General features: G+C 36.7%; 1 long non-coding RNA gene across 3 annotated transcripts; it reads right to left on the bottom strand.

The window, feature by feature from the left end:
• Positions 1-34,216: 34,216 nt before the first annotated feature.
• Positions 34,217-129,670, bottom strand: LOC122205214. 3 transcript variants are annotated; one of them, XR_006195961.1, is made up of 6 exons: positions 129,651-129,670; positions 123,683-123,768; positions 116,736-116,944; positions 102,705-102,749; positions 96,418-96,540; positions 34,217-34,277 (listed from the first exon to the last, which is right to left on the bottom strand). It is a non-coding gene; the product is annotated as an uncharacterized LOC122205214 (long non-coding RNA). The 3 variants fall into 3 exon arrangements; XR_006195959.1 differs by having other exon boundaries at positions 116,736-116,905; XR_006195960.1 differs by lacking the exon at positions 34,217-34,277 and adding an exon at positions 80,703-80,772 and having other exon boundaries at positions 116,736-116,905.
• Between the last annotated feature and the right edge of the window lie 14,509 nt (positions 129,671-144,179).

Below are 144,179 nucleotides of genomic sequence, written 5' to 3'. Positions count from 1 at the left end.
TTACCCTTGGTTAGACCCAGCTTCCTTCTCTGAGTAATAGAAACAATAATTGCAGTCCTGGTCACCACACAGATAATTATTCATGTGCTGACTCAAGAAGACACTGCTAGATAAATGAGGAACATTACTGTTGTTTTATAGGCTTACAGAAATTTTACTTGTTAGGCTGAGAAGGACTGTATCCTCATGAGACTATTCTTACAGGAAAAGTTGGGCAATGAACTGGGAGAATTATGATATATGGAAATGATCTCTTCTCCATCGGGAGGCAGAAGAAATCATATTATTCTGCAAAACCGCCTTCACAGTAGCAACATCAATACATTTCCTTTGAGTATTAATATCTAACTTGTCATCTTGATTTTGATGCCATGGTGGTACCAATGATTTAGTTATTGGCATTGTGCCTTCCTCAGGACAAAAGCTGGGACTGAACATATGTATATAATTAACCTCTCCTAATTGTAACTGAACTATGACATTTCTTGCTTTTTAAAAATATATTTTGGTGCCACCTCAAAACTCCTTGATATTCATTAATATTTGTTAAATACATACTTGGAGGGAAAGTGTAAACTCAAGGCTTTCTCCTCTGGATTACCAAGGCTTTATGAATATTGACTGTCAAGGAGGCTGCAGGCTGACCCATCCTTACATAATATACATATTAATATATACACCCATATCACCTTAAGCCTACATCTGTGGTCTGTAATGAATAATTAATCCTACCATTTTTACATTGTAAATTCATTTCCAACATTCTACTCACCTGTCCAATCAAATAAGTTAAAGTAAAATTGCTCTAGCACATGCTGTTTACCTCTCTTTGTGTGCTGGAGTAAAGGTGTTGTGTAGGTACTTCTATTAATCTGTTCTTGGTTTCCTGACAGCGGTTGGAAGTCAGCTTTGGAAAAATGGGCCTTCATGACTTAGGGAAAGTTACTTAGACTTTCTGCTGGACCTAGTATAGGAGGACCATTATTGTGTTTTCTCAAGTCTATAAACTTTTGATACTATCTCCCAACAGTGATTATATATACATTTATACATTTTTTATTTATTAAGGGCATTAGTTAATTCAATGTAAATCACCAAAATTGCTGTAATGTTTCATGGTTTGCTGCTCTAGGGTTCCCAAAAACTAGAAGTGGTTTCGGCTTCTTTCAATGGGTTGATCATCCTGTAAATGAGAATTAGAATAACCTATCTCATACATGATGTTTATGGACTATATTAAATAAGATTATACTAAATAATGGCTACTCTGTTACTTTATATATGAAGCTGAGAAGCTGTAAATGCCCTCCACTGAGTTTATAATTTAAACTCAAAATGTTAGACAGAATAATGCCTGCCACCCCCACCCCCCACAAAGATGTCTATGTCCTAATCCCCAGCATCTGTGAATACGTTAGGTTACATTATGGAGAGGAATTAGATGAGTGGAGGATTAGATGATTAGAGGAATTTCAGATGAGTGTAAAGTTGTTAATTAGATGACTTTAAAATAGGGAGTTATCCTGGATTCTCTTGGTCAGTCCAATGGACTCACAGGGGCCCTTAGAAGTAGAAGAAGTGGGCGGAAGAGATGGAACCAGAGAGATAGTAGTGTGAGAAATACTTGGCTCAATATTGCTGGCTTTGAAGGTGGAGGGAAAGGGGCCATGATCCAAGGAAGGTAGACCTCTAGAGGATGGAATGGAAGCAAAGAAATGTATTCTCTCCTAGAGCCTCCAGAAAGGAATGCAGCCTTGTCAACACCTTGATTTTAGCCAAATAAGATCCATTTCAAGTTTCTGACATTCAGAACTGTAAGATAAAATAACTGTAATATTTAAATGATGAAATTTGTGGTAATTTGTTATAAAAAATGAAAAATTAATACTTGATGTATTAATTGGGTTAGCATTTTGTCATTTGTTTCAGATCCATGTTGACATAACTCCTTCAAGAGATCAGCACTACTCCTGGGACTTTTGAGTTATTTTTTTTGGACACCCTTAATGGAGCTTTTCTGGGAGTCATTCAAAGAAACTGCTCTCCTGCCTCAGGGTACTCACAGTTTAGCCTGGGTGGGAAAGAGCCAAACAAGTAAATAAACACAAACGTGTCATTTACTACAATAAGTGCTTGCAGAGAGAAGGGTGCCTAGTGTGTCTTCAAAGACACAATCAAATCTGTCATATGCACAAAATGGGTATATTGGTGAGAATTTCCTATTTTCTTGATGTTCTTCTCTTCTCAGAACCAGACATGGGGTGCCTCGTTTAAACAACACCACAAAGAACAATTTAGTTAGTCAGGATGGGCTAGGTTATGGCACAGTAACAATGAACCCTACAGGGTCCATTTATTTCTAACTCATACTGGATGTCTCCTAGCCACAGAGACCAGCAGTAAGTTTGTTCCATATTCGTACTCTGAGACTCTGGGGAACATTCATCCATCCTCTGAAACATCACTGGTTGAAGTGATGGGACAAAAGATAAAACTGGACTTTCTCAAGGCAGGAATTAATTACTCTAGTTCTGGAGTCAATGCCTGCTGCTTTGATCCACAGTTCATTGGCCAGCATTATTTACCAGGTGCAGTCCAATTACAGAAAGCAGGTGGCTTGTGGGGGAACAGTGGCAGGGGTTACCCTATGAGCAATGTATGTCCCAGAACGAGAGGAGCACTGTCACACAGATCAGGCTTCTGTACTAAAACAGTATATGTACTTCTTGTTCTCCACTCAGCTATGTCTCTTCACCTGAATATTAGTAGTAGTACATTTATTAGTGCCAGAACAGGACTTCGAGATTATTACCTTCAAACTATGGGTTTTTTTAGTGGGTGATATTATATTTTTCTACGTGGCTTCCTTCTATTCTGAAACTGCTGAAAGATGGCTCATGTAATGTGTATCATAATTGTAAGAAGAAACTAGATGTAAAAAAATTAAATTTCTATTTAATAGTGTCAATACTATCAATAGTATCAATAGCCCTTTAAGGAAGGAGTAGTTTGGAAAGGAGACCATAGAACCACAATGGGCCTTCTAGGCCCTCCTTCATTCATCCAATAAGCATTTGCCAAACCCTTCCCATGTACCTACCAAGGCACTAGGTGGTCAGTGTTGGCACAGACAGAATCTTCCTAGTGGAAGATTTAGAGAAATAGGTCAGCAAATTACAAAACACCATGAGTGAATATGAAAACCAGGAGAAGGCCTGAGTGTTCTGGGCATCTAGAAGAGGCTGGCCTAACGTGTAACAGGTCAGGGAAATTTCTTGGTAGTATGGTGATTTGAGAACTCAGGGCTGGGTAGGAGTGATTTCTTTGAAGAGGAGGGCAGAGTTCAACCCTTTGAAGGCAGGGTTACAGGTAGATACAGGGTGAGGATAGCAAGAGTATGGCAAAGCTGGGGAACTAGTGTTAAGTGTAAAGGCCCAGAGGCTAGAGAAATTGGAGCCTGGCAGGTGTATGTCATCTCCCCTCACAGAAAAATGAGTCAACTTTGAGCCCTGTAGAAGTCTCAGCTTCCTGTGTTAATTATGCACTATGCATCTAATTATGTATCTGTGTGGGCTTAGATGTAAAGACAATGTGATGCTATTAGATCAGTTTTCAGTGTCTCTGGTTAACTCTATGGCCTAGAAAGGCTTCTTCATCCAATTTAGATTCCAGTTTGAATTGTAATGATAACTCAGAATGGATTGCATTTGAGCTAACACAGCCATGTTATTCTGGTTTGCCTGGTACACACACAAAGCAGCAGGCTGGTTTTCAGTGTTACCATGTGCCAGGTACTGTGTTGCACTAGGGACTTACCGACAGCAGGGAGGAAAAGAGGTGCCTTGCTACACAAAATTTATTTCAGATTAAGCCCAAATCTATGCATTTTAAAATGAAAGTTTTTAAACCATCAAGCAGAAGTGTTTCTGCTAAGTGTGTTTTAAACAAGAAGAGCTTTAAAAAAGTAGGGACTATCAGGGGTTTTTGACCAGGATTACTTACTGGAGGTCGTGGAAATCTAAGTAGGAAACCCTGTCAGGGATGTTGAAGGGTTTTTCCTCCCCAAATTCCCTAACTATGTCTTCTGTCTTATGCTCAGATTAGGGAGGAGGAATTAGGCAAAACTCTTTTATGTCAAGAGTGCTTGACTTATAATCTGTGTATCCCTGTTTACATTTCCCCTTTGCAAGAAAACACTACAGAGACCCCTGGTAAGTCATGTTTCTCTTCCTGCCTCAGTTTCCTGATTTTTCCCTAGTATCTAAAAGGATTGCAGTGGAGACAAATGGAGCCAATTTATATAAACTTAACAACAACAAAAGAATGTTGTGCAAATTTATAGCGATATTTTTATTTATTATTTATTTGTGTTATGCAGAACCTGGGAGGTACGACTCTAGAGTATTTGGTCACCAGGTATGAACTGAGTTTGGAGGCATCACTGGGATAAATGGTTGAAAGGAAAATGGTGACAGATTGCCTGGGGAAAGGGCCAGATGAGGGAGTAAGGAGCCCAGGGGATGACACAAAATGGGATTTTGAGACCAGGAGTGTGGCAGTTAGAAGTTTCTTCACCAAACACCTGAAGCAGCTTCTATGAGTTAGGGACTCCTCTAGGTACAAGGGAAACATGATTATGACGCTGCTTCTACCATGAAGTACTCTATCGTCTATTGTGACAGAAACCATTTCAGTGTCAGATGATCAGAACTGAAATGGAGACACTCCTAAACTGCTCTCCAAGCCCAGGGAATTGGGAAATGCAAGGGGTGCCCGTGGAAGAATTTACCCTGCAGATCAGGGGCACTGAGAGTAGCCCTGAGGTTTTCTGACCTCATTTTCATAAATTTACATACCTAATAGAACCACACTATTTGGTTATAGGAGCAAGCTTGGCCTTTGGCCTTTGAAGATGAGCTGAAACACAGGGAATCACCTGTGGAGCTGGGAGATGAGGAATTATAGGAGAAGGTAGAATTCAGAGAAGGAAGACAGAGCAGTAGCAGTGCAATTGAGATTTCTCCCCAGCACTTTCTTCCCTCCATTTTCCCATCACTGCTCCCCCAAGAAGGTTACCAATACCAAGGTGGCACCATGGGAGGAACAATGAAGTAACCACAAGTCATGATCGGGAGCAGCTAAAAGAGGACAGGAGGATAACTATAGTCAAGGCAGAGGATATCGGTTGCATCTGCAGTGTTTAAGGAGGTTAAATTGTGGCAATAGGACTGCCTTGACCAAAAGGTCAAGGAGAGTAAGAAGGAAAGGGAGGGGGGAATGGGAAGAAATGGAAGTTTCACCAGCCATTTTTAAAGTAAAATGAAGAAGAGGTAACAATTTTTATATGAGAGATATTTATAACATGATATCTATCTACAGTAGATACAAATAATGAGTTTGAAGCAACATTATTGAGAATAAGCCCTTATGAATGTGTATTTGAACAGCTTTATTGACATAGAATTCACTTTCCACATAATTCACTCATTTCAAGTCTACAATGCAGTGGTCTTTTGCTTTATTCATACTTATGCAACCATGGTTAAAATGAGTGTTAGATATTAACATGGATATTTTCCCATAGATCCATCTCTTTTCACCCTGAAAAAATAATCTGTCTTTCTGTGGCCTTTCACTCTGACAGTGTCATCATGACATATAATGATTTGTAACCCTCTACTTGATATAACCTGGGATTTTAAAAACCATCATAAAGCTGAAGGCCTTGTTAAAGTGTACTCTTTTGTTTAGCAGCAGACCAAGCAGAAAAGTTGAAATGCATTTTAAGAAGTACAGTATTGTCCATTTCAGGTGAATGACACACATTCCTCAATTGTAATTATAGCGTCTGAAAACTACCCTTAAAGTCCTTATGGAATAAAAAAACACAGGTTTAGACAAATAACTGTATATAGATATGTAAGTGTTTAGTTACTAGATTTTGAAGTTGAAAGGATGAAGCTCAAAGTTAAGTGGACCCATTGTAATTTAATTTAATTTTACTTTATTTTCTGGTCTTGACATGTGACTCTTGGGAGTTTCTTCCAGCGTAGAAAATCACTTCAAATGGAGCTGTGGGCTTGGATAAGCCCACAGAGGAAGGGAGGGAGGAAGAAAAGACATGATCATAAACGATAGATGAGAACTGACATACTGCCCATGAGTCTCACATGTGGCTTAGATGAAATGATGTGCCATAAATTAAACCTTGTGATTCCTGTAAAAAATCTGACATGAAAGGTTGACCAGAGTAGGAGAAAAAAAAAAAAAAAAAAGAGTCAAGTCAAAGCATATTTCTATAGAAGTCAGGGATGCCTTTATCTTAATGTTTCCTTCTCTTAAGGTGTGCTGGTTTCCTATTGCCAATAACAGGATCTATTTCCTTATCAGCCTACCAACCACTGTAAGCCTGGGATTGGAGTCCTGGGGGGGCCAGAGGTGAGTCAAAGTAGTTGAGCACAGTGGCCACATCTGTAGTGAATTGCATCATTGGTCAGTCCCCTCCAGCCCTCCATATGAGAGAATTACATTTCCTCATCCCATTGACATTCAGGTTATCCATGTGGCTCGCTCTGACTATTGAAATATGTGTGGCCTGTGATTGCTACGTGTAGAAAGAAGCTTTAAGAGCCATCGCATGGGTATGGCATTGCAATTTTCTTCCTGCCAGAGGAACATGGGTGTATATAAGATAAGAGTTTTTGTTTTTTGTTTTTTCTTCAGCCTGGATTCTAGACTATATGAGGAGAACACTGCTGCCAATATTCGCCGTGATGTGAATGAGATGTAACCTTGTTTTTGTAAGCCATGGAAAACTGTTTTCATAGTTATTGCAGCATAATCAAACAAAATGGGCAAATACACCTCACATTCATAGTATAGAAACAAGGTGGTCAAATGCACTGTAAGGAACAAAATGGAGCCCAGAGGTGATAACTAAAACTGTTGGGTCAGAATTTGGGCAAACTCTGGAGAAGAATAGGGACAAAGGGCAAAGGTGGAAGCAGATCCAAGGGTCTCTTGATAATTACTGTGATCATAGATGAAGTTAGCAAGTCCTACTAACTGGTCTGTTTATGTCTTTAGCAGCAGCATTATCTGGTGGGAGTATGGGCCATTTCTAAATTAACCCCCACTTCTACCTAATATTTTACATTCTTTAAGAAAAGGAGAATACCCAGAAACTTTAATAAATTCAGTACTCTCAGGAGTGATTGCTCCATAGCAGATGGGTTATGGAAAACAAAACAAAACAAAACAAAACAAATAAACCACATTCTAAATAAATTAATCCTTAGTGGGCCTCCAGTAACTCTGTCCCACCCATTTTGGATGTGATGGCTTGAAACAGGGCAGAAATAAATCACTTAAGCTTACAGTAAGAGGTTCTTCAGTGTACAAGAATCAGGTGTTTTGACTGCAGTGGAGAGATGATTGAGATGGGTATTGTATCCTTAAATTCACTTAGACCACTTGGTGCTGGTATACATTCATCCCTGAGGGTTTCTTGGCTGGGATGAGAAAGATAAATGCTCAGTGAGCCTTGTGTCTATGTCTTGTCTAGAACTAGACTTATGACCCTTATCTGTTACTATGTCTGATGGTTGGGGTGTGTGCATGTGGCTGATGCATTATTATTTTCTGGAAACTTGTCATTATAACTAAAACTCAACAGAAGGATTCTAGACTTTTAGTGGGCTAATTTAATTAGGGACACCAAAGGACAATGTCTCTGACCTTAGTAATATCCCATACTCGGGGCACTTCAGTGACTCAGTCCATTGAATGTCTGACTCTTGATTTTGGCGTAGGTGGTGATCCCAGGGTCGTGGGATCAAGCCCCACTTTGGGCCCTGTGCTGAACAGTAAGCCTCCTGCTTGAGATTCTCTCTCTCCCTCTGCCCCTCGCCTGCTTGCCTGCGCTCTCTCTCTTTCTAAATTAAAAAATTAGAAAATTAAATAAAAAAAAGATCCCATACATACACAAAATGTAGCAGACAGCTATGCAAGCTTATTGTTCTCATTTGAAACAAATTCCTTATCTAAAATATTTCATTTTGTCTTACACAAACTGAAAGATTAAAAAAAAAAACTAAGAGAAATTACCTATTAAATGATTTCTCGGACTATAACTTCAAAATCAAATGTTATATAAACATTGAATACTCATGTATATATATAAATGATTAAATTTGAACAGAAATTAAACTCTAAGAGAGGCCAGTTAATTTTTAAATGCTTCAATTAATTTTAAAATGACATGGGTATCTCTTTACTCCCCCACATTGCTTTTAATTATTCCCTTTTGAATTGAAACTATTGGCTATAATTAATTTTTTGAAAAGATGCTATGTGGGAAATAGGAAACATACAATGTATAACTGTTTTACATCGGATCTATTCAAGGGCTAATTAATTTTCATAAGATATAATAAGAAAATTTAATGAAAGGCAATTCTTATTTTATTTCCACTTTAATCCCAAAGGAAGTATGGATGCTAAGAATTTACAATTTCATTGTTTTAACGGGTTATTCAGATATTTTATAAGGGAAAAAAATGAACCGTTCATGCCAAAAAATGTTCGGTAGCATATTAGAACAATGACTGCCTTATGACCCCAATTCAGAGAGCATCTGGACATCTCACACTAGCAAGTACATCTGTTTCATCCTTTTTCATGAGTCTTGCCTTTTTTCCTACCATAAGTGATTATGCTCTGTGCCTGAAGAGTACATTAAAGAGGTGTAATGTATTGGTCTGACCTGATTGAGGCAAGGGACTTCAAATATTCATAACTTTTGATGTATGGTAAGCTCTCACCATTTGTGAGCGATCCCTGGAGGGAACTTGTCAGTCCTCAGATTCATGAATACCTGTTTAGCATACAATTTCCTCTATAAAGAAAATACATAATAATGAAGAGAGAACAATAAAAATGTGTTGAGATGTGTCTCATAGTGCCTCTACTAGACTCTCACTAACTCAGTGATTCAGTCTTCATACCAGCCTTGAAGTGCCTGTAATAATAATCCATATCTCAGAAATGACAAGTTGACTATATACCCTGGAACTTTGGGGTCCTTCCTGAAATATAAGCTGTGAATGTTAAATCTATAATGCCAGGAGTTCACTTTATTTCTTTTTGAAAATACACATAACTGGATGGTAGAGATTTTGGCACTGGAAAGCATAGGTTAAGAGCTTTACTTTCCTGGAATGTAATAAAATGTTTCCATCAGACAGTGGGGATGGGCAGTGATTAAAAAAGATCAATTCAGGATGGAACATTAAAAGAACAGTGGTCTGTGATATTGTTTTTCAAATAGTACAAAAAAATGCAGTACTGAATATTTAAGTTAAATGTTTTATAAATGCATACATTTCCACTATACTAATAATATAAATTTATTACTTTGAAAATTATCCTAAGTCAATACCCTGACATTGTCACCATTCTCATACTGAATTATTTCCATGTGTCTTTTTCTTTAGGAAGAGATAATTAATTTTAAATCTAAAGTATTCATATTGAGATAGCTACATACACATATCATTTACTGATATTTTATCACAAGCCATGCAAGGTAGATTTTATAAGTAACTCCATTTGAAAGAAGATAAAACAAAGACTCAGAAAAGTCTCTAATTAACATAGCTAGTAAGAAGTGAGCCAGTATTTTGAACCTAGATCTGTCTAATTCACTATCCTATGCTTTCCTTTATAACTAAGCTTAGTGAAGCAATAGGACACAGAATATAAGCAAAAATACATACTTTTATCATTAGGTTGGATATAAAAGGTATAAGCAATAACAACACTAATAATACCAGCAGCAGCACTTCCTGAGAACTTAGAGTTCCTTGCAGTTCGGTAGATAAAGTTACTTTCCTGAGCAAAGATAGCCACCCCTGCCACCTTTCTGTCTTCCTCTTCCTCCTCCTCCATTGGTTTTTTTTTTTCCCCTTTTCTAGGTCTTTTCATTCACTGGATTCTCTCTCATTATATTCTTTCTCTCTTTTTTTCTCTCTCTTGGAAGATTTTTTAGTATGCTTCTTTCTTTCTCACTCTCTCTTCCCTTATCTTTCTTCATTTTTCCCTTTTTATGTTTTTGTCATTATTTTAAGCCTGATGTATTTATCTCTCTTTGTGACCTGGGGTCGTAAGATCATTAAAGTTTCTGTACAAGACAAAGACAGAACAGGATACTGAATGATTTTTTTTTTTTTTAATAGGTGGAAATCCATCCTCAGGAAGGTCAGAATCATTGGAAATAATTCACTCTAAAAATATAAGCTTTACCTTTAGGTTGAACTGAATGAATGACATTTTTATACATCCCAAAGATCAAATATTGACTATTTATTATTACTCAACCTAGTATTATTTCTTGAGCTTTGAATGTTTTTGAAGGATTTCTTATTTTAAGGTGCAGCATATATTTTAATTTCTAAAGATATTCATAGGATTTGGAGGAGTTACAGCACAATAGCTTTAATCAAATTTGTCTCCCTGCTGCCATTAGTTGTTGAGTTCAGTTTCAAACTAGCATTTATCACACTCCTATAAAAAATCAGCTATTGTATCTCACCAGGAGCATAGTAAAATATTAATTTCTGTCTTCTAATTGTCACATTTTGAGAAAAATAACTCCAAAAACAGCCAAGAGTCAATAACAGACTCTCCTCTATAATTAGTCCTCGTCTCTTCCCAGAGTAACTTTATAGACATACATCAAATACCTTCAGAGAGATAGGATTAGTATTTCCAGAGAGCTTCAGGATTTCAGAATGGTGTTTGTTTAGTCCAAGAGATGACAGTTCTCAACTAAGGATACCACAAATCAGCATGTAAACATTTGAGTTAATTTGATAGAGGGAGAATATCCCATGGCTTGCCACTTGATGAACCAGCAGAAGATCCAAGGGCATGTAGCTATTCCAAAAGAATTATTCTTAACCTTTCTATCAATGAACTTGGATTCTGTGGGTACTTTAGGACATCCACCTTTTGTGAGTGACACCTTATTTTCCCATCACTTGAAGATATTTCTTTGCTCTGCCCTGGAGAAGACAAGGCAATCTCCATTCATTTCCAGAAGTTACATCAGTGATGTCTTTCTTCTCACCCTTAATAGGTGTTTAGGAAAGTGAAATAGAGAAACTCTGGCACAGTATTTGGAGGCAAGAGGTCTAATCAGCCACTTAATGGCTCCACACTTAAATTTTTGAGACTCAGTTTGCTGGTGTGAAAAATAGGGTAATAACAGTACCTATCTCAAACTTGTAAGAAATGGTACAAGTGTTCAAAACATGTAGCTATTTTTATTACAGGTATGGCTATTAATCTATTCCAACTCAGGGGACAGGAACAACCTTCCAGCCCTATAGAGTTGGCAGGAATAAAGTACCATTTCTTTGCCAAACTGTCAGTGGGTCCTGCTTGTCATCCTTTTCCCGGGAAAACTGGAGAATTCCTTGACACAACACAGTCCAATTTCAGGGAGTGCCTAGAAGAACCAGAATGCTGAGACCACAGGAGAAGTAGGAAATGCTTTTAGGATAATTTAGCCACAAGACTCTTGATTCACAAAACGCACTACTCCCCAGGATGCCTGGCTGGCTCCGTCAGTGGACCCTGCGACTCTTGATCTCAGGGCTGTGAATTTGATCCCCAGGTTTGTGTACGGATTACATAAAAAATAAAATCTTATAAGAAAATGCCCTACTATCCAAGCCTCATTTTGAAATTAACTTTCTAAATGACTAAGGTTTTTTCCCTCAGGTTTGAAGCAACTAGCATCGTGCCTGTGGTTCTCTTCCAAGTAGCAGAAGAGATGACAAAAGTCAGCAAAAATACGAATTATTATTTGGCCATTCCTTGCCCCCCACTTACCTTCGAACTTACTCCCAGAAACTACAATACCCATTTGATCTTTCACCTTCTCTGACACCCTGTTATTGAAAACTGTGACTCCCTACCCACCCCTCACACCCAGCTTTCCTTATCCTTTTGTTGTTTTATATTTTCCCACAGCCCTTGCCACTTTTTGATGTAGTATACATTTTGCTTATTCACTTGTTTAATGTCTGTTTTTCCCAGTAGAGTATAAGTTTCCTGAGAGTGATTTTGTCTTTTTTGTTCACCAAAGTCTCAGTGCCTAAAATATTACCTTGAATATTATAGATTCTTGACAAATACATATATAATGAATGAATGAGTGAGTGAGTATAAATAGCTAATATTTTCCTAGTTTTACAGATAAGGAAATGTGAATAGGAAATGGGTAACCTGTATGTTTTCATCCACTCTTTAAATAGTTTTTGAGCTTCGATTGTTACTGTCTAGGCATGAGCTAGGTACTGGACACTTCTATCCCCCCACCCCTCATATCACACATACACATCTTCCATCTCTAATTTCTGCTGTAAGATAACTTAAGTTTTACTGGAGGATGTAGGCAATGGGCAATCTATAGGTAAATAATATAATTATAGGAGTATGATAAGTAGCACTGTAAAAGAATAAACCTATGGGATTGGTAGAGTAACTTAGAGAAGACTTTTTAGAAAATAGAATGGCCAAGGACAACCTTTATGAAAAATAAAAATTCATGTTTCTTATGAGAGGTAAGGTACTCTAAGAAGAGTTTGGAGAATACTTCAGACTTAAAGAATTACACATGCCCAAGGTCAGAGGTAGGAAGGAGCTTGTTCTATTCCTTCAAATGCAATGGTCCCATCAGTGTTATAAGATCATTGTAAGTGGGAAATATACAAATGGAGAAATAGGCATGGACCAAATACACTCCCTTCTAGAGACCTTATACTGTATCTTATCATGCATATAAAACTGCATCCATATCCCTCATTAAATATAACTTTTCTATAACCAGTTGAGTTGTGTTGTCTAGTTGATATGGCAGTCTTTAAATTTTAAAATGAATATGAATTCATTTTTACTTTGTGTATTTAAAAAAGAAAATTGAGTCAATGATTATTTTTCTTAAGTTCCATACATTGTGCCACATCCTTGGAAGATTCCCAGGATCTGAACACTGAGGTGGTAGTGTAGTATCTATTGGATAAAATTGCCCTGCTGAGTGAGTGAATGGATTGGAGTGAGACGAGAAGAGAAACAAGGATGTCAGCACAGGTGTTGTTGCCATGTCAGAGAAGACATGGGTCTCAAGTTATGGTGATGTAGTAGGGATAAAAAGAAGTGAGCAGGTCAGGGGTACCTGGGTGACTCAGTCAGTAAAGCATCCGGCTTGGGCTCAGGTCATAATCTCACAGTTCGTGGGTTCCAGCCCCGCATCAGGCTCTATGTTGACAGCTCAGAGCCTGGAGCCTGCTTCCAATTCCGTCTTTTCCTCTCTCTCTGCTCCTCCCCCACTTGCAGTCTGCTTTTAGTCTTTAGGTATCTTTGAGGGTTAGAAGGTAACTGAGGATTCTCCAGAACTTTTGTTTATGTGTATAACATATGTCAATATTTTCATAGTCAATATTAAAGCACCAATTTTAAAAATATGTTTAGAATAAAACTAGTAAATAATCATATGTTAAAAAATACTTTTTATAGGGGCACCTGGCTGTCTCAGTAAGTAGACCATGCGACTCTTAATCTTGGGATTGTGAATTTGTGGCATATGTTTGGTGTAGAGATTACTTAAAAATAAATATCTTAAAAAATACATTTTGGGGCATCTAGGTGCTCAGTCAGTTAAGCATCCAACTCTTCATTTCGCCTCAGGTTATGATCTCATGGTTGGTGAGATCGAGCCCTGCGTCTGGCTCTGCACTGACAATACAGAGCCTGCATGGGATTCTTTCTCCCTCTTTTTGTGCTCACTCCCAAAAAAATAAATAAATAAACTTAAACAAAAACATTTTAGGAAAACAACTGTAGTCATCTTCCAAATCTAGAAACAAATAATGAGAAGAATGGTATTATTTTGTATTTTCAACAATCTCTTTAATATCTGACCTAATGGAAGACGGTTGGGTTCTTGTATCTGCTTCTGCATTCATTCTGGTCTGATATCACATAGCATGTAGCTTTGGGAAAATACCCTTATTGTGACATGTCCTGACATACCTGATGGGTATGAAAAGGCAAATGATATCTTAGTATAATTATGAAACTAGTTTTCACCTTGTGAATCCCAGGGCTTCTGGATCACACATGTCTTTGATTTAAGGTAATTGATCTGCAAACCTTTCTTTTCTTTTCTTTTTCTTTTTTTCCCAGTTCTCACATTACTTCCCTTCTTCTGAAGATCAGTGGTTTTGTAGAACTGTGTTTCTTTGTCCTCCTCCCAACCTTGAATTGCATTTATAGGAAATTCTAGTATGCTTAAATTTAAATCTAGTTAACTTTTCTGGAAATCCTACCCCTAATTCTTACTTCCCACCCTTCTATTCACTGGGCTTTTAGAAATTACAACCTCAGACTTTGGCTTTCCCAACTCATCCTTCTCTGGTATTTTTGGACTGTAGAATAATGAATGTTTCATAGGACCAGTGGAGGAAGCCTCTACTGTCTGTCTCCATATTTGATTCTCAAATCAGTTTGGCACTGTACCACCAGACATCCCCTATTATCCCAACCACATTTCTCATAGTTACTTTGCTCTTTAGGGAACCAGTTCTGTTCAGAAAGGGTAGGCTGGCAAATAGGAAATTTTGTTAACCACGAAATCAAACTACATTTTCAGATATTTGATTCTGTTCTTGGCAGACTGAATGTTCTGTGCACTTAGATGCATGACTTTCTAATATTCACTCTCTTGAGAAATCATCCTTTTATGTTCTGGCTCTTGGTATGAACAAACAGAATAAACACAGCATAGAAAAGAACGGAGGGATATATTTATGAAGCCTGATCTTATAGTTCAAAAACATCTACTGACACACACAACTGTAGAAGACATACTTTTCTTTCAAAGGATAATTTTGGCCTTTAATGGAGATCTAGTCTTTTGGGACTAAACTATAGAATTGCACACACTTCCCTAATGTTAGAGTACTATTCAGTAAATTGCTTTTTCCTGCATATTAAATGGGACTGCTATGTGTTAGGAGAGTCCCTTCACTTAAAGGATGGGCATTTTGTGCTAATTATTTCTGTTTTTATCAAATAAGAAATAGATCCTTAAGTAATGATATGAGAGTAAGAAAATCTGTTCAAAAGTTGTTATTAAATAGGATGCTAAAATAAGATTTAGATTATCTGAGAATTGACACGTACCGATCTCCTACCACATGCCAGGACTTGGTACTCAGGAATCCTTGTTTCTCAGTTTGTTAATTTCTCATTCACATCACCGTTTGGATTGTTCCGATCACATCCCAGTGTGTGTTTGTATTGTCTTCTCTTATGGAGAAGACATTTTCTTTGTTCAAGGTACCTGTTGATTCTCTCAGACATTTACTCATTCAGTATTTGTTGAGCATCTGCTATATTCAGGTTCTGGAAAGACAAAAATGAAAAAGAGTTGGTCCCTGCCATCCAACTGATCATGAGCTGATAAGGCAAAGAAGATGTAAAAGATGTAAAGCAGAGTGTGATCAATGATGACTACAGAGGTGGGAAATCTAACTCTTGTAGGCAAGACAGTCACCGTAGGAGTGGACAACATTTCAGTTGGGCCTTGAAGTATTAATAGGATTGTAACAAGTGCGAAAGGAGAAGGGAAGGAGGGATGGGAATGGCCGAGAAAAGAGACTATTCTGCACAGAAAAGATGGTGTTTATAGACTAGATAGGTAAAATAGGCCTTTGTGTGTTTACTGGGACCACCAGCTCTCAACCCATTTTCTGTAGAAATTAAGACACTATGAAGTGAAATATAGATTATATGTTTGCTAAAGCCAATAGGATAAAATAAGATAAAAACAGAGAGGGAGGCAAACTATAAGAGACTTTTAAATATAGAGAGCCAACTGAGGGGTTGCTGGCGGAGTGTTGAGTTGGGGGGTATAGGCTAAATGGGTGATGTACATTAAGGAGGGAACTTGTTCAGGTGAGCACTGGGTATCATATGTAAGTGATGAAATACTAAGTTCTATTCCTGAAACCATTATTATACTATATGGTAACTAACTTGGATTTAAATAAATAAACAAATAAACTTTGCAAATAATTATATTCCCATAAAAAAATAAATCCAGTAGGATATAAAATAATCATTCACTTATCTCTTCTCAGTCTTAAGAATAGGTTTCTAAAGTCCTTCTTGGTAGGAATATTTAATTTGACCAAGTTGGTTGATTCTGAAAAATAAGGATAGCTATGGGGCACTGGGTGGCTCAGTCAGTTAAGTGTCTGGCTTCAGCTCAGGTCATGATCTCACAGTTTGTGGGTTTGAGCCCCACATTGGGGTCTATGCTCACAGCTCAGAGCTGGGAGCCTGCTTCGTATTCCGTGTCTCTCCCTTTCTCTCTGTTCTTCACTCTCTTGCACTCTGTCTATGTCCCTCTCTCAACATTAAATAAACATTAAAAAATTTAAAAAATAAGGATAACTAGATTAAGTAATCCTGAAAAATCCTTATTGATATTTTCTTATTTGATAATAATAAGCAATAAGCATGTTACATCATGAAAGACAACATACTAATATTTTGTATAGTATATATTAATCAATTTCCACTTAATATCTCTTGCTCAGAAGAAACTTTGCAGAAGACCCCCTCCACCAAGTTTTAGTAAGGTTCTTATAAATTCTTCTTGCTTTGGGGCTGATAATATATATATATATATATATATATATATATATATATATATACACACACACACACATACACACACACACACACCAAGAAAAGCTTGATTCCTGAATCTAGTTCTCCATGAGATTCTGAATCTAGGCACTCCAACTCAGTGCCTTTCTGAGTTCATGACTCCAGAAATACCAACTCTCACCTGGTCAGTCCTGCTTCCTGCCTGTTCTTATCACTTTCTTTTGCAGAGAGCAAGTCACAGGCCTCGATGTACCTTTTCTTATCTTTCTTGAGTCTTCACTGCACAACTTCTGTCTCTGAGCTGCTGTGCCTACTTCATTCACTCATTCAAACACTATTTACTCAGCATATATTTATTTATTAGAGACAGTAACAGATACTGGAGATCAAACAGTGAACAAGATCAGACATGATTTCTCCTCTCTACCTGATTCACTCTGAGACAACTGAAGTCAATAATTTACTTACATGGGACCACAATTGTCTAAGCTGCCAAAAAAGGAAATAGATGTAAAGTTCAGTGTTCTTGAATTTTCTGTCAGGTTAATGGCAGGTTGAGGAAGATTACTATAGTACATTAAAAATGAAAAAAAAAAAAAACCAAAAACAAAAAAACCTACAATCCTGTAAGATCAGTATTGTTACAGAAGAGAGGGAACGAAGTCAGTGTAGAAAGCAGGAGAACACTGACAAATCATCAGTCTTTAAAAGCACTTTGATCTGCTTAGATGAAGTAACTTCATTAGTTCCATGTGGTGTTTATTATTATAGATGTTTTCAAAATGCTTAAAATAATATTTAGCAGGATTAAGTTTGCAAACATCAAGTCAGTTTAACACATTTGGATTTGGAAATATAATAGGATTTCAACATAAGACGCTCTGTATATTGTTCTAAAATAGGTGCGTAACAACATTTAAACATTTCTGGTATCTCTGTGAAAATTCACATTAACAATTACCATAGTAAGAGACTCTATAAACTTTCTTTTTTTTTTTAATATGAAATTTGTTGTCAAATTGGTTTCCATACAACACCCAGTGCTCATCTCTATAAACTTTCACCCAAATGTTTTGAATCTTATGAACTCAGTATGATGACTTTTGAAAGATTCCTTGATTCTGGGCTTGGTTTCTCTCATTTGTTTTGAGTGGTTCCCATCATTTATTAAAAAACAGTCTAGATGGTATGGTCTTTAATTCCAAGCATTTTGCCAGATTCCTTCTGAATTTAAACCTATCTCCAGTAGATCTGAGTTCAGTCTTGTTAGTGTTGAACTCTTTCTTTTCATCTTTCTAATCAATTAATCAGTCATCTACCATGTGCTCAGTACTGGAGTCGGCATGCAAGGGCTATGGAAGAATTGGAGTGGGGGGGGGGATTTTCGGTTATCAAGGAGGTTATAATCACATGGGCTAAGCCAGTACAAAATGAACCATAAATTATGAAATGCACTCTATGAGTGCAATAGAAAGAAGAGGCACTAGTGAAGGTTGCATAAGGCAGGCCATGAGTTGTGTTTAGAAGAATAGAAAAAATGTCTGAGGGTGGTGATTGCTTATAGGTACTTCCTATCTGTAACATTGTCTTAAATGGAAAAGGTGTTTCCTCTTTATTCTTTCTTATATCTCATTGCTGAACCTTGATTTCTACCCATTCATTTCCAGAGCTCTATATTTTAATTATTTCCTTCCAACCTCTGGAAAACCCTGGAAAAATAACACAGGCTGCATGTTCACCATCTCCCAAGGGTTTCATAAAGTTACACATTTACACTTGTACATGGATTGTGGCAATGATTATGAAACCTTTAGTTTGAAAGCAGAGAATTCAGCAGTATTCAGATAGAAATACTACTATGGCATCTCAATTTTCTTCCCTACCTCTCCAGTATATGCTTCTTTACATATTATCTTTTTTTTTAATTACTACAGATGATTGGCAAGGATGACAAGCCTAATCTTGAATGGGTAGGAAACTAAATCAGAGTCTGTGGTCAATGTGAAAGATTCTTTGCAGACTATCCAAGAGCATCTGGGATTATTCAGTAGATCATGGAGTGCTGTGTACAGAACAACTTCTAAAAGGAACTGAGAAGTAAGGTGTTGGAATCATAGTCAGATCCTTGATTCTACGATTAAGAACTCACATGCAAAGGAAGTTGATGAATGGTAGAAAATAAGATGCTCGCTATACTGAAGGACACCCTATGCCACAGTTTCTGCATTAGCACGTAAGATCAGTTACAACATTGCTAGTATCACAGTCCAGAGTGGAAATGTACTGTAACATCCCATGTCTGCCTTGGGGGAAGGGGTTTGGGTATCCAATAGTTTCAGTTATAAATATAAAAAGTACTCGGGGCGCCTGGGTGGCTCAGTCGGTTAAGCGGCCGACTTCAGCTCAGGTCATGATCTCATGGTCCGTGAGTTCGAGCCCCGCGTCAGGCTCTGTGATGACAGCTCAGAGCCTGGAGCCTGTTTCAGATTCTGTGTCTCCCTCTCTCTGATCCTCCCCCGTTCATGCTCTCTCTCTGTCTCAAAAATAAATAAACGTTAAAAAAAATTAAAAAAAAAAAAGTACTAAGTTGTCTATGCCTCTGATTTTGAAAAACCAGTTCATCACAAGCTGGTTTGTTGTCGTGTCATCAAAAGATGGGCTCCTTCAGTGAGCCAGTAGTATAAGAGAGAGACTGGACAACCCTGTAAACAGAAATTTGAATAAAATGTAATAGGTACTCTAATCAAGACATGAATCAATGCTAATGAAAAAGGAATTCCTCTGTGGGTATGATACAGTGAAAACTTGACTCAGGCAGTGCCATTTGCTCTGCAGTTCTCTGGGTGGTTAGGGAAGGAAGAATGTGCAGGAATATTGAAAGGGCATGGCTGAATCAGTATTCTCACATGGAAACTTCTACTTTTGTCTTTTTTGGAATTATGTGGGTGGAATGTGACTAAAATTATTATTATGATTTTTTTTTTTTTTTTTTTTTTTTTTTTTTTTTTGTGGAGCAGTGTGAGCTAGTGGCTTATTTTCTAGAAAATCCCTGTGAGGAAGGTGGGTATGTTTATATCATCCCAAGATGCCCTATTGAAGAAGATCAGAGTTCTGTGATTCTGTAGAACAGATAAGATAAAACATATGCTTAATAAAATAATGTACTCTATTAGCTCTGGAATTATTGAACTAAGTTGGACTGCTGGTCAGATTTCCATACAACATTAATTTCGTCTTTAAGTTTCAGCAAGAAATATAATTTGAACAAATGGTATAAGATTTACAAAAAGTTTTAAAAGGCTGCGTAGGTAAAGAAAAATGTCATCAGTGTATATAGTGTGGGAAACAATGCATTTGCTTTCATTATGTCAGATAAGTATAAAAGGAAATGCTAATGAGTTTCCTTTTAACATATTGACACCCCCAACTGCTTTTCTTTATTGATATTAATTTACCACTAAATTGAAAATAATTTCCTGAAAATCAAATCCAAATTAACTAAAAGATTTCACTTAACATGAGTGAGTCAAAGAGTTCTGAAATTAAATGAGAATTTTAAAAAGCATATACATGGAGTAAGAAAGAAAATGTCATGAGACCTCTCTGTTACATGTTTCTTTCAAGTCTGGTGCCCCAGAATTTGTTTAAACATTTTTATTTTATTTTATTTTATTTTATTTTATTTTATTTTATTTTATTTTATTTTTTTAATTTATTTTGCCAATTCATGTAGAAGAGAAGAGTGAAGTAATAAATGTAAAATTAAAGTTTACATGAGGGCTGAAGTTTTACACTATTTGGTTGTACTGTAGAACAAGCAGAAATGTCCCTAGGAATGTGTCCACATTCTGTCATTTGGAATTATTGGGTGAAAAGATAGCCATGATTCCAATTTTTAATCTTGGTACCGTAGCTTTCTTTTTCCTTTTTTCTCATTCAGTCATCTATCCATCCTTTTCCTTTCATCCAGATCTGTCACCTATTAATTGCTTTACAGATTTCAGCTATGTTTTTTGTTTTGTTTTGTCCTTTTTGTTTTTTTATCATTCTTCATCTAATCACCTCCCACCTCCTCCCTGCTTACGCCAAGCTACACTTATCACTTGCTTCTCAGCCTTAATTTTGGCCTCTGATGAATACTCTTGACTGATCTGGGCTTAAATCGATCTCTACTGCTTACTGTCCAGGCAAATTTCTCTCCTTCTGTAGACTACTGACTTTTACTCTAAAAAGAAATAAAAACTAAAAATTAAATACATAAAAGAAAATTAAGATGATAAAAAGTTGTTGGGAGCATTTGATTACTTGTGTCCTTGTGTGCTTAGAACCATGTGGCTGGCATTCCTTCTGTCTGTAAAAATTTCTCTGATAAGTTTGTTACTACACAGCCTGTGTATCCCTATATGAGAATTATCTTTGCAATTTTTTAAATTTTTTTTTGAGGAAAATTAAAATTCCTTGAAAGCTTACTTTGTATGTATTATAGTAGGAAACTGATAATTAGCACAAGTATGTGAATATATTAGGCACATATTCTTATGGCTGGCTTAAGTTATATCACTAAACATGGCCATTGCTAATTTCTGTTCTTTTAATGCAGTTACAGAACACATCTGACTTATGTAGTTTGCAGAATTCTTCATTGATATTAATTTATTGCTTAATATTAATTTATCACTAAGAGGAATCTAGCACTTTCCCTTTTTTGAGAAGGAACTCTACTTTCTTCACTGCTGAAACCTCCACTGTGGTTTCAGCCCTCTGTCTTCCCACGGTGGCCCAATGCTGTGGGGAATGGTCGTGTTTTTCATATTATGTTAATGTGTGTGCATTCTTCTGTGGGGGTAAGAGGCCGTGCCTGTGATAGCAGTGGTTTTGGCAGGGAATAAGAAAGAAGAGAAGATTTACAACCTCAAGATCATTAGAATTATAAATTATAAAATCAACCAGAGCTACTCCGAAACTACCTTTAGTTCATCTTCTCTTTTGGGGAAGTTAAGTCCTCTTACCTGGACTGTCACATTACCTTCTTAACACATTTTCCTGCTTCTTATCTTTATGTGTGTCCACCGTATATTTCATTGAGTGGCCAGGGTTTTCTTCAAAAAAGAGGTCTGGTCATTTCAATTATTGTGTTCAAAGCCTTTGGTGATTCCCATTTTTTTATGGGAGTAATTTTTTTTTTATGGCTGAGTAATATTTCATAGGCTCAGCATTGAGAAATGTGTAGAATTGTCAAATGATTATATTTGTATAGCTGAAGCTAATACCACGTTGTATAGTAATTATACTTGAATAAAAATAGGTAAATAAAAAAATTACAAGAAAACCAAAGCAAACTTCCTAGCCAGTGATTACAAGTCACCCACAATCTGCCACCCATCCATTTTCACAGCTCTATTCTGTATTACTGTCCCCTGCCTTGCCCCCAGTCCACTCATCCAGTGTTAGAGCTCTGTCAGACTATGCTCACTCCCAGAATGAACTTTCATGACTCCCTACCCCATCTTCCATCAGCCCAGCAGACAAGCATTTCTTGTGATGTTCATTTGTTGAAATGTTACTCATCCCTCAAGGCCTTGTAAAATGTCCCCTTCTCTCATGTATTTTAGGCCAAATTTGTCGTTTTCTCATCTGTGGATTTGCAGTACTGTTTTTTTTTTTTTTTTCTCTATGACAGCAATGGGAACTTTTATCTTAAATTTTATTGAAGAGTTCTGATTTCTAGTAATCTGTTGTCAGACAATGTTTCACTAGATTTGGTTCTGAATGTTTGTTCCTTATGATTATGGCATTTATGTTATGCCTGACAAGTTTAAAGTTATGTATATGCAACTGCTTTTCAACTGTCTTAATTTTATCTTTCTGGGAAGAGGAAGTGTACAAATAAATCATTATTAATAAATAAAATGTTTTGCCTTTCCCTTTCTACCCCCCACATGTGATCTGAATGGTGACTCAGGCCAAATATCTGTCTTTCATATTCTGTCCGTCTCGGTCTCTTCTTGTCTTGGTCTTGTTCTTTCTGTTTTTCTCCTCCCTATTAGTGCCCTTGAAGTCTCTAGTTCCATTCATATCCAAAGTAGGAGCTCAATAAGTAGATGTTGAACTGAAATGAATTGGTTAAGAGAAAGAGCCTAGCTGGTTAACTACACGGGTGATAATGCCTCTGAGGTCCCTTCTTCTGTGAAGAAAACTGGATGATTACAGAAACGGTCAGGGAGAAGGCCTGGCCTGTGTAATGCAAGTAAGGGCACAAGTCCTGAGAACAGTATCTGACACATGGTAAAAGTTGTGTGTTATTATTTGAAGGCAGTTACCAGTCTGTCTTCCTCTGTGGGTTAAGCATTCTCATTTGACATGATTTCCAGACCCCTTGCTCTGCTCTGTGTCTTCCTCTAGATTATTTCTGACTCACTGATGTTCTTCCAAGAATAGGAGAACCTCATTGGATCTCAGATTCTTGGTATGTGTGTCTAATCAGCCCAGAGTGTGGTGAGGACTTAGATGGGAGGGAAAAAAAAGACCTCCCCTGCCCCTCCCATCAAAAGCTAATTTCTAAGTAAAATTTATCTTTTCCTTCAATCACAAATGTAGGCAACAAAGGGCAGTAGGATTAGCAATATCCCTGACTTCCTAACTAACATAAATCGTAACTGTAATGTGATAATATTATTTGAAATTTTTATAAGCTCATCTCTATTTCAAAATTAATTTTTGTTATTTTTTTATTTTTTAAATTATTTATTTATAAATTATTTTTTTCTTAATTAATTATTAATTAATTATTGTATCCACGGCCAGATTATATATGAATATGTCAATGTTTTTAACATTATGATAATGAATTTTAATATAATTTCCTTTATAATCATTTGTATATTATTGTATGCATTTAAAGCCATTATTTGGGAAGAATTGCATTTAACCAGACAGCCAAATGGCATGGAAAATGGTAAGAAACATAGTCTATTAGAATTTAGAACATATGGATAAGAATGTAACATTTACTTCCATTAGTGCAGACTTAGACTATATTTCCTTTATGTTTTTAATCATTATAAAAATAATATATATTTATAACCTCATATGGTTGAGGGAATTTACAGCAATGCAACATCCAAGTTACTCAAACCTACCCAGTCCCCAAAGATAACCACTGTGATTGATTGTGGTTGTCTTTTCAAATACTGACTGCACATACTCTAAAATATGTCTATATCGAGATCTAGATAGATGCAGTTATTATAAGGATAGCAGAATTCTCCTTTTGCCCTTCTAGGTTTTTGGGCTTGCCTAATAATTAAATTGACATAAGACATTAACAGGAGAAAAACAAATTTAACTTTGTGTGTATGGGAGCCCAATAAAAATATGAGACCCAAAGTCAGGGTTTGAGGCTAATGTGCCATCATCCTAGGGTAAGGAATGGGATAGGGGGCACTTCAAAGGAGGAAGAGGGCAATTCACAGGAAGATAAGCAGAAGTTTGGTAACCAGCTGTTTGCCCTGCCATGCAGGTAAATTTTTCAGATTAAAAAATATATACATATATCTCTGGTAATAGCTTCTGTTCTAGGTCAGACCCCCTATTTAAATTCTTTTAAGCAGTTAAAGGACAGGTAAAAGTTTTTCTTGAGGCTGCTAGGTCTTGATTGGTTCCAGCTCAAAATAATCCACATGCCAAAGTGGCGCAGTTTTAGGTGGCATATATATTTTAGTATACTGTCACATACAATCCACATTATCTTATACATACTTCCCTGCCCCCAGAGTGACTTTTAAATAGCCTACTCATACTCTTAGCTTACACTAGTTTTGTGGTCAAGAAACTTCTCAAGGTTTTTCATTTATATTATCATTAAACCCTATTCTCTTCCATTATAAAGTAAATCACTGTTAGAATCTAAACATTCTTTTTGTACAGAATTTTTTAAATGTATCACTACTAATTTTAATCTTGTGAGTTTTGTTAGATTGTCATAACCTAATCAAATCTTTTAGAATTCTAAATATGCTTTCCAACATATTAGTTATCACTCTTTGTATAATTGTCAAAAGTTCTTAAATCATTCAATACCCATGTACTGAGTGCCCATCATTTGTCAGGCACTATTCTATATACTTTACACTTATTTATTCACTTAGCCATTCAGACAACCTTATGAGATGGGTACTATTATTTCCATTTAAAAATAAGGAAATAGACAGAGAGGTTAAATAACTTGCCCAAGGTTTACAGCTCATAAGCTCCTACCTTGAACGTAAATGAACATATGTCAGGCCAAAGAGTAGATGAAATTATTGGGTACAATTAGAAATGGTGAATAGGAGGTCAAGGGAGCTGACTTAAACTCACTGTATGGAGGAGTAATTAGGTAGACTGTATCAAGAATGAGTCCATTCATTCGCCCTAGTTGCAGGTAAGAAGCCCCCAGATAATGGCCTAACATGAATGTTTTGAAGAGATTTCTGCTTTTGCACAGACACTGGATAGATAACCCTTAAGTCTCTTTCTACTCTACGGTTCTGTAGAATTGATTCAGATAAATACCTTGACTTCTTTCTCATAGCACCATTTCCAAATGCTGTTCTCCCATTTCTTACTGTTTTAATGAATTGTTTTTAAAAAGTGTTGAATTTCTGTCACTAGAATAAACAATGGTTTATGCCCATTTTAACTATGGACAGACACTGGGACGTTGTTTTAAGTGAATTTCCTCATGTACGTAACCATGGCATCCACACTTTGAAACTCGATTTTAAAAGTGCTGTCAGAGGCCATCACTTTTGCATTTCCCTTCTGCTAGACTCTCATCATTGTCCTAGTACTATATTCCACCTCTAAATCTTACAGGTGTGTTGATTGTACCTTGTGACCTTGTCCCCGGTCTTTCCCTTGACCACCTTATCCTAATGAGAAAACAATAAGAGAGACCATCAGTGAAAGAAACAGAGTTTGTTGCTTATCTTCAGACTAACTTCCTGGCACTCTTTTGGCCGACCACATCTTCCTCTGTCCTCAGAGATGGAGGCCTACGTTTATTACCAGCATTGAATTGGTCACCTGGCCAATTTTATGATCACTGAAACAGCCAGCAATAATCCACACCAGATTATCTTTGTGCTGGAGCATAATCAACAACATCAAGGCTTTTGGCAGGCCTGTGGTGGTTTCTGCAGTATTCCTCTCCCCAAATTCTACAGATTCCCATATTCAGCTCCTAGCAGGGGGACAGGAAAAGTCTGGCTTAATGTAACAGAGAGCTGTTGATGGTGGAAGAGGATACATCTCATAGCTCTTCAGTCCTGACCATATCTTTCTTCTCTATAGAGCAGGAGGTATATTCTCTTCTCATTTTTAAAGGCCTTTTGGCTATTATACAAAGATCTCACTGTAACAGCTAAAATGATGGTGATGTTGATGGCACTGGAGACAATGAAATCACTCCTAAGGGACCAACAGGCAGAACTAATACACATTGCTGTGGCCACATAGGTTATTCACAGCCAGAGGTTGTTCTGATTGGTTGGTGTGTTACTTTGCTAGTTCAGTGCCCCTTTTGCCTTTAATCTTTTTAGATATCACTACTATCTGCATAAGGTTAGTTTCTGTCCAGGTAACCAGATCCCCATTCATCTCTGTAGCTTTATGCCTTAGCATAATGCAAACTAATGTTGAGACTCTTGGGCTATAGAAATCATAGGGAATGGCAATGACATATGACCTACCCATGCCACAACAGTCCATCAATGCTATGTTTCATTTTATTCAACGATAGAACCATTTACAGTAATTTTATTAGCTCCAAAATAATTTCTTCAAGTTCTTTCCAGATTTTTTTCCCATTCAACTGAACAGTTTCAGAAGTGGCAAAAGAGATTATAACTTTCACTTCTATTCAAGAGATTTTTCTCTTACCTTTTTCTTTGGTACTTCTCCTTTTCTATGATCTTCAACATTTCTTAAAATATTGATCAAAACACATTAGGCTAGACATCTAGGTGCTTGTATCCTTTCGTCATGTTCATTACCAGTAGATTCAGAAGCAAATACCCAAGGTTGCATAGAATGGATACATTTTTTGGCAAACATATGAAGTCATGAGATCATCATTAAGTCCATGAAGAAATACAGGCTAGAGAATATTTCCCCAGGTCCAATGAAGCCATACAAATTTTTCACCACTTCCCTCTTCCTCAGAGAACTGCATTATTTTTATTCTCTTTTACTCACTAAAGAGTTCATTCTTTCACAGTATATATTCAAATAAAATCATCAGGTTGAAATGATTTCTGGATATTATCTTTTATTAATTTGGCTTTTAATATCAACTATAACTTTCACACTAGTTGGATGAAACAGAATCTCTTCAGTTGAAGTTAAAAAAGGACAATGTGTCTTTGAAAATGCTTTGGCATTGTGAAATCAAAACAGATTAACTTTGTCTAAGAGATGGAATAGGTGATATAAATTTTCTGTGCATGGGAACATTGCTGCTTTTCAAATTGTGGCTTAAAATCACCCAAGTAATGAAAAAATATTTTTTAAACCCAATACAGCATTATAGAAATACCCTTTGAGGTCTTTTGCTTGGTTAGTATTTAAAGAAAGAATGAATCTGGGTGTTTTCTATGCATGATGAAAATTAATGTGCTTTTCTTTTCTTTTTTTTTTTCTGCCTATGTGTTAATTCTAGAATCAGTAGAATTCATTTATAACAAAAAGAAGTATCTGTAAGCCAATTGTATTGTGAATTTATATTTATTTAAATTATTAAAAAGCCCCTACTATATAGGTAGAATGCAGTTGGAGAAATAAAAAGCATACAAATCATTTTTGAGACCCTTTGAGAGTGAACTTACAATCCAGTGTGAAGAAATCAGGCACCTGAATTTGTCAAAGACAGCTGGCAATATGATGTGTGATAATTGCTAAAAGCATAATGTTAAAAACTCTATAAGGAGAGAGAGAGGGGGAGAGAAGTTCCTCCAGTGTTAACTCAAGACTTGCAAACATCTGAGCTGTGCGTTTCACCATGGAGAGACTTTCAATAGGGGAATCTAGAAGGAACTTAGGACAAGGGTCTGAGGCTGGCATAGAAAGCCTAAGTAAAGTAGAGATGGGAAAGTGTACTCAATATTTGTGAAATAGCATGCAGACTTGTTTTACGATGCATCAAGATTGGTGAAGGACGGTGGCTTTCAAACTTTGTAACAAATCGCCTTTTCTTAAAAGAATGCATATATTAAAAAAAGAATGCATAACTGCATATTCTGTTATTTAAAAAAAAAAAAAAACAAAAAAAAACAACAACATAAAAATATAATCTGAGTGAAACCCGGAAACATAGGATAGCAACTTCTGGGAAAGTAGATGGGAGCTCTTAATTTCAGTGTGGATTTGTTAGAAAGCTTCTTGATATTTCTGTCCCTCATCTCTTGCCTGTTTGCCTCTGCATTTTGACTCTTGATGGCCAGACTCTTACATGGATTTTTGACTCACACTTCAGATTCCCACATTTTAGCACCCCCCTGGATCCTTGATTCTGTTCTTTTCTGGTCAGTTTCTGGTCCCTAGGTCTATCTACCTGGTCTGTAGGTCTGTCTACCTCATTCTTCACCATTTGTCCTGACTTTGCTTCTTTCTACCTACAGCTTCATCCAGTTTAGATAACCACTTTAGCCAAGAAAACCTATCCATTTTGAGGACGATGTCATAATGTAAGTATTAGGTAGTAAACAAGAACTGAGGAGACATTGGTGGAAACAGAAAGGAAAGGCCTTTTGCTTTATAATGGAAGACTGAATAGCACTTGTGATGGATTAGGTATAGAAATTGAAAGAGTTGGACCAAAGAAGACTTACACGGTTGGGTCAAAATGAGGAAAGAATGTGCCATAACAAAATAAGTCTTAATAACTACTGATAGGCACATAGATAGCCTTCATGGTCTACAAAGCATATGCTTTTGTGTTCTTGCTTTCACCCTCCTAACAACCCTGTTAAGAAGATTTTATATTCTTGTGCTACAGAAGAAAAGAGATCAAGTGCTTTGTTCAAGGCCATACTACAAGTTAGTTCAGACTACCAATTTAACACTAATCTTATGACTATAGATTTGTTCTTCCATTCATGATACTGTAAAAAGCAATAAAGGTATTTTGCATTTGTCTTCATACTGGGTCCTGTGATGAGAGGCACATTTATGATGTTGCAGTCACATTTGACACAGGTTTAGGGAAGGCATGGTATGCATGTCGTGTAGCTTTTCCTACAATGGTGAAAGATATCATTAATCTGTCATCCCTGTCTTTCCTGCTGAGCCTGGATGCTGGCTCACAGTCTTTCTCAATAGAGTACTGTAGGCAACTACTACCAGTAAATCACTTGTCTGAAAGTTGAAACTCATTTGCCATTCTGGCACTAGAATCTCGAAATGACTCATATGGTCTGGTATCAAAGTCAATAAAATGACATGCTTGGTTTCTAATCCCTCAGGATAGCCCTTCCTAGTCCCAAATCTGGGGCCAATTAACTCCTTCAACATCAAGTCACACTTGTTAAACCTGCCCTAATCTAGTGACTGCTAATTGGACTTCTACTTTGATTCATGGGGCTAAGCTCCTACCTTTGACCCAAGGTCTAGAAACAAATGATCTATATTGTTCCTCATTTCTAGAGCTCTGTTTCATAAGTCAGCTCCTCCAGCCTCGGGTCTGGTCCTGAGTCCTCTCCTATATTTGAAAAGACTAGAGTCCGTCTCTTTGTCTGCTGCTGTGACTGCATCCCTGCATCATGTATTACTGTGAAATAGATTGTTGTCAGAAACCGAACTCTGTGCTTTGGAGCCAAATGTAGTGGGAAGACAGAATTGGGGATAGAGAGGAAGAATAGCTTTATTGCTTTGCTGGGCAAAGGAGGTACAGCAGGCTTTGACCTTCAAAACCTGCAAGCCCACCTGGAGGAAGGGGCCTGGGAAGTTTTATAGGGAAATAACAGGATCCAGCTGGTTTCGACAGGAATTGTGTAGGTGCATGCCAGCCTCCTTAGTCACTTTCAGGGTGTATCAGGTCCCTGAAACAAAAGGCTCAGAAGGGAGGAGGGGAGGTTTGCTGAGGAAGAAAAAGGTTACTTTAAAATACAGCTTCGCTGAAGCGTTGGTGCAGCCATTTTGATTTTTGTTCAACTTTATTCTTTTACATGGTTTCAAAACCATCCCCAGACTTTACAGGTTTGAGAGAATAATGAGTATTTGTGGCCTCTAAATATGGTGTCTGTCGATGAGATGAGGGCTTCAAATGTGGGACGATGATTGGGTGGAAGCTGGTGGCACCGAAGGTGAGAGACCTCACCTGAAGCAGAACGAAGGAGATTGAAATTTATTGACTATACGGCAGGGAGAAGAGGGCAGACAGCAGAGGAGAGGCTGTCTGCCATGAGGCAGTGTGTGGATTGCACTGCAAGGGAGCCACGGCAGGTAGGACAGCAAAGGAGAGGCTGACTGTTTGCATCTAGGCAGTGGGTGAGGGCTGATTTTAACTGGGGAAGATGAGGATGGGGTTTTCCCTTTTTTGGTAACTGTGCCTACCTGTAAGTAGCCCATTGATCAGTTAGGGCATATGGATATTTTGAGGTGAGTTGCCTGGTTGCCTTGTCTCTATTCAGCCAGGTGGTCCCTGTGGCCCTGTCGACATTTCCTGGCCCAAACCTGTTTGCCTAAAAGCAGCCTGGGCAGTGTTAACCTTTTATATAAATCAGTATTTTTGGTAGGGCTTTTCAGGAATGACTCATTTCTGCTCCATGTGGTATAAGCTGCCTTTGTTTTGGTTTGTTTTCCTGATTGCCAGTAAAATACAGAGTTTTAATTTCATAGCTTAACAATGAATAGTCATGAACTTGAAGTCAATATATAACCCTACCATTTCAGGCTAAGTTTGTCCAAGTACACAGCTAAAAACAGTTACAAGGTATGACCTAACAAATACTAGAGGGACTTAAAGAAATGTTTATATGTATTAAAGGAAAGCAGAATATGACACCCCAAAATATACTACTTTGGTATAATAATTATTTTAGGCTGATTGTTTTTTAAAAAAACAGCAGATGAGCTCTGAAAACAGTAGAAGGTTCCCTTTTTAAGAAGCATGTAGGTTTATAAGGGAAACTACTTTTGAAAGGGTGTCTCCCTCTCTGTATTGTGGAGAGAATGACTCTAAATCTCCAGTAACTCTTATCTGTAGAGAAGACATCACTTAGATCTACATAACAATAATACCCTTGCTTATTCTACTTTGCTTGGTAACCTCTGGTAACTGCCTTCCCTGCCCCACCCTCCCCACTGTCTGCCAACATCTTTCTTTTGTCTTTAGCTAGAGATGGTGTTTGAAGTGGTGGCTTGGGCCATTTTGGGAAGGTACTCAGTTTTCCTGGGCATCTCCCATGTATACAGGAGGTATACATGTTATTAAATTTCTGTCTGTTTTTCACTTGTTAATTCTTTTTATTAGAGGGGATTCTCAACCAAGAACGTAGAAGGGCAGAAGAAAAATTGTGTTTCCTTCTCAAAATATTAAGCTTCATCTTGCACACTAAAGATCTACATTCACATGGCAGCAAATCTGGGGGGGCTATAAGCTGGGGTCTTTAGTTTCTCTCTACTTGAACCTCCCCTGTTTACTCACAGCATGGTTGGTGGGTTCTAAAGCAAGCGTGCCTTGAAATGCATGCTGTTTCTTTAATTTCAGAGCCACTTCAGCCATACGCTGCTGATCAGAGCATCACAAAGGCCTGCCCATTTTCTGGAGAGGGAACATAGACTCTACCTCTTAGTGGGGGAGTAACAAAGTTCTAGATAGAAGTACTAGATATTTGGAGATGTTAAGGTAATCTTTGAAAAAAAATGCAATCTGTCACAGTCTTCCTGCAAGACTCTTGCCTCTGCCCGTTGGGTAGCTGCCAGATTATGTTGCCCACCTTCTAAGATATCGACCTCCTGTCTGCTGCTACTCTCCCAGTCACCATAAGCCTGGATCTCCATCCAGTGGCCCACTGCCATAGTTTATCATGCTGCTACTACAATATATACTTCCATTTATAATTCCCTTTACTGCCAGCATTTGGCACACACCAAGAAGGTCTTTCTGAACCTGAAGTCCTACTATCTCATCACCAAGAAAGCTTGGAAAAATAAGATGCTTAAGAGAAAAAGCATGTTTTTTAGAGCCAAAATGACCTGGTTTCAAATCCCTGCTTCATAAATGAATTCTGGGAAGCTTACCTCTCTTAGCCTCAATTTACTTTTCTCCCAAGTGAGTATAAATACAACTTTTATCTCATAATTATTGTAAGAATTAAACATGTTAATGTTAATATGCTAACCTAGTATCAGGTTTAATGGGTAGTCCAAAAGCTGTGGGCTATTAATATAAAAAGTATATTTTTATATTCAGTTATTACTTTGAACTATGCTCCATTTTTAGCTGTTTTTCCTGTACTCAGTGTCATCTCTGGCATGTATGGTTTTGTTTGTTTTTTCCCCACCTCTTATATTTCTGGTTACTTTAAATTATTACAGTTCTGCTAAAGCTAAAACTCCCACTCTGTGCCCAGTGTAACATCTCCTTCTCCCCACGGTGCAGGTCAGGTTTTTATCTTGGGTGTGTTGGAGTGGTGAGAGGGTCTGGTCTATCTGCTCTTTCAGTCAGCCTTCCATTTATCACAGTGCAGCGGGTGTTGAGCTTGGTTGAATATGGTTTGACTCTTGAGATCCTTCTCCCTCCCCCTTTACTGACTCTGACTTCAGTGGGGTTGGAGGGCATAAGAGCCACAGGAGATAAGGAGAGGGATGGTCTGGTCATCTGTGCATCATACAGAAGCATCTCTGTCCTCACTCTGGCCAGGCTGGTTTTGTCTGCTGCTTATAGCCTCTATTGCCAGTAGGCTTGACTGTGGAAGTGACAGTATCCAACTTTATCCTGGTGCCCTATCAGTGAGGACCCCCTGTGAGAGGGGTAGCATTTCCTCCAGCAGTGCCCACCCCTCTAATAGCTGTTACCTTGACTGGCCATTGGTTGCCGGAATGGTCACAAACTACTGCTTTTTCCTCTATCTTCTCTGTTTCTTCATGAAGCAACAGAACAGTCACTGAGGGTGTCATGGAACAGAAGTGGGAATGTCCTATCCTTTGTTTCCAAAACTCTTCACCCTATCCCTCTTTTTACCCCTTGTCTTGACCCATGCTTATCTTTACTTTGTGGATAGGCTGCCAGAGTAACATCCTTAATATGTGGTTGAGAAGCCAGCACCAGGCCCATTGTTCATAAAACGCAGGACATACACGTTAGGCTTTCCCAAGCCTAAACAAGACTGTTTTACAATAGTCTGCTTTGGTGGTGGTATTCAGGTGGGCCTGTAGCAACCACAGCTGGAGGCATCAAGCCTCAAGGTTGAAGTTTTCAATTGCTTTCTTTTGCAGACTGCCCTGCTCTATATAGATGAGTCCCTGGGAACTTTCTCCATCACTCGCCTTTGTTGGGTTGAGTATCCCACCAGGAAGGACATAACATTTCCCCTGCTCATTTGTTTTTTATAATCTTTGAGCTCAGCTTTTCTATGGTACTTTATTCCCTGTTCATCATGGGTAGAAAGTCTCAGGAAACAAAGAAGCACAACTTCAATAGACTTTCATAAGCAACAGCATTTTGTTTGAGTCTAACAAGAATACAGTTGTAGGATTCTCCAAGGTATGCCCCTAGTTGCTGCACCCTGTGTGATGATCCCTCTGAACACTAGGGACGTCTGTCTCTGTATAACCAACATGCTGCTTGGGGGATTTATTTATTTTTCCCAAGAAAGCATGTAAATCATTGCCTCCTCCTATTTAAGTTAGATACTAACAGCTTCCTTAGAATTCTGGGCATATTGAAATACTAGCTGTGAAAGCAGCAGTGAAAGAAGCTGTGCATCGTTAATCCTTCCTGTGACAGAACCATCAAAAAGCAAGCCTTGAAGGTTCACTTATGAGGATGGTGTTTCCTCCACCCCTTACCAAGTATGTGCGTGGGTATGGGGTGTCCTTCCTGGCAAGCCTGTAAGTTGTCAGAGCTGTGATGGCTGCTATTTTTGTGGTAAACTGATTATTAGCCTTCACTGAATATTCACAGTTCTATTAGCCAAGACCCCTGCTGTTTCTCAGGGAGTAAAAACTGGATAGGCTTCCAACTTTCTGTGCTTACTCTGTGCCTTAACAATGGCCCCAGGACAACTATTTTCAACAGAATCTGGAATGAGAGATCAATTATGTTCTCCTGCTTATATTTGCCAGTTGTATTTGCCAGCTTTTTGCAAATCATTTTTAAAGCGGTCCGCCCTCAATTTTTAAATCATCAGCGCTGTGGATCTGTAATATAATGGACCTCATTCCAGGTGAAACTGAACCGTTTGCAATCCTTCTGACCTTGACTAGTGTGTGATAAATGTCAACATACAGCATCGGATGACGTGGTTTTTAAGCTGTCACATCTTCTTCAGCATCTGTAATGGAAATTTAGAGTGTTGTATTTAGATGGGCTAAGGTTGGTAATGTCATTTTATTCCTCTTCTCTTTCCTGTGGAAAATTCTCTGAAGGGTTTCTAAATTGCCTTGCTCCGAGTGGCACACAAGGCCTTCTATAGCCCCTAGGACTTGTTTTCCCCATCTGCTCTGCAGGACATGCCCCTTCCTAAGCCAGGATCATCTTACTCCAATATCCTAGAATGCCCAGGCAATAAGCATTATGTTACTATATTGCTTACTGGTTTGACTCCTTTGGGATGTTTCATGAGATTTAGTCTTGCTGTACATTGGATATTCCCAGCTACACTGAAAAATCAGGGTCAACGTGACCCCTGTATATGAATAACCCCAAATGTTCAGCAAACTATTTGACTTGCTGAAAGCATGAGATGACCATTTGACTCAGGGGGTGAGGGATTTGGAGGAGGAATAGTGTAGAGAAGGTGTGGAGAAGGAAATTCTCTATGTATGCCCTTCCCTTTCTTTGGTAGGAGGGAAATTTACAAAGAACAGATGGAGAATACATAGAATACATGGTTCCTGCATCCCTGAAGGCTGCTGTGATGGGAACTTCCTAAGTTCTCAAGGAAGCTGGGCACTTGGGCTCCTGACTTCCTCGTCAGCACCAGGGTAACAATTTTCTTCTTTCTCCTGCCTTTTCTTTTCACCTCTGTCTTTCCTGAATTTTTCCTCTGTGATATTTCTTACCCTGACACAGTGATTACATTGAAGGGAGAGGTTGCTAGTTGACTTTAGTTCTCCTTGGGATATAGTATGAGCTTATCTTTGGCTTGGGGATTTCATTCTGGATAGAATTGGCCCATGGCAGTCCATGGCCACCATGAAATGTGTCAACTGTGCTTACCTTTTCTCCACCACTTAAATGCCAGAAATCATCCCATTTTATTTTGTTTTCTCTCTCTAGATTCCCTGCTTCATTTAAAATTTACTCACTTCATTCATTCCGTACATATTTCTTAACCCTTACTATATGCAGGAACTGTTCTGATCTTCGGTGGTAAGATGGTGAACTAGACATAGCACTATTCTCATGCAGTTTACTGTCCAATATGGTAGCTGCTAGCCATATGTAGGTATTTCAGTGAAAATTTGTTGACATAAAATTGAATTCTCAGTCCTTTGAGCCACATTTCATTTGCTCAGTGGCCACATGTTGCTTGTGTCTGCTGTATAAGATGACACAGCCACAGAATATTCTTATCATCACAGAAAAGTCTTTTGGGCAGTACTGGTAGACTGTAGTGGAAAACAAACAAACAAACAAAATCCTGTTTATCTTTTTGCCTTTTATTGAGCACATATTATGTGTCAGGTACTAAGCTAAGTGTTATGCACACATTTTATCATTTTATCTTGTCAGTACCCTGATGAGGTGGGGATTGATATTCCCATTATATAGAAGACAACCATGAGGCATAAAACATGTAAGGACTGTCTGAAACAATATGTTGTATCAGCTTTTAATATTCATTGAATAAATGGATTTAGTTATATATCATAACTGAGGCAATGAATGAACTTCATATTCAGAGCTAGATTAAAGGGTGTCTAGAATACAGATCTATAAGTGGATTTAACATCTCTAGAATAACCCCAAAATTTGATATCAGTTTATTCCAGCTCCACATATGACTCCAAACATAATAGGCAATTAGGATCCACTCCTATGGAAGAAGACCCTACCTTCAAGAGAAACAAAATAAAACCAAACAAAAATTCTTACAGGTACAGGCCCTGTCCCCATTAAATAAATATTGAATAAGAACTTAAAGAATATGGCTTTGAAGGGGTATCAAATTATTAATCTGCTCAGACCATGTATCTTGGTCTTGGGGAAAATGGCTTTTTTTGAAGTCTAATGACCACAAAATTTTACAATATGATATGTATTTAACTGCTGTACTCTTATAGACACTCCAGGATACAGAATGAGACAAAATCTCAAGGAAACTTTGACACCCAGGAGAGAGGGGAAATTCACACAAATAAATATAACACAATTTAGAATTTGGAACATGCAACAGTGGTAGAATATATAAATGTGCCATATCAAAAGTTACATAAGGAAACACTTTTTATAAATGTAGATGCATTGAAGAAGAAGAGACATAGCTACCAACTTGGGAGGGGAGGAAGGAGGGTGGGTAGGGATTTGCTGAAGGCTTTATAAAAGTGATGGGATTTGAGATGACCTCTAAGACTGCAAAGAATTGGAAGAAAGCATATCCCAGGCAGAGAATCAGCAGGAGTGAGAACAGAGATTGGGAAGTGCAGGCCTGTCCTCAAAATGGCAGAGTCTGCTATTGCCACAGCATGGTCATAGGAGGGAAGCACTGATGGATCAGGCTGAGGACAGGTTGCTGAGGACCTTGAATTAGTTATGCTGAGGGATGTGGGGCTCATTAAAGGATGATGAGTGTGTCCATGATACAGAGAAATCGAAATGAAGAACCCTCGTCTGAAAACCTTTGTCAAGAAGCAAAAAAATAAACATCTATGTATTTATTTGTTTAGACAATAACTGTTTTAGCTTTCTCATTTGAATAGTTAAAGATTGATTATGCCTCGTTTTGATGAAAACAAAACAAACAAAAATATTTTGGAGTTAACAAGAGTGCTTTTCAGCTTTAGCATTATTTAGTTTGTTAATAGTTCATACCCTGTGAATAATGCAGGAGCCGCATCCTGTCTTCCTTCCTTGCCACTCAAAGTGCAAATTAGGAAGTTCATCTCCTTAAGGTTTGACCTTGATAACTGACAGGTACAGATTCCCAGGGGCAGCAGTTAACTTCCTATAAACTGATATAGGAATGAATCGATGCTTCTAACGGAAAGTTAATATGGTAGGTGAATTAAATTCCCTTTGCTCCAGAGAAAGGATGTTACTTAGCTATTTACTACCCCCCAGGATCTGTGCTTTAGAAATGTCTGGTGCAGAGCCTGTCACCTCTACTTCCAGACCAGCCACCTAACACTGAGCATTGGCTCAGACTGTACTAATAAACTGCATACATGGCTGACAGAATGAGATTTGACTTACACGCACCCCACCAGGGCTCACTCCCAACCTGGACAGAGGTGTGAGTTCCATCATTAAGTTTTAAAAGTACGAGAATTACCTCTTAGAAAGTCCTTCTGTGGCCTCAAGCGTCTTGCATCTCACTCATCATTAAGTTTTAAAAGTACGAGAATTACCTCTTAGAAAGTCCTTCTGTGGCCTCAAGCGTCTTGCATCTCACTCTAGGCTATGGGCACATAAGCCTCTTTTTCCTTGTTTTTTTTTTTTAATTTTTTTTTAACATTTTATTTTATTTTTTGAGAGACGGAGAGAGACCAAGCATGAGCAGGGGAGGAGCAGAGAGAGAGGGAGACACAGAATCCAAAGCAGGCTCCAGGCTCTGAGCTGTTCAGCATGGAGCCCAGTGTGGGGCTTGAACCCACGGATGCAAGATCATGACCTGAGCCGAGGTCAAACGCTCAACTGACTGAACCATCCAAGTGTCCTATGCCTCTTTCTTTATCCTACTGTTTTTCCAATTCCTGTAAGTAAAGGATGGCTGGAAGAGTGACACATGTTAAAAGAGAAATAGAGCTGAGCATCTAAATAAAGTGTTTGAGAGTTAATCTGTGAGCATGGGACATAAAATGGCAAACCAAGAAATAGAAATCCAAAGGCCAAACATATTCATTTCCTTATGCACTATGTCTGGCTCGAAACGTTCTCATCTTCCTAATATACTCTCCTTCTGAAGAACTGTTTCTCCTCCTTTTCAGGAGGCATATTCTAATGGAGGCAACCAGTGGTAGGGTCCAACTCCTTAACCACAATTGGTGATTCTGGATGGAGTCTTGATCCAAGCCTGACCAATACACGTCCTTCTTTGAGGTGTTTCAAGCTATATATAAGAAGGCAAGAGGAATAGTTCCTTTCTAGTATTGCAACTTTGAAAAGTAAGCCATGGGCTCAGATGGTGGCCATATTTCTACCATGTAGAGGAGAAAGTTGGATGGGAAGAAGGAAGCCACTGTGTAGAGAGAAATGTGGATGAAGAATGGAAAGACCAAGTTCTGGAGGCATGCTAATGCCTATGTCATTGCTGCTGACAAACTACATCTCTGTACCTGTCATGAGTATATGAAATAGCCCAGTAACCAACCAATTAGTTTTTATTTCTTCCTAACTTATTAAGATGCCTATTACTTGCAAACAAAATATTCTTTATTAATACAAAAAAATGGCTGTACATGACTGATTCCCGTGTTTTATCTTTTTTTTTATACCCAACATGGGTCTCAAACTCTCAACCCCAAGATCAAGAGTCGCATACTCTACCAACTGAGCCAGCCAGGAACCCCATCCCTTTTATGTTAAATCAAATCCCTACATATCTGAGACATTAACTAGGCTCTGTATTGAAGTTTTCTTGTTTTTTAGGCACATTCTACTGATGATGACTTTCTATCTCTTTAATGTTTAGAGGTCTTTAACGCTTCAGCAAAACTTGTGAACCTGTTAAATTTCCAAATCTGTAAAATTTCTGTGTTGCCATGCTAGATAAGGTATGATTTTCTTACTTGCTTCCTCATATCCACAGACAAATTTTTAAGAATGTTGCCTGAGAGTACAATAAATTCATAAGCCTGGAATCTAATAACTGAACAAACCACATTGTGGGATTAAAAAAAAAAAAAAAAAAAAGGATTCTTAAATGCTTCATTGGTTACTTTTCATCAGTCCCCATGTCTTACTCTCTTTTATTAATTATATTATAGCTGATTCACAATAAGTTATTAATTTTTTGTATTTGAAATCAACTCAAGGGATAGTATTTATTTTTTCCAAGTAAAGCAGATATCTAATTCATTTTTACAAGGTTTTGATTGTGTCTGAGTTCTTTATTAAATCACCTCTCTTTTTTTGCGTTTGTTCTTAGCAGTTGCCAGGCAACTCCTATGATAGTTGGCAAAAATATTCTGAGAGGATTTTTTTTAGACTAAAATTAGTAGAGGCATAGACCCCTTGTAACGATGGATATTACAGTTGTTCAGATGTAAAATTAGCCAAAAAGAATGAGGATTATTACTTAATGGTATATACTAAATGGGACTTTCTGTCCAATTGTAACCCGGGTTTCCCACCTACGGTTTGCCTAAATTGCAAAGAATATCTTAATTTCTGGTTTTAGAAGAAAGTGAGGTTTATAAAAAAAAAAAATCACAGTGATTCTTTTATTGAGTTTAAAAAGGTGAATGATGATAAATGAATTTGCCCAAGGATTTTCTCTCTGATTCAGACTGCTGCCCCCTGGCAGAATGGCTCAGGGAAAAGCAATTTTTTTTTTTTAATTTCACATTTCCTATTGAGAATGAATTGGAAAGACCAAGGTGGGGATTCAGTTTACTCTGGTTTCTTCTAGAGACAGCTCCATGTAAGATCTATTCTGATAATTCATATGCTATTGAACCCTTCTAAACAAATTTTGTAGAAGAATGCTGGAAATATTAATGAAAAGGCCAAATGAGATAAGATATGTGGAATTGCTTTTGACACTATGCTCCAGGTTTAGACTTCTGTTGTATTGGTGCTGGTAACAGTGGTAGTTGTTAAAGTTAAAAGGAAGCCAGCATGAGACCTTCCTGGGAATAACTTCTACCTCCTGTATCTCATTCCAGAGATGATTGCTAGGCTTGGACAATGGGGTGGGTTTGGGGGGGAGGAGTTGAATTAATGGATATTTTCATTCTGAAGCCAGATGCATTTAAGAAAATAATGCTGTTCTGTTAATGTCAATCCTCTGTCTCTGCTCTAATTCCATTTCTTCTTCCTTCATTTTGAGCTATGTTCAATCTCTCATTTTTCTAAATATTGAATTTCTCTGTTAGTATTTTCCTTGAGTTCTTATAACTGCCCAAATCTGTTCCATCTTAAAAGCCAAAAAGTATGAATAACCAATTGTGTCTTAATTATTTGCCCCTTGACAGGTATGTCCCTATAGCTCACCTTCTTTTGGTAACTGAATTTCTTGCTATGTGGTGAGTCTCCATTTACTTCTCAAACAATTGTTACTTGGTTCTCCTCCCCACTGAAAGGGTTTCTCTAACAACTAAAGCTGCTGATTCAGTTGATTTGGTTTCTCTACAGGATTTGAAAATATTGGCAGTTTTCAAATTTCCTTTTTTAGTTTTCAGTTTCATCATTTGATCCTGCCTTCCCTCCAATTCCTTTGAATCATTTTTAAGGGTTCGTTCTTTCTTTCTTTCTTTCTTTCTTTCTTTCTTTCTTTCTTTCTCTCTCTCTCTCTCTCTCTCTCTCTCTCTCTTTCCTTCCTTCCTTCCTTCCTTCCTTCCTTCCTTCCTTCCTTCTCCTGTTTCAAGTTTTTATTTAAATTTTATCTAGTTAACATGTGGGGTAACAATGGTTTCAGGAATAGAATTTGGTAATTCATCACTTACATATAATACCCAGTGCTTATCACAACAAATGCTCAAGGGCACTTTCTAATCTTGCTATTGTTTAAATATCAGCCTTAGTCATGAGTCTGATCTATGTCCCTTTACAACACCTTGCTCTCTATCTTCTCCTTGAGTGATTTAGTCACTCCTGTGGTTTCTATACAACCAGTTCTCTCTTAACCCCAAAAGTGTGTGTGTGTGTGTGTGTGTGTGTGTGTGTGTGTGTGTGTGTGTGTGTGTGTGTGAGAGAGAGAGAGAGAGAGAGAGAGAATTCACACACACCCCCACCCCATCTCTTCCTTATGTAGTTACAGAGCTATTCAATCTCCTTTGAACTTCTCAGGGCATATGACCTAAAAATACCGAAAATTTAACATGCTTTAGATGAATTCATTCCCCCAGTACGTTTTCACATTGTTCTTGGTCCACTTTTCACTGAACAGCATGGTGTTCACATAATTTCCCAAGCCAAAATTCTGACCTTATTCCTGATTCCTTTCTCATATTCTATCCCTAAAACAATTGTCTATCAAACTAGAGTATCTGTTTCATAAATATTTTTCAAATCTGTTTTCTCCTCTTGAACCATATTGTCTCTACCATAACATGTTTATCATCTCTTTCCTGATCACTTAATCACACGTTCCCCCAAAGGCCATCTCTATTATATTATGACCCTTCTTCCTTATATTTGTGTGAGTAAGTAACATTAAGGGAAAAACTGAGCATTTTTCATTTTTCATAGTAGTATGTGGATGATTTTAAGAAATCATATTATATAAAAACAAATAAACATAGCTGGGAGTTAGAGAAGGCATAAGGTTTTCCTAGTTAAATATCAACAAATGAATGCATTTGAGTAGGAATACTAAAAAACATTCTTTTCAGGGAGATGGAGTGAGGTAATATTTCTACATCCATCTGGATCTTATGAACTTTTTATGGTTCGTATATTCACCAAATCCAAGGAATTTAAAAAATCCTACTAAAGCAGGGCCTGACTTTTAAATGTGATCATCTAAGTGTTCTAGTTTACAGAAGTGGAACGAACTTCCATCTGTCGCCTTCTTGAATGGTTCTGCATTTCTTTCTCCTGCCAGAATTAATTGTGAATGATGGTTGAGATTCTCGGTACCTGGCCTGGACGGCAAAAGCTGCAGCATTCAGCCCTATCTTCTTCCTGACACAGAATACTTTAGTAGTTACAGGGGCATTTGGCGTTAGGGAATTGTGAAAATATTCTGGTTCATTTAAAACATTTGAGAGACTGCATCTTGCTAGTAATTGGTGTAACCTCTGCTCATCCAGGATTTTTAGCTTGTCGATGAACCGTGATCTGGTCGTGATTCCTGTATTAGCAGCATGCATCTGTATGCACACAGACCGTTACTGTCCTGTCAAGGGGATTTAAATGGGATTTAAAAACAGAGGCAGGTCAATACCAGGAAAATGGTCAGGCCAGTATACCAGAGGTAATGGCATGCTTAACGTTGCTTCTCAGTGTATTAAAAAAGGAAGAAGAAAAGGGTTTGTTCTTGATTAAGTCAAAGGTTTATTCATTATCAACTCTGAAGCTCTTTGGGAACATTGTTAGTGCACCATTGGGGGCTGAAAACAATAGATTGTGAAATAAATAGAAGACAAAAAGAGGTAGAGACAGTGAAATCATATTATAGTAAAAAACTGCTGGTTACCAGAGGGAAGGTGGGGGGGGGGGGATGGGTGAAATAGGTGATGGGGATTAAGGAGGGCACATGTGATAAGCACAGGGTGTTGTATGGAAGTGTTGAATCACTGTATTGTTCACCTGAAAAGAGTATTACACTGCATATTAAGTAACTTGAATTTGAATAAAAACTTAAAAACAAAGCAAATTTGGCAGTTAAAAGAAAGGCAGAGAGAAAAGAAAGTAGCTTGAAAGAAACAGGATTGGAGAGTGATTATAGATTAAAAACAAAGATATGTTCTTGCACAAAAATATGGGAATACATATTGCAAACAAGATAATAAACTTTTCGTTATTAAAAGACTTACTTTTTAAAATGTTTTTGCTTGGGGCACCTGGGTGGCTCAGTCGGTTAAGCACGTGACTTTATCTCAGGTCATGATCTGGCAGTTCATGAGTTTGAGCCCTATGTCAGGCTCTGTGCTGACAGCTCAGAGCCTGGAGGCTGCTTCAGATTCTATGTCTCCCTCTCTCTGTGTCTCTTCCCTGTTCTCGCTCTCTCTCTCAAAATAAATAAATGTTAAAATTTTTTTTTTAAATAAATAAAATGTTTTTCTTTTCTCTGCAATGCCTGCTTGCTGAAGCAATATCTATGTATGTGTGTAATTCCTGTATATCCACATCAGGACTCCCTCCCCCCCCCCCCCCCCACCCGACCTCACCCGCAGCCGTACACTGAGAACTACAGTGTGAGATGCTACATTGTATATAGCATCTCAGTCCTGCTGTATCTCAAGTAGTAAGAAGTATTTTAAGGATCTTATATCCTCAGGAGAGGATACATATGCCTTGAACATTTCAGGTAGATTGTCATTTCCCAAAGTCAGGACTAACATCCCTAATTTGTTTGCACTGTCTTCACTATCTGAGCACAGTGACGTACATGTACTACTTGGGAATTTAAACAACGATGAAGGAGGGAAGAATGTGTCCAGTGTTCCTTTCTGGCTCTATTTCCCTGCTGTTTAGACATGGCAGTATTTTTAGCCTCCCAAATCAAGAGAACTTAGAATTCTTGAAGATTTCTCATTCAATGTTCTCCTTTAACATGTTAATGTCAGTAGTAAGATTCTTTCATTTTTTTACAAATCTTTTCATTCTTATTATGTGACACGAGCAAACTGAGACTCACTAATTTAAGTGACTAGGGCAAAACCACATCATTAATAATTAGTGAAATCAGGGTTAAGGTTTTCTTCAGATAGCAGTCACGTGCTTTTTCTACCACACTATGGCTTGACCACTGAGTGTATGCCATAGAGCCTAACTGTGATGCTGTCCAGCTGGTTCAGGTTTTTTGCTTGTTACAGTCTCCTGATGAGCATTTGGATTTCCCAAGTGGACCAGGAAGACGGCAGAACAGAAAGGAGAAAATTCCAAGCCAGGAAGAACCACTGGATGCATTGTCCAAATGTAGTTGAGGGGAGTTGGCAGATAGAAATAATCCCTTGCAGATGAGAGTAATCTGCTGGCCCAACTTGGCTTCATCCAGGTCCCTACGACTACCTGGATGATTTCCCATGACCTAATGATAGCCAGTTCATGACCTGATGTCAGCTCTTCTACGATACCCAGCTTCCTGGGCTGCAGAGATAAATATTTTGGCCCAACCCTGACTTTTTATCCTCCTTGTGGTTTGGTTGAAGCATTACATGCTGATACTTTGTACTCTTGTTTTCCTTACCTTTGTCTGAAATACTAAGAGTAATCTCTAAGTTAGATTTAAGATTGCTGCCCCAATATTTCATTCTAGTTTTGTGATTTTATTCCTGTTGCTCAGTTCTGGTATATGATACACACCAAGTATAATACTGAGAACTCTTTAGCATTTTTAGCAGATAAGTTTCTTGCCTCTTATGATGCTTTACTAATCTTCCAATATGGTTTTATTTTTATACTGTTTGTTTGTTTCCCTTGAAATCTTTATTTGGCTGACAAGAAATGCAAAGATAAAATCATAGAATCTTATAGATAAAAGAATGGTTGGCATCATCATAGACTTTGATCACAGATACCTTAAGGTTTATGACACTGTCTCAATACTTACCCTTGGGGCTCTTGACCCTCTATCTGCCCTAGAGCAGATCCACCCTTTTCTTTTTCTTATGCTGATATTCTTTATCTAATTTACTTAAAATAAATATAAAGTGTTATGCTGCCTTATGAAAACAAAGAAAAATGTTAAAAACCACTAATTAAGTTCAATGTTCTGTTTTATAGGTTACACAGCTATTGCCCTGACTTTTTAAGCAACTTCCCAAAATCTGTGTTTTGATTTAGAATCAACTGTAAATTTCTCAGTTGGTGGGTTACTTTATAGAAATATATTTATAATATATCCATCAACCCTAAGGGCCTACATCCATGCTCACATTCCTCCTGCATGCTTTTATTAGGCTTTTGTGACAAAGAATTGACAGGCAACTGTGATAATGTACAATGAACTCTAGAGACAGCATCAGAAGACAGGCTATAGTCCTAGCTTTAAATCTTAATACATGTGTGATTTGGGTCTAGGCCTAGACACTGACTTGTGTGCTATTTAGGCTTGTGGGGAGTGTTTCTATGCTGAAATACTCTCCATAATAATGCTAGACTTGTTATCAGTAGGTATTGTATATATACCTCCTGGCCTCTAAATATGGCCCCTGCCTCTCTTTACATCTTCTTTTAATATCAGGCTGCCATGATGATTTCATTGCAATCATGCTGGTCTTTTGACTTCTCATACATGATAAAATATGTTCTGCTTCTAGCCCATTTTGTTCTCTTTGGGATATTTTTTGTATGGTTTAATCTTTTTTTCTCATGCCTCAACTTGGAGGCACTCTTTGATTATTCTGTCTAAAATAGACTCTTCCAAGGGTGTCTGGGAGGCTCAGTCAGTTAAGCATATGGCTCTTGGTTTTGGCTCAGGTAATGATCTCAAGGTTCGTGGGTTCAAGCCCTGTGTCAGTCTCTATGGAGCCTGCTTGGGTTTCTCTCTGTCCCTCTCTCTCTGCCTCTCTCCCACTCATGCATCCACTCTAAATAAATAAATAAATAAATAAATAAATAAATAAATAAACTTAAGAAAAATAATGGACTCTTCCAATTATTATCACATATTTTTACCCTGATTTTTTTTATGTATAGTGTTTACTATAACATGTAATCTTTGTTTATTTATTTATTCTCTGTCCCAGAATCACCATGAGAGAGGAGTCTTTTCTGTCCAATTCAATGGTGCATATCCTGTGCCTGACAGTATGGTAGATGCTCATGCCCATTAAATATTTATTAAATAGAGGAAGGAAGGAAAGAAGGGAGGGAGGGAGTGAGGGAGGAAGGAAAGAAGGAAGGAAGGAAAGAAGGAAGGGAGGGAGGAAGGAAGGAAGGGAGGAAGGAAGGAAAGAAGGAAGGGAGGGAGTGAGGGAGGAAGGAAAGAAGGAAGGAAGGAAAGAAGGAAGGGAGGGAGGAAGGAAGGGAAGAAGGGAGGGAGGAAGGGAGGGAGGGAGGAAAAAAGGGAGGGATGGAGGGAGAGAGGGAGAAAGGAAGGAAGGAAAGAAAGAAGGAAGGAAGGGAGGAAGGAGGGGAGAGAGGAAGGAAGGGAGGAAGGAAGGAAAAAAGGAAGGGAGGGAGGAAGGAAAGAAGGGAGGGAGGGAGGAAGGAAGGAAGGAAGGTAGGAAGGAAGGAAGGAAGGAAGGGCTCATTGAGGCTTGTATCCCATTTTTCTCTCACATGGCAATGCTCACTGCCACATGTGAAGAAATACCTCAACATCCAAGGTACTCTTTAGATAATCTGGTGAGTGGTGATATCCACTATAATTATTTTTTTAATATAGCTGGCTACACAATTCCAAAGCTTGCCTCAGTATAACTATCTATGACTGTGTTAACACTGGCTTGCATTTCTGCATTGTATTGGAAACATCATTTGTCAACTCCAGTTATGGTAAAATAGAAGGTGTGCTTCCTTACATGGAGCCAATGTTGTCAGTGACACACATGCTGCAAATCCTTTCTCCCCAGCAACAAGCTGCCCTATCTACCTCCTTTTCCTGTCATTTAGGATTTTTTCCTTCAAGCTTCACTTAGTTGGGATCTCAGCTCATAAGAGCCTGTCTCTCTCCCCGTCTTTATCTCAACAGAATAAAGCACAGTTACTTGGATCTTGAAGTTTAAACTCTGAAAAAAACATTCTCAAAAGAAAAAAAAAAAATTAAAAAAAAATCCTCCACTCTGGAATTTACCATTTTATTTAGTGCTTTCAGTGTGTTTAGTGTATTTATTCTTAAGATATTTTTTAAGAGAAAGATATGGGTAATAATTTTCTTTTGGTGCATGTGGCTTGGACATTAGATGGCACCTGAGGGTTATTGGTGGATATACAACTAGGCCATTAAGCATGGGAATTTGCACAACATCCTTCCACACAGTTGGAAACCTGAATTTCTCATGTGAATAGGGCATAGCTTAAATATGACACACCCAGAACAATAGCAAATGATTGCACATCATGACAGAAAGATTTTTAAAGAAATTTATTTCCATTTAATCTTTCTGAATTCAGATGCCTTATTAACAGAAAACAGCCACATTTATACCGTTTCAGATGACAGTTTTTATTTATTAAAGGTTTTTATTTGAAAATAAGAACTACCAGATAACCACACACTAAAATTAAGAAATATGTATTTTAATTTGGCATGTAGTCTTTCTCTTTTCTCTAGTCCCTGTCTGAGTTTTACTTTTTCTAATAAAGATGTATTTACATAAATGTTTGTAAATTCTAAGTATATGCCAAAGATTATTGGAAGAGTGATCCAAAAAAATCTAAATTACCACAGGAATGTTGCCTAAAGTTAAAAATATGTTGTAGGAACTTAAAAAGGGGCTAATTATGTGTTAAATGTAGAAAACTGTACCCAGAATATGTTTGACTTACTCAGTAAATACATATCACATTCCTATGATGCACCCAATATGTTTCTAGGGGCTAACAAGTGAGACAAGTCCCTTGCTCTCATGCATTTTATTTTCAAGTAGAGACACAGATAATAATAAACAAATGAATGAAAAATTAATAAACAGACAACACAATTAGCTGGAAATCATAAGATCTGTGCAGCAAATTAAAGAGGGTAATAAAGAAAGGAGGTGAAGGAGAGTGTATGGTTGTTTACTGCACACCCATGGTTAGAGAAGGCCATCTAAGTCAAAATTAAAGCAAAGTGTGAATGATAAGGACAAGACAGTCACTGAGAAAAAAATTTTAAGTTATGCTAGGAATAAAGTAGAAATGAGTGTAGCATGGTTGAAGAATCAAAAAGGCTTAATATGGCTGAAATGTAGGGCCCGAGTGCAAAGTGTTATAAAATGAAGATTCACCAGTGGAATGGAACAGATTATCATTATATAATGCCTCAGAATCCAGGGTTGGGAGTCTGAATTTACTTCTGAGTTTAAAGGCAGAGAATTTTAAGCAAGGCCACTACAAAATTTTATTCATATTTTGAAAACAATTCACTTTGACTACCATATAGAGAAGGCTGGAGGCAAGGGAGCAAAAAGAGGATCAGGGAGGAGACTAGTTGGGTGGGTCTTGAAGTAACTCAGACAGAGATAATGGTAACTGGGACGTACCTAAGGGTCATTGAATAGAAATTGAATAGAAAAGAGTGGATGTTTTCAGGAGTTTTGGAGTTCAAGTCAAAAGAACTTATTGGCTAATTGAATGCGAAGGAGAGGGAAAGAGAAGAACCTGGATTACTGAACTTAAAAACTCATAGGTTGTGGTCCCATTTATGAAAATAATGAAGATGATATAGCAGTAAGTTTTAACATTAAACCAAGATTTCTGTGTTGTCCATATTAAAATTAAATTTGAAATACTGACAAGATGTCCATGTGGAGACCTGGAAATAAAAAGCTATAGTTCTCAGCATTAAAATATTTAAAATCATGGGATGGAATGAAGTTATCTAAGGAGAAGGTGAAGAAGAACAAAGACAGACCTTGAAGAACCCAACATTTAAAGTTTGAGCACAGGAATACATACATCCAAAGGAGATTTAAGAATAACCAGTAAGGTAGGGGAATACCAGAGAATAGAAGTATGTCATAGAAGCCAGAAGGAAAAAAAAAAGTGTTTCAACTGTTTTGCTTACTACTGAGAGATCAGATTTGTCACTTACTGACAGATTCCCTGAAAAAGTGAAGTCCAGTATTTAGGACTACAGTAGTCTTCAGTACTGTCCTCTTCAGATGTAAAGTGAATCACTATTTATCTGCTTTTCTGTCCAGGATAGACATCATAGTGCTCTTTCTCAACAAATCTCACAGCCATCCTGGCCAATCCATCAAAACTGCTATTTGAAATAACACTTTATAATTTCTGCTGCAAAGATCTTTGCATGATTTACAACTTTAATTCTATTGCGTGATTGAAAAAAATGATATATGATACCTTGTTTTTAAAATCAACTCAAGTAATTTTTTTTTCCTTTGAGTTGTCCTCTGTGGTATGATCTTGCAAATTCTTGTTTGACTTTGCCAATATATTTAATCATCCTGGAACTTAGAGGCTTACTATGTAAATAAGATATATTTCAGATTGTATTTCAGACCCATTATCAAAATATCTGAATAGTTCTGTATAGTAGATGAATGACTTAAGGGGCTTATCTTTCCATTTTCCTACTTTTATGTTCATGGAGATTATAAAGGACCTTAATATGGATAAACTCTGGAAGCCAAAAGACAAAAGGGTAGATGCAATAATGTAACAGGAGGATCTATTTATACTGTTGGAACTGGGAGTGAAGGAAGAGCTTTTGGCCAAATGATGAATGAGAGCAAGTGGGGACACAGTGTGTGTGTGTGTGTGTGTGTGTGTGTGTGTGTGTGTGTGTGTGGAGGGGGGCAGAGAAAATGTGTTCCAAGTGGAAGGTAGAATGGTATGAAAACTCTGAAGTGAAGACGAAGATATAGTCTTTAGGAACTGAAAGATTGCCAAAATAGTAGGAGTAGGTGAGCCACAGAGATTAGCTTCCAGGAATGGGCAAGTATCATTAATAAGAGACTCTAAACAATATTAGGAAATTTGGATTTAATCCTTGGTTCAATTGGAAGCCATAAAACTAATGGGAAAATGACATAAAAAGTTTTTTTTTTTTTTTCTTTTTCAAGATCACTGTGATGGAGCTGTGGAGAAGAGATTGCAGAGAATAATGGATGTAGAGTAGCCTGTTGGGGAGCTATTAGTGTAGTCTGGAAAGAGATGGTGTTACCTTGGCAAGAGAAGTAGTTGAGATAGAAAGTTGAGTAAGTGCCAGGATTGTATCAGTTCTCATAATAGACCCTTCATTCCACCAGTGGCATAAATATTTTGATTTTTATTAAGAAGTTTGGTACATGTTAAAGTTACTGCATTTCAGCAGGTACTGTTCTCTGATCAATTTTCTATGACCTTCCAGGGATCAGCATCTTTGGGTCATCTTATAAATGATTAACTGCTTTCATCAAAGAAGCACTTCTAGTTGCCAGATTTGTTTACATCATGGCCCAAGCCATGCCTCCTATATCTTTGTCAGTAAATATGTAAAATGGAATAATAAAAATACATAAAATTCATAACAAACTGCTAAGAAAGGAGGGTTTGGAGACAGTGTACTCTGGGCACTGGATAACCAGATTTTTAGATCCCGTTTTTCTTTTAACTGTTCCTATTACCTAAGAATATTTACCTTATACATTTTATGTGCACTTATTACCTTATATGCACTCTACCCACAGATGTTGTAAAACTAAAGGATCAAATGATGGTGGAAATATTTAGAGACTGATTATTTTTTTGAATGTTTATCATAAAAATAACATTTTAATGATATTACTGAATGAATAGAACCAAGTGGGATTGTAATTCCATTTCTCCTCTGTGTGGTTTTTAAGTCAGGTCACCGTTGCTGGCTGAGAAGACGGAATGCATTCTTGGTTGCTCATTCCACCATTAAATGACATAGCTTTCAATGTATCCCACAGAGCCTGCCACATGAAATAAACAGTCCAAACCCTCCCCTAACAATGTTGTGATTTTCTAAAGGTATAACTTCGGGAAGGGTTGTGGCTCATGGAATATCTCAAGTGAAAACTTTCCTCAAATAATTCTTCGCTTTACCTTCCGAATCTACAGAAGGGAATGTGTGCAAAGATAATTTATCAAAAAAGTCAGAATGATACCTTTATAGAAACTTTAACATTTATAGTCAGTAATGTCATTGAAAACATAATGTTTTTTTTCAAACAAAAATATACTTTAGTTACATAATTCAGGGGAATGAAATCAGTTTAAGACTTCCTTCCCCTTGTTCTCTTTGTAACAAGGTACACTCACAATAAGCAGATGGCATTCTGTGGGCTGAGGGTGAATGACTAAGGATTCGTGGCAGGATCGTACCACAAGATTATGTGTAATTGATGCGTTTAGCTCTAAAAGCTTTTGGTTCTGCAGAATGTTTAAAGCACTGCTGAAACTGCATTGAGAGAAAAGCTGGAATGATTCAAAATTACAGTATGATGAGAAATGAGGTGTTTTCATGATCATTTTTTTGTCATTATGATGATCTGATAATTGATAATGTTAAAATCTGTAGACTGTATCATGATATTATTATAAATGATGTCAGTAAGGCCATTGTATCATTATATTTCTACATTTGTCCATCACCTACTCTTTCCTTTATTCATTTAGCAGTAACTGGGGTCCACTGTGTGTCAGGCACTGTCTAAACCTAGGTTACTAAAATGTATACTATTCCTACCTTCATACGCTTATTATCTAGTGGAAGAAATAGACAGAAATTAATAATTACAAATACTATGATTATATAAAACATGTCATTTTATGTAGTTGTTATAATAGCATAAGAAACTTAGTATATATTCTCTTACTATTTCCAAATGACTTTGTTCCAGTTATCTAAAAGCCTAGATTGGACAGATATTATCTCAATTGTTTATTTTTGCCACGTAAAAATATATATTTAGGTTAGAGTTTCTATTTCAAATGTGTGCTATTTAACCTTAATCACAGATGGAACAAATATATTAAATAAAGGCTAAATAGAAATTGGCATAGCGAAACAAGACCAATGCTACCCAAACTATGCGTAAGCTTAGTTTGGGCAATCTAAAAGGGAAGAAGGGGCACCTGGGTGGCTCAGTCCGTTAAGAGTCCGACTTCAGCTCAGGTCATGATCTCATGGTCTGTGAGTTCGAGCCCCGCATCAGGCTCTGTGCTGACAGTTCAGAGCCTGGAGCCTGCTTCGGATTCTGTATCTCCCTCTTGCTGTGCCCCTTCCCCACTCTCTCTCCCTTTCTCTCTCTCTCTCTCAAAAATAAACATTAAAATTTAAATCAATCAATCAACCAGTAGGAAGGAAGGAAAAAGGGAAGCATGGTGAATTTTATGAATTCTTATTAGAAAGAAGGAAGCAGACTATTTTTTTCAGTGGGATAAACTTTTCTGTTCCTCTCAATTTTAGAAGCAGTTTCTCACATGGGACCTCATACAGTAAAAATTAAGTCAGGGACTTATATAACAGTTTTATGTCTAAGCGTAGAAACAATCTTAATATGGGTCTTTCTTGAAATGGCTCTGTATAAAACTTTGAAGTGTAATGATAGGAAGATGATTTTATAGGAGGGTAGAGAAATGTGGTTGAGAAATGCAAAGTTCTGTTGATCTGGTGTAATGTATAAAAGTTAAATTATTTTAGGGACGCCTGGGTGGCTCAGTTGGTTAAGCATCCGGCTTTGGCTCAGGTCGTATTCTCGCGGTCTGTGAGTTCGAGCCCCACATCAGTCTCTGTGCTGACAGCTCAGAACCTGGAGCTTGCTTTGAATTCTGTGTCTCCCTCTCTCTCTGCCCATCCCCTTCACTCTCTGTGTCTCTCTCTCTCTCTCTCAAAAATAAATAAACATAATTTTTTTAATTAAATATTTTAAAGAGTACAAAGAAAGTGTAATCATTATATTACCTTTATTAAAGATCATGTCTGTCAACTTGGCTTCTGATGAATCTTGTGTAGAAGATGACCATGGGTATGTTTTCTGAAGTGTGCATGGTATCCTAGTTCTTATAGCTCTGGGTAAGGGCAGGCCTATTTGCTTTTGAAACCTGTTTAGAAGAGGATGGGCTAAGCATTCATGCTGTTATAGAAGCAGTCTATAGTCAGCATGGAGCTGTATCCCCCATTTTATAGAACTGAGTCAAAACTTCTCAAAGTTAATTGTCTGATATTAGAACTCAGCATTTCTAATACCAGTACAATCCAGTTATTAATACCATATCTGGAAACTTCCAAAATGCAGAGGACCTTGACATTAAAGACACATGAAATACCAGGAAGGGATCTTGGAGGCAGCAGCTTTCCTCACACAGGTGGGCATGCCTCTCTGATTTACATTTATGATTTTTTTAATGCTGACAGGTCAGTTTTACTCATCAGGCATAAATCTCTGGGAAATCACTTATTCAAACAGAAATGTAGGAGATGTCTATAGTTTCCATGAGGATATTCTGGGATAAGTACCCACTCAGTGGTGAATTACTGCCTTCTTGGTTTTGACTTTACCTCAACCAAATGGAGTTTGACTGAGAGATAATTTTGAAAATCCCATCATTCCAACAGCATTTAAAGAAGATAAATATTCATGTATGTTCTATATATTTCATTGTACAAAGAACGTTACCAGCTATGATTTTAAGCAATATCAGTTTGTTTTTATCTACACACTTGAAAAAATAGAATAGGATTGGAAAAAAAAATGAAATCTATATTGTAATTATCTGTATGTGTGCACATGTGTGAGTGTGTGTGTGTTTCAAAGACTTTTTTAAAAGATCAGTTTTGGGTTCATAGCAAGATTGACAGGAAGGTACAGAGATTTCCTATATATTCCCTGCCCCACATATGCATAGTGTCCCCATTATCAACATCCCCACCTGAGTGGTACATTTGTTAACAAAGGATGAACCTACAGTGACATCATTATCACCTACAGTTCCTAGTTTGCATAATTGCTATTGTTGTACATTCTGTGGGCTTGGGCAAGAATATAATGACATGTTTCCATCATTATAGTATCATACAGAGAATTTTCACTGAAAAAATCCTGTTTGTTCTGCCTATTCATCCCTCCCCCTACCCAATTCCTGGCAACCATTTACCTTTTTACTCTTCACATAGTTTTGCCTTTTTAGAATGTTACACACTTGTTATTATATAGTTAGTATGTAGCCTTTCAGATTGGCTTCTTTAACTTAGTCATATGCATTTAGGGTTCCTCCATGTCTTTTCATGGGTTGGTAGTTCATTTCTTTTTAATATTTAACAACAATACTCCATGGTGTAGATGAACCACAGTTTGTTTATTCATTTACCTACTGAAGGACATCTTGGTTGGTTCTTATTTTTGGCAGTTATGATTAAAACTGCTGTAAACATTTGCATGCAAATTTTTGTATGGAAAGTCTGTGTTTATTTTTTTTTATTGAAGTTTATTTATTTTGAGATAGAGAGAGGGAGAGAGGGGGAGAGAGAGAGAGAGAGAGAGAGAGAACACATGCATGGTAGGGAGGGGCAGAGAGAGATGGGGAGAGAGAATCCCAAGCAGGCTGTCCGCTGTTAGCACAGAGCCTGATGGGGGTGGAGGGGGTGGGGGTGGGAATCAATTCTGTGAACCATGAGTTCATGACCTGAACCAAGATCAAGAGTTGGACATTCAACTGACTGAGCTACCCAGGCACCCCAATCTGTGTGTTTTTACTAGAAAATTCTCCAAGTCTTTTTCAAAGCCTATGCATACTGATTCTAATCATAGTCTTCCTGCCCTTGAACTCCCCAGTCATAACCCAGAAGATTAGATTCAACAGAATATACACTGTAGAGAGGCCGTTTAGGCATACTAACTCCTTAAACCCTGAATAAAATCAGAAATAGGTAGTTTCCAGCAAGCTTTAGAAACATCCCTTTACCTTAACCCAATTATGTTAGGAGTTATTTAAAGACTGGATCAGTATTTTTATCACAGTGCTGTTAAAGCAGCCCAGCAGAACAAGATGGGCAGACTTGCAAGTAAAGGGATATTACAAACTGACCAATCTGTATACACAACAGTCATATGTAGCCACACAAATCTTAGGGCTTCAACTTTCACTGTTACATTCATGGAATTAGATGAGGGAAGCTACGTAGTGGATATATTTTGTCAGCCCATTAGAATGACACAGAGCAACCAACTTGTGCCCAACATTAGAGTAGAGTCTCTGAGGTCACAGAGCCACTTAGTAACACAGGAAGACCTAGAACTCAAGTCTCTGATGCTCAGTTTACTGTGGTATCCTAGAGTTGTACAGTACTAAAATGCATACTTGTGGAGGACATATAGGCAAGAACTAATGATGCCAATAAATATATCTAATGTGCCAAGGAAAAATAATGTGATGGTGAATTTCTGAATTTTATATCCATACTAACAGAACCTGAATATCACACATCAAGTCTTACCTAAGTGCTAAAGAAATTTCTCAATTATTAACAAATTATAGGTTTGGGACAAGTGTTGACAGATCAGAATTGAAAGAGCAAACAGTCCTGCATGTTAAGACACGTACTTTGTAGGGCCTGAATGTTTCATGTAATCTCCATGAAATCTTAATCTTTTTCTAAAGTGCTTTCACACATTCAGTTGTCATCAATTTAAAATTGAAGGCCATCCAGCACTGGAGGCTGACTAGAATATTAAATACATCATTTATCTGGAAGGAAGCACTAGGAATAATGTTACTGCATTTTCTACGATGAGAATTATAAAGATGGTGTCTGATTTGCCAGAAAAGTTTCCAGCTGTGCTGTGATTTGATTTAACTGCCCAGACACTGACCTGCTTAATGATTTACTTTTAAGGTTGGTTATCTTTGAAAAGAATTGAACTTTAGGACTCTGTATTTTACCTTAAATACAGACACTTTATTTTAAGGAGAAAAATAAATAAAATTCCTTCTGATTAAGGCATTTATTAAATCATACTGTGCACTGCTTTGCTTCAGCTCCTTTCTTGACCTGGAGAACTCTTAAGTACCCTTGACAACTATTGAAATTTAATTTGAAATAGTGTATAAGAAACTAATGCTTCTATTTCCAGCTCTTTTTTTCTCCTGAACCCAACAAAGAATATACCAGATTGAAGATTTAGAAATTGAATAAATGAAGCTTTCTTGAACCTCTACGATATTCAGCCAGACCTAACTTACTCAGGCAAATGGTCATGTCTTTGTATTTTTGAGCTGCTCTTTCAGTAATGTCTGTTCAACATGTAAATTTCACTTGCATTAATTTCTAAGTTTGTTGTGGTAATTTGTTTGCGTTTCTCATGGATGGTCTCTTACATGGACATCAGTTTAGGACCCTGAGAAAAAGATGTTGGCCCAAATAACCACATTTATAAAGGTCTGTGGGAGTCACTGCTTTGTTTATTACCCTCTGCACTCCTCCTTTTGACTTAGTACCAGAGATGGGGAAGGCTGGGGGCCCAACAGGTTTGAAGAAGAAAAGAGAAGAGGGATGAGTAGATTTAACACAAGAGACCTACGTTAAATACAACAATAACTATAAGTATATTCCTAGTTGGATCTTTCAAATATGGATATTCTCTAATGCAAGTTTATGTTTTTTTTTAATTTTTATGTTTATTTATTTTGAGAGAGAGAATGAGCAGGAGAGGGACAAAGAAAGAGGGAGAGAGAGAGAGAGAGAGAGAGAGAGAATCCCAAGCAGGCTCTGTGCTGTCAGTGCAGAGCACTATGTAGGACTCCCAACTCAGGAACCATGAGATCATGACCTGAGCCGAAATCAAGAATCAGACGCTTAACCGCTCAGCCACCCAGGCACCCCTCTAATGCATATTTTAGAGGCAAATATTCACGGTGATATATTGGGATGAGAGGAGGCATGAGTTTAAGCCTATCTTTATATTTTCTTGAAGAAAAATGAACAGGAATTATTTTACAAAAAATATTCTAAATATTTAAAGGAGCATCATGACATTTTGTTACCATTTAGTTGATTTTGATTATACCTGGGATATTCACACAGGTTACCTGTATCATCTGGAGAAAAAATTTTCTCATATATTACATGAGGTTCCCTATTATGGGCTGTTTAAGAGTGTTTATACTTTTTGCATGGCCATTATAGGGGAAATGTCATTATACGAACTAATAGAAAAATACCTGAACTAGATATCAGAACACCTGATTTTACCATGCCTAGCATCAAGCTGTATCACTTTAGGAAAGTCATTCAACCCCTTGTAAATGAAGGGAAATTAAATAACTGTGATGTTACATCCTATGACTTGACAGTATGTTTTTCTAATTTCCAATGAACATAAACCTATTTATGCATTGAAAACCTGCTAATCATAATGTCAACTCCTTCTTTAGAGTGATGACCCCTAATTATAGTTCTTTCATATGAGACTAATATAGGAGCTTTCAAATATTGTTTACTGTCACCCAAAATAAATAAAAATATATTTCACAGTATGATTCAGTACATAAATGATCATACACATATGCATTCATATACACAAACACACATCTGAAAAAAAGTACTACCTTGTTTACGGTGCACCCTCAGTTTGGCATTCTATTACATTGTCTTTTTAAAGTGCTGTTTATGATCCACTTCCCTGATTTAAGTCAAATAAAGCATTTATATTTTGCTACCAAGGGACAAATTCTTGGCAATGTGGCTCACATAGCCCCATGTCATCTCTAAATGCACTAAACATTTTCGGTACATTTTCTAACTAAGCAATTCAGATCTTGGCTTAACTAGTTATACTTATTACTGTTTTTGATCTTTCCCAGAGTCCTGGTTTTTAAGGTTATTTCCAGCTCTAACATATTATGATTCTAATGGAAGTGTACCTGAATCCGGAGGCTGAGAAGAAATCACCGATGCCTAAAACACATGAGGACTAGGAGACAATATCATAAAGTGCTATTTGCTTCTTGTGGCTTTTTGGTTTGGAGGTTTTACGCTTCCTAGTTGCAGGAGAACTAGAGCTCAAAGAGTTGGCAACAATGACAAGTTCCACCCCCCACCCCAGCCCCTTGCCCTTTGCTGTGCAGATATTCTCTGGAATTTGGGACTCTATGAATAGACTTTAAAAATAGATCTCTAAAGATAGTAAGTTTTAGTTAGTCCTTTTTTTGCTCCAGATAAGTTACCTGGTGGATATGCTACCCAACATGATTTCATACTTGTCGTTAGTTTCTTCTACGTTAGAGACAAAATTGGGCTTACCTCTGAAATTACCACCACTCTCACAAATATCTTTGAAAATGTCACTTACATTCTTATTACCATAGATTAATCAGAAATAAAAAGTGAAAAATGCAAGCTGGTAGGATTCTTTATTGGCAATAACATAAAGCAGTGATCAAATCATTTATATTAAAAAATGATAGATAAATTTAACCTTACAGAATCCAGACCTTTCTTCTAGGCATTTGTGGTTCTCAAAAATCTGTCCCTGATGTTTCTCTTGGACAACTTTTGGAATCCTTTCTGTTTGAGAGTACAGACGACCTAACTGTAGACAAATAATGAGTGATTTTGGTCTAAGCACTCACTATATACAAGGCAGTCTGCCAGTTGCTGTAAATACACTATTGAAAGAGAGAGACAAGACTTTGGATTTATATTCTAGAGGGAAATCAAAAAGGTTATGGACCAATATATTGCTAGGTAAGAAAAGTTATATATACATATAATATTCTTTGTTAAAATGTAAATGTCTCCTATATTTACTGAAAAGGTAAACCATTATATGTGAAAATTTAATTTAACCATGTTTAAGTCAGGATTGTGTAATTACAAATTATTTTACTGTAAATGGTAGCCTATATTTTTCAGATTTCTTGCAATGAATATGTATTTAATTATAAAATAAACACATTACACCTATATACGTATGTATACACATATGTATATACATGCATTTTATTTTTGCCTACTTCTAGCTCTTTCTTTCTTTCTTTCTTTCTCTCTTTCTTTCAAGAGACAGAAACAGTGCAAGCAGGGAGGGGCAGAGAGAGAGAGAGAAACAGAGAGAGAGGGAGAATCCCAAGCAGGCTCTGCACTGCCAGAGTAGAGCCAGACATGGGGCTCAAACCCATGAACCATGAGATCATGACCTGAGCTGAAACCAACAGTGGGATTGTCAACTGACTGAGCCACCCAGTTGCCCCTACTTCTGGCTTTTCTAATAGACATGTAGCTTCCTAAAATCTGAGACCCAGTTTTATTATTATTATTATTATTATTATTATTATTATTGTTATTATTTTATTATTATTATTGTATAATCTACACCTCCAAAGTCTAACACAGTTTCTTTATTTGAACATTATTAATGTAGCTTCTGCCTGGAAGGAGTTTACAACCAAAGGTGAAACATATGTTAACAGGTAGAAATTACATGATGTGGGCTATAATGTGTGAACAAGGGGACACAATGTGGACTGCAGAGCAACTCTAAAATGGCTGAAATTAGATTACCATAAATAGTATCTGCATGTCTCCAGCATCCCATAGTTTTGAGACTATATTTTTGCATCCCTAAATCAGATCACATCATATGACAGAAGCAAATAGAGACAAGTGGACAGAATCTTTAAAATCTGAGTAGTCTTGAAAACTGTCTACCGATTTGGATCATGGTTGGACTCTACCTACATTATTCCTTGTGTTAGTCTGTGTACGTTTTTGGTCAATATACTCTCTGCTGGGGCACCTGGGTGGCTCAGTCGGTTGAGCGCCGACTTCGGCTCAGGTCACGATCTCGCGGTCCGTGAGTTCGAGCCCCGCATCGGGCCCCTGTGCTGACAGCTCAGAGCCCGGAGCCTGTTTCAGATTCTGTGTCTCCCTCTCTCTGACCCTCCCCCATTCATGCTCTGTCTCTCTCTGTCTCAAAAATGAATAAAAACGTAAAAAAAAATTTAAAAAAAAAAAAAAAAAAAAAATATACTCTCTGCTGAGATTGTCCGGTTTCAGTGAAAATCACCAAGGCTTACCAGCTTGCCTCCACCCATCCTGAGCAGCTTTGCATTGCTGTTGGCTTGTAAATCTCTAGGCCTTGCCGTTGACAAAAGCTATGGTTAATATGGCAGAAACCAAAGATTCAAGCTTCTCACTTGGTTGTTGGCTGAATTTGAGGGCTAATGCTTCAAAATGGGATTCTTTCTTATCTGGCAGTCTGATTAGGAAATGAGCCGGGCTGCTGTAATTAGGATTCAGATTTACTGCCTGTTTCTGAGAGAGGTTCAATGGGATTGTAACATCTCTAGCCAATCATGCCATATTGCCCAACCTTACAGAACAGCTTATTAGCTGTCCATCTGCTTTTACGTGTGGCTTTCTATCTCATCAAGCAGTTTGAGGGCATACTTCATGCGCTAGAACTGCCTGAAAAATAGCTGTGTATCCATTGTAACATCACCCTGTTGTTATTTACAGTTAATTAGGAAAGACGAGTCAGAGCATTCCAGTCTCTATGCAGAGTAAGATATCATTTTAAGGCTGACATATTATTTTCCTTCAGTTGATGAATGTTTACTGTCATGGCTCAATAAGAGATGAGCTACAGTCTGCTAGTTTTGGCAGTGTCTGCTTAGTGGGGATGTTTAGCTTGTCCTCCCGAATTACAACTCCATTTATTTTATCCACTTTCATTAATCTTGTGAGTACCTTCATGGCCAGTGATATGGCTACTGCTAGTGCTGAGTGGGAAATTAAATGTAAGTAGACTAAAGCAATATATATATGGGAACTAGACCCCCAAATGATTTGGATGCCACTTTAATTAACACAGAGCAGACTTATACTAGACTGCAGAATTATTTGCAAAAAGGACATTCTCTAGTGAGAGAGCCAAGTGAGGGGTAAAAGGGGAATAAACAGGACTTTCTGGGAAAAGAGATTGGGAATACAAATTTAAATTGCAAAAAATTCCTGGTAGACCATATCAAACAATGGGGACATTTCTCCATTTTGTGAAAGAAAATAGATTTCAGCTCAGAAGACATTTTCCGTGGAAATGCTAACTGCCAACTTGGGATGAAGGAGTTACTTCTGAAAAGAAACTAGGAACCTATGACGATTTGGGGGGAAAAATCAGTGAATCTGAAATCTCTTTTGTATTTCTCTCTGCTGACATGTAAAATGTCATTTTGATTCTGCTCATCTTTTTTATCAAAAGCACCAACATGTCAAATACCATAGAATCATTGAAACAAAGTCAATAAACCTAAGTTGTAAAGTAAGAAAGAAAATAGCTGTCATTGTTCTGAAAAAAGTTGTTTGCTACATGATTTTTTCTTTGCCATGGTTCATATTTCCTTATCAGGTTACATTGTAATTTCAGAGATCCATTTCTAGAAGGAAATTTTTGATTCCTAGAAAATAGTGTGGCTTACTCCTAATGGACTCAGTGTCTTTGTTAGACTGATGAAGATGATGATGATGAGGAGGAGGAGGAGGAGGAGGATGACAATGATGATGCTAGCTAATAGTTTTGGCTAAGTGCTTCACAACTTTATCCTATTTACTCGTCACAGCAACCCTGCCACATAGGTGGTATTATTACTTCCACTTTATAGATGCAGAAATTATCAATTATGACCAGCACTGCCATTTCTGGAACTGTAGTCTCCACACATCACTGCACACCTCCCTGACTCCCTTTCTCACTGCTCAGCTCTTGAAACCCTGATACTTTTGCTTCACAGTCACCAGAAAAATGTTGAGTAACTTACCCTTTCCAGAACATTTCCTTTGGTCACTTTGATTTTCTTGGCTCATTTGCCACCTGCCTCTCCCTTGATAACACAGGCTTTGTGTGTCCTCCTCAAGAGGTGAATGTTTCACTTTCACATTCCTCGGACCACTGGACTTAGATGGGTATAGACACTTCCTTGCTTCTTATTGATATTGCCACAACATACCCATCTATCTTCCCTAAAAACACTAAGCTTTGAATCTTTATGCCTCTGGGCTATACTGTTGCCTCTCATTGTTCCATTCATCACTGCCACCTGGTCATTCCTCCTAATTTCTTAAAAGATGTAAGTCCTGGCTCACTGTCACTCTATCTAATGCTATTCCTATCATTATTCATAGTGATTTCCTAAATATGTGGACTGTCCTTTCAATAACCTAATCTCCCAGTGACTTTGCCCTCCATAATGTTGTAGCCACTCATGGTTATGATATAAACTTTATTATTACCAATGAATACAGCTTTTCCATAATCTCCGTTTTATGTGTTCCTCTTTCTGACTGCCAACTTCTCTCCTTCTGCCTAGCAATCTTTTGATCCCTAATTGACCCAAAACCCACTGATCATATCAACATTTCCTGTGCCTCCCATTCCTTGTCTCATTTTTCTTCTCATGTGGCATAAATTCAATATTCAACCATTATAATTTTCTTATATGCCTCCACCTGCTTGTTTTTTGCTTGCTTCATTTGGAAAAAAAAAATCCTTGATTAAAGCCACTTTTCAACCTGTTCTGTGCCTACAACTGTGCGGGTGAATGTGGCTGGAAGAGAGCACAGAGCTCTTTGTTGAAACTGACTCATTTCAGGTTAGCTTTCTCTTCATCAACCTCAAGTGAATCCATTCTACTTCCTGAGAATACTAGTTCATACTCTCCTTCCTCTCTCTCCTCAAACCAATGACACCTCTGTTTTTGGAATAGTGGCCTTAATTCCTATTTTAATGCAAAAATACATGCAATCACAAGAAACACTCCATCAGTTCCCATAGCCACAGAACAACAAGTAGCCGTGCTCTGCTCTCTTCCTTCTTTCCTGCTGCATTGGTGAAGCCTCCACAGGAATAGCTAAGGCCACCATCCCTCGTGAGTCACTGGAACCTAGCCCCTCTTTCCTACTCAAGATAGTTCTTTCAGTTTTCTTCTCTTTATCCTGCATCATCAGTTTTTCCTATTCTTATATATCATTCTGACTTGTAACATGCTATTATTTCAACCGTTAAAAAGAAAAAAAAAATCTCTCATGGCCCAAATTGCCCCATTTAGCTACCACCTTATATTTTCCCTTCCCTTAACAACACATTTCTAGGAAATAATCATCTATACTTATTGCCTTCAAATTCTCTCTCTCTTGAACCTGCTGAAATCAGGTGTTAACCCTTACCACTCAGCCAAAACTGCTCCTGTCAAGGTCACTGTTGCTAAATCCAGTGATCACTGTTTAGCCCTTACTTTACTTGAGCTTCTAGCTGAGTCATTCCCTCTTCCTTCATTCAGCTTCCAGGACACACATTTGCATGGTTATCTTCTTACTTCATTGGCTATTCCATCTCAAGTTCCTTTCCTGGTCCCTTTTCATATCCCTTCAACTTTTGGGTAGCCCAGGATTCGTTCCTTGTACATTTTCTCTTCATTCACCACACTCACCTCTTTAAAAAAAAAATAATATTAAGTTTTAAATTTTAATTCTGGTATAGTTAACATGCAGAGTTACAGTAATCTCAGGTGTACAATATAGTGATTCAGCATTTCTGTACATTGCTCAGGGCTCATCATGGTAAATCCACTCTTGATCCCCTTCACCTGTCCCCCCCCCCCCCACACTCACCTTCCCTCTTCGCCACTCTCACTTTTGATGATATCACCCAGTCTTGCATTCTCAGATATCATCTGCTTTCTGATACCAAGCTTGTATCTCTAGCCAAGATCTCTCCCCTAAATTCCAAATATACCTATTTCAAAGGTTCATTTGGTTTATTTGGATATCTAATAGGCACCTAACATAAAATTCAATATGTCAAAAGTGAATCCTAATATCCTTTCACTATATTGAGCATTCTCTTCACATAGTCTAGCCCATGTTAGTTAATGGCAACCCTGTTTTTTAGGTGCCTGGAGCAAAATCTTTGAGTCATTGTTGATTTGTCTCTTTCTTGAGTATATTTCACATCTAATCTATCAGAAAAACATGTCAGTTCAGCCTCAAGAATATAGCCAGTATCTAATAATGAGACCAGAACACACTAATTTCATTATTGCCAACTTGGTCTAGGACATCATCATCTCTCATCCGAGTTATTTTAGTAACCTCTTAATAATTCTCTCTCTTCTGCCTTTACACTGTAAGAGCAAAGACATGGGAGGGAGAATTATATGTGTGTATAACTATATACATAACCTCTTTTAGGATAAAGGATATTTTCTCCTTACCTACTACTAACCAGGGCCCAGAACCATGCCTGAAACATTGGTATTTAATTAATATTTGTTGAGTGATACCTGAGGCTTAGAGCCAATTCAGTAATCACCCAAGTTCTGTGAATTCAGTATTCTTTTCCTAGACTTAGTGTTCTTTATTACTAGGCTATATTGCTTAGTTCTTGAATGTTTCACTCAAATATTTTCTATAAACCAGACTTTTACAAATTTACATTCTTCATCTCTGAGAAGCAAGTTAATTTACATACAATCTATCCTAAAACATGCAAACAGTAGGATCACCTGGCTGGTGCAGTCGGTAGAGCATGCGACTCTTAATCTCAGGGTTGTGAGTTTGAGCTGCACACTGGGTGGAGAGATTGCTTAAAATTAAAATTTTTACCAAAAAAACTCCATACAAACAATAATCTAGTCCAACCACATATATATACAACCACCGTTTTAGAATACATTGTAGACCACCCTTCAATCCCAAAACATGTCACAAACATTTTTGGGGAAAAAAAAAATCACGCATAATGAGATAAAACTTGTGCATTGTATCAGATGCATCCCAGCATTTGACAGCAAATTTGGAGGCTCAAAGTCAGATATCCTGGGACTATCCCATACATTTAATGATTTGTAGATCTTTCACTTCCAGTACTTCAAAAGTTTGTGAATCTTAGAGACTTCTTATGATTAAGGAAATGTATATCCTCCCTATTTTAAATTTGTACAAAAAAATCATGATGTGAAACTTGTTTTATTTAATAAAATAGGCTAATTACAGACACTTTTCTATTTTCATATAAACTGAAAAATGAGAACATTTCAATAGGTTCAGTGCATCATTTAATTATCATAAATTATATTCATTAACCACCCATTTGTGATAATGCGCTTGACATATGTTATGGTACCAGATCAATTTTAAAATAAATATAAAATTCTGTCACATTAAAAAAGTAATTCTGGGATATAGCTTTAGGAGCTTTTGAAACTTAGCCTACCTTTTGAAGATTATATGACCCAGATAGATTCAAAGTTATGCCAGCTGCAAGTGACTATGGATATCTAAGTGATAATGTTCTGTTTTCAGAAATATCAATTCCAAATGCCTAATGTATATTTTAGTTAAAAGTTCTAGTACCTCTTTGGTGTCTAACCTTGGTGTCAATAAATAAATTTGAAAGTTATCTTTACTCTCAAATATATGACTGGATTGTAGATTTTAAAGATTTTTGTACATTGTTTAGTTATTTTCCTAATTACTTTACAGAATTATTTCCTCACCTTTTGTTTCTTTGTTTCTGAATTGTGTGTACATGTGTCCTTAGCACTGGTTATCTAGACTTATAAAGCCGTTCTCCTTGGCCGCATACACAATTCCAGTGAATAATACATGATTCACATGCATACTAGAATGAACTTCTTAGGCTACTGTATAAACATGAGTTTTTCTCCGGTTGCTCCTGATACCTTACTAAAAAGATGGTAAAGATTTTTTTTTAATGGCTAAGGAAAAAATACTCAAGAAAAGACAACAGCGAAAATAATTTGGAACCAGCAAAACAGATGGATTCTTGATAATTAACTTCGTTGTCCAGAAAATTGTGAATGAGGAAATTCTGGCAGGCATTCTCAGTAATAGGATTTTATACTACAGAACACTTGAAAGTTTCAACAAGTAGATGTGCCTGACACTGCTGAATGGTGGAAATGGTGCAATGGGGTATTCAAGAAAATCAACTGAGAGTCTTTTTTAAGAAGCAAGTTTTTAGAAGCAGGATCATGATCTCTCACCCCACATAGCCAGTAAATACCTTTCTGATATCCCACCATAAACTGGAGGTGGACTCTAGAGACAACTTACTACAGATGCTCTGTTCTCAAGGATCAGGCATGGCCAAGGGCAGGTGTATTCAATTGAAAGCAGAATTTCTTTTGGGTGATGAAAACGTTCTGGAGTTAGTGGTGAGAGTTGCACAACCTTTTGAATATAATCAATACCACTGAAATGAGCATTCTAAGAGGATGAATGGATTTTGTGGCATGTGAACTATACCTTAATAAAACAATAGCATTAGTGTTCTCAAAACAATCCTTGAAGCTAAATAATCATAGACCAGTGCTTTCAAGATTCTTATGGAAAATGATCTCATTTTCTAGAATTTGAATTGCTATCCAAACTGTCAATCAAATAAGAAGGTAGAATAAATATCTCTTCAGTTATAAAAAAATCTTTTAAAAAATTACTTCCTTCAGTCTCTTTCTTAAAAAGATATTGAGGAAAGTATTTTACCAGAACCAAGGAATAAATCCAAAAAGAGGAGGGCATAGAAATCACTACAAAGAGAACTGGACACAGAACAGAGAATTCTCAGGATGATGATGACAGGAAGCCCCAAATCAATAGCTGAGTGTCAGGTCTAGAGGATTCAGTACAGATTAGGGTAGGAGAACAGAGTTCTCTAAGAGTGCTATGCAGAAGAAAAAGAATGAAAAAGAAAGGTTGCTTGAATATGTTGAATGAAAATTTAAACTAATGGTGGAATATTTGAGAAATAACTGTTATAGTTACATAAAAAAAAACTAAACAAACATGAAATAGGTCAATTATTAACTCTGGGGAAGAAAGGAAATATACACCATACTACATGGTTCTGTCATGCATTTTTTTTCTGTAGTCATAATAATGTAAACACTTAATATGGGGATAGAGGAGAGCAAGTGTGTGTTTGTGTCAGTGACCTAAGTCCTAACCTATCATAGTAAGACAGCAGTAGATAGAAACTGAAAAAAAAAAAAAAATCAATAAATAAGCATGTATATTTATAATATTTAGAAATAAGGAGATAAAATTCAGAAGAAACCATTCACAGAGTTTAAAGAGGTACCTAGAAAGAATAGCACTCAAGATAGAAGGAGTGTTATGGGGAAGCAGACTGATGTTCATTGGGGCACCTGGGTGGCTCAGTCAGTTAAGCGTCTGATTCGGCTCAGGTCATGATTTCGCGGTTTGTGAGTTCGAGCCCCGCATCAAGCTCTGTGCTGACAGCTCAGAGCCTGGAGCCTGCTTCACATGCTGCGTCTCCCTCTCTCTCTGACCCTCCCCTGCTCATGCTCTGTCTCTCTCTGTCCCTCAATAATAAATAAACGTTAAAAAAAAAGAGAGTCTTATAGTACAATTTGACTACTGGATATATTAATTGGGTAAAAGTAAATACTAAATTAACATTACAAAGGTAGAAAACACCTAACTAGGAGTTACGAAATAAGATTCAAAGCCTGATAATTTAACAAGGGACCTCAAGCCCAAGTCTTAGCTTTAGTTTCTGTGATGCTTTAATGAAGGCTTTGCATTCAGTTACCTTTCATTTCTTGCTTCCAGGAGTCTTATACCTGAGTCCAAGGCTGTTTTTAAAACTGTGTCACCTTTACTCCATTGGTCTTAGACTGTTCCTCCTTTTAAGTTCACTTCTTGATATTAGAAATAAGAGAACAAAGATCCAGAAACCTAAGTTACTGTGTCACAAGTTATCCAGATGTTTATGTAAATCTTTAGATTTATTGTAAATAGTTGATAGAGGGGGATTGCATTGATTTTGGTAAGTTTGGTAAGATTGCATTTTTGGTAAGTTGCTCTAACAAAGTAACCCTGAAATAGAATAACTTACAGGGCATAGATACAGAATATCTAGGACTAGGCTAGGACTATGTGGAAATACAGCAATAACAAACTAGACACACAGCCCTTGCCTTCATGAACCTATCATGAAGAGCAAAGCTAGACTCCTTTTCCTGGAGAAATGTTACATCCTTGCATTTAATTGATACAACTTTAGCCTTTTGCCTTAAGTGTCACATCACTCACACACATAAAAAATGTCCAGTCAGTCCATCTATCTCCCCTGGAAGTCATATAGACAGCAAAGGATATTTATAATTACATTGTCGGCATAAATCTTATTGGGAGTCAGAGAAGAAGCATTGAGCAGATAGCTATTATTTATAGAAGAATGAGAGAGGGACTCTGCTAATAACTGGAAAGAACTGAATGCTCAGGCTATCTTAGGAAGCAAAGGAGTCAGTGCAATACTGTCTAGTGAGGCAGCAATTAAAAATAAAGTCATTTAATGTGTGTCTTCCACTTAGGAGAGCTTGTTCCTGCTTGTATTGATCTGTGGATGAACAAACTAACCTCCCATAGCTAACTCAATGTTTCCCCTGAGGTGTAACATAAACTTACTGTGGATCAAAATCTTCCACTCACAGCAATAAGTTTGATACTGTGTTTTGTTTGTTTTTGTGTTTGTTTGTTTGTTTGTTTGTTTGCTTGCTTGTTTGTTCATGGGGTGGTGGTAAGGTTTTGAGGAGTAGGGTGATGAGAATTATTTTATATATATTTTTGGTGGATTATCCGCCAAGAACTTGGGAATTCTGAGTGTAGGGCAGTGAATCTCAAATTTTAACATGCAAGTGAATCACCTGGGGATCCTGTAGAAATGCAGATTCCAAGGACCAAATCTAGGAGCTGGAGATTCTGTTTTTCTAACAAGGTCCCAAGAGGTACTTATGCTACTGATCCCAGAAACACACTTTGAGTAGAAAAGGGAAGGGATATTTTACTAGGATGATTTGGAATGTCTCCTGTTCTCATGTATCATATTTCTTCTCTCTGTAAGTTGGACAAACAAGGAATGGAACGATTCTGCTTTGTGAGAGCTTCTGGAAGCTTCCTACTTGTATGTGTGTAGATGGGAATCTGCAAACATAAGGAGTCTCTTGGGTTGTAATATAAGAATGCAACATAGTAAAACTTAGGGGTTAGACTGATTGTGGAAAAGTCCCAAATTTACTTGGAATGGAGTAATAACACTCCACAAAATGAAGAAAATAGTGTGTGAAAAAGAGTGAGACTAGGCAGACCATGGGAAGTATGGATAGAATATAAATTCCTTTAAAGGATAAGATTCTCTAAATGGACAGTAGGCTTTTGTCTACTAAAGGATCTTTAATAATCCTGCTCCTTGTAGTGTTATTCAAACAAGTGACTAAAATACAGGTAACCCGAGTGGCTTAAAAAATAAAAATTATCATCCCTGTGAATTTTGTCATTTTATTTGTCCAAATCAGTTCAGTGACACTATTATATTGTTGTTGTTGCTGCTGCTGCTGCTGCTGCTGCTGTTGTTTCTGTGTCATATCCTTTTTTATTCTTTTGTCCAAAGCTGACATTACTGTTATTATGGGAGTAAAGATTGGATTCCTACTTTTGTGAAGATAATTGTCGTAGAGTCCCATTATATACTAGGTGGATTAAGCCAGCATTCACTGGAGAAAGAATTTATTACCACAGGAAGAGAAAATTTAACTTTTCCTGCTACTCTAAATCTTAATAAGCACTCCAGTGATGTGCCCACCATGGAAATAATTCCCCCTAAGTCATTTGAGGTATCTTCAAACATTCTGGATAGGTGTAGTTGTTTCTTTTATTAAGAGGGTGTTCAACTGCGGGATTGGTCACCATGTATTTATACAAAGTTTTCATTCTAGTGCAATTAGCTGTAGAATCCAATACATAGCGACACCATAACATAAAGCTCATTTGGATAATTACTATCTAAAACAAAACTGGCAGTGCGGTCTTTTCTTTATTCATTTTAATTCCCATATCATTTTGAGGGTAAAAGTAAATCGTATGTTTATGATCATATTTCATTGTGTTTGGAGTTTATAGAGTGATTCATCATTAGCTTTCAATTGGTTTAATGCAAATCCTTGCTGATTAGCTTATCTTACAATTATTTGGGCTGAAAGATTTATAGTAAAATACAAATAAATATAAAATTACCGATGTGCACTTCCCATCTTTTCTTTACAGAGATGAGGTGACTGAGATATCTCACCCCCTCTCTTCCCTCTCCCCATATTATGACCTGTAGTTCTGCCTGTTATAGCCTCAAACTATCCCTGAAATACATCTCTATTTGAGTTATGGCCTAGATAATAAAACATATTTGGTGATGAACTGGTTAATTTATTTTTGTTTTTAGTTATCTTTTTTTGTTGTTGTTGTTCTCTCCTGTGTGTGTGTGTAATTATTTAACACCCTGTTTATACTCTTTAATCTGTATGATATCTGGTGTTTATTTATTTGGAATATTTCAAGGAACATGTTTGCTCTCTCACATTTCTTAATTCTAAGGAAGTTCATAGTTTCTCCTTTGTCTTCTCTCTGGTTGTTCCAGTCTTCTGTGGGCTGCCTTCTTCCTTTTCCTCCACAAATTGACCTTACTCTTTCTAAGTTAACCATGACATCAGTTCTAGACCTAGTTCTATGTGATGTTTCAGTACATGCACTCAGCCTGACCAGCAGCAGGTGCTTACCTCTTTCTAGTTGACCATGGACTGGGAAGGTGAATCATTTGGGAACTTTGGATTCTCTTTTCCTAGAGATGGAGCTAAGGACAGCCATGAAGCTAGAGGCTCTAATTTGGGCAAACAATGAACCCTCTTAAGTAAAGAGTTATACTGTTTAGGCTACTGAAAGTAAAATACCCTTTATTACTTAGTTATTTGGCTCTTTTAAAACAACACTGTCCATTTGATAATTGTCAGTAAGCAGCTAGAAATCCAATATGAATCAGTGATTAACAACAATAAGAAAATATTGGGATAATAGTTTCCATTTATCACAGTAATAACAAATATGTCAACTATCCTTCTTCCCTTACCTCAAAATAGTGTGATTCTTTTTACCAGAAAATTCCATTAAAGGACTCCCAGGGTCTTACTTATTTTCTAAATAAATCCAGTGTTGTAAACACCAAGAAAAAAATGTAAAATCCTCAAGGTAGGGGTACCTGGGTGGCTCAGTCAGTCTAGTGTCCAACTTGATTTTGGCTCAGGTCATGATCTCATCATTCATGGACTGAAACCCCATGTCAGCCTCCATGCTGACAGCATGGAGCCTGCTTGGGATTCTCTTTCCTTCTCTCTCTCTGCCCCTCCCTTGCTCACGCACATACTCTGTCTCTCAAAAATAAATAAATGAATATTTAAAATGCTGAAGGTAGTGATATTTTAAAGCTGTGAATATAACTTTAAGTTCACCCAAAGTCTAAAATAATTGTTTTATTGATGCTTTGTCAAAATCATGAATATATTTGTGTAGGGCTGGACCTTTGCTATGAAGTTTATATTTTTATTTTGCTACCTGTTGGTAAGAATGCATTTGCATTATTACATAACAGAAAATTTAAGAGATATACTTCACTTCACCCTTCAAAGCATTTCTATCAAGCAATGCAGTTCTGTGTTGCATATCATAACCAAACAATATTTCAGTCTTGTGGCTCACCCTCAAATATCAAACACTCCATTGTCTGTTAGTTTTCCTACTTCTGCATAGTGAAAATGCAGAAAAAAAGTGCATTAATTATTGATTTAGCTATTTTTAACAAATTACCCACCAGGCCCATCTAATATCAGGATAGTATTCTGGCCAATAAACATCATTTGCTTGAAAAAATATGCTATAGCTTATTGTCGTAAACGTCAATCTCTCTTCACTGTGCCGTGGTCAGAGACTAGTTGACTTCACGCAAAAAACGTTTAATTACTGAGTTTGTAATGAAATTTAACTGTAAGATACTTTTACCAGAATGGTAATTGCATTATGGCAAGACTCAATCTTAAACAATTCTCTATTTTTTGTAGCTTTATATCTTTTAGTGTTGTCTTAATTTCCTTCAAGTTCTCATTCCCTGCTAGATTGTTCAGATGACTTCAGATACAGCTCATCAGGTTTAGGGCTGCAAAAAACATGTTTAGGTCATATAATTTATCTGAAAGGCAATACCTGTAGTTAGTAAATTTAGATATTGTTTTAAACAACCGTCAAGCCAAGGAGAACATGACTTTGGTGTTGAAGCAAAGGGAAAATTCTTTAAAGAATCAAGCGTGAATATACTGCCAAAGTGCAATTTGAAATAAAAAATATGACTATCTTTAAAATTCATATTTTTATTAAGTTCTGTCTACACTGGTAACAATGGAATTGTTTACAGAAATAACTACATAGTAAATAAGAGATGTTGGCAAGTTTAATCAACATTACATAACTATGCAGTTGGCTTATTAAAAGCTATGGCAAGGAATATTAATAGTAGAGAAAATATTCTAAATGTGGAGCAGGTTACTGAGGAACTACCAGATAAAAGGCACTCTTCTTTTCCCTTCTCACAGTCGGAAAGCAGGCATTTTGCAGAGTCATTTATTGCTCCAGATTTTTTTTTTTGACATAAGTATTTGTGATAAGGGCAGTTAAGAACAATTTTCCTGTTTGAGAAAATAGGTTTTTCTCTGAATTCTTCTCTCCTCATTTAGCAAATGTGAAAGATTTATTCCACAAGATGCCACATAATTTCTTCTGTATAGAGCCTTTCAAAAACCATATAGACTCTGGTATAAGTATATGATTAGTATGCATAAGTCTATAAATGAACACCAGTTTCTTATCCAGTGTAGCACCATTTAAGTTTTGTGAGTGTGTGTTATGTTGCATGTGTTTATAGCATGCTAGATCACTGTTCCTTACTTACTGTATTACTATTAAGCCCAGGTGTTTTCTTAGGGGAGAAAATAGTGTTGGATTTATTCTTTTTGCTCCTCCTGATCCCACTCCCTTCTTGCACAAATGAGTGTCAACCTCTGTATCTACCTACATCCAACACTTCTTTAACACAGCTGTACGGAATAGTGTCACCAGTCGGTGATTAAGCCAGGGTAAATTTTAATAACATACCAAATGTGTTACCCCTAGAACTTCCTCTTTGTCAGTGTATTATTGCTTACTGCTTTTTACAAGTGCCACACATATATTACTAATCGTAGCAGGCCTGAGGAAGGAAAATACAAAATGTCCTGATTACTTAAACTCTGGAAGGGGAGATTGTTTGTTTCTTTGTTTGTTTGTTTTCTTTCTGAATATTGCTCCAGGCTACCTGTCAAGGTCCTTGTTTCCCAGCCTTCTTTTCCTCTTTTTACATTACACTTAGAAATATTTCCACACTTCCCTGTGCTTCTTCAGCTGCTCTTACCTATTGAGTGCGATTCTTCAGGGATGCTGGCTGAAACCCCATGGTTTATCTCCGGCTCCAGAATATGAGGGAGGTCAGACAATGGGTAATTGGGATTTGGGACTGAAACCAAAATAAACGAGGAAGACAGGAAGACATATTCATTTGTTTGTCTTCACTGTCTCCAACTCGGGCTTTCTGGTGCAGTGAAGAGAGTATGACATTACCTACACCCTGGGCAAGTGATTGTTTTCTTCACTATTGAGTTTCTTCATCTTTACAAGGGAAATGCAGTAGGTATTCAATGAAACATTTATTCTAGGACAACTGTAGGATGCCAGGGATATAGTGATAAATAATACAGTTACTGAATGGTCCTTTATCCTTTGAACTTATATCTAGTGAATTCCTTTCCTTTTCTCTTTACCTTCTACCTGCTCCCTGAAGATATTATGTCAAATTAAAATGGACCATAACACAGTTATCCTGTTCTTGTAGGAGGTTTGCTTTTTTTTAAGTATTAATTTTTTTTTCATATTTACTTATTTATTTTGAGAGAGAAAGCTCATGAGTACATGGGAGCAGGGGAGGGAGAAGGATAGAGAGAGGAAAGGACAGAGTCCCAAGCAGGCTCCATGCTGTCAGCGCAGAGCCCTACCGGGGCTTGATCCTCAAATATGACATTGTGATCTAAGCCTAAATCAAGAGTCAAATAACTTAACTGACTGAACCATTCAGGCACCTTAGGAGAAGGGTTTTTATTAATAGTATTATGGTGAAAAAGTTCAGTTACGCAATAACTTCTCTGATAGAAAAAGTAATGTGACCACCCTACCTTATCATGCTAATCAGAAAAACGGGTTGTCATTAAATACTGCCTAGTGTGTATTTACACAGGAGACCCTGAAAGGCCTTCTAGAGAAAGGCCTGTCTAGAGGCCTCTTCTAGAGGAAGATATCTTATGGAAGCATGACATACAAGTGAGCAGAGAGCTGGCATGTGTGAACTATTGTGAGAGAGAGGGTAGACTATTTTCAGTGCAGATAAATGGATTTGTGACAAAAAGTCATGATTTGGCAAATTTAGACACTTATTTAATTATATGAATTTAGTGTACATACTGGCATGAAAAATTATTTTTGACAAATGCTAGGTCTATATAGGTAGCATGAATGTAAGTCCTATGTGTTCTTTCCTTAGCATATCCATTGCCCATACTCTACTTCCCTAGATCATATGTGTGCTATTGCAAGAGATTCTATTTTTTCTCCTTCCAGGCAAATATAAAAATATTACTGTGTGCATGTGAGTATGTGTGTGTGTAGAAAGATAGGGAAAGAGAGAGAAGGAGAGAGAAAGAAAGAGGGAGAGGGAGAGAAGGAGAGGAAAAGAGCAGGTGAGGGCCTGCTGTGTGTTCAAGGTACTGGTCTAAGGGTTGGAAATATTGCACTAAACCTAAAGTGACAATATCTAGTGTGAAAAGAGAACTATTTCAATGAACAGATAGCTAAGCAAGGAAATTTCTACATAATATGGTATTACAGAGAGAGAGAGAGAGAGAGAGAGAGAGAGAGAGTCTATTTTAGATTGCAAGTTCAGGGTTGATCACCATAAGATGAGAGGTGATGTGAGGTCTCCATGTTAAGAAGGATCCTGTCATGCATTCTGCTTTTTTACTCTTCATCATGCCTCTAGGACAGGTATATGTCTTGAAACCTTCACTAATGCCCTAATGTCCTTCAGTTAGTAACTAAGATCTTTACTCTGGTTTTCAAGGTTTTTCATAGTATGATGTGTTTTATCCAACATACTCATTACTCATTAACACAAAACTGTTTTCCCCAGCTCCATTTTGCCACAGAACATGTGTCTTTTCAAGATACTTTAGAATATCCCCCTAAAGTGAATCCTGAAACCTGTGTTTTTCCCTAAAAGGAATTTCCTTTTTTTTTTTTTTCTTTATCATACCTCTACAAATGCCATTTACGTAGGGCAATCCATGTTATACCCCTCAGTTGGCTCTTCCATGATGGGCCCAGTCCAGAACAGCCATTGATTTTGGCACTAAATTATATACCATCTTATGATAATATTTAATTCTTTCCTGAGAACAATTAGAGTAATAGGGGACTGTTTTGTTCTTACTTTTGTTTGTTTGTTTTGAGTATCAGCTATGTACCAAACATTTTATATCCATTTTACTCTTCCCCCCCAACCCCCAACAACCCTGAAATGTTAAGTTTTAGAGTGCTAACTGTACTGATGAGTAAATTGAGTCATTTATCTGAAATCACTAACATAAGATCACACAACTGGTATGTAGCTGAACTGGGTCTCAAACTGACTTCTAATTCCAAAGCCTGCTGTGTTCTTTGCACACTGTAACTTCCCTCTGCATTTAAATGGTTTGCTTCTGGATAGAAGATGTCTGTCCAATATTCCCTTTGTCTTCTCTTCAAGAACTAACATATCACTTGGTCTATATTAACGACTTTATAAATTTGTACAAATGAGTAAATGAGCGAAGTATAAATAAACAGCAGTCTCTCCTTACAAAAAAACTGGGAACAGTAGTTGCCTCTGCAAAGTCACCATGCAAAAGAGGATGAATTTTTCAAAGAACATTCCATTCTCTTTTACATTGACTTTGTACATGAGGTTTCCTCTGTTCAGAATACGTGTTGCTTTCTTTTCTGCCTTACGAAATCTCATTTATCTTTCAACACCCAGTTCAAATGTCATTTTCTCTGTGCAGATTTCACTAAGCCCTGTAGGCAGAGTGTTTGCCCTGGGGTTTGTGTTCTCATAGGGCTTTTTATTATACCCCCATTTTAGCAATTGTCTGCTTAAAGACAACACATTGTCATCTCTCTATGTACTAACAATGCCTGTCAATGAATCTTAACTTGAGCACCAAAGTTGAATTGTCCTTACTTTATACTTTTTAAAGTTGCAGGTGGAAGAATAGACCATTGCTATCCATTGGTCTAAGTTCATTCCCATGGTGCCAGGATAGCTTTCACACAAGGAGCAAACTCTTCATTGTGGAGCAGATAAAAAGAAGACAGAGTTTTACATCATACATTTTTTTCTTTTGTGCCAGAATTCAAGGTATATTACTTCTCTCACTCTAACTCTTTGTCAGGTATCTTGATACAAATTGTCAACAGTACTGTGAGACCTACTATCATATTATGCAGTTAATTTTTTACATGCTGATGCACAGTCCTTCTCCTATTCTTGTTAGAATTGCCTTTTATCCTTCTGGTCCTCCTCTGGACCTGGACTCTACACACGGCCATCATCTTGGTCATTGGCCAACCTCTTGTATCTTCAGCACCTAATACAGTGCCTGATACATAGCAGATGAACAAATTATGCATATCAAATGAATAAAGGAAGGGGATTATTGACATTTTGGTTTTGGAGAAGAATGACTCTTTCCTGTTTGCATTTCATATTCAGTCTCATATTGGGTTTCTAATGAAAATGTCTGCTTTTTCATCTCATTTTATGATTACCCCAGGGATGCCTGGATTCTCTGGTCTTTTTAACCTTCATTGAAGGGTGACTTCAGGGTTCATAGTATAGTATTTTGTCATTAATGCCACTGGAAAGAGTTTGCAGGAGGATCTGGCTTCCAAAGTAGACTTTTAGGAATTAGTGGTGCAGAGATAGCTCGGGAAATCGGGGAATCAAGGAAGGAATGATCAATTCTCTTGTACTCCAACATTCAAAAATCTGCAGTTTGCCTACAAATTACTGTAAAAAGATTCAAACTTCTTGTGAGGTAATTCAGCCTTGGTATATAAAATTGTTTGACAATAACATTTGAGTTTGAACACCATTGAGAACGTTCATGATGTTGCCAATGAACAGTGGTATTGAGGTTTATATTTATAATGTCAGTACTTCTAAACTTCTTTTTATGTATCAGGGGATTAAGTGGATTTTTTTGTCTCCTTTTAAGGGTAACTTCACTGATTGACTGCCAGGTGCTAACTACTTTGGTTTGTAGATCTCTTGTGCCTTTGCTTTATCAGCTGAATGGAAGTGATTTTTGGCAGCATTCATTATTGTAGCTAGATGATGCCAATGAAATGGAATCCACCTCATGCCTCTTATCTTACCAATTGTTTAATAGCATGTGTAATTATGAAAGTTATTGCGGTAAAGAAAGGGTTGATGGCTTATTTTTCTCAAGTATGAGATAGTGCCAAAAGGAAAATTAGAAAATTAATAAATTTTGTTTTGCTATTATTTGAGTGAAGAGCTTCAAACATTTTGGCATGCTACCCTTATAGAGCTTCTTCATCTCTTTCTTCTTCATCACAATTTATTTCCAAATGTGCATAAATAAAATCTTGGAATTGGAATGCACACCTTGGATACTGTATAGTCTAACTTCCTACCCTTTGTAGGAATCCATTCCACAGAGCCTACAAGAGCCCAGCATCTGGTTGCCCAGCCTCCATCAAAGCATTTCTTTCCAATTCATGCCTTCCTAGTGCAGACCACAATGGAAAAGGGATCAAGAGAAATATGACTTGAGTCTCAGTATTCTCATATATAAAATGATAGGACTTAAATAAAAGCCTTCTAAGGACATTTCTGGATTAGCCATTCTGTGATTCTTTCTATATAAACACACACATATATTCAAATGTAATCACTCTTACCTTGCAAATTAGAGTTTCAAAGATGTATTTGTTACTGTTAATTTCCCACTGATTTATTTTAAAACTTCAAGAGAACCACAACCAACCCATCATCCAATATAGCCTCAAATGTATACATACAATAATAATAAGGTCATATTTGAAAATGCTAGCCACTACTTTAACGACCCTTTAAGGAGTTGGCACATAATGATAAATGATTCCAATTGCTAGATATTTATTCCTAAGATAGATAAAAATTCACTTTCCTATAAATTTTATTTCATGGCCTCTAAGGTGTCCATTTGAACAGCATAAATATATCCACTCACAAAATGGTCTATTTTAAATGTCGATTAAAGTGCATAAAATACTGAACCTCAAGTGCAGTGATGTCATATTTTGGATTTGAACACGGAAGAGTACAGAAGGCTACTAAGTCCCTTGATTGCAGGGGAAACATTAGCTTAAAAAAAGTCTCACACTTTTAATTTATAATGAGCAGTTTTATCAAAATATCCAAGCTTATTTTTTCATAAGAATAATTTGCCCTGATATTCCATCTGAATTAGGCTGTGTGAATGGAACAAAGGAATGGGTAGAAATTATGAGCATGAGGTTAGCTAAGTTAAGGTTTTGTTTTAGTGGTTTAGAGAGAAGAAAAAGGGTAATGAAAACACATTTTGCCTGAATTTCCCATATAACTAGTGCATCAGAGAAAGAGAGAGAGAGTTAATGGTAAAATCATACAGTGTTTCCATACCGTGAATCTGTTTTAGGTTAAAGTGCCATTTGCACCCAGGTGCTAGCTAGATTTGCAAAGGTGAAAGCATTTTGAGGGGGATGAAAACAATGTGTGCATTAGAAACATCTTCCTATCAGGGGTGTCTGGGTGGCAAGTCAGTTAATCATCCAACTTATGTTCAGGTTGGACCTCCAGCCCCACTTTAGGCTCTGTGCTGACAGCCAGGAGCCTGGAGCCTGCTTTGGATTCTGTCTCTCTCGCTCTCTCTCTCTCTCTGCCCCTCCCCTGCTCCTGCTCTGTCTCTCTCCCAAAAATAAACATAAAAAAAGAAAGAAAGAAAGAAAGAAAGAAAGAAAGAAAGAAAGAAAGAAAGAAAGAAAGAAAGAAAAAGAAAAAGAAAAAAACATCTTCCTGTAAAATTTGAGAAAAAAGCAATCAAGACCTGTGGCCAGGGCGCCTGGGTGGCTCAGTTGGTTGAGTGTCTGACTTGGGCTTAGGTCATGATCTCAGAGCTCGTGAGCTAGAGCCCTTCTGGGGCTCTGTGCTGACAGCTCAGAGCCTGGAGCCTGCTTCAGATTCTGTATCTCCCTCTCTCTGCCCCTTTCCCACTCATGCTCTCTTTCAAAAATAGATAAACATTAAGAAAATTTAAAAAAAAAAAAGGAAACCTGTGGCCTGCATTAGTAGTTCAGAAATGCACTCTAAGGCCCACACAAGTGAGTTTCACAGGTGACATTGTGCACTTGTTACTGTCACCGTGAATGTGGTAGCGCAATGGAGGGTTCTGTTCTCTGGTTCACACACTCATTTATTCTCTTCAAGTTAAATAATCGGTAAGCTGTCTATTCAGATGAAGTGATTCTTATTTTAAAATATAATGAAAAGTACTCCTCAGGGGAAAATGCATAGTTTTGCAATATGTGGACTCATCAGTAGCCCCAGATGTTTTGCATTGTGAACTGTGTCAAGATAGCACAGCAATGAGCACAGATCGATTGTTGCCCCACTGTACAAGACAGAGAGGGAATTTGGGATGAACCACACCCCAACTATCTAAACGATGGAAAAAGCTGTCCAAAGGAAAAATGCTAATCTATCATGGAATATATATAATAGTTAATAATGCCGTGCTTTGTACTCATTCTGTGGTGAGTACACACTAAAAACAAAACAAAACAAAACAAAAAACAAATACAGTTTCCCTCCCCCCCAAAAAACTAATGAAAGCTAGCTAGATATTCCTTTCCCTACATCCCGGTAAAACTGATCAATTTATTTAGTTTGTGCACTACAGAACATTATGCAACAGATGCATTGGCGACCATTTGTAAGTTTTAAAGCACAAGCATATTTTAAAGATTATAGAGTCAAGTATTTAGTGGTCTGAGAATAGATCTGGGTTTTATGCTTCCTGTTTCACCTTTTCTTCCATGTGATCTTAACTGGAATTAACTTTTTTTTCCTCCTCCATGTATAGCTATATATTGTCCACAGATGCAGAATGTTCACTATCTTCTGAATCTAAATCTTTATACATACTCTTTTTAAATGTATCATTCCTGTGTTCTTAATAGATGCGTCTTCTAGCTCTAAGGCACTTTCTTAAAAAATACCTTTTATAGCTACCAAAGAGTTACTTATGAAGAGAACCCAGAGACTTTTTGTTTTGTTTTGTTTTGTTTTTGTAGAACGAGTTGAAAATTTTTAACCTTGGCCCTAGGGTATTTCATCAAGAGCAATCTTAAGTAAAAGCTTGCTTTTCACTTTTCAAAAGTAAGGTGACTTATGCTCTGGCCTTTCTAAATGTGCTGGAAACAATTTGTATGCAGTTCTTTTAGTTTCTCTTAACTTCTTGCATTTCATCAGGATCTAGTCCCACTCAGTGGCACTCTGAGAGAATTAAATGTGGAAAATAACTTTACAGTGTTGACTCATTTATAGTACTTTTATGTGTTTGCATTAAAGGAAAAAGGAGACAACAAACCATACAAGATTTCCCTTTTTCCTTGACCACATTGATTCGTAGCCTTGCCATAAATATTTTTTCCAGAGTTATTGAAGAGAAAATTCACATCAATTCTTTAGTGCATCCTGTTCTTTATGACTTATGGAGGCCTTGCTAGAATCTCACCTAGATAGGCAAAAGGAAACATTTAACCTAAATGTAAAATATAAAAATAACATGAATATATGCTAGTTAAAAAGAGAGGGGAGAAAGTGAATAAACCTAACACGGAAACTGCTTGCTTAAGTAAGACTCAAAATTGTGGAGTCACAGTCAACCATTTAGTAATGAATAATTGCTGAAGCAATTAATCTTTATATGGAGAATGCCTCTGTGCCACAATCAATCATATCAGAAAGACCCACATGGACTGTGGATGGTAGAGAAGGGTCCTCATGGTGCCCATCAAAACTTGACGTTCATGATTGCTCTCTAATGTAGCAAGAAGCCAAAAGGAACTGTGGGATGTGCTGTCAGAAAGAGATAAATCAGGATTTTAAAATAAAATAAAGATGGATTCAGTAGCTTGAATTTATGAACTATCTTACATGTGGAAGTCACTTGTTTTGTCAGCTTCTCTGAGCAAGCACAGTTATAGATGAGACTTAATGAAAGCAGCTCAGCCCCTGATGGGTCACAAATTTCCAACAAACCCCTGTGCCATTTAACGAGATTTTCCCTGTCTTATTCTCTGTCCCGTAACAAAAACAAAACAAAAAGATCTTCATGGGAGATCGTCCTCTACTTATGCCCGCATACCTCTTTTCCCAAAGTAGGGTGCCCTTTGCCTATGACTTACTAATATTGAAATAGTGAAATCAAAATACATCTTTTTGGAGAATTGATGGGCAAAAGATAGCTCACTGCTGTACAGTTTGAGCTGAAGTAACCTTTGTTTTCCCCATACTTGGTATCATATCACCTTATCTCTCTTTTATCCTCATGCGAGCTCTCATTCCATCTTTCAACAGCTCACAAAATGGCATAGAGATTTTAGTTCCTGTGAGTGAAGATTGGTGGTTAAGTATCTCCCAACAGGGCTCTGCTCACCTGCTCCTCATAACTTTTACCCAGGCACATGATTCTTGGCCTAATGCATAAAGAGGTCAATATTAGAAAAATTATTTAAACAGTCTGAGCCTCCCTTTCTTCTCCAGTGATGAATGTTTTCATTCAGTCCCAATTGCTCAGCATGTGTAATCCAACACATATTTATGGAATGACTTCTATGTTCTAAACTGTCCAAAAAGGGAAGAGGCGTCTGTGTTACTGGATTTACTGGGGTCCCTATATTTCTCTGTCCTGGCATGAATCTCATTTCATCATTAATGCTTGTTTACTTGATTGACAGTCTTCTCTTGTTTATAGTAACCTCTGTGAGAGCAGGGCAGTGTCTGTTTATCTCATTGTTGCATTTTCTGAACCTATGGTGCCTGGCACACAGTGGGCCCATACAATTTTTGTGGAATGGATAGAGGAAGTGAGGGTGCATGGAAGGAAAGAGTATCCACAAGCTCACCTGCTGAAAATATCTCTTTATATATTTTTCCTTTTGGGCAGATGTAAATACTATATGGAAGGATTATAGCTACAGGTTAATTTAGTAACAATTGAATGTTGAATTTGAATAACCATCCTTTTGGCCTTTTGAAATTTCCACCTATTATTTAGTTGTTTTTTTTTTTTTTCCAATAATTCTATAGGAAAGGCAGGGCTGTATAAAGTGACTGTTACTAGATGTTAAGGTTTAGCATCAATTACTTTAATTCAGAGTTTCTGTAAAATAAAGTTTTTATTAGTCTGATTTATAGACTATCACATAGAATGTAAGATGCAGAAAGTGAAGAAAGAGAGGGGATATCACGATAACCTCATGTGCACTGTGTTCTCTCTTCTTTCCCCATATTGTGGGCACTTGGCTCTTCTCCTAACATAAGCCTACTCTTCCCCAAAGCGGCAGGGCTCATTCATGGTGAAATTTTGACTTAGAACAAAGAGATATCATAAACTTACTTCCTCAGAATCCATAAAGAATAGTCACCCTCAAGTCAGTGATAAACATGCTGACTCTTAATTTGGTGACTCCCTCCATCAAGCACACACACTCTGCGTGCTTACTGTTAGCCAGGTACCAGTGACATGGTGAGCGCTGATGCCTGTCCTTGGGCATCTCAAATATTCTTCTGGATTTTGAAGCAAAATAAGAACTATATGATGTTCGAATATTTTTCCTTTTGCTCTTTAAAGATATCACTAGTAAGGCTCTAATGGCATAACCAGTTAACTTTTTAAAAAAGTTCTTTCTCAAACATATGAAATATTAGAAAATATAAAATTTCAGAATGGCCAGTATCTTTACAGAGAGAATGAGCTAAGATATACCAATTGTTATCAGTCATGAAAATTCCACCAGAATTATTTCTTTAATAGCTCTTAGCAGGATTCAATTATGCAATTCTGAGGCAGGACTCTTTGACTCGATATACATTAGATTTATAATATTAGAGTCTGCATAGTCCAGTTACCTCATTCAGTGCTCAGGGTATTTGGGCCAAAAGAGGTTTGGGCCCTTCTTCATGACACCTAGAATATAAGTGATCGAGGAACTCTCTTGACTTCTAAACCATTCTGGTATTTAAAGAGGCCATTGAGGAAACTATAAGGCAAGTCATTCATTATAATGATTCAGAAACTAAGTGTAGATATTTCCACTATCTTTGGAGCTAAGAAACCTGGTGCACATAGCAGTGATCATCACAAATGGAAATAACTCCTCTATTTGAAGGGAGTAAGCCAACAGTCTGCTTTCTCAAAATCAAGTGATGGTGCTGGGGAGCCACAACATAAAGCCTTTAGAAAATGGTGGTGTTTACCAGCCCAAGACCCAGGAAGTCTCCTGTGCTAAAACACAGAGAATCTAGAATTAGGTCAGTTGTCAGTGGCTGCCAAGCAAGGCTGGTCTTTGCAAGACACAGCTCATTGCTCTGTAGCGTCACTTGTGGTCAGTTTGATGGCAGCAGCAGCAGCAATATCTCCAACATGCCTCACTAGTCCCTCTCCTCACTGCTCTCCACTCTTCTCCCCTCCTTACCCTTCTCCTCCACTCTGTCTTCCTTGACCCAATTAACATGTTTATTGCCAGGTGTACTAAAAAAGTGTTCACAAATAATTTACTTACTTAACACTTGCTCCTATGTGATCTTGAAATGCAAAACACGTAAGTAGCAAAGGTTAAGGGTCCAAAGGTTAAGGGTTCATTTTGAATGAATGTACACAGCTGTTAAACTTAGGGGAAAACATAAAATTTCCTTTTTATTTATTTGCTTTGAAAATCTACAGTTTTGTTGATTTATTCCCTATCGTATGTTTTAATTTTGCAATGCTTTGTGTTATTCTTTGGATATTCCGAAAACTAGAGTTCACTTGACTGGATGCTGTGAGATTTAACTATGCGCTCTCTCTGTGGATTTAGCAGAAATGTAGTCACTCATCTGTAATCTGGTTTTAGTGACCTCTAGTGCCAGAAAAATTTAAGTGCTCTGCTTTATTTTAGTTCAGAGTTGGCCGGTTGTCTTTTAAAACATACACATCAATGGTATCAGTTATAAAAGAAAATATACCAATGTTGTTTTTCTATAACGTATATGTATACATCTGCACATATGTATAGACACATATATGTATGTAAAGGAATCCCAACTTTTTTTCTTCAACCAAGCATAAGATTTTTGTGGACAGCATTGACCAAGCAAATTCAACTAATAGCAAATACAAAAGATGTATTTTATTTCAGGAGAAGGTGTTCCCACCCCCACTTATATTTTGCTATTTAGAGAATTGTTTTAGGAAGAGTTATCCAAACTTGTTCCTGCATAGTTAAGATGTATATATTATGTGGTGTAAAAAAACTTTATGAGAATAGGAAGTTGTTTTTGCTATAGAGTTCATATTCTGTTATCAAAATAACAATAGAAAGATCAAGCTTCCAGCTGCTTAAAAAAATGTCTTAAGGGGCGCTTGGGTGGCTCAGTCGGTTAAGCGTCCGACTTCGGCTCAGGTCATGATCTCGCGGTCCGTGAGTTAGAGCCCCGCGTTGGATTCTGTGCTGACAGCTCAGAGCCTGGAGCCTGTTTCAGATTCTGTGTCTCCCTCTCTCTGACCCTCCCCTGTTCATGCTCTGTCTCTGTCTCAAAAATAAATAAATGTAAAAAAAAAATTTAAAAAAAATGTCTTAAGTCTTATCTTTATAAAAAGTAAGAATAAATAAATAAATGTGAGAGAATAATGTAACAAACTGAAAATGACGTTCACAGAATTTCTTTCAACCATCAAAAAGTTTAAACTTAATTATATTTATAAGAGTGTCACTTGATTATCATATTTTATAATTTTCAAGGTAAACTGGATTTCCTTTAAAATAATTAAGTATGCATTTTGAGTTCCATGAGACTCTTGATGATTGAGAAATATTATCTACACTTAACATAAAGTTCATTTTGTTTAGTTCTTCATATTCAACCTTCTCCCCAGTTGAGTTGCCCTTTATATAATGCCCTCCACAATCTAATTTTGTACTTAAAGTATTTGCCAGGGGTTTTCATTGAAAATGAAATATCATGTTACTATTTGGCCAAACAGTGAATAATCAATAATATTGTGCAAACAAGCAGCATGAATAATAGATAAACCTAAAAGGTTTGCATGAAAGACGCAGGCTTCCAGCTATGGTATTTGGGAGGAATTATTCAGTATACAGCCCACCATTAAATAGGGGCAATCTGAAAATTTCAGTACATTAGTAGCAAAATCATCATCATCATCATCATCAATCACACCAAATTTTCTTTTCCTATGTAAACAGTGAACAGTATCCTTCACCCTATATAAATAGCTATTCTTCAAACACCATCTTTGCATGTAGGTCAGTTTTATTGCTTTATGTCTAACGTAACTGAGCACTCCATTTGTATTTGATTTTTTTTTTTTCAATGGCATTGCCTCACTCCTCTCTGAAGGCAACATGATATTATGGAAGGAGTTTAGAATCAAGAGGCTTGAACCTCAGCTCCATTTCAGTAACATGCCATTGTGGGTGAATCGGATTAAAAAGATCTGAGTTCACCTTATAAATTGATAGCAGTGCCAACTTAAGCATATTACTCAACTATCTGAGCCTCAGAACTCCTTCTTGGCTGTTTGTATTTATCTCCATGGGATACAGTTTTGAAGTTAACTTTTTTTCCTGAGTATCATCTGGGAGTGTGTATCCAGTGGGCTGCTGCCTTGCTTATAAAACCTATCATTCCTTAGCAAGAGTACAGATAGGCCAAAAAAGGAGAGTTAAAGAAAATGCAAGGCCTAGAAGAAACAGGGTGTGCTTTCAGCTCCAGTGGGCAATTTTCAAGGGCCATTTAGTAATATCAATAACTGCCTAGAGCATGGTTTCCCATTCATTTACTGAAGAATTGCTAAGCTGGGGTCTCATTTTACTGCTTATTCATGTGTGCTCAGAAGTAGCCAAAAGTGATGCTGATGTTACGTACATGCAACTGGTCTTCAGTGGTTAGCTGCAGAGTTTCTTGCCTGAAAAGACTGATTTTCAAAAGGGGCACAGCTAATAGTAAAGATGTCAGAGGAAAGAAAGCCCGAGAACTGCTCAGGCAGTACTGTCAGCTGCATGTTTTTTCAGAATATTACCTGAGACCAAGGTCTGACTGAATTTTCCAGGATGAGGAGCTGGATTTTTATCAACTACTCAAAGGGGAGCAAAATGAGGTTACTTACTCATAATAATCAACCATAGGAGGCAGATGTATAAACCAGATGCCAATGTCTTAATTTACAAATGAGCTAAAGTGATATTCTATTTGTTATGCAAGGAATCTCCTTCCTCATATCTAGACATTTGAGAAAATAAATTGTTAAATCATTTACTCATGTATTCATATATTCACTGGGTGTCTGTAGGACACTGTGCTAGATATAAGTTGCAGTAGTACAAAGTAGATATACTCCCTTCTTTCCTGGAGTATTCATTTCTTTCATAAATAGAAACAAATAAAAATGTTATGCCAATAAAATATGATAATTTATATGATATGCATAAATTAAAGGTTTTGCCTAGATGCTCATGGTTACTAAAAAGATCCACATTTAGATACATCCTCGAGAAATTGTGGAATTTTTAAAAAATGTTAATTTATTCAATGATAGAGAGAGAGAGAGAGAGAGCATGAGCATGAGCTGGGGAGAGGCAGAGAGGGAGAGAGAAAATCTCAAGTAGGCTCCACACTGTCAGCACAGAGCCTGACACAGGACTTGATCTCATGACCGTGGGAGCATGACCTGAGCCAAAATCAAGAGTTGGAAGCTTAACCAACTGAGCCACCCAGGTGTCCCCAAATTTTAGAATTATAAAGATAAAAAGTAATGATAATTTTTCCATTTGCAACTACATGGATGGAGCTAGAGATTGTTTTGCTAAATGAAATAAGTCAGTCAGAGAAGGACAAATACCATATGATTTCACTCATATGTGGAATTTAAGAAACACAACAAATGAGCACAGGGGAAAAAGAGAGAGAGAGACGCAAACCAAGAAACAGACTCATAGCTATAGAGAACAAACTGATGAGGGGAAGTGGGTGAGGGGATGGGTTAAACAGGTGATGAGATTAAGGAGGGCACTTGTTGTGATGAGCACTGGCTATTATATGGAAGTGTCGAATCACTAAATTGTACACCTAAGACTAATATTACACTATATGTTAACTAACTGGAATTTAAATAAAAATTAAAAAAAACGAACAGTAATTATAATAATAATAATAAAGCATTGTAATAGGTAACCTTGGTTAAATGCTTGCTATTAATCCCTTTAAATATGTCATATCACTGAACTTCATAACCTTCTGAGTATGAGGTGCAGTTTTATTCCCACTTTATTGATGAGAAAATTAAGGATTAGAGAGGTCAAGTAAATTCCCTTGGGCCTCACATCTTTTTTTGTTTCTATTTTCTTTTTTTTTTAAGTTTATTTATTTATTTTGAGAGAGAGAGAGAGAGAGAGAGCAGGGGAGGGGCAGAGAGAGAGAGGGAGAGAGAGAATCCCAAGCAGGCTCCATGCTGACATTGGGTCTCAAATTTAGGAACCGTAACATCATGACCTGAGCAGAAATCAAGATGGAAATCAGAAGCTTAACCAACCGAGCCACCCAGGCACCCCAGGACCCACATGTTTTAAATGGTTTTTTACTTAGTGGGACACTAAACAACGTCTGGTTCCAAATCTCATACTTATGACCTACATGTTACCTGCTCTCACAAATAACTAACTAACTAACTAAATAAATAAATAAATAAGAATGAAGAAGTAGAAAAAAAAGACAGTTGGGGGAGGGATCTCAGTCACAGAAATAGAAGATAGCCAGACCAGCATCAGGTGTACTACCTGTAATATTAAATGCTAGAATGTAATGAATCAATGTTGAAAGAGATTTTAACAGCGTTTCTTTTAATGCAGGTTATTTCTACCAAGATGTCATTTTTCCATTTTATATTTATTCTCACTGAGTTTAATTCATGAGGCTGATCTTTTAATGAACTGGTACTCATTAGTGGGATCTTTCTACAGTCCTATATAAACAGATCACAGGTATATAGGAGGAACTTTTAATATACAAATCAAAGAAGAAGTAAGCCTCAGACAAGGTTTCCTTTTAAGATGAGACCAGTTGGTAGTTAGGTAATTTGTAAGACTTGGTGATAAGATCAGGTTGATAGCAAATGGCCTTGAGCACTTGGCTAATGAGAATACATATAGTTAGGCGATCCTTGTCTCTGTCTAAATCAATGTCTTTTACCTTTTCCATTAAGCCAGGATGATTTTGAATATACAAAACCAGAGTAAAAGAGGGTAAAGCTAGTGGCAGAGATTCTGTCCTTTTATCTGACCAACAGTGACTTCTGCGAACATCTACCATTTTTTTGTGGGTAAAATTTATGCTAATAAATGACAATCACACTACTCTCTCTCCTCCATATGTCCTATTTTCTCTTATGCCATACTACATATCTACATATGAGTACCTGCATAAACAATGTATGCTATAACTTATGCCAATATATATTGATAAAGACTTAAGACTTAGAATTTTCCTAACTTATCATTCACTTTGTTATTCAGTTAAAACTAATTGCACACATAATGAAAACCTGCAGTGTACTGAGGACCGCAGTGTGGAATTCTAGGAAGACAGGATGACAGGGGAAGCAGACATTTGTATTATCCCAAATTCCCATAAAAAACTGACAGACAAAACAGATATCAAAAGCAAAAATACATGGCTAACTTTTACAGTGGCATACAAGTAGGTGAGGATAAAACACCGGTAGCCACAAGAGGTGTTATCAGCATCTGTGCAGCAACTAGGAGAGGAAAACAGTGGGGAGACTGGGGACCTATAATAGAAGAACCTCCAGAGAGTTGGAGATATTAACCTGGAAGGGACAGTGGACCTTGCTAACAAGAGATTGGGTTTTACCCACTCCAATCAGCAATGAGCACAAGTGGCACACAGTGAGAAGGTCTGGAAGGAATAGAATAATCTAGACCTAGTGAACTCTCAAAATTGAACAGCCAGATTGCTCTTCTTCAACAGTGCCCCACATGGCAGAGAAATCTCTGGGCATGGAATCAATACAGAACTTGACAGAAACAGTAGAGTCAAGGGAAAAAAAGTTGAGTTAAAAGTCAGGAAGGGTAACAGAGCGAAGACAATTCAGAAAGCAAGCCACCGGAAGTAACACTACTGAAAACCAACAGAAGAGGAAGCTTTGTGAAGTTAGAAAGCTATCAGGTCCAAGATCACTCCTAAAAGTTTAGAGAAACTAAAATTAAAATGAGCAGCATAAAAGTAATGATTTTTAATTCCATTAAAAAGATAGAATAAGGAGCAGAACATTTTAGAAAATTACAGCATGCCAAAAACAATTGAAGATAGAAAAAAAGATCTATTCTACAGATGATAGGAATGCCTGAAGAAATAAACCAAAGCCAACAAATGGAATAAATAATAAAAATTATAATTCCAAAAAAATGTCCTAAAAAAAAGATTTGAAAATACACATTTAAAGACCATACTAGATAGCTAACAATTGTGATTCAGGATAGCCAAAATCAGATTTTTCTTATAAAATTATGGAGTTTAAAAATGAAAATTTCTTTAGGCTTAGGTAAAAATGCACATGACTTCAAGGGAAGATTAAATTAGATTGTTATCAGACATTTTAACATCAATGTCTTATGCCAGAAAAACAAATAGAATAACATTTAAAATATTCAGGGAAATAAAAATGCAAGCCAAAGATATTTCCAGTAAAACTTATGTTCAAGCATAAAAAGCATTCAAAATATTTATTGAAATGGAAGAGCTAAGTGAATTTTTCCTACTGAGTTCTTCCTGAGGAATCTACTAGAGAAAAGCTTCATATGAGCAAAATGCCCAGAGAATCATTGATATCAAGATTTAGTTTTGAGCATTAAGTTTATGTATCTACAAAACTAAAATTAAATGAGGGCTAAAAGGGAGTGAATATATATTTATGGCATAATTTATGTATATTTTGACAATGTGGATGTAGAAAAACTATTAAGAAAATGGGAGGGAGAATGGAAATAGCATATGCAAAAACAAAATTAAATATATTAGGATTATAATCAGTGATGACAGTATTTTTATACTAATGTTTTTATAAAATGGAATAAAACAAATGAAAAACTATAGAATATTAGTTATATGTGTACTGTTTTTCTGAGACTATTATTGTATATATTATGTTTTTGGCATTGGATAAGGCAAATAAAAAATTATGGGATATTTCTGGGGCTCCTGGGTGGCTCAGTTGGTTAAGTGTCCAACTTCAGCTGGGGACATGATCTTGCAGTTCATGAGAGGGAGCCCCACATCGAGCTCCGTGCTGACAGCTCAGAGCTTGGAGCCTACTTCGGATTCTGTGTCTCCCTCTCTCTGTCCCTCCCCTGCTCAAACCTCTGTCTCTCCCTCTCTTTATCTCAAAAGCAAATAAACATTAAAAAAATATATGGGATATTTAAATTCTATCGTATTATATTCTTATGGAAATCAAGGTTGTCAGTAGAGAAAAAGATAAGGGTGTAACATAGAAAAAAAATCAGTGAAACTATGTAGTACTATATTTGAATTGGAAATACCAGAATAAACTCATGAGATAAGTTACATTTAAAAATTAAACATGTGTGCATGTGTATATAAATACATGTATATGTACTGTGTGTGTATGTGTGTGTATGTGTGTGTGTGTGTGTATTTCTAAGTCCGTGTACTGAACAGGTCTATAGATAATGATAACCCCTACCCATGAGCATCCTTAGTGCTCAGTTTTATAGTCTTGAAATGCCAATTCCCATTAAAAGAAACCAGTGCTTCTGGGGGAATGGTGAATACATGGTCTGGAGAAGAAAATGTACAAGATAAGTGTGGAATATTCTGCCATATCAGATAGCAGAGAATATATCAACAGCTCTAAAAATAATGTCAAAATAACTCAGGGAATAACTTCAAGTGGCTCCCACTGTTTAAAGATGGAACAACTTGACTTTTAAGATACCAATTTCAGTGTATTGCAACCTATAAAATATGTTGAAATTGATGAGTACAGAATGATATTAAAAAGCCAGTTGGTTACCTTTCCAGGATCACAGGCACCTGATTCATTATCTTGTCAACTAACAAATAACAAGAAAACAACAAGCACTTATTTTTCCCGTCCAATATTCCTATAACTTTGGGTAGGCAAATAAAGCATGGTTTCTCTTTACAAGGAAAATGTCTCTTTATAAAATTATTTTAGTTAATAAATGAAAACAAAATGATAGAATTCAAAAATCACTATTTTACACTGCCAGTGAATAAATGGATCTGCAATAAGCATCAACGGCCATTAACGTCATTGATGTTAACATCCCATAACAGGAGAGAAAATGAGGTATCATGTGCCTTCTGATGAAAGAACATGATGCCATCTACAGCCTTGTCAAAGACTTAATGTGGATAAAACCTGAGTCTGATCAAGTAGGAAATAGTGTGGACATAAGAGCATGTTACAGAGTTTATAATATTAAAAAAAAATCAGATTGTGAGAAAATCTACAGATTAAATGGCCTTTGATCTTTCACAGAAACTTGGAAGAAAAAGAAAGAGGTGGAAGGGGAAACTATAGATTAAAAGAAGCCTAAAAGATATATATACAATTTTTCTTTTAATCAGGTGAGATTAAACTCTACTGTCTGAGGATGCATACTTGGGTGATAAAAACCAGAAAGGGATTCAAGGAAGCAATGACTATAAAAGTTAGCACAATTTTTTAAATTTTTTTAACTTATTGTTGAGAGGGAGAGACAGAGTATGAGTGGGGGAGGGGCAGAGAAAGAGGGAGACAGAATCTGAAACAGGCTCCAGGCTCTGAGCTGTCAGCACAGAGCCCAACACAGGAATGGAACTCAAGAATGAGATCATGATCTGAGCTGAAGTCAGACACTTAATGGACTGAGTCACTCAGGTGCCTCATATTGTCTTCTCTTTAAAGACGGAGACACTGAAATAAGTCATACAGAGAAAGACAGATACTGTATGTTTTCACTCTTATGTGGATCCTGAGAAACTTGACAGAAGACCATGAAGGAAGGGAAGGGGGGAAAAAAGTTAGAAAGGGAGGGAGGCAAACCATAAGAGACTCTTTTTTTAAAAAAAATTTTTTAATGTTTATTTATTTTTGAGAAAGAGGGAGAGACAGAGCATGAGCAGGGGAGGGGCAGAGAGAGAGGGAGACACAGAATCTGAAGCAGGCTCCAGGCTCTGAGCTGTCAGCACAGAGCCCAACGCGGGACTCAAACTCACAAACCACGAGATCATGACCTGAACCGAAGTCGGATGCTCAGCGGACTGAGCCACCCAGGCACCCCCATAAGAGACTCTTAAAGACTGAGAATGAACTGAGGGTTGAAGGGCAGTGGGAGGGAGGGGAAAGTGGGTGATGGCCATTGAGGAGGGCACCTGTTGGGATGAGCACTGGGTGTTGTATGGAAATCAATTTGACAATCGATTCCATATTTAGAAAAATAAATAAAAATGGAGACACTGTGAATCTTTGTCAGTTACAAACAAGGTGAAATTTGGAATTAGAACTTAACTCTTTGATTTCCAAAAGTATTCCTTCCTTCTTCCCTCCCTCCCTTCATCCTTTCCTTTCCTTTCCTTTTCTTTTTTCTTTTCTTTTTTTCTTTTCTCTTTTCTTTTCTTTTCTTTTTTCTTCCCTTCCTTTCCTTTCTTCCTTCTTTTGTTTTTCATAATTTAGCTATCTTTACAAATGCATTACCATAACAATTAAAATCATAATAGCTCCCTGTAATAGGGTGTAATTGTAAACAGGACAACTAAAACAGAAATAAATATTAAGGGCATTAAAAAATACTTGTTTTGCCTACCCCAGTTTATGAAATTTAATTTTATCTGTTTTTCTAAGTTCTCATGATAGACTTGAGGAAGCAGGAATGTCATTCACTGACAAACTGATGAAATAAAACTAAAAATACATTTTTTTCCGGGGTGTCTGGGTGGCTCAGTTGGTTGAGCGTCCAGCTCTTGATTTCAGCTCAGGTCATGATCTCGCAGTTTCATGGTTTTGAGCCACGCATTGGGTTCTGCGCTGACAGTGTGGAGCCTGCTTGGGATTCCCTTTCTGTCCCCCTCTCTCTGCCCCTCCCCCACTTATACTGTGTCTGTCTCTCTCAAATAAATAAACCTAAAATAAAATAAATTTTTTCCAACTTAGAAATCCTCTCCACAAAGGTGGAGAGTAGAGAAGGAAAAAAGTTTTATTATGGAATAAGCATTACGCCAATCTGTGGTGCGTATCACAAACAATCTAAGAGATTGCAAAGACTGAAAGAAAGCTCACCCTTTCAGGGTCAAGCACATAGAATTCATTACAAATCTGTTTTCAAGTAAGAGTACTTGAAAATGGCATCATTTACTATACATAGTTCACCTAACTTTACCTAGTAATTGGGTTGATCATCTGTGTTAGCTAATTGAATTTATCTAGGGGAATGAAAATTCCTCATTTGTTTATGACAGGAGGCATTTTTATAACTTAGAGTAGGGCACCAATCAAAGTCAGGCTCCTACCCTTCCACAGAAACAAGATAGGGGTGTTAGCTCCCTTGATGTTTACCTTTCAAAAAGATAGCTCTCTGGTTTTTGAGAAAAAAACAAAAAACAAAACAAAGCAAAACACAAAAACACATTTCAGGGTTGTAAAGCTGACAAAAGGCCTATCTAGTTTTCAAAATAAATTGTACATAGTTCAAAATATTTATAGCTAGAAAGTTTTGAAAATAAATGCTCAAAGAAAAAGAGGGGAAGGAAATCTCCTGCCTTATTTTCAACACTAAGAATTAATCCTCTTATCTTTAATTTGTATTTGCTCTTGTTCATATAAGAATATCACCGTAAGAGGTTATTTTTCTTAAGGTTATCACAGAAAGATGCCATTTTCTTTTTCTTTGAACAGATTAAGCTATGATAATATCTTCTTTGGACTATTAGAAGTGGAATTTGTATAATTCTGAAAAGATGATTCTTTTCTTATGTGCCTTTAATTTGCCTGTATTTGGGTTTTTATTATTTTTGTTTTGTTTTGTTTTGTTTTCACATGAGAGCCCTTTTTCCTGTTAAACTTGAAACTCCTCAAGGGCAGGGATCATGCTGACTTTTTCCTTTGTGTTTCCTCAGGGTATCTAGAGTAGCCCTTTCATGCCTGCTGGGTGTTCCATAGCTGTTATTCAGGCAACTCTTGAAATTATGGTTATCTGTTTTGGGTGTTAGCTGCTGCTATAAATAGAGACACTTCTGCTTGAGAAATATCTCAGACTTATTTCTCCTGTCATTTTCCTCTTCCCTCATTAAAGCCCAATGCATCCTAGGACTAATTTATGGTTTTGTTTTTTTTTTCAAAGAACGTTTCTGTCTGAAGTTTTGCTGCATTAAATAGAAAATTTAATAAGCCTTTAGAGGAGAGACAAATCACTGAAAGTTTTTTGATGTTCAGTCTCTTAATTAAAAATCTCATGTCCCTTTCTTGGACTGAGGAAAGATACCTGTGAATAACCCTCAGCGATGGTTAATGTCTGGGACAGCTGAGTTAGACCCAACATTTTCAGTAATTTGTTGAACAGATTTGGAGTAGAATAACTATTTAGGAACCTCCACTTAACTCCCCTACAGAAGGAATGTTATTACTTTTTAAGGTAATCATTTTTAATCATTATTGTTCAAATGTTTGCTTTGCTAAAAAAAAAATACTCTTTGACCTTACTACTTATGCCCAGTATCTGTATCATAAATCAGATTCTTTCTTCCAGAAACAAAAATGTTTCAATTAGGATTTTATTACTGATCAAGAACGCTCTTATTACTGTATCAGAATTATTTATACAGTAAGCTCCTTGAGGGTAGCTTACCCTGTTTTATACACTTCTATAACTTAGCACAAGACAGACTCTAAATAAATGTCTTGAATTTATTGGTGGAAATGGTAGAGGATGGTATTTATTAGATGTCATAGAATAACAGTTCTTAGGGACTTGACTATGTTTTACCACCTCCATTTTTTTCCTATGTCTTCAGTAATTCAGATTATAGAAGAGGTAGTGTTGCTTTCCACTGTGAGATCCAGGCAGAGGCACCAGAAAATAGCCAGGACTCCTAACTCAGTGCCTCTTGAGCTGTGTGGCTCTGGGCAGTTCTCATCAGCTCACTTTGCCTGGTTGTCCTATAAGCCATGGATATTTTGCAAACAATATTCCCTTCAGTGATCTACCCAGGAGCCCTGCCTGGCTTCCATCTCCTGCTCTCTGTTTTCTATAAAGTTTTAGAGGGGAGCTTTAGCTATAGTTTTCATCTTCCTTGATACAACATCCAAGGAGCAGCTGGGAGCAAAAAAGATTCAAATAAGCAATCAATCACAATAACACTCATAGAGTCTCTCCCCCAGTATTTGACATTTTGTTGACATGCTATCAGAGCATTTCTCACTTGACTAGTAAGCCAGGAAAACAATTACTGGGTCACAGGAACTGAAAAGGAAAAAAAAAAAAAAGTTGGGGGGGGGGGTGGAGAAGGGAGAAAGAAAGAAAAAAAGAAAGAAAGAAAGAACAAGAGTCCTAAACACAGCTAAAACTGTTAAAGTCATGACATCCTGAAATAAATGGAAGGCTGCTCAATGGTACTCATGGAAATGGCACAAAAACACAAAGCTCTATAAAAGAGACAAATATGTGGGAAGGAAAAGAAAATATTTCTTAGGTTTGGGGGGCAGTGTTGATTTTGGGTTATCAGAAACATTCATAAATCATTTAAGATTTCCTTGGAATATCACTACATTAGCAGTTAGTGAATGGATCCAGTAAGAATGTGTTTTTAAAGTTAGTGACAGTATCTATCCTTGGTGACCATATTTTCTGGTAACATAGAAAAACAGCACTAAATTATAGGAAAATAGGGGCTTAGGAAAAGGGTGGTTTGCTCCTGTAAGATGCACTCTAATTTCCTGAAACTAATCAGACGGTGAGGAGTGAAAGCAGAGGAGAAATGCAGGGAGCCGGGATATTAACAAGAGAATATGCAATGTATAAAACTTTTCCAGTGATGTTGCTCAGGAGGTAGATGATAGTTACGGACAAAGGTGGGTAAAGACAAGTTCCACAGTGCCATTTTGTATTGGTTAAGTAGTGGTCTTTATGAGGGCAATTTGCAAACCAGGGCCCATAAGGAGAGGCACATGTACCAACATCTTGTCATCCTATCATAGAGAACCCTTGGGACCTAAGTGAAGTTGCTAGAGCTATAGTGGCGTATTCTCTGGAGGAAGCAGAGAATACAAAATTTTGTGGCCTTTCTGCTCTATACAGGAAGCATGTGTGCATTGTTATCTGGAGCCCAGGGCAAAGCTGGGTTCCAGAAAGCTTGGGTTTGGATGACAGATTATATGGGATTTGGTTGGGAAAGCCCACATACCTGGCAAATTTGGAGCTCTTGGAAGGTTGTAGCCTGCTATGCTTTGAGAAGGTTGCCAATGCTGAGTGGGATGCTGACTTCAGTTACAGCCCTCCTCATGGATGACAGGCCAAGTCTGAGGTCCTAGTGAGCAGATGGAGCTAGTTATTCAAGCAAACCAGAATATTACCAGAATTATTTATCTAGACAATAGCATCAAAAAGGGCTCACTGGAGAGCAGCCTTATGAGAACAGAAAATTTCAGTTAATAAACTGACAAATATTTAAAGAATACTAACTAGATAGTTAGCTTTATATCCCTTCATCTAGTATGTATAACACTGCATTTTACAGATTGGGAAACAGATCTTTTAGAGGGATCAAGTCATAAGTATTATGCTAGGTTTGATTTCAGTTAGGGAAAAGATGGAACTATGATTTAAGTACTTGTATCCATGATGGCTAGAGATTGCTAAGACTTTCTCGGGAATATGCTTGGCATTTATAGGATTTTAGAGATTTAAAATGAACTGATTAAAGCTAAAGCCACCTTTAATCAGTATCACCATCATTGGAATCCTACCCTATTAATAACCATTATTATACCTACAATTGATAGATCACTTTATGGTTTGTATATACCTTAACTCATTTATGAGATAGTTACACTTACCTCTTTTTTTTTTTTTTTTTTTTTTTTTTTAAGGATGAGGAAACTAAAGTTCAGAGCATTTAGGTAATTAGGAAATTTCCCCAAGAGCTAGAATTTGAATCAAGGCCTTCTATATGTCAGCTCTTCTATGTTGTATGTGTCAGCTCATTTTCTGAAATCACAAACAACTTTAGGAATGGTGGCTCATACATGCTAGGACATGCCAAAAATGTTTTGCAAAGTAGTTTTTGATATTCCAGTTATACAATGAGTAAAGTGATGTCAGGGTCAAATCATAGTTCCAAATGAGTTATATCCTTGAAGTGTTACACTTATTATATACATTACCATGATAGTTCTCACTCCCATTCTTATTAAGACTACATCAGAATTAAATTTGGCCTTTATGCTCCTGAGTATAAAGACATTTCAAAGCCATTTTTAAAGTACTGATTTAGAATAGGATTGTCAAGGTCTATGAGGTTGCTATTATCTCCACCATTGTAAATGATCAGAAATAGCTGAGAGCAATAGACCTTTATTGCAGACATATAGGAGAGATGTGTAAGAACATTATGATGATGTTCTTCTCCATTTTCCCCTATTGAAGAGGATTTGTAGATCTTAAATGCTTTCTAAGTAGCCGGTAATACAAAAGGAGAGTCCTTAGTTTAGCATTACCCAGAGGCCATGGTAACATCTTCAGTAAAACAGCATCTTTTTTACCTTCCTGCCTTTTTCCCCTTTCTCCGGCTTGGCAGAGAATCAGAAAACATTCATGGATTTAGACTTGGCAAAGAAGGAGCAGCTCCCTTCTACTGACATCATGATTGTAAAAGCCACTCATTTTTATAGCTCTATATAAGAGATCATTAATAAACCATTTGTCATATTTTGTTTCTTTTAATCCATACATTAATTCTGCAAGGAAAATGTTATTCCAAATATTATTTAGATGGAGCCACTAAGACCTAGAGAGGTTAAGTGATTTGCTCAAGGTGACAGAGCTGATAAATGGAAAAGGTTGGGCTCGGTTTGAATCTTCTGATTCCACACGTTTTGTTCTTTGTACTACTCCATTGTGTTTACTAATTAATAATTTTCTGTACTTGTACGTTAAAAAAAGCTAACATATTTTTTCTTTAATAGATATAGGCCTATTTAGATTCTCTATTGTATAAGGTTTTTTTTAATGTTTTAATTTTTTTGAAGTTTATTTATTTGGAGAGAGAGAGACAGAGCACTTGAGCATGAGTAGAGGAGGGACACAGAGAGAGAGGGAGAGAGAATCCCAAGAAGGCTTGGTACTTTTAGTGCAGAGCCTGATGTGGGACTTGATCTCACAAACCGTGAGATCATGACCTGAGCCAAAAACAAGAGTTGGTACTTTAACCTACTGAGCCACCCAGATGCCCCCATTCATATTTTTATTCTTAAATAACTTATATAACTTATTTATCTAGCTCTAAAATTAGAACTCCTACTTATATTCAGAAGCCTATCATTTATCAGTTTTAATAATTTTAACATATTTAAAACTTCCACATATTGCCTAACATTCTGTGATTTATGCTACTAAAGAGTATAAAAGTCAATTTGACATGACTATATGATTTGCCTTAAGTATTTTATAGTATTCATCTTTTTTATTAAATTCTGGGAATATTTTTAATGACATATATCCACTTTTCTTAAAAACTCAGAATTAATTTTTACACTTACCATTAATATAGTTTTAATGTTATAGAATATGTTTGTTTCAAAACAAGTCTGTACTAAAACAATTGTATTTTAAAAATGAACAGATAAAAGGCTTAGAACACTAGTCTACATGTTCTATAATGATGTTCTCAAACTATGCAGATCATAGCAATCATTAAACATAGAGCTTCCCTAGGGCCTTGTCATGTAGATTTGGATTTGAATGAAGCACCAAAATTTATATTTCTAACAAGTACCTTCAGGGATTCTTCTAATCCTGGAAGTTTTGGAAACACTGTGCTATATATATCAACTTTGGAACGATTTCTAGCCATGCAAAAGCTACCATTTCAGCATCAGGCATATTTGTGATCTAGCCTAAGCTCTAATACTTACCAGATGAGTGACTCATGGCAAGGTGTTTGTGAACAATAATCCTCTGTTGGAAGAAGGTGAGAATTAAATGGAAGAAGCACCTAGTATAATGTTCAGTGAGGTGATACACAGTAGATAGTAAATATTTGTTCCCTTTCCTCCCTCCTAGTGTATTAGAATAGTTGAGAAATACTCTGAAAGGAAATACAGACACCTAGTAGACACCTGTAGTAGAGGGCATTTTATTAAAATATAAATTGTGTGTGTCTATGTGTATATGTATGTGTGTTTGTGTTCTTTGTTTTCATCTAACAAATTTAGGATGGGAAAAATCAAAATTAGTGCAAAATGTATTTGCATGAAGAAATTATTAGAATGTAATTTTTTTCTCTTTAATTTTACTTTCAAATACTACTATTTTATTTTGTTGTAAATATTTATTAATTGCTGAGTGCCTTACACACATTATATTTTTAACTCGGATGATATCCCCAGGAAGTTTTCTTTCCCTTACTTGCCTGTCTGTATGCCAAGGCGCACATAGGCTAAGTTACTTGCCAAGTTTGCCTACTAGTGGTAGAGCCAGGATCTGGTCCTTGCTCTTTCTGATTCAAATGCACATCCTAATCTGTAAGATGATCTCCTTCTAGTGTCCTTTATCTTCTTCCCATTCCAGATCCCAAATTTGCTTCCCTATTTAGGGTTAATTAAATAAGAAAAGCGGGGAGCCTGGGTGGCTCAGTCTGTTGAGCATCTAATTCTTGATTTCAGCTCAGGTCGTGATATGGTTCATGGGATCAAACCCCATATCGGAGTCTACTTGGGATTCTCTCTCCCTCTCTCTGCCCCTACCTTGCTCATGCATGTGTTCTCAATCTCTGTCTCTCAAAATAAATAAACATTAATACAAATTAATAAGTAAAGAAGAAGAGCAATACAGAAATTGAAAGCTTCCCCCATGGCCCCTCAGTATTCAGTTATGTTGCAGTGTGTTCTTGAAGTTGTAAACAGCTCAGGATTAATTGCCATGTAAGACATTATCTGCTATGATTTAAGCCATCATCTTTGAGGACTAGCTCTGAAAAGAGTAGCTGATTTTCCCCCTTGATTCTGCCTTCACATTTTGTAACCTTGGCATATCAATGTCCTTTTCTCAGTAGGGAGGTAAGAGCTGAATGAATGGAATACCTCTCTCTGAAGATGAAAAAAAGGAGACTGTCCTATTTAAAGTCAAAGGAAGAGTTTAGCGAAGCCCTGAGGTGCTAAGCAATACTGCAGCTCCAGATCAAGCTCGCCTTGTTCCCTGGAATTATTTCTCTTGGGGTCACTCTTATAGTGCAAGTGTGGACCTGTGAGGACTTCTCTAAAACCCTCCCAAATAGTTCACCTGGGGTTTTGTGTGAGTAATCTTCTTTTGAGCCACAGGACAAAAAAGCTTTCCAGCTGATTATACTGTGAAATATCAAGAGTCTCTGTATCACAGTCGGCCTTTTCCACTAATGTGCTTTGTGACCTGAAAGTGTTAATGATGTGCCCCATTCACTGGGTACTTACTGAATGCCAGACACAGTGACCTTTCCCAGACAGTATTATCATCTCCATTTTATATAGAAGTAAAATGAGGAGCCTAGAGGTTAAATAACTTGCCCCAGACACAGAGACAGAAATTGGGAGAGCCAGAATGTGAAATTAGGCTGTCATGCTCCCAAGTCAGCACTCTTCTCTTTACAAAGTCCAAACAAAGCCTGGTATCCCACAGTTAAGATGAAGAGGGATAGAACTGTGTGGAGTTAGAGACCGGACAAAAAGGTTTCCAAACTTTATATCGGTCTCATGAATCCCTTCCGCTTAACTTGGTAAATGTGGGGAAGAGACTGCTTACTTCTGAATATTTCCTAGGGATTTTGAGAAACAACCTGGATACGCTCTGCTGAGTACTTCACAGAGAAGTTGTTATACTAAATTTCTTCTGTGGAAAATACATGCTGTTATTTGTGAACATGTAGATTCCCACAAACATGGCGTGTCTCTGTGTATTTCTCTTTAAGCTGCGGCATGAATGATCACGTGGAATATCAAATGTTCTGTTTGTAGCACACCTTTTATCATCTACCTGCAGATTTCTGAATGAGTAACAACAGGGTTACTCACTCTGGCTATTCCACTTGATTGGAAATTGACTGTGTTTGGCCTCTAGGAGGAGCGCCATAGCTGGCTTTGGCAAAATTAGCAAGAGAAGTTATTCAAAGGGCCATTCTCCCTGCATTTGTCACTCCTGCTGGTCTCCCACTTCCTGATTCCACCAGGAGCTTAGTACTTACGCAGCATTTTCAGACCATTCAGACCTGAGCCTGATATTATTTGTTAAATAATTTTAACACTGTTTCTCTCCCAGGTCGTTGTGGGATGATATGAAGTATGTCTGACTTTGCTCATATATATATATATATATATATATATATATATATATATATATATGTCTGACTTTGCTCATTTATATATATATATATATATATATATATATATATATATATGATGAAGACTTTAAAATATGTTAAAATAATTACCATTCAAAATAGTATCAAATGTCTGAAACACTTGGGGAGAAATCCGACTAATGATAGGCAATATTGGTTCACTGAAAATTGTATAATATTTCTGGGAGAAATTAAAAGGATCCAAATTGATGGAGTGATATACCATATTCATGGGTCAGATGACTGAATATTAAGATGTCACTTCTGAAATTGATCTATGATTTCAATGCAGATCCGCTCAGAAGAAACACAAAGTGCAAAGTCCCTTAGTCAGGGACATGCTCTGTGTGCCAGGAAAACCACGTCTATAGTAAACAGTGAGCCAACCTCTTCATCCTGAAGAAGACTGATTGCACTGCTGGATTGCATGATGCATTATTGCAATGCATTTTTTCACTTCTGGGTGAAAAGATGGTCATGACCTTGTGATTCTGGCACTCAGCAAGACATGTAGAGCTCAAAATATCCATTGAACACTGCTTTCCAAAATCATGTGCCAAACACTATAATTAAACTTGATATACATATCTTATTTAAATTAAAAAAAGAACTGTATAAGGTGGACATTACTTCCCCCACATAATAGATGAAGAAATGGATGTTCAAAGAGGTTGAGTTCCCCAAGAATATGTGACCAGTTAGACATAAATATGTGACTCCAAATCTGTTGTTTTTCTCACCATAAATCATTACTTTTCCAATTGGGAAAGTGACACAATGAGGAAAGAGACCAGGATGGCAACAGAGGAAGCAGTTCTGAGCAACATCTTCAGACTACTAGACCCAACCAGGAAGACTTCAAAGTCATCTGCGGTGGGAACCAGAAGATAATGTATTCTCATGGCAGCTTCTGCTTTTTCTTCCAGTCTTCTAGGCTGGAGTGTTTCCCTTCCCACTGCAGTTTGGTTCCCTTCCCACTGCAGTTTGGTTTAGGACTCCTTGAGAGGAAAGTAGAATCTTGGCTTTACTCTACCTGATTCTTCCATCTGCAGAAGATGGGACTGGGGGTTGTACTTAAAGAACAGATGAAATAGAAAACTTACGACTCTCAGTTCCCATGACTGCTAGTTCCTCTCCTGATTCCAGAGCTGAGCAGGCAATGTCAGACAAATGAAAAAAAAAAAAAAAATGTACTTTAAAGTCAGATAACCCAAACAGGCAATTACATTCTCTAATCATCAGTTTGTACATCAGTATAAAGAGATAGTTTAAGGTAAATGAGCTCTATGTTCCTTTAAATTTTCGTTCCCATTAAAACAGCTTCCCATTTCTCCTGGTTGCTTTTTCTCTTCTTTCTTTTCAGATAATCCTAGAAATATTTAGTTTGATTGTGTAAGAACAATACTAATGATAGTAATTTATGTGAAACCTTTAGCAATTATGCCTAATCACTGTGCAACACAATAATGATTATGCATATCATTAAATATGCATCAGATTAATTTGGTTGTGAGTGTTATTTGATTACAACACTAAACTCTTCACATATTTATTCTTCAGAGTCTGTTGCTCATTGTAATATGGTCATCTGCTCACAAATTTAAAACTGTTGGGGTGCTTCATATAGGATTCTTACTTCCACTGTATAATCAATGGTCTTGGACCAATCACTTCCTCTGAAGTAGTTTCTTTATTTTTTAAAACAAAGATGCTTGGGGCACATGGGTGGCTCAGTTGGTTAAGTGTCTGACTCTTGGTTTCGGCTCAGGTCATGATCTCATGGTTCATGGGTTCAAGCCCTTCATAGGGCTCTGGAATGGTGGTATAGAGCCTGCTTGGGATCCTCTCCCTCTCTCTCTGTGTCTCTCCCCTTCTCTCCCTCTCTCAAAATAAATAAATAAACTTTAAAAATAAAACAAATTAACATTAAAAGTAAAATATATAACTAAAAATAAAATAAAATAAAATAAAATGCTTATGACGTGGGTTTCTTAAGATGTCTGCCTTGCCATAGTATTTCTCTTTGGGTTTCTTGTCCCATCTTTAATCCCTGCTTTATTTATTTTTGTGTGTTTTGATTAAGGAACATAATTTTATCTGAAAAGACAAATTCAGAAAGTAAAACATATCTATGTTTCCAAAAGGAAAGTGTAGATATTAATACTAGTTAGATAAAGATTTCTGCATGAATTTTGTGTACATTTTCCAGTTAACTGGTTAAAAATTGGTAAAACAAACCCAGTCAGACATAACGAGACAAGTGAATGAGACTCATTCAAAATGGTATCTGTAGGGCAAAGCATCTAAATTGAGATTTCTAAAATAAAATCCTAAACTTATTATGCTATATATAGTTCCAGTATAGATTTCCAAGTCAAAATAAATATTTTGAAAAAATGCAGAGGAAGTTATTCAGGAATAGAATACCAAAGATGGGTTTATAGATACCATATAAAGACTCAGGACTTGAGAGGGCAAAGGGAACATTTTTTCAGAAGGAAAGCTTTCCCTAGCAGATATTTGAACACAGTGATGGGTACGATACATCTGGGAAGTGTTGACAAGACAGGATCTTGTACCAGGGAGTGGGAAATTAAAGCCTTAGGATGAAGTAAGCATAACTTTGTGATGGAAGGCTTTGAAAGTCATGTTGGATTTGTGATCTGAAGGTTAGGAAATTAGCTTACATTATTGCCAGAAAATTTACATTATTTTTTGCAGGTAACTTTAAGGTCATAAGCAAGAACTACGCAAAGATGAGGCATTTCACCATTATAGCCAAAATATGATCTCTTGAGAATGACTACACATCAAACAATCGAATTGGTATAAAAATTTACAACTACCATATGCTAGATAACTATGTATGCCTAGTTCTTTATCAATTTCTATTTTGATTTATTGTTAATGTTATAGCATTTTACATCTTTATTTTCGGCAATTTTGTCTACACTTGTGCTAAATGTTTGGAAGAGGCTTTTTTTTTTTTTTTAAAGAATATAATTATACATATGTTGTCCTAATGAGTCCATAAAATTACCCAATTTTCTTTGGTATTCAGTCTAAGAACAACAACAACAACAAACCCTTTGGGAACCTCTCAAGCAAATTTGATACTATTCATAGAAAATAAAATCTGATTAGTCTGTGAAAATCCCAGGTTATTAAGAACAATATATTCAGGATAGCAATCTAGCAAACTAACTGAAAACACTTGGATATGCTTCCCCACCCGCCTACAAAAAACAATATTTTAGTCATGAATTATTTTGTAACAATGGTTACTTTTGATATGTATCTTTTATTCCCTTTTTTCTTGCAGTATCTTATTTAACAATATTGACTCTTATCTTAATTAGGAGATGCTATTGGTTGAAAAATTCTAGTTGACAGAAATTATCTCAATAAAATGAACCACTGTAGATGATTATCAGTGTAATTTATTTTCCAGAAAATGCACAGCACAAATCAAATGCAGGCTCTGATAAACACAAAGAAGAGCCATCTTCAGGGAAATGGGCTTTAATCAAAGAATATTTGAATTCTTTTTTTTTAAGTTTATTTATTTATTTTGAGAGAGAGAGAGAGCATGAGAGAGAACGAGTCAGGGAGGGACAATGAGGGAGGGTGGGAGAGAGAGGGTCTCAAGCAGGCTCCACCCTCTTAGTGCAGAGCCTGACATGGGTCTTGAGCCCGTGAACTGTGAGACCATGACCTGAGCCGAAATCAAGACCCTTAATTGGACCCTTAATCGACTGAGCCACCCAGGCACCCCATCAAAGAGTATAACATTTATAATTGTCTCCAAATATCTACATTCTTTGTTTTCTCCTTGGAGTAGTATTGAATTAGCAATATGTTTATAATTAAGTATCAAAGATGAGTCAAGAGAGCCCCAGTTGAAAGATACTGCCCTAATCCTCAACAAGAACCCTGGCACCACCATCAAGACAAACCAAGTAGTTAATTATTCTTTTAAAATGGCAGAGAACAGGGACACCTGGGTGGCTCATTTGGTTCAGCCTCTGACTCTTGATTTCGGTTCAACTCATGATCTCACAGTTGGTGGGTTGGAGCCCTGTGTTGGGCTTCATGCTGACAGGACAGAGCCTGCTTGGGATTCTCGCTCCTCCCCCCCTCTCTGCCCCTCCCTGCTCACACACTGTCTCTCAAAATAAATGAACTTAAAACAAAACAAAACAAAAGAACCACAATTACTAGTCATAAACAATGTTTTAAGAAACTCTTTAAAAATAAATAAATAGAATGGCCAAGAGCAACTTTTCTTTCCTTCTGTGGTATGTAGCTACCTGCCAGTGGCTTGTAAATGTGAAGTATGGATATTTAGAACTTCCTACCTCTCAAAATAAAAGCAGCTGTGCCCATAGGTTGTTCTTTCATGTTTATAGCTTCTAGTTAAATCCCATATCAGATTGCTTCCTTCTGATGGGTACTTTCTGAAGTTATCTGAAAATTTTTTTTTATAGAATGCAGCTTCATCCAATAAAAATATAATAATAACTAATTTGTTTTTTGTTGTTCTTTAGGAGTTACTATAGGTCAGGAAATTTCTTAAGTTCTTGACACTCAGAAACTTAATTTAATCCTCATCACAGCCCTGAGGTAGATATGATTTTATTCATTTTGCAAAGGGAAAAAGTGAGGCACAGAAAAGTTAAAGAAGTTTTCCAGGTCACAGAGCAAGCAAATGGTCAGACCAGGATTCAGACACAGGCTGGTGGACTTCAGAAGCCAATTTCATAATGATCTCACTGTTGCTGCCATTTATCTGTGCTTAATATATGTCAGGGACTGTGCTGAGTACTTTATTTATGCTATTTCATTGATCTTACGTCAAAGAAGTCGGTAGGTGATATTATCATCCTTATTTTACAGACATAAAAGCTGAGGTTCATAGAGCCTTGGAACACATACATAACATGAAAAAGTCGAGATCTGAATTGAGGTTTTCTTTCTCCAAAGGCTGAGTTCTTAACAACTCCATTATAATTCTATCCTATGTATTCTTTATATAATCTTTAAGAAATCAACCACTTTAAAAAACATCTTTACCAATTCAATATACATTGCCAAACTCATCTGAAAAACAGGGTTGTCTTCCCTGAATCTAAATGAACTACAGAGGAACTTCCCTATGGTGCCTTCCAGAGATAACATTTCTCAGACATTACATAGCCTGTCAAATCAAGAGTTATTTGAAACTAACTAGATTAGCAAATAGGTTTTGCCTTTTAGACAATGGTTTTACCTGAGGGAGAGTTATACAATGAAAATAAAGAGTCCTAAAATGTATGGCTTATTTAGCATGACTATTAAATAGTAGGAAAATGTGTATGTTTAATTTTATAGGTAGATGTAATCATCAAATTATTCATCAAAATTGTTAGCTAAATTCAATCCATTCACCTATAATTTAGAGTCGGCAAAATTTTAGAGCACGATTCTATTGTTGATCGTCAAACTATTGTCCGCAATGCTGTTCTGCTTTGGTTTCTTTGATGCTTTGTGTCTTGTTGACCTTCTGTTTACCAGAGACTGCATGAGGCAATTTTGATCATAGATCCTTTCTATCTTAATGCTGAAAGGAACTTCAAAAATGATTTAGTCCAAATCCATTGAGGAAGCTGAGCTGTGAAGAAGTGTGTCGAGGTAATAAACTGTAGAACTGGCACTAGTGTTTCCCTGTCCATTGTGTCCTTATGATGTAAATACAGCCAGACTGCACCTATGTTGTATGTGATTCCTTATTTCATCATATCTTCATGAATATCATCATCATTTACTCTGTGCTTCAGTGAGGGGAGGAAACAGGGTAAGCATAAGGTATAAAATATTGTCTTTTTTGATCAAAACAAAATTACCATAAAAAATTCGTTTTAGTTGTAGTTTTTTACTTTTATACTGGAAGCTTAGAAGTAAATCCTTGTTAACCCCAAAACTCTTTCCTTTAAAGTTCTAGAATGCTACATTATTAAAATACCTAAGGTGAGAAGTAACTAGCCTAATTTCAGAAGCAATTCCTGATCACTATAAATACTGCCCAGAAAAAAACAAAAAACAAAAAACCAGAAAACCCCAACACTCAGAACCTGAAGAATCCATCTAACATTTTGTGTTTGATTAGTTAATCCTCTGGAGACCAATTAAAATATTGATTGTATAATGGTGTCTATTAAAAAGAAAAATACATTTCAAATGAAATTCATAGAAGAAAAATCTAGTTATTAGTATAGTTAAAAAAAAAAACAAACTTTTAGAAGAGCTAGAAATCTTTGGAAATCACTCATAATCACAGAACACTTGTATCAACTAAAATCTAAGGCCAAAATGGCTAGCAGAAGATTTAGCAGTATAGAAGCTCCCAAGACAGAAAAATGGAAGAGTTTTAGTGGATTGAAGGAATCTTTCTTAAGAAGGGGACTAGAAATAGATAGCAACTAACTCTGTTGAACAGATCTGCCTGTGGAGAAAGTACACTTGTTGCATCCAGGCAGGATTTCAAATGTAGAACACAGCATGTTAACAAATTAACAAATTAAATATTAACAAATGATAATTTGTACTATCATTTATTTGTTAATAGCTAACATTTTTTACTACTATCTTGAATCTATACATTTTACACATTTTATCTCTGAATTCTTGCAACAGCCTTCTAATGTATTTATTTGTTGCTTTCTCTATTGTGTGGAGCATAAATATGAAGTTCAATATCAAATAACTCAAAAGTAGCAGAGCTAGGATGTGAACCCAGAACTATCTGTTCCAAAGTCCTGCCTTTGTAACTACTCTGTCATTTTTGTATCTTTCACCACATCATCTTTTCTATTTACCTAGTGTACTTACTAGGTAAGTACTTACTTGATAATATCACATAATTCATTGGGTTTCTTTCCTTCAAAGGTATGCTTTGTAAATTAGCCCTTAAATTTTGGATTTATGAGTAACCAAAACAATCTTTAAAAAAAAAAATAAAGTTAAAGAGCTCAACATTTCTTGAACTTACCACACAATTATAGTAATCAACACAGCGTGACATTGTCATAATGTCTAAGACAATTCACTGCGGGGGAGGGGGCGGGAGGGTGGTAGGAGTGTAGTGTTTTCAACAAATGGTGCCAGGACAAGTGGATATCAATAGGCAAAACAATAAAGTTGGATCTCTACCCCACATCATACACAAAATTTAAATCAAAATAAGCCACAGTCATAAATGTAGGAAGTAAAACTTTAAAAACTCTTAGAAGAAAATGTAGGCGAAAAGTTCCATCACTTTGGGTTAGAAATGTTAAAAGCAACAGTTAAAGTATGAGTAACAAAAGAAAAAAAAAATAAACTAAATTACATTGAAATTAAAACCTTTTGTGCTTCTCATGGTACCATTAAGAAAGTGATGAAAAACAGGGAATGCCTGGGTGGCTCAGTCGGTTAGGTGTCTGATTTCAGCTCAGGTCATGATCTCACGGTCCAAGTTTGAAACCAAGCCCCACGTGGGGCTCTGTGCTGACTGCTCAGAACCTGGAGCCTGCTTGGATTCTGTGTCTCCTTCTCTCTCTGCTCCTCCCTCTTTCTCTGTTCCTCCTCCACTCATGCTCGGTCTTTCTCTCTCTCTCTCTGTCTCAAAAATAAATAAACATTAAAAAATGTTAAAAAAGAGAATGAAAAACAGGAGAGAAAAACAGAATGGGAGAAAATAATTTCAAATCATATATCTGGTAAAGTACTTGTGTCCAGAATTTACAAAACTTTTACAACTTAGTAATAGCTAACCTAAAAAATAAGCAAGAGATTTGAATAGACTTTTCTCTAAAGAAGATACATGATGGCCAACATGTGCATGAAAAGATGTTCAACATGATTAGCTATTAGGGAAATTCTAATAAAAACCACAATGTGATATTTCATGCAACCTAAGATGTCTATAATAAAAAAGACAATACCAAGAACTGGCAATGCTGTAAAGAAATTGGAACTGTCATACATTGCTGATGGGAATGTCCAATGGTACAGCCACTTTGGAAAACAGAACATATGTTCATATAAAACATGCACATGAATATTTATAGCAAAATTATTCATAGTTGCCGTAAAAAACAGACACTCCAAATGTCTATTAACTCAGTGATAAATAAAATTAATATAAACATTCAGTGAAATATGATTTGGCAACAAAAAGAAATCAAATAATGATACATGCCAAAACATGGGTGAGCCTTTAAAACATTATACTAAATGAAAGAAGTCAGTCTCACACATGAAAAGCCACAAATTGAATTTTCATTTTAGGTAAATGTATAGAAGACAGAATGAAGATTATTAGTTTCTTAAGGCTGAATGTAGAGATGGAGGAAACAGCAGAATGGAAACGGATGGCTAATAATCAAGAGGTTTCTTTTAAGGTGAAGAAAAATGTTCTAAAATCAGATTGTGTGGTGGCTGCACAATCCTGTAAATATACTAAAAACATGAGATGTACCCTTAAATTGGTGAGTTGAATGGAATATGAACTTTGTGTTATTCAAGCTGTTTCTGAAAAACTATTCTTATGTATACATCTTTGTGTATTTATGATCATAATATTAATATATATTCCAGGAAGTAGAATTCCTGAATCAAATAATATGTATATTTTTTAACGCTCTTGCTGCAGATTGACAAATTTGCACTTTGGTAATTATGCAAATTTGTTTTTTGCTAGAAATCATTGCATTTTTAACCATGTACCTGTACTTTAACCAATAGTCCATGATCATTATTTGTATCTTTCTCAGTTTGGCAAGGGAAGGGAGTTTGTTTTCATCTGTACTACTCAGAATTCTACTGAGGTCGAGTCTTCTAAAATATTTTATTGACAATTTTAATGTCTACATTTGCATATGCATGTGTTATGTATTTGCATGCACATATGTATGGATATATTATCTATATTCTTTGCCAATATTTCTGTTAGCATGTACCTTTCCTTATTGACTTACAAATCTATTTTATGATAAATATATCACCCTTTTCTTATAATCTATTTTTACCATACAGATATTTTTCACTTGAATGAATTCCAAACTAGAGTTTTTCAATTTTTTTTTAAATTGCATCTTTGCTTACACAGACAAATCCAACTTCAAGAATAAATATTTATATATTTCTCTATTTCTTATATTTGCTTTATCTTTTTGATTTTGAATTCCTTTGAAATTTATCTATGTGTGGGTGTAATGCAATGCTTTTACTTAAATTGTGCCACCCTAATTTATTGAATAAATCATCCTTTTAGTTTTTTATTTGAAGTGCCATTTTATCATATATTTAATTATTTAGCATATTGAATCTGTATGGATATTCTAGTCTGTCTTTTTTTTTTAAAGTTTGTTTATTTATTTTGAGAGAGAGAGAGAGAGAGAGAGAGAGAGCGAGCGGGGGGGGGGGGCAGAGAGAGGGAGAGAGAATCCCAAGCAGGCTCTGCGCTGTCAGCGAAGAGCCCACCTTGGGGCTTGAAATCCCAAACCATGAGATCATGACTTGAGCAGAAATCAAGAGTTAGCATTATTTTTTCCTGAATTTAATAGAGATACTTATACTATGAAATGTGTTTCAACATATTTTTTGAAAAACTGGCACCCAAAGTGGCTCAATAGTGAAAGGATGCAGCCATTAAATAAAAAACAATACATTTCAGACCCACTCAAGTCTATATGCCTTTTGGGACATCAGCAACACAATTGATGTTAAATGATAAGAAAAAGACTGCTATAAAACATGACTTGTCAGAATCACCATTTCCATGTTTATTGGAACGTAGAAATTGTGGATGGCCAGGATATATTAAAATTAATGGAATACAACTTGGGAAATGGTGCCCTTAGTATGATGTCTTTTGATTTTAGAAAATTATTATTTCCCATGTTCAGAAATTAAGTTTGACTTTTAGTTAACTGATTTTTTTTAAAATAATGGATGTTATGTTTTAGTATCAAAATAACTACTAATAATATCTCTATTTTCTACTGAATGCAACTGATAATATCAGGTGTTTTTTTTTTTTTTTCTTTGACCTTTTGGTATGAAATACTTTATTAATGAGTTTCCTAATTTTAAATCTCCCCTATATCCTGTAAATAAACCAAATTTTGTCATTGTCTATTATTTTTTATAATATTTGCATAACTTGGTAATATTTTATTGGGATATTTTCTTTTTATAAAAAGTGTCTATTTATTTTGAGAGAAAGAGAGAGAGCAAGCATGAGTTGGGGAGGGACAGAGAGAGAGGGAGAATCCCAGGCAGGCTCCATGCTGTCAGTGCAGAGCCTGATGCAGGACTTGACCCAATAAACTGGGAGATCATGACCTGAACTGGAATCAAGAGTCAGATGCTTAACCAACTGAACCACCCAGGTATCCCCGTATTTAGGATATTTTCTTGTGTGTTCATAAGTGAGATTAATATGTGGTGGGTTTTGCTTTTGTTGTGGTGATTTTTTCTTGTCAAATTTTGTTAGCAGAACCATGGTACTCTTGTGATTTGTGATTTGGTTTCATTTTTTTTTTTTTTAACGTTTTATTTATTTTTGGGACAGAGAGAGACAGAGCATGAATGGGGGAGGGGCAGAGAGAGAGGGAGACACAGAATCGGAAGCAGGCTCCAGGCTCCGAGCCATCAGCCCAGAGCCTGACGCGGGGCTCGAACTCACGGACTGTGAGATCGTGACCTGAGCTGAAGTCGGATGCTTAACCGACTGAGCCACCCAGGCGCCCCTGGTTTCATTTTTAATCAAAGAGTTCTGAATGCTTGAAAGTAGCATAGGGCCTCATGAATAGCATGTTCCATGGAAAGTTTGTGTATACTAAATTATTAACTTACCTGGATGTCCAGGCTTAGTTATGAGTTGTCTTAGATGTCTTCTTCTAAGACATCATACTTCTAAAAAGCATATTTAAATGAGCGTGTGTATTAATTTGATTTCTTTGGTTGCCAGCTTCGAGAAAGAGAGAGTTCATTGGAGGTATATGCTTAGGACTAAGATACATCTCAGGATTGCAGGGAAGGCTGAAGCAGTGGACATAGAGCAGATATTTTGATGGCTAGAATTGCTTCAAAGTTTTACTCATACAGTACGGTGGAATTAATTCATGCTTGTTTTCTTGTCCTCAGTCCACACCACAACCCAATTCTGGGAAGAAATATATGTTTGTCTTAGCATGAGTTAATGTTTCTTTCTCAGATAAAGGAAACAAGAGAACTGGTTATCAGTGCCTGTACCACATATTTTCCATTTGATGAAGGGTAATCCCAAACAGGAAATTGAGTTGCATTGCAAGAAGAAGGTGCAAGAATGCTGGGTAGCCAAAATCCAGTAAATATCCATTAAAATGTGTATTCATATAAACCTCCCCTGTAGGACATGCCTCTTCTTTCTCATTACCAAGTTTCAAATTTAGAGTATATCTATATGCCTATTTATATCAATATCTATATGTCTTCTATATTGCCTTTTGCTTTTTAAAACATTTCTTTGGAGGCATGACCAAAGGGGAGGTGGGGGGAACAAGAGAAGAAAGAATTTGAGTCAGATTCCTTTCCAGTATGGGCTGGGCTAAGCTAGTTGACTTGTCCTTGCTTCCTGTAGTGTTTACTTGTCTCATTCACATGTTTTCTGTCAGCTGTCAGTTTGGCTAGAGTATCACATGTCTAGTGCCCTGGTAAGGATGATTGACCTGGGCCTCCTCCTTCTTTGTGTCATTCATCCTACAGTGTTTCCCTCTCTCTAAATATGTCATTTTTCTGCCTAAAGGAGTCTAGCCAAAGCTTCATTGCATAATGTCTCAGGAAGGCAAGAAATCAAAAGTAGAAACTATAATCTTCTTAAGATCTAAACCCACAACTTTACCAATGTCCCTTCTACTGCATTCTGTCAGTCAAAACAAGTTGTAAGGCCATTGTGTGAAGAGATTACGCAAGGCCTGAATTTAGGGGGCGTGATCCCTTGGGGACCATTTTGTTGCAATTTACCACAAACACCTGGCACATCTCAAGCACAGGAAACATGTTAGCTATCATTAACAATATTCACTGAGCATCCACTAAGAGAATAACTTACGTTATATTGCTTAATCATTGCAGGAACCTCTTGAACAAAGTGCTGATGAATGAGGAAACTGAGGCTGAGAGAGGTTATAGAATGTATTCAGACTATATGGCTACTTAAGAAAAGATTATGATTTTATAAAAAAAATAAAATTAAAAAAAAGAAAAAGATTATGATTTCAACCTTGTTCTGACTCCGAGGCATACACTATCATCTACCATTGTATCAGCTTCTGTCTTCACTCTGTAACAGCTTGACACAAACTAGAGACTAGAAAGATCTGTAATAACTAACAAAATTATAAGGCATACTTCAGCCAGGGTAACTTTACTGTTCTTCTCCTCATAGTCTCCTCTCTTACGCTTGGAGCTGTCACAGACATTTGCCCTGTGTGTCCACAATGAACATAGAAGGTGGGTTCTGACACAACCAGGAATCTGTTGAGTTCTACATAATTGCTTTAGCTTGAATCCTGAAACAAACCCAGAGAATTTCTGCTTCAGTGTTTCTTATGTTATGCAGTCATGGACTAGTGACCAACTGTTCATGTCTGTTATGTCTTTCAATGATATTTTAATTTTTCACATGATACCCACTTCCACACAGCCTCAATGAGGATAGCAGAAAAATCCTCTTTTTGTGACTGTAAACAGGAAGTCCTACAATCCTTAACTATCATATGAAGCCCTGTGCCATTGGGATGGATACTTATTCTGCTTCTCCTTAAAATATGCGATTGCTTAATATTCTCTAGAAACTCTTTGACAAGTTTTTCTTTTTAAAGTAATGCAGTATTTTTTTCACCTGTGGTTAAGAAAGGAAATGTGATAATTAAAAGAATGTTGTTGCAGATCAAAGATTTTCAAACAATGTGTTAAAATTATTATTCTTTTTAAAGAATTTTCAAGATATTTAAATATAGGGATGTTTATTATGAGAAAATATGTGCTGCTAGTAAGGAATACGTATGTCTCTTAACTGTCATGTGATTTTAGAATAATTTATAATAATTATAAAAACCTTACTTAATATCTAATCGAAACCTGTGTGATACCACCTAGTGGACATATTCATAATTTGAAATTTTTACTAAGTACGCCTAAAGAAAAGATTTCCAATTGGTAAAGCATCATCTGATGTGAAAATATTTTTAAAAATTGTTATATATGGTAATTAAGGGTTTGAAATACAGTGATAAGTAAGTGCTGATTCAGACGTATTAATAATTTTTTAAATATATAACTCATTAAATAAATGACTAAGTAGTAAGGAGTACTTTGAGCTTCAGAGCATGGTGCCAGTGAGGTGCTATGTAGAACAGAGAAGGTGTGATTCTCTCTCTCCATCTGGCTTCCCGCACCTCATTTCCCGTGTCTCCTTCATTAGATGTTATACTTTATTTAAGTTCTGAGAAAGAACAGTGCAAAAAAAAAAAAAAAAAAAAAAGACCTAGAAATTGTATAATGTATGTCAGGGTACAGTAAAGATATTTAGGAAGAAGGCAAAAGACATCAGAAAGACCAAAAACTGGGACCAGTTCTGATGTCCATCAAGAGGACAAAAGCAAGCTAGTATATTCATAAGGTGTAATATTACTCAGAAACATGAAACATTGTGGAAAACACCGTAACAATGATGCTAAGTGAGAGAAGTCTTACACAAAAGAGAACATGGTATGTTAATTATGAATAATAAATATTCATAATTTATATGAAATTTGACAACAGGCCAAAAGGATCTATACTGTAAATCACAGCCGTGATTGCTGGTAGGGGTGGATAGTGGGTTTACTGGGGACAGGCCAGAAGAAACTTTGTTGAAATGATGGTAATTTGATATCTCTTAATAGTGGTTTAGGTTACATATGTGAATGCATTTGTCAAAATTCAGTGAAGACACATTTAAGACTTTTGTATTTTGCTGTTTGTAAATTACACATCAAAAGAAAAGGGGAAAACACTAGCTTAAAAAAAAGGATATAGACTTCAAACTTGGGTCTGAGTTCTGATTCCACCGCTTAGCAGCCATGTGACCTTGGGAAAGCTACATATTTAACACTCCGTGCTTTAGTTCTCTCTGAAAAACTAAGATGGTAATACTTGTTAAACTTTGTCTGAAGATAAAGACAGACAATGTGCGTAAAATGCCTACTACTTTACTTAGTGATGGTGCTTGGGACGTGATTGCCACTCCAAAAAGATTGGCCCACCTTTCCTTTTTTGATCAATGAGGACTAAGGGATGTGAATGGATATCCTCAATGTGTAGATGGTGAAATAGAGGAGCGTCTGCCATACTGCAGTGAAAAGCCTTCTGGTAGAAAGCTGTGCAGTGTGCAAAACTGACTCTTCTGGGAAGAGCAGAGGTTAACTTGGATAATGATGGATATCACAGAAGTGATAGAGTAGAAGGTGGGCTGGTTACTGCAACCCCGTGGCACTCACAATTTTAAAGGAAGGAAAGGGAAGTCAGGCTCACAAGGTGACCTACACATAGCATGTCAGGTGAGAAGGGGTAGCACAGATGGACATGCACACTAGCATTTACCTCTAACCTGAAAATTACAGAAGGATGAGTAGGTGCTGGCGAAGTAACACTCATCAAACGTTCATAAGTGCACTTAATGCCACCATCAATTTCCTACAACATTTTTTGATGTGGGATTTTCCAGTAAGTGATATAACCTTTCTACAGATGAAAACATATAGAGAGCCAATGCAGTGTTATCTCTTGAGGCCAAAGATGGCTTGTGTCTCTTTACATATGACCTTTCTCTCCCAGACAAACTGGAGGATAAAGGGAAGAAAATAATGCTGGAAATAGTAGATTGGTTTCACAAACTCCTTTTTTCCCCCACCCCAGACACTGGTTTATGCAGAGAGTGAGTATTGAGAAAGAGTGCTTCTAGTTTTCTAAGGCTGTTGTCCTACCTGTGGATGTGCTGTGTGAATAATTTTGTAAAAAAAATCATCTGTTTTAATTAATTAATATTATTATAAGTATCATATTAATACTGTCTTAATATTCTTTACCTGGAGGCAAACTTGTAATCATTATGAGGTTACACATCTCTCGACCAGCATGCCGATGGGGCTGGTGGGTCTTCATTTGAAAAGTCCCTGCTTGGTTCCAGGACTGGTCTTTCTAAAATAGTGACTGCATCAGGCCAGGATCTCCCAGGAAGTGGAATGGGTAGATTGTTCTGTTTTATGGTATCAGGAGATTGACACTTAATTATTACCTTTGATGGAGTGGAACCAATATATCAAAGACAGCAATAGCAGTGATGGTTAGAGTATAATAGCTATTGGGCCAGACATCAAAACAAAACAAAACAAAACAAAACTGTGCCTCAAAAACCTGTATCATAATTCACGTTTCCTCAGAAGCAGACCTTTAACCCAAAATGTGAATGCAAGAAATTTGTTGATAGATACAAGGAACAAGGGTAGTTGTGGGAGGAAAAGCAAGGTGGCCGCCAGGGAAAATATACCCTTTATGTTCATTTCCTACCACTGAAAGCTGTCCTTGGTTAGGCTCTAACAAAAAATGATATAATAAACATATTTTGTACCATAGTGGGATTTTCCATAGTCAGTTCCTTTTCACAGGTGTTATCTCACTGTCATCATGAAGGATTAGCATAGCAGGAGGCTAGGATTTCAAGTTTTGACTTGCCTAGGGTCACAAGCCATAGAGCTTCTGACTCCAAATCTCATTAGCTGACATCATGTCACCTCTAAATTAGCCCATTGTTGTTGTTGTTTTAAGAAGCACATTTTAAAAGTACATTTTAATTTTTTTCATTATACTGCTAGTGTTAATTATACAAATAATTGATATTTATTGCAAGAAAAATCGAGACGAACAAGCACAAAATATCTCTTGTTTGTAGCAAGCTCTCCACTTATCTGCTGTGGATCTCCGAATGTTTTTGGTGGAGGTCATTTAAAATATCAACCTGTAAATTTAAGATTGTTCCAGATAATCCATAATACATCTCGCCTTTCACAGAGATTATCCAATGATCTATGCCCAGCATTTCATGATTATCCTTTAATGGTACTCATTTATTTCGCATTTGTATACACAGTTGACATGCTTAAATGCAAGGAGTTCTCTGTTAGGGTTTTATTATAAAATTTAGATTTATCTCATTGTGGTCAGAAAATGTGAATTGTACTCATTCTCCTTTTTTGTAATTTATTTATTTTTCCTATAGCCTGACTTCAGCAAGCCATTGTGGTCTTGATTATATTAATACTAATATTATCACTTCTATGTTTCCATTTTATACTTATTTCATAAATTAATAAGGAAAAAATAGAATGCTCAAATTAACTCCCAAAAAACTGCCGTAAAAAAAAAAAAAAAGATGAGGACACTGCTCCCACACACCATTTTGACTGATAAGCAGCACCACCTCCAGAGGAATTAAAATGATTGCTCATCATGTGATAAATTAAAGTCAATACTCAGCTTAAAAAAGATTAATGATACATGTAGCGCATGAAACTGTTACCAAGTCAAGCTGTGCATTTGTGTACAAATAATTGGCACATGTTATATTGCTTGACATAAAAAGTTTGTGACACTCCTAAATTGGATTATACTTTTGTAAAACAACAGCAACAACAAATAAAACAACAAACAAAAATCAAGCTTTATTCTTCTATTCTTTTCAGTACTTACCTTAGATTTTTGCCTTGATGAAATATCACACATACACACACACCATTTTATAATTGGTTAGTATTATTTTCAGGTCTATTCTTCAATTTTAATTTTCAATTTTTAACTTTAATGTATGCATTTTATTTGCTTGAATCTAAGAGGTTTTCCCTTTTAATAGGTAAATTGATCACTTTTATATTTATTGTTCTAAGAGATGTGTTTGTTCCTTCTTACTTTTTCTCTTGTTTATGTATGCTTTCCTTACCTTTGCAATCCGCTGTTTGTTATATCCAAGTTGTAGCTAGCCCTTTTTTTTTTTTTTTTTTTTTTTGGTCTGGTTTATAGTGAGCTCTTTATACCATGGATTTGAGATTTCCTTTTGATTTGAGATAGCCTGTCATCTTTGTGGAATTTTTCTGTTACATATGGATAGTTCTCTTTCATTTAAGAATAAAAATTATAATAATTTGTATATCCATTGCCTTTCTATTACATTGAATACCTTCTCTCCTAATTATTTTTACTCAGTCTGTTCCACTGCTGATATTTTCAAGGTTGATTATAGCGTTTATTATTTCTAATTATTTTTAATTATGAAAGTTTGTAATTTACTTACTTTCTTAATTTTAGGAATCTCCTTTTATTTTCATGTATTGTCCTTCTCGTTTGTGGATGAGACTAAATGCATAAATATTGTATGTATTAGGTGTATTATGTAAATATTATGTGTTATGGGTTTTGTTTTTGTGTTTGTTGAGTCTGTGTTACCTTTTATTTCCTTGAATGAATAAAACAGCTACTGTCTAAAATGGTCTTCTGCTTTATGGAATAGATCATGTAAAAATATATAAATATACTCCTGATTTTTCTTTTCATATGTAGGCTTATTTTCCTTTCTAATTTTGTCTCCCCCAGAATTTTTCTCTCTCCTTTGTATTTGTTTATTTATTTTTTATTTTTTTTAATATTTATTTATTGTTGAGAGAGAGAGAGAGAGAGAGAGAGAGAGAGAGAGAACTGGGGAGGGGAAGAGAGAGAGAGAGAGACACAGAATCCGAGGCAGGCTCCAGGCTCCAGGCTCCGAGCTGTTAGAACAGAGCCTGATGTGGGGCTCAAACTCATGAACCATGAGATCATGACCTGAGCCAAAGTCAGATTTTTAACCTACTGAGCCACCCAGGTGCCCCTGTGTTTATTTTTATCTTAAGTTATAATTGGTCCATCCAAGCTACTATTAGCCCCTGAATATTGTGAAGTTGTGTGGTCTTTGGGATCCTTTCTATTTGCCTGAGAAACTTTGAATCCTCACCATTGAGCTCTTCTGTCTCTCTCTCTCTCTCTCTTTATAAGTTTATTTTGAGAGAGAGAAAAAGCATGAGCGGGGGAGGGGCAGAGACAGAGAATCCCAAGCAGACTCCTTGCTGTCAGCTCAGAGACTGATGCAGGGCTCAATTCCCTTGATTGTGAGATCATGATCTGAGCTGAAGTCTGATGCTTAGACTGAGCCACCCAAGTGCCCCTGTCTCTTTCTTGTAGTTTTAAGAGCCTTGGTGCTGGAAAAGTTTTTTTCTCAAATGGTTATCTTTCTGGATCTGAATAATCTCTAAACTTATGATGAGTTGATTGTCTTTCTAAAAATCTTAGTCGGAGGAAGGCCCTGCAACAAGCTTTATGTTTGTGAGGTTTTCCCTCCTAATCACTTCCCATCTTTAATCCTCCCAACAGTTAATCAGCTATATTTGCTGGACTTGGTCTGAAGAAGAGAACATTTTTTTTCCAAATAATTGATTCCTGTCTCTCTCTCATGTTTCATTTCCTATTTAGATGGGCTCTGCCTTATGATGGAGTGATCAAAAACTTCCATCCAGGTCAATCTTGGCTTACTCCAAGGGGAATGAGAGGCCTATGTGGAGTTCTGGAGTCCTTAGGCTTGTTTTACAATCCTAATTTCAAGTGCATGAATGCAGACTTTAAAAAGGTTGATGAAAGAATGACCTATGGAAAGCTTCTCTAGGGCAGGAACTAAATCTATTTGATCATTTTTACCCATCATTGGACAACAGATGTGATTTCTCTATGCCTTCCCTTTCCTCATTTGCAAAACCAGGTGCAACATGCTGTGTTTCACAGGGATATGAAGAAGATTCATGATTTGCCAAAGACTTCACCCAGTAGTTGTCATGATACATACTTCAGAAGCAGTGGTGATATTAGTCTGCAGTCCAAGTCCTTCTTTTTTCATATGGGAAGCTGAGACCCTGGTCACAGAGCTAGAATTAGATCTAATCTTTCATACCAAGTTCAGCACTTACTTAAAAGAGTGAAATTAGTCTTAATTTATCTTCTTCTTGTGTGTATGTATTTTCTTCTGTATATATTCACAGATGTGCACAGAATACACACCCAAAGTACAAATAGAGCATTGTAATTATATTCAATTGCTGCTGTCATCAGAAAAAAAAAAAAAGCAAAATTCATCTTTTCTGTTTTAACGTGGGTTTCATGATCATTCTTGCTTTAGGATGGCTCTTGACCTTTCCCTTCCTTTTTCTACATGAAGGGTATTGTTTTGTTTTTGTTTTTGCTTTTGTTTTTGTTTTGAGAAAGGGGGATGCAAGTGAGCAAGGGGCAGAGAGAGACTGAGAGAATCCCAGGGGGGTAGAAAGAGAGAGAGAAGAGGAGAAAGACAGGGAAAGGGAAGTGGGACTCACCCGAAGAATGGCTTGTACTTACCCAAAGCACAGCTCAAGCTCACCCGAAGTGGGGCTCGTGCTCACCCATTGTGGGGCATGAGCTCACCCAAAGCAGGGTTCAAGCTCACCCAATGTGGGACTCAAACTCACGAACTGTGAGATCATGACCTGAGCTGAAGACAGATGCTTAATGACTGAGCCACCCAGGCGCCCTTATATGAAGTTTTCTTTTTTTTTTTTTTTTTTTTTAATTTATTTTTGGGACAGAGAGAGACACAGCATGAACGGGGGAGGGGCAGAGAGAGAGGGAGACACAGAATCGGAAACAGGCTCCAGGCTCCGAGCCATCAGCCCAGAGCCTGACGCGGGGCTCGAACTCACAGACCGCGAGATCGTGACCTGGCTGAAGTCGGACGCTTAACCGACTGCGCCACCCAGGCGCCCATGAAGTTTTCTTTTAAGAAAACTCTTCTGTCTTATTTGGTAACTTGTCTAAGAGAGGTACACAATTATTCATCAGCCTAATCGATAATTTTTAAGAGTATTCTTTTTTTGTGGCCAATCCCAATTTGCTTATTATGATACCTTCTATTATAGAGGAAATGGAGGCATGCTAAAGTTGGTGTGTCTTTGGGAGAATACCTGTGGAGGTCTCCTGTGATGAATAGGGAAGGAATTCTCCATCTAATTCACTGAACCAACAGAGCTGCTTTGCTACTGAGATTGATGTTTGAAATACTCTGGGAGAAACCAGAGCTCAACAATTCTGTTCTTACACTAGCCAGACTTGCCATCCATCATTTATAATCCTCCCTTGAGAGAGAGCACCTCCACCAAGGGGTAGTTTTCAGGGTAGATAGTATTTTCCTTGGAAATCTGGGAGCAGTAGCTTCGAATATTTAAACCAAGATTACACACTAGTGTCAACATCATCTGATTATTATTATTATTATTATTGTTGTTGTTGTTATTTCACATGTATAGACAATACCTCATGGAGAGAATCAGGGTCTCTTACAGGGAGAGTCTGAGATTCGGGATTTAAAATCAACTCTGTCGTGATTCTGTTGATTTTTTTAAAGGAAGTATAAAAAACTTGCAGACCAAGGTGGGGATCTTAGACCCACAGCATCAGCATCACGTGAGAGCTTATTAGAAATGCAGAATCTCAATTCCTACGGCACACTTACTGAGTCAGAGTCTGCATTACAACAATATCTCAAGGTCATTCAGGTGTACTTTAAAGACTGAGAAACACTGTTCTGATAAAGTGTTTAATAACTGTGGGTGCACACTTAAATCATGTGGAGGACTTTCAGGAGTGCTGTCCAAACACACCATCACAGATTGTGATTTGTTTGAAGTGGGGCAAAGACATCAGTATGTTTTACATGCTCCTTAGCTGATTCTATGCCTACCTATGGTTAAGAAACTACAGGCTTAACCATGTGATAGCAGCCGGTGGATGACATCAGAGCTCCCTGGCCGTACTGGTTTTAGCCCAAAGCCGTATCAGCATTGTTCTTACCTCCAGACAGAATAGCTTGCAGTGCTTATCTCAAGGATGACAAGCAGCAGAGCCTGTTGGGCTCCACTCTGATAGGATTGTTCTTGGCTGGGGAAGCAGATAGCAGCCAGCAGCAAAGGCTACTTCACATGCACATGCATGGCTCTCCTGAGGGTCCATACCTAGTGCCCTTCAAAGGGCAGAAAAATGGAGATTGTCCGGTTCTTAGCATTCTCCATTTCAGCCTCCTTTGTAATTCTGTGTTTTAACTTTGATATGTCTGATATGTCCCTTTTTTTCTTTTAGTATTGGCACTGGCAGGAAAGCTTACTATTGCCAAGACTGTCTTTAGTCACACAGGAAAAAAAAAAAAAATCACTGATTGAACTTTTTAACTGCTTTACTTCAAAATGCTTCAAAGGGCTATACAAGTTTGAAATTTGTAAGAAAACAGTGTAAATTAAGCTCTTTGTAATCATAGAGATTCGGTCTTAGATACACCTCAGCATCTTTGTTGAGGTCAAACAAAAAATACCTTTATATTTCAAAACACATAGTCTAAAAAATTTTGTCTCAGTATCCCAAAGGAAAGGATATTTTTTTCTCCCATGAATTCCTGTCAGTTATTATTTGCATGCATTTATTTGATCATTAATGAACAGACTTGCAATATTTCTTTAGCAGTTCTTTTGGTCTATTTTTAAGTTTTGTTATTTCACTTTTCACATATTTATGGCTTGTTTCTCTAAGTAAGTCATAAACTCCATGAAGGCAGGAAATATATCTCATATTTATTGGTACCCCCCCCCCATGGTACAGAGACTCATCTTTTCAACACAGAAGATTATGAAATGTAACATGTGTGGGCTATTTGGATTTTCTTGTTTCCCCTCATGAAGATTTTCGAATATATCTGTATATATGCCTCTATCATTTATCTATAGCATGATCACCTATCTATAGTATGAAGCTTTTTCAAATGTGTTAATTGTGTAATATTGAAAAAAAATCCACAGATAATGAACAAACTCTGGCTTTTTTAGTAAGCTCTCAAGTTTAGACATTGATGAAAAAAATATATCTGTCTTCACAGGCAATAGTTTACCTTCTCAGGATTCAGATGTGAGTACATAGCAAACGAAAAGCCCTTAATCTGAGGGATGACATCTCAGTGGGTCCTTCTGGATGGCTCTAAAACGCATTCCACATGAAATGAAGACAGACTGTGTTGTAAAAACCTATGCTTATTAATGCATTTCATATGAAAAAGCATATGAGATAAGGCACACCATGACATTGAAGTGACCACGAGATTCCTTTCTTATAACATCGATGCCATTATATTAAGAATGATTAAAAAAAAAAGAAAAACAAATTTATCCTTGAAGAGTTAGATTTCTCTAGAATACATTCAGATCTCAATCAGGTCAATTAATGTTCCTTCTACATTTTTTCTTGAATTATAATTATTTGGCTGCATATATTTAGCACTCAAGTGGTCAGAAGTTTTCACAGGCTGGCATTTCAATGAGTTCTGAGTGGGAGAATAGGGGCAAAGACTCATGATAGAGATATTTAAACATGAACTTCACTTAAAAAACTCATGGACTGGTGGTACAGTGAGCTGATCGTTCAAATACTGTATGGTGCAAAGGGATTTGTGAAGGCTTTACAGGAAAGACCTGAGACATGAGACTCAAAGATAGAGAGGAAGAGCAAAATAAGCAACTTCTGCAAAGACATGAATTCTAGAAACGGCTTTGAATGTCTGTAGGTAGCACAACATTAGATGTCGTGGCTGAAGCAGAGAGTGAGTCTATGACAAAGCATAAGGAGGACTATGGGAAAAGATGGCGTGCCTAGCTAGATGAAGCTACTCAAATTAATTTTGTACTTAAATGTGTGGCAACTGGTTGGGTGTTAGTTGTGCTTTAATAGGAAAGTGGCATGATCTATTTTATATTTTTGAAGAAAATAAATTCAAAGACAATGTAGAAGATGGTTTGGAGTGACACAAAAAATAAATCAGATCCTGCAGTAATTCAGATAAGAGATTCATGTCCTGTTTATGATACAGACTTACTAAGACTGGTTCCTGGTAAGGTGTGGAAGGATGAGGAAGTAGGAAGATCTGAAAGTCACTTTGAGTTTATGCAATTGATGCAGTTATTTTGTGGGACTAGAGAAAGAGATAAGTAAGAGTAAATGACAGTTTAGGTTCGGGCATGTTGAGATTCATATGGCCGGTTCCTAATGTTTAATTAACAGCAAAAACTATGGACCCAAATTGGGGAGCAGTGATCCCTATGAGATACAGAAATTTGAATTGTATGTAGTTTTTTAAAGTGAAGGATGTCCCAGGAAGTGTTAAATGAGAACAAGAAGGATCAATAAGGGAAAAAGAAAGAGAAAAAGAGTGTCCCTAAGACAGGGTGAAATGAGAAGGAGTAGGGTAGAAGTCGAGTGGTTGGGTGTGTGAACAAAGAGGGACTATCCAGATGCCATGTAGAAGTCAAATAGGAGAAGGATTGAAAATGCTCAGCAGATTTTGGACATGGATGAGTCTGGTAAGAGTAAAAGCAGTAGGTTACCAGCACAGTACATGAATGAAGGGGAGGAGTGAATGGGGAGGAATTGGTGTCTGATAACAAATGTTCAAAGCAGGCAGCACAGGAGAGAGAAGACATTTCCTTCTTTCAGGGAAGGAAGTTACTTTAGGGAAGGATTAGAGACTGTTGCACATGTTGGTTGTGGAAGAAAGGAAGCTAAGAAAGAAGAGACAAAAGATACAAATGGGTGAGGCTGGAGGTGTGTGGTCTCAAATGAAGAGTGAAATTAACCTTGAAATGCTGAAACACTCCTACTCCTCCATGACAGCAGGGAGGTCATTAATCAGAGATTTAAAAGTGAGAGGATTTAAAGTTTAGGAGCTCCCACCTGATGTTCCCTACTGTTTTCTATGAAGCAGGCAATAGACTGTCTGCTGAGAGTGGAAGAGGGCAGAGACTGAATATACTTGGAAGGGCTGTTTGGGGAAAGCCAGCGATAGAACTGAATGGGTACAAATAATGTTAGAGACCCAGCAGAGGGTCGGATCATAAATTTATAATGATTCCAATTAGAATATTAAGTTTTTTTTTTTTCCAGTGGCATCAGTTCATGAAAGGTAGTATTGTGCATTGTCAGCAATGCTAGAGCAACAGACAGAGGATGAGTTAAGTATGTCACAACAGTGACTGGGACAGCTGAGTAGTAACCTCAATAGAAAAAGAAACAGGGGCACCTGGTGACTCAGACAGGTCAGTCAGTTGAGAATCTGACTCAATTTCTGCTCAGGTCACAATCTCATGGTTCATGAGATTGAGCCCCGTGTCAGCATCTGTGCTCATAGCTCAGAGCCTGCTTGGGATTCTCTCTCTCCCTCTCTCTCTGCACCTCCCCCACTCCCACACATGCTTGCTCTCTGTCTCAAAATAAATAAATGAATTAAAAAAAATAAAGTTAGGAGGCCTTTAGCCTAGGAACAAATGGACCTTCTGAGAAACATAAGGATATTTAGTAGAAATTAGTGGAGCATTACAAGATTTATAATGGGGGGGATTTCAGAGAGATGGCTAAGTCAGGATGTAATAAAGGGGAGTATGCAAGATGGGAATGGTCCATGGGTACAAGGTGAGGTTGTGTGGTATGTTGACAGCATTGAGTTGGAGAGAAAGATAAATGCAAGAAATACATATAGCATATATTTGACATATATACATAATATAATTAGAGGGCTGTGTGGGTCAAGCTATTTTTCCCATTGAGTGTTGTGACATATCCAACCTTGAATGGGGCCATCTAGTACCTGAGCTCTCAGTTTACAACTAATTGAAGAAACACTGAGCATATTGTCCAGGCTATTTATAACCTTGATTAGAATTTACCAATAACTTTAAAGTCCCATATTATTTCTTTCTTTATGCGTAAATAATATAAGCATCTTCTTAACTTTCACCTTCTCTATGAAGAATGTTCTTCTTCCCTATGAACAATGTTCCCATATGTTCTTTGTTGAAATTTGTCTAGCTTTTTTTCACATTTTTTTTCTGCCCTTTAGATTCCTGTTATAATATTGGTCATAATCTCCTTTATATTCTCTTTATTTATGAAGATCATATGTTTCTTGAGGATAGCACTCGATCTTTTATTCTCTGCAGTCCTGGTGTATTTTCTTGTGAAAATGGGATACTCTGTAAATGTTCCTTGAACTTACTTGATCATTACCTCTCATTTTGAATTAGTTCTTATATGTATTGACTATCATCTAGCAGAATCTGAGGATTACTGGGCAGTGGGTTTGCATGACAGAAATTGTGAGTAAATGATCCACCACCTGAAAAACAAAATGTCCTTTTGGATTCTAAGGAACCAGCGTAGTATAAAAACACTGAGTGCTGTGTACCTGGGGAAGGTGAAAGAGGCAGGAAGGATAGATGTACAAGGTCTTCATCTACTTCACAATTTTCAGTGGGAGGAAAAGCTCTCTACAATCAATTTCTGCACATATCTACAAAGTCATTCAAATTGCTCAGAGAAAAGAAATTATGACTCTGTGTACATTTGTGCGTGAGTGTGTGTGAGAGAAAGACAGAGGTGAACCTCCCTAAGGCTTTTGTCTTCATTGTTTCATTGTAAATTGCTTTCCAGAATCTCATAAGTGTTATTGTAATTTTCTCTTCATTTCTACACCTACCTCAGCCCTACCTAATTTAAGCCATTGATCTTAATCCTGTACCTGGACTTTAATAATGCTTGCTTAAAAGCCCTGCTATCTTTTTGCACATTTCAGATGAGAGCCACTTTAATCAAGTTGTGTTCATAGGAAATAAATCCTGTAATTCTCCCCTACTTTGAGCTCAGTTAAGTGCCATGGGCCTCTTTAAGCAGCTGATGGGCACACTCCTCCAAAATAAATGGCCCCGCTGATACTGGACAACAGGGTTAGAGCAGCCATTAGTCTACAGTCTTCTGAGAGACTCTGTCTAGAATTTAATTCCTCGGATACCTTTGTGAATTTAACAGAGTCTTCAGCCTGCTTGGGGGTTACATTTTAACAAATCAGGGGAAAAAATCTTTGCTGATTCATGGTAACTCTTTGATCATTTTTCACAACATCTAATTTTCAATATTATTGTGTCTAATTTTATACCAGATTTTATACTACAGGATGTATTTACATTAAAGTACCTCATTTATGTAAACTTTATGTTTTTAAAATCCATGAGGAATTTCCAGATGTCCTCTGTGATTAAGTAAATGGATACAGTTAATTTACAATCGCTCGCCTACAATTACACTCGAAGTTAGGTAACATGAGTCTGTCTCATTCCTTTGACATAATTTGATGGCAGACATTTAGAGGTTTAAGAACTATACTGTGATCATCCTAAAGATGATTACTGCAATCATATATGTATGTAACGGTGTACAAGGTAATGACTTTATTCTAAGTGCTCTGGACAGTGATGAATAGAACAGGTTCTGGCCTCAAAGAACAGGTTCTTGCCTGCAAATCAAAGTGTACAAGATATACTATAAAACCTCTGCTTTTTCCTTTTGCTTCTATTTTAACTTTGTTTTAATGAAACTGTATTTGTGATAGATATGTGATCCCATATTGGCTTCTTTTCAATTCACTTCTCAGGGCCCATTCTACCAAACCCAAATCTGGGTCTGAACTATGTCAGTGTGTTAGGTAGGATAGGCTTCTTATAACATTGCTTTCAATGTGCCCTTGTCATAAAACTTACTCAGTCTGAAAATTTGGGACTCTTTCCAGTCTAAGTTCCTGAGCGCCATTACGATTTATCATATGCTGCCATCTCCATTTCCTTCAAATTCTCCACCTCAATATTTATGTATTGTTTTTCTCTTTACAAAAAGAAGAAGAATTTGAGAATTGATTCTAACCAGAATCTAGCATGGAAAAGGCCATAAATATTGCTGAGAGGATTTTGTTGTTGTTGTCATATTTTTTTAATACCAGAAAAACTTTGGAAGCAAATCAAGTGTCTAACAATAGGGGATGGTGTATCCACTTGAGACAGAAGAGTTATTCCTAACCCCCAGACTCATAGTGTGGGCTAGAGTAATGCATATAATTCATCTTACACAGTGGCAGCATGAAGACATGGTCACACATTTTATCTCTTACTTTTGTTGTTAGACTCCCGACTACCTATAGAATGTCTCAAATTCAGCTTGGCCCCAGAATGTGATTATTTATTGGAAACATCTTCTGGATTTGCTTAATTTCCTTTCCCACAGACACAAGCCTGATACAGGCAGACATCTTTTGTGTAAATTAAAGCCACAGCTGCCTGTAGTTTCGTTTTTTTTTTTCTTTCTGTCATCTAATTTATTCTTCAGTTGCTGCCAAACATCCTCTGAAAGTATCCTTTGCAGAGAAGTGGCATGTCTGTATAAGTAAGTATTAATAATCCTAGAGGATATTTTAAATTAAAATAAATAGCAGAACATCTTGTTGCGCAAACATATAAAATGAGAAAACTGGGAAAATGGCCTTCTAGTTTTACTTAAAACCTATTTATCTATTCTGACAGTTCCACCACCAACTTTTTCCTGAGTCTCAGCTCACAGACAAATACTTTCTTCATTCTTCCACTGGGTCCTAAGGCCTTTGCCTTCTCTGATTCCATTAGCTTAAGTATTAAGAACATACATTATAGGTGTATGTTGCAGAATATATTAATCTTACCTACATTACCCAGAAAAATAGTGGCTATAATTCAGTACTTTTCTAATAATATATATGCTCATTCTCATTTACATTTTTCAGGGATGGATAATGGTTTATTTTCTAAGAATTTGTGATATGGATTTTTAATTCCAGCATGAAATAGATAAAGGTATTGCATTTTACAATCTACACAGGAACAGGAATTTAATGTGTGTGAACAGTCTGCTCATTTACTAGAATAATATATCCTAAATGGCTTCAATGTGTTCATAGACAGCGAACATTGAAAGCAGTAATTGGAAAAATACATCACCAGTCCAAATGTTCTTACAGTCTTAGGTTGGAGTCTGGTGATCCTCTTAAATTCTTTGTTTAGTCAGGATAGAAGATTCTAGAATTACTGACTGAGCCTCACATTCTAAGCAATTTAAGGTATAAGTATACTAAGGATATGGATGGACTCATAGTTTAGTTAAGCTGAACAACGACAAAATCTTAAATTTTCTTAAATTCACACTTTTATTTGCATGTATTATTCATCTAAAAACATCTTCTGGGTGAATAATATTGTAGAACTATAAGGTCAGAATTTGAGTTTCTACGATAAAGTGGAATGCATACATAAAAACCCTGGGACATTTAGGCAACTTTAATAAAGCATTTTGTTTTAGAATTAATAGTGTATTTTTATTATGGTGATTCTAACTTGTTGAAACCATAAACATTATGAAAAACTAACTGTATTAGTTAGATAATACTAGCAGTTATAATAAAAAGAACCTGAAACCCATAGCTTGACGCAGTGGAAGACTGTATCTTGCTAAAAATAAAGACATAGCTGTTCCTGATTGATGGTAGAAGGGATTTTGCTCTATTCGCATTGTACGGAATCAGGCTGAAAAGGTTCTGCCATCTTCATGTCCGGTATCGCTCTGAGGCTTATAACAACATTGTGACCCTCAGGCTATCTGTGAGGGAATATGGAAACACTGCATATTACAGAGCAACTGGCAGATCTAGTGCCAACTCCCTGGTTCCAACATGAACTTGAGAAGTGCTTGGCAAGTTACCGAAGCATTGATAATGATTAGGATCCTATTGGGATTGATGCTACAGTTGGCACGAAATGTATAAAGTATATGGAGGACAGTGAGCCATGGGAGATGTGAATGCCTATCATTGGATATGTTTTTTTATTGTTGCAGATCCGGCTATTTTAGTTTAGTTGTCACGGCATAGTAAGACAATAAAATTGTGCAAGAGTTTTATGAATCAGTGACTCACTGCCAGATTGAATGTGGTCAAGCTCTCTTTACTGTCTTGGCTACAGTTCTCATTGTCTTCTTAGAAGTGCCTAACCTTTGCCATTCTTGAGCCCCACTCCAAAACAAAACAAAAACAAAAACAAAAAAAACAGGAAACAAAACAAACAAAAAACAAAACACCTCTTAACTAACATCATTGCCATATCCCAAACCCATGTCTCTAATATAAAGTACCGCATCTAATATACGAGAACCAAAGAAAATAAAATAAAATACTGACTGATCAGTCAGGAGGAAAGAGCATGGAAGATTTTGGGATCCAACTTTCCAAGAAATACATATCACTTTTGCTCACATCCCATTGCCTAGAATAGTCAGATGATCACAACTAACTGCGAAGGAAACAGAGGTCTAGTTCTGTGAAAATAAAGAAGGGCAGATGGTTTGGTAATTAGCAATCTCTGCCACACAAGCTATCAATAGAACATCAGTATGCGGCAGTTATATTTATAACTTCCAGTTATTATATTTGCATGCAAATATGTATATGTATACAGAAATGCTATAATTGGCTTTAATAAGCAATAAACAAACAAATAAATTTAAACCTAAAAATAATTATTGAGATAGTAATATTGGGAATTGGAGTTGTAATACAATGTTTCTTTAAATTCTGTAATGTTTCTTAACCAGCATTTGAACAAAATGTATGCAATAAGCAATTCTGCTTATTTAAAATACTTAGATTTTCACTTACTTTTAGGATCCTTCATTGTACTTAACCAAGGATAAAACTTAGGAGTTAATAATATCTATTATTTTTTAAAGTTTATTTATTTTGAAAGAGGGGGGGGGGGAATGTGTGGGGGAGGGGCAGTGAGAGCGCACAAGAGAGAATCCAAAGCAGGCTCCATGCTATCAGCACAGATCCCACAACTGTGAATTGAACTGTGAAATCATGATCTGAGCCAAAATCAAGAGTCAGATGCTTAACCGACTGAGCCACCTAGGTGGCTTTTTTAGGCCTGAGCCACCTAGGTGCCCCATAATAACATCCAGTATTAATTCAGCTCTTCCCATGTGTCAGGCCCTTCCCAGATGCTTTCAGTGTCTGGCTCATTTAATTCTTATTGTAATCACTTGAAATAGGTGTTTATTATATGCATTATATTACAGATGGGATACAGGAAGCTCAGAGAATTAGGTAACTGGTCTAGTGAAGATGTTGGATCTGAGATTCAATAGAAGATCTTTCACATTGAAATTCTGAGCTCATAGTCAGTTCAAGGAGAAAAGACAAAATCCAAAGAACCTTAGGGTTGGCTCTCTAAAATGCTTTGTAAAACCCTGTTACTAGTGAATAGAGTTTCCATATATGAGATATGATGAAACTTCAGCCCATGTTGTTTATATTTACACGTGCATTTTCAAATTCATTGTGATAATCCAAATAGGTGGCAGTGCTGAATTTAGGATAAACTCCTTAAAATAACATTTATTTCCTCTTTAAAATTATTATAAGGATATACACTTATCACTAATACTTTGCAAAGTTAGCTTTGTAATTATTATATTTTACAAGACTTCATCCTTTCTGTCATACTTCATTAGCTCCTAGATATTTCCTTGGCTGTTTCTGTGGAATGTGAAGTAAGTAGAGCATCTCTTAAATATTTTCATTATAAATGCTGGACTTACTGGCTGCCATGCTGCTATAGTTCAATGAAAGGCAGTTTTTCCTATCCCTGGCATCTTCGTTTCTCAACAAGAAAGAGAATATGGTCTCTAGCCCAGAGCTGTTGTAAGTACAGGTGGTCTTTAATGGCCTCATTCCTTCTATATATATTCAGTTAGTTTTAGCTAGTTCTTACAGTGGACAAGGCACTGCACTAAGTGCTTTTGATTCATTGGCTCATGTAGTCCTTATAAAAGCTCTATGTTGGTATTGTTTTTATCTCCAGGAGAGGAAATGAAGGCTTAGAATAGCTAAATAACATGATCAGTTACTGAAGGAGGCTGGATTTGATCCTAGAAATTTTGACTCCAGAAGCAACCCTTACTAACCCTGCTCTCACTCCCACCGTGACTCCACACTTAAGTCATGTGCGGTCCCGTGGTCATTTCACCTTTTTTATATTAATTTCCCTAGGTTGTATACTTAATGCATTTGAGTTCTCTTTGGAATCACTGCTCACTTTACAGTGGGGGTTTAGGTGGTTAAGAGAATAGTGTGTGAGTTCTGAGAAGAAAGTACTGAGCACTTACCACATGCCAGGCTCTGGGCTAAGCACTTTATTTAAAATATAGATATAAATTTTCAAAAAATTTGGAAGATACTATTATCACCATTTTAGAGATGAGGAAACTGAATCTTAAGGATAATTAATAACTTCTAGATTACTCAGCTCTTAAGTGCAGGGATGTGCTACAAACTCAGGTTTGGCCCTAAAGCATAGATTATTAGCTATTAAACTAATAATCTTCCTTAAGCACTGAATAAGTACTAGATTATTTCATATAAATTGCTTTATTTCATTATCATTGTCACTCAAAGTGGTAGGGGAATGAACACAGATAAGGGTAATTTAAATACACATACTAGTGATAAATGCTGAGGCTGGTATTAAAGCTCAGATCTGTATGTCTGCAGAGCTTAAACCTTCCCCTACTGTATTTCCTCCAGGCCCTCTCTCCGGAACCACCATTACTGTATTTATTCATTCATTTCCTCCATGCATGTCCGTTAATACCCCTTTTGTCTAGACACTGTCCTGGGTGCTATACATAATAGTGAGTAAAACAGTGCTTGAGGCTTTTGTTCTAATGAGGGAGACAAATATTAATCTACTCATACAAATGTATGATTGGAAATTGCAATCTAGTACTGATGCAGTATTTAGTAGAGGGATTCATGGAAGCTATCCCCAAGGGAGCATTATTTTAGCTGGGATGTTAAAGGTTAGTACAATTTTACTTAATATGATTAGTAGGAGGTAGAAAGAGACTGTGCTAAGCATCCCAAAGAGTTTCCTATTAACTCCTGAACAAGTATTTGTACAAACTTTTCATGTGCTGATTAAGCCCTTCTTTTTTTCTTTAGTGAAACTTCTTGAAAAATATGTCATCATTACTTACATGAAGTAAATATAGGCATATAGGCATCTAATAGCTAGATGTGTGACATTTCTTATTCAGAGTCCACTTATCAAACATCTTCAATTATCTAGAATGTACTTTATAGTTAGAAAAAAAGGAGAAATTATATCACTCATAAAGAGGTCAATGAGATTAAAATAATAAAATATAGCCTCACTTGAAAAGTACATTCATATATTAACCGTTAAATAACCGAGGCAAATAAATAGTCTTTCACATTTCAAGAAACACTGGCATATTAATCTCTAGTAATCTCTAGTAAAGTAATTGACATTTATTTAACAACCCTAAATCACTAACCATGTTGAATATCATGTTGAGTATATTTCTGTAAAGAACTAGATAAATATATGTTATATATATTATAAATATGCATATATTGTTTGTAATTAGTACTATGAAACAGAGTTTTGTTTATTTGCAAAATTCACTTATATACCACATCTAGATAAATGGAGTATTATTCTAGGCAAGAGTATTTATGTTTATATTTATACTATTTACTAATACTTCCTGATATTATAAAAAAAACCTTTACATATGAGTGATTCATAATCTCTCATTGTGATACTGCATTGTTTGAAGTAAAATTCTGAAAATTTAGTGAAGGAAAACTTGGAACATGACCTTAGATATAAAAGACTTTTTCCCGCAATGTGTAGGAACTAAACACACACCATATTCCTATTTCTAAAGTTCAAAAGCCAGCAAATCATACTTACAGATATCTCAAGAAGTTTTTAACACTGAGATACTGTTATAAGTAAACAGAAATTCTAATTTGGTATCAAAGAAGTCTGTACACAGCCTTGCAATGTCTTTTAGGTAGATAAAGAAAGAGAAGCACTAAAAAGGGCAGGTAAAAATAGTCACAGTGATGAGGCATCTATAAGGGTCAAGTCCATGATGCAAGGCTCATCAGTTGGTGAACAAAGGAGCTTTTTGTGTGGGTCCCTGAATTGTACATGATGCATAACTAACAGGCATACTTATTTTTATTTTTAGAGACTTGTATTTTAGTAACTTTCTGTGCTTTTCAGTGTATTAAAGAATATATCTTTTCATATTACTAGATATTAATGCCTGGGCCATAAGCCTTCAAATTATATGCTATTTTGTTATTTGTAAAGGAGAATAGTTATTCTTAATGTCATATAATGTAACTTCTGCCAATCTTTGTTTCATTCATGTTTCTTTTTAGTCTATTTGGAAATGTGAATTTTATTTACTTGAAATTGGGAAAGTTAAAAAAAAACTTTTAACGTTTCATTAGGTCTTTATTCTTGCCTTTTTAGTTCCATTTATTCTGTTCTTCTTAATAGTGAATAAGTTCAGTATAATTTGAATTGTGGCATTTTCTCACTGAGGCATGTTCTGCCAAGATCCTGTTTCTCGAATGTGTGTGTTTTAATTGGGCTTCCATGTGGTGATAGATGCTGGGTTCCCTGCTAGTCCTTTTCTGGCTTCTATAATTCTTAGCACAGATGGTTTTTACTATGCTGCTTCTTCCTCCCACCCTTCACCACCTCGACAATAAATACTGATACAGGCCCCTGAGGTATTCATTCATGTCTTAGGCCTCCAAACAGACCAGGCAGCATCTCGTGATTGGGAAGAGTGACAGTGGGAAGAAGGGATCGTTACAAGACCTAGGAGCCACCCTTGGGAATTTGCAGCAGACAGTGCAAGACAAAAATGGACTAGCTCTCACTAGAGTCGGTTTCAAGCCTACTCCTCCTTACAGTTTATTTCAGTTTTTTTTTAACTCCCTGGAGTAGACACGGAGATAGAATAAGAAAATATGAATTAACTTTGAAAGAATCAGAAATATGTGCATTTCAGGAGGGTTGATGGAGAAAATATGAAAGAAGTTATGGATTATTAGGGGAATTCATGCATTTACCTAATGGTCAGTGGAAAAACAATGACCTTGGGAAACTGTGAAGATTGATTTTGTGTACTGTGCCTCTCTTTCCTCCTATCAATATATACCATTCCATTAGGCCTTCACTAGGTTAATTGGCTGGTGCATATAATGATTTTATGAGACTCAATGATGTTTATTTTGTTCATTCAACAAATACTGATTTATCACTCATTTTTTACCAAGTGCTAAAGATATAGGGATACAGTCATGGGCAAAAGCAGCCACCACACTTACTAATTTTTCATAGCATCATCACACTGTATGAATTCATAACTGCAAACCAAGCTACATATTCTGAAAGAAGGGGGCATGTTTCTGTGAGAACGTGTGATCCAGGATTCTAACCTAGTACCAGGAGAGGTGATTAAGTAGGGCTTTCATTCCTGAAATCCCTAAACTTGAAGGTTAAGGTGAATGAAGGAGGTGTGTCTGTTTTGGGATAAGGGACTGGAAAAGCAATTAAGATAAGAGGAGGCTTAGAGACAAAGGTTCTTGTAAGAGACAGATAAGGTCCTGATGGATGGCCCAGTGTCAGGGCTGATAGTTTGAGAATGTAAAGATTAAGCAAAGTGAAAGTAGATCTTATGAGTATTTATGCTCCAAGTCAAATATGGTAGGCATGTGATATAGAAGTGTGAGGCTGCAAGGGTGGTGAGCAGAGTCACCAGTGTTTTCTGAAACCTTTTATAGAACTTGAAAGAAGGGGATTACACACCCCAACAGATTTCAATGTGAAAGAAATTGGTCTATTGGGGGAAAAAATAAAGAATAACATGTATATCCTGAAGAGAAGAGTCATCCTAGTTTTAAAGCTCTACAAGTTTGACTTAAACTTTTACCAAAATGTACCCAAGAACTTTAAAAGAAGCCACCTACTTTGCCAGGCCAACTGTTGTTCCCTGAGAGGATAATCTTTGAAAAGCTAATTTTTAGGAACATTAATTATGTTTTCATATTGTGTCTCATAACTTCATCCCTAGTATGAAATACTATAGTATTTCATATACTATATACTATAATATATAGGCATACTATAGTATGCCTGTACTATATACTATATTTCATATACTATATACTATAGTATATAGGCGTACTATAGTATGAAAACTATTATAATCACGAAAAGCTGTCTTTAAAACCACTTTTTATGCCTGATAATGTTCCTGAGTCTTTTGTGAATGATGATCATTCCAATGCCTTTGCTGTTTGCATGGTCCCTAGACCTCTTCTCTTTTTCAATTATAGACCATTTCATGTTTTCAGAAGCACTATTTGAAACCAACCTTGAGAATGGCAGACAAGGCAATAGAAAAAAGCTGTTAGTTGGCATTGAGACACTTTAGGAAGAACTATTATATTTTCAAAGCCACAATTATATATTGAAATTCACAATTATAATCCCTAGAATGGGGTTATAAACACAAACATTAATGGTATATAGAATATTTATGCCCTTGGTTTGTAAGTGATATTTATTGTTTGAAAAAAAAAAGAGTTTAGGGTGCCTGGGGGGCTCAGATCATTAAATGGCTACCTTCGAGTCAGGTAATGATCTTGCAGTTCATGAGTTCGAGCCCTAGTCTCTTTAGTCCTCTGTTTCCCTCTCTCTCTGCCCCTCCCGTGCTCTCTCTCTCTCTCTCTCTGAAAAATAAATAAACATTAAAAAAAATTTTTTTAACGAAAAAAAAAAAGGTGGAGTTTGCGTTTTCAGTGTGGCATGAAGTCACTTAAAGAGCTTAGAAGTCACTATTCTGTCCTAACAACATGTAACATTTGGAACAAACTGAAAAATTAATGACTCTTCTTAGATCTGTCAGAGAAGTGAGGTCACAAGGCAAAGTGCTGCCTCAGAAAATTGAAGAGACAGGCAGGCTGGATTCAGTGAATCACAAGTTACTGGAGAAACAACCCACCCGCAGAAACCTGTGGGATCCAGTCCTGGGGCAGCCAACCTATACTGTAATTGATGAGTTACTGGAGGCTCAGTGGGAACAATGCTGAGAGTTACAAACTCCAGGGAGGTACAGGCATGCAGGGACCCTTGCACTTTCCTGAGTTTTACCTACAGGAGCACAGTCTCACAGATCTAAGAAAATGCCCTTTGTGCTTGAGGCAGGGAAAGGGATAAAGTAGCCATTTTGAAATAGGCCTGTCCTCAAGAAAAACTGTTTTATCAGAGCCTAAACTATTGGGGTTTCATTAAAGCCCAATTGCCCTAGGGAAAGTGAAATAACCAATTCCCACTCGAGCCATTCTATCTCACTGAGAGGCGTTAGGTGGGACTGAAATGCAGTTGTGAAGTTCACAGTCCCAGGCCTAGTCTGAGGATATAGAAAGACCGAGGAAAGTCACAGAATATAGAATGCTTCCCCTCTCTCCACACCTTACCACCATATTATTAAAGGCCTGTTTACTGAAGTTCCTTATAGTTGGTACATGATGTCTGACTATCAAGAAAAAAACTGTTATACTGAAGGGGGAAAAAACATGGTTTGAAGAAACTGAGCAAGCATCAGGACCAGAGTCGGATATGGCAAGAATATTGGAATTATCATATCATGAATTTAAAAATCTATGATTGATTAAAGGCTTGAATAGACAAAGTAGACAGCATGCAAGAACAGGTGGGTAACACGATAAGCAAAGAGATGGAAAGCAAAGACTTTATAAAATAATAACTTTTGGGGGCTCCTGGGTGTCTCAGTTGGTTAAGCATCAACTCTTGGTTTCACCTCGGTCATAGTCTCACATTTTCATGAGTTCAAGCCCCACATTGGGCTCTGTGCTGACAGCGCAGAGCCTGCTTGGGATTCTCTCTCTCCCCCTCTCTTTCTGCCGCTTCCCTGCTTGCTCTCTCTGTCTCTCTCTAAATGAATAAATAAACTTAAAAACAAATTAAAAAATAAGAACTTTCTTTCTTTCTTTTTTTTCTTAATTGACCTAACAGATGACAGATTTTGTTTTGTTTTGTTTTTCCAAAATAAATATAACAAAAAATGTACTTGATGATATATGTAAGTGAAATGAATGATATAGATGATACAGGGGAGGAATTAGGTATGTTTTGTTATTATAAGGTACTACCTGTAAAATGTTACAGTATTATTTGAAAGTGGGCTTGAGTCAGCTATAATAAAATACATATGGCAAACTCCACACAATCACGGGAATGCACAACATCGAGAGTGCAATTTAATGAACAATTGGACTTTGTGTGATGATTATATGTCTGTGTAGGTTTATTGATTGTAACAATTGTGCCAGTCTGGTGCAGGATATTGCTAGACTCTGAGGGGTGTGAGTAGTAGACGAGTGTATGGGAATTCTCCATATTTGCCACACAGTTTTTTTGTGAGCCTCAAAGTACTCTAAAAAAATGAAGTCTATTTTTAAAGAAAGCATAGGGCCTGGGGGAGTTGGCCAAAGAACTTGATCTGGAGGTTATCAATATGTTACTAAATATTCAGACCTGTAACTTAACAAAACACAACTCTGAAGGACTTGAGCTCAGATTTGGGGAAGATGTCACCGAATTGAGAAGAAGCTGAATAGCGTTAAACATTTCATACTACATTAGCCTTTGGGATCTCTAGTTCCATTGAGAAAGTATGACTTTTTTTGAATAACAGAATCCTGATTTAGAGATGTACAAGGGACTTATGCTAGTAGCTTACTAAATATATGTGACTTATTATAAATGTGTTTATCATGAAATAAAACAACCGTGATACAAATATCATTGAGAAAATTTTAACCAGGTAGAAAAAGCATGGGAGAGCCAGAATTTATGTCACTAACATCTCAGATTTTCATGAAGCTTAATCTTCAAAAAAATGTCCACATAGGTTGTATGTATCGTGTCTTTTTGGCATTGCAAATATATCAGCTTATAAGGTACTTTTCTAAGTTCTAAGTAATTCATAAATAGAGCCGCCATTGTGTAAGATATTTCTCCAGTTGTCAATTTTCAGTAGTTATTCAATCAGTAACTAGTTTTGACAGAATTTTGTGTCCAAATTTCATGTGTATTTTTTAAGCTTAGGCTGTTACAGCCGAACTATGAGATGATCTAGACAAAAAGTTGTATGCTTTTTAAATTATAAATAATATTGTATTTTATGTAAAACCAGAGAAATATTGCAAAGTATTGCAGCAATAAGAAATGTCCTGGGGTTTTAGAACTGATTGGCTTTTATAGTTTACTTGATGATATAGATTCCACTTAACAAAAAGATTATCAACAGTTATAGTGACAATGAAATGTGACTCCTTAACACATCTTATGTTAGACATGCTACCCCTATTTCCCTTAATAGTATTTCTACTTCAGTTACAAACAGGCAAATGTGTTTCACAGCACTTTTTCCAAGATAGCAACTTAGATCTGCCTTCCTTCCTTCCTCTCTCTCTTTCTTTCTTTCTTTCTTTCTTTCTTTCTTTCTTTCTTTTGTAACAAATACCTGAACTTTTGGAAATGAAATGAACTATAATTTGGAAAGAGGTGGTACCAATTTTTAATAACTCTTAAAACTCTAGAATTCTTCATAACAAAATTTGAAAAAATATTCTAAGCAGTAAGTAAAATGATTTTTTTCCAAAGTAGGTTTTATTGTGTAGAGTGAAATTCCATTTTCAGAAGTTATACTCAGTACCGTAAGTGTGAAAGATGCCTAACAGGTTTCAAGAAGATATGCTGACCAGAAATGCTGGGGTACTGTGACAAAGTGAGTTAATAGGAAGCAGGTCTAGACAGAACACCGGGAAGAAGAAGAAATGAGGTCAGAACTAGGGATCATTATCTTATATCAAGGTTTCTGGTTTTAAATTGAATTTCTACTCTAGTTGCCTTGTGAGTTCATATGGCGTTCTAATCAGCCCAAGAATCTACTTGAATAGAGAAAAATAATATATTATTCACAAAATTTTGAAAGAATATGACATCTCACTTCTGAATTCTTGGAGATTAAGTATGGAGATTAGGTGGATTACTTTTTGGATTCCATTGAGAATAAACTAAGTTAATGATGATAGTAATGATGATGATGATGAGGAGGAGGAGGAGGAGGAGGAGGAGAGAGGAGAAGGAGGAGGAAGAGGAGCAGGAGGAGGAGAAGAAGAAAATAGCAGTAATATAATATCAGACACTCACTAGCTATGGAAATAATAGAAACAAAGTCATCACGCTAAGGAATAAAAATTTAGATCATGTCACTTTTACAATGCGGAGTCTCTATTGTTTCTGACAGGACAAATTTCAGCCACCTTAGCTCATCTTAATTCCTTTTCAATGAAGCTCGACATTTAATTAATTAAGTAGCTTTTTCATATGGTATTAAAGGTGTCTAGCTTTCTGCAACTTATCTAGCATCTTTGAATTTCACTTGCTTGCAATAATAATTCCCTAGTCTGAACTTCCAGCAAAAACTCATGTCTGCTTCTCTATGAACACTCTTAATCCTTCTGTTAATTTGACTTACCTTCTATTAGAGTGGAAGCTTGCTGAAAACAGACTTTATAAATGTGTTATCACCCAAGTTTTCCTAATTCCTATTAGGTGCTGAGAAATGAATTCATTCATTCATTGGTAAGCAAAACAGTAAATCAACTTGAGGCTGTGTTGGAGATTTTTAATTTCAGAAGTTAACTGCAGGTTTGGAATGCATGTAAAAGGCTCTTCCACATTTAGTAAATTTGCTTTTACTTTTGCAAATCTTATTCGTGTGTAACTTTAGATCAGCCTATTTTGGCATATGGTAATCAGTGCAATTACCTGTTGTTACCACGTTTCCATTCACTACAAACAGTGTAAAGAAGGCTGTCCCCAAACTGGGGGGCATCAGACCAGGGAAAATGAAATGGGTAGTGGAGAATCATAGTATGTGTATTTGTTACAATTAATTTGGTGTCAAAGTGTTGTTTTAATAGCCAACTGAGAGCAGAAGGATAGAGAAAAATTTCGGTAGCTTAGAATAGCTTCGAAAAGAACCAACAACTAAAGAAAAAGAAGCTAGTATCAAAGGAAGTTAATGGTTTGTGTGATGCAAAGAAAAAGAAATTGATAGGCTCACAATTAAGGAAGAAAAAAAGAAAAATATCTCCCTGTTAATAATAATAACTGATAATAATAATAAAGCTGTTATCAAGTGTTTTGTTTTTTGTTTGTTTCTCTTAGGACATTACAATACACATAATGTAAAGGAAAATTAGTGGAAAGAAAATCAATCCTAATAGCACTTCAAAAAAACTATTACTTTTATCAAAATGCATCCAGTAGCTCATGCATCAAACCAAAATATGTGACTTTCAAAAAACCATTTTAACTGGTCAAGTTATACTTTTATCTATGTGTTTTGTTTTTTTTTTTACTTTTTTTATTTGAGTAAGGTTGACACACAATGTTACATTAGTCTCAAGTGTCTAACTTTATATACTTTTAATTGTAAAAAATCAAATAATTCAAAAGTATATGTATTCTAAAATAATATGCTCTCATTCTCCAGATGGTTTTTCTTTAACAGATATATATATATTTTTATACTCTGTGCATATTCTGCAATTTGCTGTGTTCACTCAACAGTATTGGAGACTTTATCATACTTTATTGTACGGAAGTACTACCATCTACTTAATTGTTCACTCACTGACAGACACTTAGGCTGTTTCCCAAAAATACTACTGTAAACCATTGAAAATATATTTCTATCAACTGATTTTTTTTGCCTTACGTCTATCCATCTACCTATTTATCAGTGCATTTCTGTTGATGTTTTCCTAAACTACATTACTTGAAGTGGAATTGCTAGTTATAACCTTTTATTAAGTTTTTTAAGTCTGTCAGTGCAGAGCCCAATGTGAGGCTCAAACTCATGAACCATGAGATAACGACCTGAACCTAAGTCAGATGGTTAACCAACCGAGCCACACAGGCTTCCACTAGTTATAATCTTTTAAAAAAGTTAATAGCTATTAGCAAAGTATCCTGTAAGAAGATATAGATTCTCATCTATATGGATATAGAGTTTTATCTGTGAAATAGGTATGTAGATCTAGGTTTGGATATAGATTTTTTATCAAGAGGGCATATGAGTCCTTTTTTTCCCATCCCTTTGCACAAGCTGAATGTTACCATTATATAAAACATTATGCCCGTATGATGTATATATCAATTAAAAGTTTCATTTATTTGACATTTAATGAAGTTGAACATTTTTTCATATATTTATTGCTTAATGAAGCAACATAGGAATGAATGTAATAATTGTTGTTGAGAACACGGTGACATCTGTTTTAATAGGGTTTGCTCTGAGATAAGCCTGCCAGTTATGGATAGCTCTCTTCATTATCAAGACCATCGTGACAAATTTGAAATGCCTTTGCTTTGTTCTGTTCTTTTATAGTAATACTGATTTTCTGTATCAGGATTTGGAGCACATGAAGTGTGCTGACAGTTCAATGGGTACAGTTCACATACAGTCAATTTCATAAGTTGCATAAGAGTCTCAGGAAGGATAAAACCATGAAAACACATTTAGAAATACTGTCGTCTCATGTAATGAGAAATTGTAGTTTTAAAAGCATCTATGAAAATGACTTATTTCCTGTCTCTGGTAGATAAGAATCCAACTCGCACATGATTCAGGTAAGGCCTTGGCTACCCTTGCCTTTCCATTCCTCATCCCTTCACCCCAACACGGTTAATATATGAAAAAATGGTTAATGTATGGTATCTAGAGCTGGACTGCCTGGGTCTAGATTCTAGTTCTGTCTTCCCTTACTAATTGTGTCCTTGTGGTCATGTTATTTAATTTCTTGTGCCTTGGATTCCTAATTTTTTTTTTAATTGGGATAATATCTACTCCATAGGGTTGCTGTGAGGACTACAGGAATTGGTATATATGCAAAGATTTAGATAGTATAAATGAGCATCGTGTGATTGTTATAGGCATTATTTTCATCAGGAAGTCCTTTGGGATATAGGGAAGACCATTTGAGGTATAGTAATGAGTGAATTTACTGAAAATATGAATCTAGATACAGAAAAGAAATAATAAGGTGCTAAAATAATAATTCAGATATTCAAAAATTTACCCATAGAAAGAACTGTGCACAAGGAATTGTAAAGGATATTTTTCCTTATTCTTCTTCCTGAATCGTATGGGACCCAGGAGACAGAATACAAGTCTTTACTGTTAATACTCATGTACCATTTTTGAGTCATATATTAGGTTAAAAGACTGGTTTGGGAACATAATCTCAAATTGCAATCTTTAATGGAAAAAAATGAGTTCTATATCCAAACAACTGACTTACAAAAGATCTTTTGGAAAACCACATGTTCAATTATAAATTGCCTTGTGTCAGACTTTTAACTGGGCTACAAAAGTTATAGCTAGAAACCAAAATAATCTCATTTTTTTTTTACCAATTTTCATTTTATAATATACTCAGAATGTCAGTAGGCACATGGATACTGATTTGGTTAGTGTAAAAGAATAAATCAGGTAAGTACCAC

Source organism: Panthera leo, chromosome D4 (genome assembly GCF_018350215.1).
Source record: "Panthera leo isolate Ple1 chromosome D4, P.leo_Ple1_pat1.1, whole genome shotgun sequence".
Classification (NCBI taxonomy): Eukaryota; Metazoa; Chordata; class Mammalia; order Carnivora; family Felidae; genus Panthera; species Panthera leo.
Note: the sequence above shows the minus strand (reverse complement) of the source record. Positions and strands in the feature narration are given on the sequence as shown.